The sequence below is a fragment of the Monodelphis domestica genome, chromosome 8, assembly GCF_027887165.1.
Source record: "Monodelphis domestica isolate mMonDom1 chromosome 8, mMonDom1.pri, whole genome shotgun sequence".
In the NCBI taxonomy this organism is placed as follows: Eukaryota; Metazoa; Chordata; class Mammalia; order Didelphimorphia; family Didelphidae; genus Monodelphis; species Monodelphis domestica.
In genome coordinates this window covers 130,047,933-130,192,111 of record NC_077234.1, presented here as the reverse complement: position 1 = coordinate 130,192,111, position 144,179 = coordinate 130,047,933, and the positions used below count along the sequence as shown (strand labels likewise).

The following is a 144,179-nucleotide window of genomic DNA, read 5'->3' as shown; positions in this document are numbered from 1 at the left end:
CTTAATATCCCAAAACTAAAGTAGAAATCCAAAGGCAGCTGTAGTTCTCTCCCAAGCATCAGTAGGTATGGGGAAAAGTCAAGGGTATTGGCCCTGGTGAGATTATAACATGCAGCAGAAAGGTTATATGTTAACTTTACTGAACCTCCCTCTTAGCTTCAGGGTATTTGAAAATATGTAATTACAATACTAAAAGCTGCAGATCTCTTTGAGAATGTTAGAATATAGTTATAATTTCTTGATTCCTACCAAGTGCTTTAAGTAAATTGTTCTCAAAGGCTCCACGTTGATGAATCCTGGCAGGAAAGCCATACACAGGAAAATATTTCTCCTACAGCTCCTTGGTTAGTACAGGAGCCTTATGGTTCTCAGTGGAGTAAAACTGTGCATACAGAGTGAAATGGTCCATCATTACTAGGTTGTTTATGTTACCCTCATCTCTTTTGAGGGAAAAAAAGTTTATAAAAACAAACTCCAAAGGCTTCTTGCTGCTTCTGCTCTCCCAGGCAAACAATTCAACTTGTCATATACTCTCTAAAGGAAGTCCCAGATCCTCTCAGCTGCATGCTGATATTAACAACTCATTCTTTGTGTGCTGCCATCTTTGTTTCTCATCCCATTGGGTTTTGGAACTATGGGACCTACAGGACTAGACAGCTGCATTCCCATTGTCTTTCCTGAATGATAAAACACATTGAACTAATAGTTGGCCATTGTCACTCTCCTCTGGCTGGTGACACCCAACCTAAGACTTATTTGTATTTAAGTCAGCTTAGGACTTATATATTGTCTATCCATACTATTACAAGTAAAGTTAAATGTATGTGAGTTTGCAGACTGACAGCAACGGGCAGAGTTCTGGAATACAGGCTAGAGCAGCTGCTGTTGGAGAGACACAGTTAAGCCTACCACTGTGACTTTTTCCTCTGGGTGGACCTGAGGACAATTAGCTTTTCATATATTGCTAAAATTCAGGTCAGCTTGACTCTTTTCCCTCCCTTTACTTCTTTTCTTTTAAACTTTTATCTTTTGGTTTAGAATCAATACTAAGTATCAGTTCCAAAGCAGAAGAGTGGTAAGGGCTAGGCAATGGGGGTTAAATATCTTGTCCAGGGTCACATAGCTAAGAAGTATCTGCCAAATTTACACCCAGGAACTCTCACCTCAAGGCCTGGATATCTATCCACTGAGTCATCTACCTGACCCTTTCTATTGCATTTTTATTTATTTCATTAAATATTCTCTAATTATATTTTAATCTGGTTCTGGCACACTGGGGAGGACATGCCACAATAGGCAGGTGTCCATATTTAAAACATTTTAGAACCCAACAAAACAGTAGCAAGATACATGGCAAGAGCTAATCCTTACTCCCCAATAAGATATAAGATAAAATAAGATACAATATTGTTAGAGTCCAAGGGGAGAGAAGAGCCCCAAAGGCTCAGACCAGGGGCCAAGGGTCCCTTAGGTAGGAGCGAGAAATAAAAGACTAGAGAGATTAGAATCGTTTGAGGTCAGAAGGGCTGCACAGCTGATGCCAGCAAAGTCTATTGAATAGGGGAAGGGTTTATAAAGGAAAAAAACCATAGGAATGAAGGGGGGGATCTGAGTACATGTGGGGTTCAGCAAGTTCATGGTTAAATGGGTACAAAAACATATTCTTTCTCAAGATTGTTTTTCTGGCCATCTGTTCCACTTCCTAAGATATTTAGTCTACTGGGATAGGGGAGATAGTCACATTCCAATCTTTGTCCTTAGATCTAGAATATTATTTCCAAAGTTTAGACCTTTGCCTAATTTCTTAGGCCCCAAACTTGGTTTGTTTCTGTCACAATATAAGACAAAAATAAGATAAAAGAGGCTCTATGGAACTGGCACTTGCCAATTAGCAGCTTTAGCCCAGCAGCTTCTAGCCAGTCTGGTAATTTCAGTAGACTTGCCTAATGCTCTTTTAATGTTTCTCTAAATCCTTTACAGTTTCTGAACAACTATGGGATTGTTTCTACTGCTCAGGCTCAATCACTTACAGTACAAAATCATTCACACTCAGTCCCAGGGAACACTTGAGTTTAATTGATGTGATCCATGCCCTCCAAAGAACCGTATAGATCTCTGCAGCTATTTCTCCTGCCTTACCCTGGAGACAAAAGCCTTCTCTCATTCCCGGTGAGAGGTAGATAGGACTTCCATTTGGTGTTGTGATGCTTCTAGCATCACCAAATTGGTACCCAGTGATGACCTCCAGATTTGAATCTATAACATATGTATAATGTCAAGGACAGAGCGTCTGAGACTTTTTAATAACTATTCCTGTTCTGCATCAGACCGCATCTCTGCTTTGATGACATCTGTTGTCTACTCTATGCAATCTTTTCTTGATATAGTACTTAAATAATAAATAACTTGTCCCAAATAAGGCTTGACTTACCTCCTTTACCACCACCACCACCAGCTTTCCTCTCACTTCTGCAGTCTATACTTTCTTACCTACAGTTGGTCTTAGCTTTCTTAGAAAACACTTGACAGAAAAAGGTTTAGCAACTAATTCCCAACAACTCCCTTCTCTAGAGATCTCCCTGGAGTTCTGGGATTTCCTTTAGAGAGTATATGACAAGTTGAATTGTTTGCCTGGAGAGCTAGAAGCAGCAAGAAGCCTTTGGAGTTGGTTTTTATAAACTTCTTTTCCCTCAAAAGAGATGAGGGTAACATAAACAACAACCAGCTAAATTCAACTAGCACATCACTCAAAGTAGTAAAATATTTAATCAGGACAAAATTGCAAAGCAAACAATAGGAAAACATCTCAAAATTCTTTCCCAAATAAGCATCAATTCATTCATTATTGATTTCCACCAGCATAATCAAGGAAACCAGAGATCTGGAGATCTGGGACAGATTCATAGTTTTAGGTAATTAAATATTGTTTAGTAATAGTTGGTCTTTCATCCAATATATGTCTTCATCACTATCTTTCATTACTTTAAAGGATTCAGAACAATTCCTTTTGTTTTCCTCATCTTATTCAGTAAATTCCCCCTCCTTCCCACCTACTCTCCTTAATCAGGGTATTCTGGAACTAGCTTATACCAGCTCCTTTGAGCCAAGTGTTAAATTTTAATTATGAGATTTTTCACCTCCAAAATCAGCAAACACAACAAATCAAGGCTTGATTTGCTGTTTTGTTGATTGTCTAGTAGCTTCAGGAGTTCATGGGGAAAATGTTAATAAAACAATAAACTCCTGTATCCCAAAGAACTTTTTTTAAAAAGAAAAAGGATAAAAATTTTTAGAGCAGCTCTTTTTGTGGTGGCAAAGAAATGGAAACTGAGGGGATGCCCATCAATTGAAGAATGGCTGAACAATTTATAGTACATGATTGTGATGGAATACTATTGTGCTATAAGAGTGGTGATTAGGATGCTTTCAGAAATACCTGGGAAGACATACATGAACTGATATAAAGTGAAATGAACAGAACCAGAACACTGTACACAGTAACAGCAACATAAGTCCTTCTGAATGACTTGGATATTTTCAGCAATACAAAGATCCAAGACAATTCAGAAGGACTTATGTTGAAAAATGCTATCTACCTCCAAAGAAGGAACTAATGGAATATGAATGTAGATTGAAACATGCTATTTTTTTACTTTCTTATTTTTCTTCAGTATTTTTGTCTGTTTTCTTTCACGATATGATTAATATGGAAATATGTTTTATATGACTGCACATTTTAATCTATGTTAAATTGCTTGCCTTCTCAATAATGTGGGGGGGGGAGAAGAGAGTGGAAGAGAATTTTGAACTCAAAATTGTAAAAAATTAAGATTAAAAATTGTTTTTACATGTAACTGGGAAAATAAAATATTAAAAACTATTAAATAATGCAGATTAAACTTAAAAGCATGTCATTTTTATACAATGGTTCTTTGAATCATATTTGCCAGATTTGTTAACAGGGTTTTTGGGGTGGGGTGGAAGGGGAAGGATTAGAAAAAACCATGAACAAATATGGTCCTTTATTGCAAAATTAGCAATGTTTTAACAGGTGGTTTTAGACTGCGCTCAACACTCCATCAACATAATAGACAAGCCCTAACAAAATGCAATCCAGTTTCCTTTTGAAACCTGTGGCTCAAAGCCTATTTGCATGGGACTCACCTTATTATTGGAAATCTATTATTCACTCCTTCCCACCTACATGAGAGGGAGAACTGGAGTGGAGGGAGAGCCTGAGAGTGGAAAGATCCTGACCTTCTGGCTTTCAGCTTTCAGAGAGAAGACACTTGTTTCCAGATTCTCTTCATGTGTCTGAAGGAAAGGAAAGGAAAGGAAAACACTGGGAAGAAGATGACTTCTTCCCCGTCTAATTCCCTCAATATTACCAAACATCATCTAAATTCAACTAACACATCAGTCAAAGACCAGGCAAGAACCAAACACTGAAGTAGTAAAATATTTAATCAGGACAAAATTGCAAAGCAAACAATAGGAAAACACATCTCAAAATTCTTTCCCGAATAAGCATCAATTCATTCATTATTGATTTCCACCAGAATAATCAAGGAAACCAGATTCTCTAATAATCAGTCTGTGAAATAGAGGCTGTTGTGAGGGAGGACCCTGGCACGAGGAGTCCAAGAAAAAATGCTTCATTCCCCAGCAAGCTGATTTGTCCAGTTACACATAGGCAGCAAGTAGCAAATCTGGAATTTGAAATGCAAATTGAAATTCCAAATTCAGTGTGCGCTATCCTCTTTAATATGTCTCTACAGTTTCCTATTACATGTAACAATATAACTTGATATTTTGTTTTATGAAGTGTTTGGCCAAACTATAGAGAACCCATTAACACTGCTTGTTGTGCAATGGATGTATAATTGTGCAAATTTCTGTTTCAACACAAAATTGAATATTTTCTTACTGGGACATAGTAAAGCTTAGAACCCAAAGCAGTTGACATTGTTTTGGCTTCATCCTCCCTTGCATGTCCAGCCTATGTAGATAAAAATCAGGTTTTAATGTGTATCTTTTCCTTAAAAGGGAAAAGAAGTTACCAAAAAAGCAACATTTTGCAACTTCAATTTAATAAACATTTATTAAGCCCCTGTAAGATAAAAACATATTTTAGGGGCTAGGAAAAAAAAAAAAGAAGGCATCCTCGTCTCTCATAAAGCTTACATTGTACTGTGGGAGTGAAAAGATGGAAAACACACCATAAGTAAATGAAGTAATTAGTGCATGTATTGAGTACTCATTGGAGGGAATCAGCGAAAGCTTCAGATAGCAGGTGGCACCTGAGCTGAGGTTGGAAGGAAGATAAAAAGGGACTATATATCTAAGCTTCATGGAATATCTTACAGACACAGACTGAGTTTGGGGAATAGCTAGGAGTCACATTTGGCTGAATGGTAGAACCTATGAAGAGGAGTCATATATGAAAGGGACGTTATCAGTGAAACCTGGAAAGACTTGTATGAACTGATGCAGAATGACGTGAGTAGAAACAAGAGAACAATCTATAGACTAACAACATTATAAAGGACAACTGTGAAAGACTTAAGAACCCCGATGAATTTAATCAACAGCCACAATCCAGAAGGATCTATGATGAAGCACATTATCCATCTCTCAACAGACAGGTGATAGATACAAGATACAGAGTGAGACATAATTTTAAACAGTAGCTGAGATGGATTTGCTTTGCATGGCTATACATAATTATTAAAGGGTTTTTAATTTATTTTCATTTTCACTGAAGAAGAGAGGAAATTCTTCTTAATTAAAAATATTTTTAAAGAAATCTAGATGTTTTAAAAAATAAAAGATAGCAATTTAAGATTTGTTTTTGAAAGAAGAGTCATATGAAGATTGAAAAGGATGGTTTGATCCAGATTGATGCAGGCTTTAAATACGAACCTGTAGTATAAGTGGAAGAAAGGATTGTGATTCACTTTGCCTTACTTTGTTAGAGATAGAAGTGAAGGATGTAAGCAAAAGACTGTCCAGACATTTGCCCTTCCCCGCTAAATTGGGGACTAATTGTAGGTATGAGCTCATTATATGTATATCAGTCTCAGATGTTTTTAATTGCCTTCCCTTTTTTGGTTACTTGTGTGAGTGACCAAATGCAGCCCATGCAGCGGTAAAATTGTCTCTATTCTCTATACCCTAGAGATAGCTCTGATTTTTAGATAGGAAACCCTGCTAAAGTGACAGGAAATTACAAAATGAAAATATTGTCTTGATTACTTCTCTGTCTATTTTTATCATAGTGTAAATGAAAAGTTTAAATTGGCTTATCCCATATCCCTGTGGAACATATCTGATCTCATTCCACTCCCATTTCACCATACCAAACTACAGTTAAAAAAATTCAATACCTCTAAACGAGGCATGAATAATAATCATTTGGAACGCTGATAGAATTGCTTAGGGTCATTCAGATTGTGTAAACATGGTTATTCAGAAAGGAAAACAGGATTCCTGGCCCCCTCCAGTCAAAGATTTAGATAAAAATTCATGCTGCATTTTTTCCTAATGAACAGTAAGATGGAGGTATAGTATCATTACAGGATAGACCAAAATTCTTTTTGAATAGTCTGTCTGCTTACTGAAGCTATTTTGGGATTTTTCAAGTCAAACAAGTTTTGACCCAGAAAGAGAGGAAAATGCTTTATTTGTAGAAATGAAATATGTTCAGTTCATTCCATTTTCCTAGTCTGGCATCTGAATTATTATGCTGATTATGAATATATGCCTCAGTTATACCTTCTCTGAAATCTGTTTTAGATCTACTTGCAGATTAGCTTAAACTCTAATAGGTAACCAAATTTGGTTAATAGGTAACCACATTTTTAGGATACCTTCACCTCAAGGGCAACATTTAGATCTGTCCCAAAAGGAAAGTGTTCTTTATGTTGCCTCCCTCAATAGAATCATTCTATTTAATCCCATCAAACTTCATTTAAATTATATTGATCTAGCTTTAATTGAGCCTGTTGTTGTTCTATAGTTTTCCAGTCAAATCTATCTCTTAGTGACTCCATTTGGGATTTTCTTGGCAAAGATACCAGGGTGGTCTGCCATTTTCTTCTCCAAATGATTTTGCAGATGAGGAAACTGAGGCAAAGAGGATGAAGTGATTTGCCCAGGATCACACAGCTAGTAAGTATCTGAAATCCAATTTGATCTTGGGAAACTGAGTCTTTCTAATTCTAGACCTCACCACCTAACTGCCCCTTAGGGGAGTCTACAGAAATTCAATTATTGAATTTTTCATTGAATCATTTACCTACTAATTATCTAACCATTTGTGAAATGGAAAGGAGAGGAACATGCAGATTTCTCTTCTGAACATTAGATCGTGAGCTTCTTGAGACAGAGAACTGTCTTTTGCCCCATTCTGTATTCTCAGCCCTCAGCACACTGCCTGACACATAGTAGGCAATAATAAATGTCTTTTGAGAAGTGATGTGCTACTCATCTTAGGCATTAAGAATAACAAGGGGTGGACCCATCTGTATTTTACAAGAGAGGCAATAGAGAATCACTGAAACTTCTTGAACTGAGGAGTATACTTTAGGAACAGCAATTCCATAAAAATGGAAGATGGGTTGGGAGAAGAGAGAGATTGGAGACAGAGAATTAGGAAGCCACTGAAATAATCCAGTTGACCGACCTGAATTGGGTGGAAGCAGCATGAGTGAATGAATAAATAAAAATTAGTGGAGGAAAGAGGATGGATGTGAGAGGAGTTGTACAAATATTATTATCACTATTTTACAAACAAGAAGCAGCTGTGACTCAGTGGTAAAGGGCACTGGACCTGGAGTCAGGAAGACATGCTCAAATCCAGCTTTAGACACTTCCTAGCTGTATGATGACCCTAAGCAAGTCACTTAGCCTCTGATTGCCTGACCAAAGGATCCACTGGATTCCCTGAAGAAGAAATGGCAAACCACTCCACTATCCTTGCTGAGAAAACCTCATAAAAAGTAGGACAGGTTGAACAACATTTTACAAATACGGAAACTGAAGTTTAGAAAGGTTGGTCCTACATATCAAATGTGGGGTTTGCCCCCAAATCTTTGTTAACTCCAAATCCAGAGCTCTTTCTAAAAGATATCAAAATACCAAAGCACTAAAATCTCAGAAAACTATATTTGCTTGTAATTTTCAGATCAGGACAACTTACAAAATATGTGGTATAATTTTTTTTAATTCCTCAGAGTCAAATTCTCAGATCTCAAAATCTCTGCTCATAAGTTAGAAAACATTAGAGTATATATGATATTAAACAGAAGTAAGCAAATCAATGTTTTGTTTTGTTTTGTTTTTAAACCCTAACTTTCCATCCTAGAAACTCCTACAAGAGAGAAAAGCAAGGGGTGGGCAAATGAGGTTAAATGACTTGTCTAGGAAGAATCTGAAGCCAAATTTAAACCAAGGTCCTCCTGACGCTAGGCCTGGTATTCTATGCACCATGCCACCTTGCTGCCCCCAAATCAATGTTAATGTAGGAGGGCATCAATCAAAATTGTATTCCTCTTCTCCCTCTCAACCTTCTTTTTTACCTTCTCTTCTGGTTTGGAACTGGCTCAGGGGAGTACCTTGGTAGCTTAGGCTTAGATAATGGAACAAAACAAGAGACCCTTGGAGGTCATTCAACAGTTAGCAAGAAAGATTTGTTTAGTTGTAGCAGAAGAAGAATCTTCAGTAAGGACAGTCATTGAAGACACCTGTTTCTGATTCAGCTGAGGAAAGCTCATTTGTCCCAGTTGCCCACCATGATCCACAAACCAAGCATCAGAGGGCTGGTCTATAGCTCCTTGTGGCTGCTTTCCTCTCAGTCTCCAGCAACTGATGTTGTGTTAGAACCAAGGTCTCCACTCAAAAGGCAACAAAACCGTCTTGGGAAATGATTGGCCCCTTCCTCCCTTGACACAGCTTCCTGGTCACCTAAGAACATAAAAAATCCTACCTAAGTGGAGTAAATGTCTGAAGAGCACCAAGTCACCATACCCTGTTTCTACATTTCCATGTGTTGTGGAGTTGGGGGGAGTGCCAAGTATAGACCTGTTGTGCCTCTGTATCTTTGTTGCGTATCTTTGATGTGTTCGGGAAAGATAAATCCCCTTATATGTGCTTCCTTCCATCCCAAAATCAAACCAAAACTAAGAGTGCTGCCATAAGATCCTAATAAATAACAACAGCCTGAACCTTTGGTCCCTGTAAGTCAACCAGGTCTATAGGAGAATCTTAATTCTATTTAAGGAAAAGCTAACCTAACTTGCATTGGGGCATGTATTAGGACATTACTCTTCCTACATTCTCCATCTCTAGATCGTAATGAGGATTCTAAGCTAAACAAACTTTACTTTTTAATCATAACATAATTGGAATTAAGAGTGTTTGGCTGAGGGATAATGAGCTTCATGAATTTGGAATCCCAAAGACCTGGGTTTGAATCCGATATGCTCAAAAAAATGCCCAAGCATGAGGCTCATAGAACCAGCTCACAATGATCTACATTATGTCTACTCAAATACTCAGGTGGGCTTGTGATTTCATCAATGAGGATTCATCATGCAGATCTCAACCCATCCATACCTGCTGATGAAAGCAGCTCCAACTCTCTATTTGTGTTCAATGTTGAGGTAAAATGAAGTATTCACAAGTCACTGAAGAGCTAACAGAAAGAGGTCTGCTTTGCCTGAACAAAGCAACAGTTAGTAAGGAGCGGCTTCTCTTGATGCAGCGCTCTCTCATCACAGTAAGTTGTTTCATAGAACATGGTGATTCCTGGGTCCTTCAGAAACACATCAAGTTGGAAAGGCTCAGACTTTATATAGCAGGGACAACTTCGTCTCCTTGTACAGAAAGCGAATCCCTAGCATGGGAGGGAAAGAGGAAGGCTAGACATGATCACTGTTGTTAGGAAATGATGGTAGATAGTAGTCCAATAACATCTTCCCATAAGATTCCTTGACAATGTCCTCCCATAAGCTCAATACATGCTGAACAACTTCCTTCATTTCTATTGACTTAACAAGAAAATGATGGGAACACATGAGCTGTCCATTGGTTATCTCTTTCTCTTAACTACTTAAAAGTCATTAATATTAGATCCCAAGTATATTTTAATAGTATCAATCCCTGTTAGCATCAATCAACTTTCTAATCAAAAGGGGGAGTGAACTGTTTCTTAGTAGCATTTGGTAGGCCATGGAATGTTGAAGTTAACTAGGGTACCTACTTCAATTTCTTATCCAAAGCAAAAATCCTTTTTGCACCATTTACTGCATTTATTCAGTGACCATTGGTTAGACAAGTATTATGTGCAAATAATTGAGAATGAAAGAGAAAACCAAAAATATTCCCTTCCCTCGAAGAGCTTCCATTCTAGTAAGGTGGTATTGGGGGAGAAATACAATAGTACACAGAGAAGCAGATACAAGATAATTTGAGGCAGAAGAATGCCCTAACAAGTAGGGGGAATCAGGAAAAACTTTTAATTGGAAAAGTTGCATGAGTCACATTGCAAAAGGAAGCTCTAAAAGGTGGAAGTGAAAAGGAAGTGCTCTACAAAAGCATGAAAAAGGGGAATGGAATGCCGATTTGGTACACAAGCAAGTTTGTCTGGAACACAAAGAGAGAAATGTGAAATAAATCTGGAAAGTCAAGCTTGAATATTCATTAATTGTAATTATAAAATGTTAGAACTGAAATAGACCTTAGACATCACCAAGGCTAACCTCCATCATTTTACAAATAAGGAAACTGAGGTCTGGAGAGGTTCTTCTAGCTCCTACTCCAACATGCTTTCAATTATACTGCTATCTCTTCCTGAATACTGATACTATTATAGAGTAAACTTGAAATATGAAGTCCCATTCAATTCAACATACATTTGGTGACTATTATGTACAAAGATGGGCATCTAAGTTTCCCAGTGGTTAGAACATTAGACTTAGAGACAAGAAGACTTATTTTTGTGAGTTCAAACCTGGCCTCAGACAACTACTAGCTGTGGGACTCTGGGCAAGACATTAGTTTGCCTCAATTTTTTCATCTATAAAATGAGCTGGAGAATGAAATGGCAAACCAAACTCCAGTATCTTTGCCAAGAACACCCCAGATGGGGTCACAGAGAGTCAGACACATGACTAAAAACCACTGGATGACAACAAACATGTATAAGGAACTCTCCAAGGACCTGAAGCTACAGAAGCCAATATGTAATAGTTCCATCCTAAAGACTCTTACAGTCTCCTAGAAGAATACAAGATGGATATTTGGGTACGTGGATAATTAAATACAAGATAACTAGAGAAGGGAAGGCGTACTAACAACTCTGGGCACTTGAGCCGAACCTTGAAGTTAAGCCATTCTAGAGATCTTGGAGGAGGGAATGTGTTACAGGGATAGAGGGCAGCCTGTACAAAGGTATACAGAAAGAAAATGGTGAGTCAGTTTCAGCAAAAAATCTGACAAGCTAGTTTGTTTGGGCTGTAAGTTGTATTAAATGGAATAAGAAGAAAGTCTGGAATTGTACAGCTAGATGGCACAGTGGAAAGAATGTGGGACCTGAAGTCAGGAAGACTCATCTTCCTGAGTTCAAATCTAGCCACAGCTGTGTAACCCAGGAAAAGTTATTTAACTATGTTTACCTCAGTTTCCTTGTCTGGAAAATAAGCTAAAGAAGGAAATGTCAAACCACTCGAAAGAGTGCCAAGAAAACCCCAAATGGGGATATAAAAAGTTGGATGGTCCTGAAATAAAAGAACAATAAAAACAACTGGAAATGTAAATGAGAGTAAGATTATCCAGGTCTTTAAATGCCAGACTGAGAAGTTTTTGCTTAGAAATAATAGGGAGCTAATGAAGATTTCTGAGAAAGGGAGTGACATGGTTGGCAGAGGAATATTCATCTGGCAGCTGCATGATGGATAGATTGGAAATGGAGAACCTAAAAGGGGGAACTAATTAGGAAGTATTCTGAGTCAGGCCTGTCTAAGGGTTGAGGTTCAGGACTGGAATGCAATGCAAACTCCAAAGGACCAGAAAATGCAATTAAAATCAACTTTACTTAGATTAAGGTTAAAAAAGATACCATTCCTAGCTGATAGAATGATTCCTCATTCACCACAGCAATGACAATGTCAAGGCTGGGTCAGAAAGGAATCCCCCACAGAGTAGTAGAATTTGGTTCAAGCTCCTGAGGCGTACCTCCACATAGGCTGGGATTTTTCTACCCAGAGTCATCCTGGCTAACCAAGTCCTGAGGCCTGACTAACTTGTTCCCTTAAAGGAAAGCCACTCCAGCCTAAAATAAATATTCTTCATAACACAAGAGACTACAGAAATAGTACAGTTGAGGAATGATGAATTCCTTGAACTAGAATAGTGGTATTATGAGTAGAGAAAAAGGAGCCAATTTGAGAAATATGACATGGAACACCTAATTAATAAGTGATGACAAATTTTTTGACTTGTTTAGTGTTTAGTCTCCTCAACTAAAAATTAAGTTCATCAATGAATACTTATTAGGTACCTTTCAGTGCTATACACTGTGGTAAATATTGAAACAAGGGCAAAAACAGTCCTTTTCCTTAAAGAATTATAATCTGATGCAAGAGACAACATGCAAACAATCACATATAAACAAAAACAAACATATAGATGCTATATATAATGTATGGATAGATAGATAGGCAGATGGATGGATGAATGGATAGAGAGATAGATAGGCAGATGGATGAAGAGAGAGAGAGAGAGACAGACAGAGAGAGAGAGAGAGAGAGAGAGAGAGAGACAGACAGACAGACAGACAGAGAGAGAGAGAGAGAGAGAGAGAGAATAAATTGGAGATAATCAACAAAGGTACAGCACTGACATTAAAGGAACTGGGAAAAATTTCTTACACAAGTTAAGATTTTAACTGAGAATTGAAAGAAATCAGGGAAGCTAGGAAGTAGAGTAAAGATTGTAGAGAATTCCAGACCTAAGGGCCAGCCAGTGAAAAATGCATGGGGTCAAGAGATGGATTATAAAGTACATGGAGGGGGGTAAGTATAAGAGTAGAAAGATGGGAGGGGCATCATATAGCTCTAAAGAGTTTAAAATTTAGATTTTATGCTAAATATGAAAGTTCTAAAGTAATATGTTGTCTCTGATAGGTAGTCACAGACTCTTAAGTCATGAGTCTGTTAGCCACTCTTAACAATTTAGTTTATTAGAGATATAGTAAAAGAGAGAAATGTAGGAAGGAAATAGAAAGTATTGCCTAGCTAGATACCCTATAATTTCTGTCTAGCTCACCACCTGTCAAGGGCTTTTAAGTCCCAATCTCCACATGGAGTCATGGTAGTCTCTTAAGCCAGGAGTCTCAGTGGTGTCTTCAACAAGGGTTCCACCAACAGCCTCCTCCAGGAAAGGAAGGCCTCTCCAGAACCAATCTCTCCAGAAGCCAGGAAAGGAAGACCAGCTACTCACCCAGCAAGCTGAAGCAGGATCCAGGGAAGGAGGCTCCTCTTTCAGTCCAGCTTACCAATGCAGAGTCTCCAAAGACAAACTCCAAAGGAGAAGAAGCTCAAAGGAGAAGTCCAAAGGAGAAGTTCCTTGGACAGGAAGTTCAGGACTTTTTACAATCCTTTTCCACATCACTTCCTGTCCCTTCCCCACTTTACAAGAATCAATCACAATCTTTCAATTTGCCTAGCACTGCCCAAGGGCGGGGCAGTGGCCTCTGGTGTTGTCACTCACTTTAGCAAGTGACTTGTGAACTCTCATACTTGGTGACTGGTAAGGTACTAAGTAGGGGTACTTAAGTTTTGATTGATTAACTTAAAATAGACAAGGGGAGAGTTAATCCTATCTTCACACCTCTGTATCCTCCCCAAAGTCCATGACTCACTGGAGGTGCTCATTAAATGCTTTCTGAATCATGAAATAGAGGAAAAGAACCTCAGACTTGGATATTAACTAGGTTGACCATAGGCAAACCACTATCTTTCTGAGATTCAATATTCTCATCTACAAAATAGAGATCATAAATTCACCTGCCCTCTTATAATAGTATTAAGTAGTCTAATAGCCTCCAGTCTTTCCCCTCTCCAATCCATTCTCCACACAATTAACAAATTAATACATTTCTAAGGTACAGGTTTGACCACGTTGCCTCAAAAAAGTTTTTATGGGGAAAGCGGCTTGTAAACTTTAAACAGCTATAGAAATGTGAGCTATTGATTGTAAGACTCTGATAGGGTTTTGCATATTTTAAAAATGTTTCTAAGGTCACAACCACCAAAGTGCTGCTCTTGTTGCTTCATTTTTGTGGAAGTGACCCTGAGTTCTCAAAGACTACAGCCAGTGGATTACAAGCCCTGGCAGGTCCTACCAAACTGGAAAAGCTTCATGTGCAGTCCTGCTATTGAAACTAATCTGATTTCAAAGAGCCTTTATGTCTATTTGTTTGAAGACTAGCCTAATTACATTGGAAGGGGTATTTTTAGCAGATTGGCTGCAACGTCTTGGATTTTTTTTTTTTGGCCAAAGCTCCAGCATAAAAGTATTTCAGTCTACAGTGATGGAGAAAATAACCCCATCCATACTTGGAGAATCAAAGTACAGGTGGTACAATGGATACAAGAGTGAGGGGAAATTGAGTTTGAATCCTGTCCTACTACCTGTATGGCCCTCAGCAAGTCACTTAATGCGGCCTCAGTTTCCTCACTTGTAAAATAGAATAATAACACCCATTTCTCAGAGTTGTAGAGAGAATCAAATTAGAAAGTGTTTGTAAAGCACTTTGTAAAACTTAAAATCCTCTATAATAATTATTATTATAGGTCATGGTAATTATTTGCTTGTATTGGCAGTAGCTCTAACTTGTAGGATATAATCTTATGTCAAGACCTGGGCACTTAAAGTTTAAGTGTAACTGGTATTGAGGACTTCTAGATATTCACTTTCACTTCCACAAAAATTTAGTATATGACTTCAATTAATAGGATTATAACTGAATCACTAAGGGACCACTAAAGTAGCGATTTGAAGCTGTTTGTCACTCACCAAATTATCTCATCTACAGAAATTCTTCATGACAAAATGAATAATGAGGAGTTCAAAAAAAGGTGAAGACACCAGTCTGAATCTCTTCTCTACCTCTATTTACTATTAATTTAGCCACAAAAAAAAAATGGGCAAATTCTACACACTCCACTCAGAGCAAAAAAAAAAAAAAAACCATTGGTTACTCCCTAAAGAAGGACTAAAAGACATCCTGAAGTACTTACTTGTTGTAGCAACCAGGGCAACCCCAATCTCTATTCTGGAGAAGAAAAAGAAAAGAAGAAAAAAAATGGCGGCCCTAATAGGAAAGTCAATAATGAGCTTAAAACATTCATTCTTTAAAAGTTTGCTTTGTATGAAAACCAAATTTTTTCCAGGTTCCTTTAAAAACTGTTGTAGTATTATTGTACTCTTATCTTAAATACCTCATATGTGCCCAATTACTAGCCATAACAGACTATGGCATGGAGAGCCACTATTTTGTTGCTTCATATTTGAGACAGAAGTAAATATTTTAGGCAGCGAGTTCTTAAAAGAAATCAATCCCCTCTGAAGAATGCATCTCAAATTATATGCAGATCACGCTTTAGGCCTAGAAGTAAGAAACTCAGCCTGAAATTCCTAATAACTAAGTGCACTGTAAACACATGTGCATGTAGGTAAATGGCAGGTTTGGGTTTTCAATACCAACGATTTTATATGTAGAAAGGAAAAACAGCTCAATAAAACAAAGCTATAAGTTGTTCTTAAAATGAATCTTCTTCGGCCCTCAGGAAAGTTCTGACCCAACCCTTTTATATCTGTATGTATATATCAATATATATAATTATGTTTGCCATTGTCTACCACAGGCACCCAAGCGTAATTCAGCACAATTCTCCTTCAGACGAGTTTTACAGCATTTTAAGAGCAGCCTGATTTACAGCCTCTCTTCGGCTTCTAGCCTTTCATGTCTAAGATATGAACAAACCCTCTAGCAATCTGCCTTTCATCTTACAAGGGATGGAACGTGTAGGATGCTGAGGGAGCCTGTCCTTTAGCCCGTATGCCATACGATAGTAAATAGGGTCCTGCCACTAACTTTCATGCTAACGAGGTAGATGCAATGATGAAATGATGAGTTTCCTCAACTGGAAGATGGGGGTCCATAATAGCAGCTACCTCCCAAAGTTGCTATGATTTATAACATGCTTAACCCAGTGCCTATGTATATAGGAGGTATAATATAAATATATATAATACATATTAATATATAATACATAACTATATACTATATCTAAACATCTAATATATATTATATAATATATAAATCTATATAATATAATATATAATACAATACATATAAATATATTATATAGAATAATATAAATCTATATCATATAACACATGTAAATATGTTGTGTAGAATAATATACATATATAAATATATCATATATCATATAATACATAAATATGTCAAATAGAATAATATAAATATATAAAACATATAAATATATATCACATAATACATATAATATATGACACATAAATATGTCAAATAGAATAATATAAATATATAAAACATATAAATGTATAGCATAGAATACATATAATATAGGATACATATAAATATGTAATGTGATACTTACAAATATATGTAGTACAAATAAAACACAAATGTTCCTTCCCTCCACTTTCCTCCCCACCCCTCCTTTAGAAGACTATGGGCTATAATAGCTCATCAAATCTTTCTAGGCTTCCTGGGAATTAGGACTTCACAGGGATCTTCCAGAGCTTGAGCTCCAGTGGCATAATTTTAGTGAACTTGAAGTTACCTTCCCATCATGGTGAAACATTGGAGGTCTGGGGTAGGGTATTATAGTGTAATAATAAATAAGAAAAATAAATAATATAGGATCTGTAAAATGCTACAATCTAGGACATCACCTGTCAAACCCCAAGAAATACTGATCCAGATAAACATACAGCCTTGTCCTGTTTGGTTCCAACAAAACATAGTAGGAAAAGGGCCACCATTGGTGTCTGAAAGTTCCTACTTACCTCTAACTTGTGATGTGGCCTGGGTAAGTTACATTACCTCTCTGAGCCTCAGTTTCCCCATCTCTAAAATGAGGAGATTGAACTCAATGACCTCTAAGTACTAGTTCCAACATTCCCTGATCAATGTCCACTAAGAGTTTAGCTATCTCCTATGATGCTGACCTCAAATAAGTAACAATAGCTGTGCACATTGGTTTAGGAATAATTTTCTTTTATTTTCTTTCCAGGCAGCTTTTCAGCAATGAAAACATGATAGGGTCAACATTCGGAAAGCTAAGGGCAGAAAAAATAACTAAATTTTTGTTTTCTTAACTCAACCCTTCAGCCTACACACAAATCACTAGATGAAAGCATTTTGGTTTTCTGCTTATCAGGAAATCAGCATTTTCCACACTTAGTTATTATGAATAATTTCGTTGGTAGCACTGTTCCAAGAGCACTGTGCAAACATTCAATGTTAAGATGATTAGGTATTTCTTTTTAAGTATGGTACTTCCCAGAGAATCTTGTTCTAAGATGAAAAACACTTAGATTAAAAGAAAATTTACTCCACATTGTAAATATTCATGTTCCCTTTGAATTAACTTTAAAAATCTCTTGTAATAATTACAAGTTCTCACTTCAAATTGGTTTTTATTTCTACTAGAATTCTTTATTAAAATTTTCATTAAATTTTAATCTTTTCTTAAAAATATAGAGAATAGATTACGTGGCTTGTTGGTCAAACACAAAAGATCATTTGGTTCCTTTGCTTAATGCTTTCCTCTTCCATATGAAATGTAAATGTCCACTTTTCTCAACACAAATCATATTAAGTAAAGAGGTCTATTGAAACAGAAAGTTATATTTATCCTTATGGAAATGGGCTGGCTTCATAATTTCCTGTTAGTGCAAACTGAGAAGAAGGAGCCCATTGGCACAGCCCATTTATCAATTTGGGGCTGACTGACCAGTTATCAAGTATACTTTAGAGTTTGTTTTTAAGAGTTTTGAAGGTAGAGAAACAACTTTAATGACTAATAATCAACCAATCTTTAATGTCCCCTAAGAAAAAAATAAACAAATTAGTCATGCTTTCATTTATATGAAGGCTAACTGTCCTAGTGGAGGAAGTTTACCTAACAGGCACTATCTCAACATGCATAAAAATCAGTCATTTTTAAAATTAATTTTGTTAAAATGCATTTTTGTAAAACAAACAAAAACTCCAAACCCCAAACTCTATAACACATTTAAAATTAAAATTGAAAATATTTTAGATTAAAATGATTTTAAAGTATCAATTTTAATTTTAAATTATGGAATAGGAATCACAATTTCTAATTACAAGGTACTAGATAAAAGAAGAAAGACAATCTTCCTTTCTAGATTACTGGTTTAACAAGAAGAAATAAAATACTTAGCCTCTTTAGTACATAATATCAAATATATGGTATATAGCATCACATATTTAAGCACTTTTCTTATAAGGGAGAATCTGTAGCTTTATTAAGAGCATCTACTAAAATGTTGAACAAAGACAAGGACAAAGCTCTAACACGTCACTAGACTTTTCTCGAGGCACTTATCTTCAATACATAATGGTTACTTTTGAAGGCAAAGTCATTCTGTTGTAATCCAGCTAACTTAATGGAAAGAATATTGGACTTGGAACCACAAGACATGGTTTTGAGCACAGGCTCTACATACAACCCTGGACAATTTATCTGAGTTTCAGTTTCCCACCGGCATATGAATCTTCAAGTCTTGTTCATTCTACCTCCATAATGTGTCCCCATCTATCCTCCTATCTTTAACGTAGTTTAGGTGTTTATCACTTATTCCCCTGAAATATAATAATTATTCACTTACACTTTTTGTATTTCATTTTCTCATTTGCCAAATGAATTTGAATTTGAAACAGATTTGATGACTAAGACTATTTCAGATCTAAATCTGATTTTATGATCTGACTATTTCCCTACTTTTAGTAGCTCCCACCCTTACATTCCCTTCCCTAATTTTTCTTCCCTTGACCTGCCAAATTAATATACCTAAAATGAAGGTCTAACCAAGTTTTTCCCCTAATCAAAAGCATTCAGTGGTCCACTATTGGTTCTAGATAATGAAAACATGATAGGGCCAACATTTGAAAAGTTGAGCAGAAAAAATAAACTAAATTTTTGTTTTCCTTACTCAACCCGTCAGCCTACACATAAACCACCAAAGGAAAGCATTTTAGTTTTCTGCTTATAAGGAAATCAGCATTTCACATCTCTATACCAAACTCTTTGGTCTACCAAAGCTTGTTCCTACTTATATTTCTAGACTTCACATTCCTTTCCTGTCATGCATCCTAGATATCAGCCAAAATGGCCTGCTCACTCTTCCCTGAACTCAACATGGCGTCTCTCACTTCCATATTTTTATACTACAGGTGTCATGTCTTAGAAGAACCTCAGTCACTTAGAATCTCTAGCTTCTTTTAAGTCTTAGCTCAGACATAATTTTCTTTGTAAAATCTTTCCTTATCTCCCCTATTTATCAGTTCTTCCTATGATTATCCTGTATTTTATTACAAAATAGATATAGTATATGCAAAGCATTTTGCAAAGCTCTGTAAATGGTTTCTCATACGTAATGCACAGAGCACTTTAGTATTTTGTATCTCAAAAGCTAAGCATAGTACTGTAAAAATGGAGATTTTGAACCCTAGACTTCAATCCCCAGAAGTCCTTGGTATTTCCCAGAATTCCCTATAAACTCACCTGAGTCCCCTATTTGGCGAGATCACAATTGGTATTTAATTGGCAATAACATCTCCCATGATATCTTCCATTCCATTGCAATGATGTAGCAAGTAAGCTGAGCGCGGAGATTTTGAACGGGCTAATCAGCCATGGGCATGTGGTTTTTATTTTGTATCCTTGTATCCTTGATTTCTAATAATCCTTAATAAACCTCATAAAATATAATATTTTATTATTAGAAACTAATTTAATTTTTACAGTTTTTGGCAACCACAAGATTGGATGAGAACTTCTCAATTTTTTTTTTTAAGATAGCCTAGATAGTTTTTTTTTAAAGCCATGTTTCTCCTGCCAAGGCTGTCTTGATTCAGCTCACTCCTGCTGCCTGCTCCTGCCTCCATCCATTCGTGCTCGCCTCCAGTCATCCGCTCCGGACCTGCTTGACCCAGATCGCTCTCCTGCCCCCAGCCCCGGCCCCAGCAACTCTCAGGCCTCCAAACCAGATCGCCCCAAGCCAGCCCCAGGACCCAGGCTGCTGGTAGCTGCCCCTGTGTCTTTGGAATCACAAACCAACTGGTAAAAACTGGGGTGTTCTTTCCTTAAGCAACAATTAGCCTTCATGTGGTAGGGGACCTCATGGGGGGAGGGGGGAACGAGGAGAAGGAAGAGACTTTTCCAAACAGGAAGTTGATTACTAAAATGGCATATTCTATGAGAAAGCAGTGCATGGCGTATTTCAAAGGATATTTTTTGAATGCACTAATCCTTTTACTTATGTTACCTGACTTTCAGGGGAGAAATTCATCTCTTTGCCATTTGGGCCTGCCCAATTTGAGATCCTAAAACTCCTCATGTTCTTCCACAATATGGGGAATTCCACAGTACTGACAAGAGGAATCTCAACAGATTAAAAAAAAATGAAACAAAACAAAAATGAACTTTAAAGAGACTGGAGGTTATATTTTAAGAGTTTTCAGACTCCAATGTTTTATAAAAAATCTCTGTATTTTATTGCATTTTGCTGATTGTTTTGTTTAAGGTTTAATTTTGTTGGTTTTAAGTTCATATATTAATGTATTCAATACTATTCTGTTACACTGAATCAGTTTAATGTACTGGGTTTTAACTACTGTTATATTCTATTGCTTTTCCCCTTGAACTATACTAACAAATATTATTGAATAAGCCCATATTAAAGCAAAAACAGCCTTTTTTTTCTATTTTGACTTTGTAAATTGTCACATAGAGGATGGATGGGCTTCATCAAAACTGGTTACAATTGTATAACAACCTTTGGAAATTTTAATGAGCTAAATGTCTCAAATTGATTTTAAGGGGCCTTTAGACATGATTTTTAGATTTTTTTTTTTCAACAACTAATCATTTTGCCTGCCTCTAATGGGAGGTGAGGTCCATTTTAGAAGCTGAAGTGAAATACAATTATAATCTCCACCTCCTACGTTTATAAAAATGTGAATGGATGAGACATCACAATCTCATACCAAAGGAACTGGAAGTTAATCCCAGGGCATCCACGTGGATGGCGCCCAAAAAGGGAGCATCTCTCATTTATAACTCTTCAGCTCACTTTACTTCCACGAAAACAATCTAGATTTCTTGATGATGTTCTAGACCCAAATAAGTTTTACTTTGTTTAAAAATATGTTTGCCAAGATTGAAAGATTTGCTACATCTGTAAGAATTGTGACAAATATCCATCAGTTAATAGGTTTTTTTAATCTTATTCAGCAATTTATGTGAAATATGATAGTGGATTTGTTTGCTATTGTAATTAACTGGGCTATTGTGAATTTTGGTGACTTTTGTACTACTTTGAATGTCCATTATCTACTGTGTTGCTGTTTTATTCTGAAAATTATTTTTTACTCACACATAGCTGACACAGTATGTCACTGATTTTAAGCTATATATTTTTGATTTTTAAAACTTCTTAAAAAAAACCCTTTGATTTTATTTCATGTGCAATATAGTATCAGAGTTTTATTTTTTCTCTCTTTTTTGTATTTGAAGCACATGTCACCAGTATTGAGATTTTTATTTAATTTTTTTTATTTTGCAGTAATATAAGTTTTAAATACATTTGTTCTTTTTTTTTTCTTAAACCCTTACCTTCTGTCTTGCTCCAAGGCAGAAGAGTGGTAAGGGCTAGGCAATGGAGGGTCAAGTGACTTGCCCAAGGTCATATAGCTGGGAAGTGTCTGAGGCCAGAATTGAACCTAGGACCTCCAGTCTCTAGGCCTGGCTCTCAATCCAGTGAGCTACCCAGCTTCCCCCTAAATACATTTGTTCTAATATTAATGCATGCCCAAAAAGCTTTAGACTATAAAAATGATGCCCTTGATTGTTAAAAAAAAATTTTTGGGAGACTTTGCTTAATGATTCTGTCTGATTCCAGGACAAGAGAATACAAAAAGAACCATTGCACAAGGTCAAAGAGACCAACCAGTCCCGAAGGGGTTGATGTAATCTTGAGCCAAGACAAGAGGACTTGAACATGTTTGGGGTTCAATGTTGTGGTTGTTAAAGGCAGGTCTTCCTTGTTCCACATTCTACCAAGTATCTCAAATTTTGCTCCTATAATCTAGTCCCTTTTCTGTCTTTCATAATGTGGCAACTTTCTGTAGTCCTGGCTACTGATTGGGTAAATGCTTAATGCTTATATCATTTTAATTGGGCCCTGATTCAAGGGCCTGTTATAGATTTATTTTTCCTTTACTTAGAATTTTTACACATAAGACTTTGATAGTCTATATTTCATCCAGAAATTATCTTTTTTTATTTGGATTTTTTTTTTATTTCTCTTCCAATTGATTCATGTACCTCAGAATTCAGCCATGCAACCCTGAGTGATCGCTGTATTTTTCAATCACCCTCTTCAGGGGGGTATATATAAATTATTATTATTTTAAATTGCAAAGTTTAAATTCCTTTTGAGAGAAATTTTAGGTTAAGAAATATGCTACCTCTCTGAATACAGAAAGTGAACTGTTTGGAGAAGACACCATGAAGATGCTTCCACAGACCACACACTGCCCAGAAGATCCAGAGTGAACTTTGGGATGTGGTGATTTGAACTGTGTGGGTTTAAATGCATTTGTTTTGTTTGTATACTCTTATGCCGAAGGGGACTGACCCCTAACTGGCTTTTTGTCAATGTACCTAGCAATTATTGGTTTTGTTCTCTTTTCTTCTCATCCTCAAATTATTGTAATTTCATAGCTGGTATGTTTACAAGACCCATTGGAGAGACTAGTCTTCCTCGGGCCTCAGGGGAAATGTAAAAATGGAGATTTTGAACCATAGACTTCAATCCCAGGAAGTCCTTGGTATTTCCCAGAATTCCCTATAATCTCATCTGTGTCCCCAAGTTGGCGAGATCACAATTGGTATTTAATTGGCAGTAACACCTCCCATGTTCTCTTCCATTCCATTGCAATGATGTAGCAAGTAAGCTAAGCATGGGGATTTTGAACAGGCTAATCAGCCATGGGCATGTGGTTTTAATTTTGTATACTTGATTTCTAATAATCCTTAATAAACCTCATAAAGTATAAATTTTTTTATTAGTAGAGATAATTTAATTTTTACAGTACTTTATACAGGATAATGCTAAATGCTTGATCAATGTTTAGATAAAAAATACTGAATTAAATGGAATTTGATTGGATCTTAAGGGAGGTGGAATCAAGATGGCAGCTTAGAATTAGCAAAAGTTGAGTCCTCCATGAAAATTCTTCCACACCAATCAAAAACAAAGTACTTCAAAGGGAACACAAAACCAAGTATTATAACACAACAGGCGGGGACCCTCCTGCTTTATTCAATTTAAAAAGTACACAGAGAAGATTGAATCTTGGGTTTAAGGAAAAGAAAGAAGGAATGTCCCAGGACCCTTCCCCAACCTACTGTGCTGAGACTTGAGTGGTTGCTTGGATCTGGGGCGAGGGCTCCACCCCAGCTACTTGAGACTCAGGGTTCTGACCCCAGCTGGCAGGGAGGCAGCTGGAGGAGAGGGGCAGAGAGGAAGGAATCCTGGTCGCAGCCTTCAGCCACCACTCCTCCATCTTGGGCCTTTTGCTCTGGAGTTTTTGGCCTCTCCCACTTACCCCATCCAACTCTGCAGAGCAGTTTGACTGGCTTAATCCAGTCTCGCAATAGTGAAGATAAGAAGCCTCCAGAGGGCAGAAAAGCTCAGTCTTCAACAGCCTTTCCCCACCTACTATGCTGAGATTCTCAGTAAGAATCCTCTTGACTGGGATCCCAGGGAGTAGGCTGCAGTTGCTACAGAGTACTTTGGTACCACCACAGGAAATTCAGGGCTCTGACTGGGCAGTTGGGAGGTGGCTGGCAGAAAGGAGTAAAGAGGAGGACATGGGTAACTACTTTCAGCCTCCACACCTTCACTTTCACTTTCAGCTTCTGCTAGCAGCTGGGGAAGATCTGTCTTTAGGGCACATTAATACAACAGGTCAGCTCCATCAGCCTAATCCAGGTAATCAGCAGAGAAGAGAAGAAGCCCCTTCAGGACAGAATAGCCCAAACGCACAATTTCAGAAAATAAACAGAAGAGCAAGAATATAGCCAATGGGGGAAGCCAGTGGAGGTTGGAAGGAAAAAATATGAGTAAACAACAGAAAAAGACAAAAGAAATAACAATCAACAGCTTCTATCCAGGTAATGAACAAAGAACAAATGGAAGAGAGGAGAACCAAGAAGCACCAAGCAAAAACTCAGGAACTCCAGCAAATTGGACATAGGCTTTGGAAGAACTCAAAACACAATTCAAAAACAATTAAGAGAGGCTAAAGAAAATTGGGAAAAGAAACTTAAAAAGCAAAATTGTTCCTCTGGAAACAAAAGCACATGAAATAAAACAAGAAGATAGTGCCTTAAAAGCCAGATTTGACTAGCTTGAAAACGAGGCAAAGAAAGTGAAAGAAAAACAGACCAAAAAGGAAAAGAATAATAAAAAATCCAGGGATGAAATTCAGTCTTTAAAAAGAAGAATCCAACAACTAGAACCAAATTATTTCACAAGGCAGCAAGAGTCTATAAAGCAAAATCAAAAGAATGAAAAAATTGAGGAAAATATGAAACACCTCATTGATAAAACAATAGACGTGGAAAACACATCCAAGAGAGGCAATGTAAGAATTATTGGCCTACCAGAAAATCATGACAGAAGAAAAAGCCTGGACATCATTCTATAAGAAATTATACAAGAAAACTGCCCTGACATTCTTGAACAAGAGGGTAAAGTAGAGATTGAAAGAATCCACAGATCACCTCTTGCATTAAATCCCAAATTGACAATTAACAACACCCAGGAATATTATAGCTAAGTTCAAGAAACTTCCAGACCAAGGAAAATATACTAAAAAGCTGCTAAAAAGAAACCATTCAGATATCATGGAACCATAGTTAGCATTAAACAGGACCTGGCTACATCCATACTGAAGGACGGGAAGGCATGGAATATGACATTCCAGAAAGAGAACTGGGTCTACAACCAAGAATCAATTACCTAGCAAAATTGACTATATTCTTGCAGGAGAAAGTATGGTAGACCTGATTTAAACAGAAAATTTGATGCCCAAACACAGAACTTAAGAGAATCACCAAAAGGTAATTAAGATGGGGGAGGAGGAGTGTTTACGGGACCCAATAAGTTCAAATGATTTGTATTCCTATAAGAAAAGACGATATTGCTAACTCGTAAAAATTGTTATTATCATCAGGGTAGCTAGAAGTATACTTAGAGGGTACAGTGACAAACTGTACAGGATAATATGTCAAAAAAGATATTAAAACTAGAGGTAAAAAAGAGGATACTACTAAGACAAATAGGAAAAGAGATAAAATAGGGTAAATATATATTTCATAAAGAAGCACATGGGGGGATAAGGGGAGAAGACCAGTAAAATGGAAGGGTGTAAGAGGTTGGTGGCATTTATATTTAAATCTTACATGGATTGAAATTGACTCAGAGAGGGAAGAACAGTCAGATCCATTGGGGCAAAGAATTGTATTGTGCCCTATGGAGAAGTCGAAGGATAATAAATAGGTTGGTGGGGAGGGGAGCAATACAAGAGAGAGAGAGGTTGGGGGGTCATTTAAAAGGCACCATAGTAAGAGGGGAGGAAGCGAGAAAGGGAGTAACATTAGGGAGGGAAAATGGAGGAGACTGACTAAAAGCAAAAAGTTGTAGGGAAGGGTAACAGGAATAAGACAAAAGGAAAAATTAAAGGAAGTCAAAATGGAAATATAGATAGTAATCATAACTGTGATTGGATCCTAGATCCTTACAACCTATGGGGAGAGACCTACGTCATCACTCAAAATTGACCATGAGAGGTATTGGACCTTACCTGGTAAGCCAAGAAAACAATTAAGCCAAATAAGCTTGACTGTTAGCACATACAACCTTCTACACCCATGAGTACCCCCTCTCGTTTTTTCAGTTAGCAAGCATTTTTTTTCAATCAATAAACATGATTTTCCATAGTTTACAACAGGATTTCCATTACATAATACATCATAATGTATTCAGCCATTTCCCATCTAATTGGACCTACTTTTCCAGTTTGCTTTCATAAGATGTTATGAATTATTTTAGCATATATGGTGCATATGCATATATATATACACACACATATATATTTCATAAGTGAGAAGGCTTTAGAATGGTGATTGGGCCCCATTTAGTGAATTTTGATGGTTGGTCATATCAGTATGTTATACAAATGGGCAAGTATTGATAGGTTCTAATCTATGGCACTGAAAGGTACATCAAAACAAAAATCACACACACACACACACACACACACACACCTTCAATTTTATTATTTGAAAGTATCTAAATATCTTCAGTGTGCATATTTGTTTGATGTCCTTGGGGAAATGTGCCCAGTAATGGTATCACACAGTTGAAGTGTATCAACCATCTGGCTACTTTTCATATAAAATTCCGTTTTCTGGAATAATTGGATCACTTCATAGTTCCACCATATCAATGTGCCTTTTTGTTTTAGTTTCTCCAGCACTATTTGTTATTTTATTGTTACATATTATTTTCTAATTTTTGCCAATTTCATGGGTGTAAGGTTATCAGTTATTTTAAATTTGTATTCTCTTATTATTAGTGATATCCCTGGTAATATCACCCATTCCTATGACTTTGATAAACACTTATGACTCACAAAGCTCTATCCTTGCCTTCTTCCTAGAGCTCCAAATCTAGGAGGTAGCAGAATGATGAAGCAGGAAGAACCCATGTTTTGGAGTCAGAGGACCTGCATTCAAACCCTACCTCTGGTGTTATCACTAATGGGATTGTAGGCAAATCACTGCTTGGCACCATTCTAGTTTCTATTCTTATCTCAGACAATTCCCTTCCCTTCACTTTATGTTCCCACTTACCCAGATGCTCTACCACAATACCCTTTACTTTCTTTCCTTTATATCCCCAGTGAAGCTGATCTCTCTGCCCGTAATGCCCTCTTACTGAATTCCTTTTTAACTAGACTTTAAAGCTCATCCCAAATGGGGCTTTGAGAACCCCTTTCCTGAACCCCATTTTAATAATAACCATTTTCCCCCTCATACCTCTCTGAATACATTTATCACATTATTTCGGTGGTGAGGTCATTGGCTAAGGTGAGAAGCGTGTCATAATTGGAAAGAGGACCAGCTGGAACTCTACCTACAGAATCTATAAACAAGATATTTAAACTCTTCAAATCCGTTTCCTCGACAGCAAAACATGGGCCAACAGTGATATTTACAATAATTTACAATTAGCTCATTGTGAGCTAAGTATTTTGTAACAACAGCCTTTGATCATTAGGCACTTACTAAGCTAAGCAGCAGGGTGCTGAGAATACCAAAGGAAAAAATGGAAACCTCTGCCCTGAAGGAGCTTATATGGTGGGACCATCATGTACACATAGCATTAAATATAAAATACACACTAATTTGGGAAGAGAGGAACTGCTAGCAACTTGGGGAAGGAAAAAGGATTCCTGTTGTAAACAGCACATGGGGTATGCTTTAAAGGGAGCTAGGAATTCTAAGAGTTGGGGCCAAAAAGAAGGCTAGTGTCCAGGCAAGGGAAATTTTGTGAAAACAGAGGGGTACCGTGATGAAACCTAAAAGAAACAGCAATTAGCCCCATTTGTCTGTGTGAAAAAGGAGTAATGGGTATTAAGCCTGGAAAGGCTAGCCAAAGCCAGATTACAGAGGAGGTTGTATTTCATCTTGGAGGCAGTATCTCCTGAAGCTTTCTGAGCAGAAGAGCAACAAAGTCAGATCTGTGCTTTAAGAAGATTACTTTGGCAGCTGTGTGGAGGATGGAATGTAGGAGACGTGAGTCAGGGAGAACAAGAGATCCACGTCAAAAGAGATGAGCACCTAAATTAGGGTGGTGATCATGGCAGAAGAAGATGTGAAATGTTTTGGTGGTAGGACAGAAAAAATCTTGGCAAAGGACTGGATGTGAGGGGAGTCAAGGAGAGTGAGGGGCTGCAAAGTTATGAATCTGAGTGACCAGAAGAATGGTGGTCATCCTATCAGAAATGGATGTTAAGAGAAGGGAAGAACTCTCCAAGTTCCAATGTGGACATGTTTGTGATTCTTATGGAACATCCAATGGAAAATGTCCCACAGACAGTTGGTAAAGTGAGACTGGAGCTTAGGAGATAGACCACATTTGGGAGACTTAAGTATAGAAATTATTGTTGAATCCACTGGAGAGGATGCTATCACTGAAAGGGTGATATGATAGTTATTCTCTCAGAATATATACAAAGGACTTGGAATCTGCAGCAGTGGAGGAAACATCCATAGCAATGAAACCATGTATCCTTGAATTGATTTGAATATTGTACTTAAATTTACATTGATTCACATTTATTATACTGAGTGTATACTGAGGGGAGTGCAACTGTGAGTGCCATTTATTGTTATGTTGCTTTGGATTTTATTTTTGAAAACTAGGATAGTTGATCTTCCATACATTTTGAGAGAAAAAGACACAAAATACAGATTAATTCAAAGTTTAATCCACATAAACTATTATTGGTGAATATCAAGGAAAATATCAAAATTTCTGGTTATTGATGTAAGCCACTAGGAATTTTATTTTTGTTACAAATTATATAGTACTGGTGTTGTCATTATGCACAAGCTACACTGCAGAAAGAGCAATAGCATTAAATCTTAATTCTTCTGGGTCACGTTCCATGAACTTCTTGCAAACTTCTATGGCATCCTATAAACATAAGACAAAAAGATGCAATATCTCAGTTTATAACTGAACTCTTTCACTAACAGAGGCAGCTGCTAAGTAAATACATAACTGTTGTTCTAATTTACACAAAATATACACAGTAGACTTTTGCTGTCCTAAAAATTATACTCAAAACTGACTTCTTTTATATATCCACATCTTCACAGTTACCCAGAAGAAAAAAAAGAGAATTTCAAACCAGAAGCTATTCTGTGAGGGCAGAGAATAGACAAAGCAAATAGCATTTTTGAGGTTTAGCTAGCACTATTCATTTAGCCCAGCAGCATGTTAGAACTTGTACTCAGAACCCAGAAACTTTTAGATTATCTACTGGTAAAACAAGTGATGGGCTTTTGACTGGCTAATCATGTTGGAAAACAAATAAGATTAATAATCTTTGATAGTAAATAGTATTATCACCAGTAAGCCCCCTGACTTCAACAAATTCCTATAAAGTTCCCTTCCCTACTGCTGTCCAACTTTATCATCCATTATGGGCTGGTCTCCATCTGTCTTTCTTAAGAGCTTTAGACATTCCTGTGATGCTGATGAGAGTCAGAATTTTCAGTTCTTAAGTTACCGAAAAACCCTTAACCCAGGGTAGTGCTGGAGCCTACAAAAAACGGCACTCCCGTCTGTTTTCATTGTGAGCATTTAAATATCAGAAAATGGCAAATGTTCAAAATCAGGGCTTGATTTGTTTTGTTGATTTCCAGGGTTTAAGAAAGTGATGGAAAAATAGTAATAATGCAAATAACTTTATGCATACATTTTTAAACACATTTTTACATATTTACCAGCTTATGAATGAATTAAACTTAACTAAAGTTAGAATTACTGGCTTGTGAGTAGATCTTTTAAGGTATTGATTGATGCTAATAACAATGTCAATAGTTTATGTTCTGATGCCAAAAATTCACATTGGACATTCCTCACCTGATAAGAGGCAGTGAACCACAGTAGATACAATGTCAGCCTTGGAGTCAAGCAGACCCAGTTTCAAATCCTGCCTCAAATGCATATGAGTTATGTGACTATGGGCAAGTCCTGACATCAAAGAACTCCCAACAACTATTTAAAACTGCAAGTTATAGAGATACTAATCTGTATTGGTAGAGTTGGCATCCACATTAGGCATCCCCAATACTGATAAAATCATACATCTGGATCCTCTCCATTGTTCCTGAAACAAACAAATGTTTCTCAATGGCACCTCCTGAAAAGCAATGCTTTTCTTCCCCTTAATTCTGGCAAATTGGGGTTTTCCCATAACTGATATAGTTGGTCCACAGCATCTCTGGTTTGAAGTGATAACCATGGATAGAGAGAATTTTAAGAACTGTAATTAGACTACTTTTTTCTCAAGCAATTACTAGACTATCTAAAGTATTAATATAGTACTAAATATTTCAAGTATTATAGCAATAGTTGAAAACAGGACAGAGATCCTCCTGCATTTATGGATTCATATCTCCCATATTCCAATCTTCTTGCACTCCATTTTTCTCATCCCCAAAAAGATTAGGACAAGAGGCATGTATGCCATGAGATGGCAAGGCTAATTCCATGAATGTAGGTTGATTAAGTTAACTGGGATGTGGGAGGGTATGTTTGGAGAGGGGAAAGAAGGCTGTTGGATCAAGCAAGGTCTCTTTGTTCAAAAATATTGTCTATAATAGATTCTACCAATAAGAAACTAATGTGGATTAAAATAATTTGCCTTTTAAAATAGGGATGATAGATAGAAGGTCTACTTTGATGTGAATTATTTTCCTTTAATTTCATAATCAATATCAATCTACCCAATATAAACACTTGAGGAGCAATAAGTCAGGAAGGGAGGAGATTGCAGTGATAGAGGATAGAAATGGATAGAGTAGAAGAGACTGAACAGCCAAAGGCCCAAGGCATTAGAGCACAGTGTGTGTAAAGGTTGGATAAGAAGAGGCAGGCAAGTAGTAGTAATAGGGCTTAAAAATAAAAGCATAAATTCAAAAAAGAACAAATTTGCTTACTTTTGTAATTTTCCCTATAACGTTAGTGGCAGCTAAAAAGTACAACCATAAATTCCCAAGTGATGAAAAAAAAAAACCATTAGGAGTAGCTAGAAAACTGTAAATATCTAAAAATCACCAACACTTATTTTAAAAGAAAATATCTCAATCTAAAATCTGTAATGAGGTGCTTGCCTTAATACTGAGAATATCACATAAAATAACAGACTGAACTTTGGGTAGATATTTTAAAAATGTCAACCTAAAGGTCCCTCAAGACTTTAGCTTAAATAGTAGAATGGATTGCCATTCATTTTTACAACTCACTCTGTATCTAGCAGAGGCACTCACTAAATGTTCATTCTATTTTTTTTCTTTTTTACCATAAAACAGAAAACAAAAAATCACTTCAGAAAATCAAAAATGGCTGGCGGCCTATTTGAAAAACATGTTTTAGTGGCTCTCATCCATACACATATTTCTTCCAAAGGTACTAACAGTAACCTGTTCAATCTCATCTTGTGAGCCTCTTGTCTGTGTCCTTTCATGAATCAAGGAGATTCACACAACTTGTTTGCTACTTCCCCATTATTACATGGCTACCACTGGGTATAACATGAACTACCCACCTGTTATCTGTAGTTTTTAAAACACGACCAACTTGTATCTCCTTTGGGTTCTGTATCTCTAATGAGATCATTTGTCACTCTGGGGGTACAATTGTTTCTCGATAATATTGTTGCAGCATACTCATATCTACTATGTGTCTTCATGTTTAGCAGTTAATGTTGATAGTTTATCATTTGACAAAAATGTTTAAAAACACAACTGGGCTTCTTGGTTACCCAAATCCCCAAATTTACCATTAAAGTAAGCATAAAAATTAGTGATTTCCCCTCAGTCATATTTGATATTTTTACCCATTTGGGGACGACTCTCTACTTTGAAAATATTTTCTGTGCTAAGTAGCAATTTCATTTTGTTACCAGGGCTTTAAGAAAATAGGAAGGTCATGAAAGCAATGCAGAATAACAAGAAAGTTACAAAAACAGAGATGTCTTTCTCAAGTTCATTTTATTTAAAGTTGATTTTTTAAATGTCTTACCTCTAATAAAGTATCATCACTAGTTTTTCCATGGTTAATTGGAAATGGCTTGCGCCCATCTGGGAAAATAAAAGTATTTCATGCTTAACTCATTACTAAAAGTCATTCATCTACATTTAACACTTATTTTCTTCAGTTTTAGACAGTCCATAAAATTAAAGTTTATTCTATTTAAAATAACAAAAACAACATACATTTGAAATAGTACATTTTATAATTTACAATTACTAGTTCTTTACTTTCATATTTAAGACCTGACAATAATTTGTTAGAAAAAAATTAAAACTATTTGGAAAACATATTAAAAGCTGCTATATTCAATTCCTGGAGGTCTTTCCAGTTCACATGGAATTCCTACAGTTCATCATTCCTTTCAGCACAATAGTATTCCATCACCAACAGATACCACAATTTGTTCAGCCATTCCCCAATCAATGGACACCCCCTCATTTTCCAAATTTTTGCCACCACAAAGAGCACAGCTATAAATATTTTTGTACAAGTATTTTTCCCTATTATCTCTCTGGAGTACAAACCCAGCAGCAGTATATGGCTGGATCAAAGAACAGGCAGTCTTTTAAAGCCCTTTGAGCATAATACTAAATTGCCTTCCAGAATGATTAGATCAATTCACAACTCCACCAGCAGTGTATTAGTGTCCCAATTTTGCCATATCCCCCCTTCCAACATTTATTACTTTCCCTTGCTGTCATATTGGTCAATCCATAGGATGTATCACTTTTCATAACTAAACAGGAAATTTTTTATTTTCTACTATGAACTTGTTTCCTTGCCTTCTCTAATATTATAGTTCTCAATACCCTCTAAACTCTGTAAAATATTCTTTATGTCATGCTTTTTTCCTAATTTATAAGAAGTTTTATTATACTTGTAGCACATATAGAATGACTTTCCTCCCCTATTTTTAGATCACAAAATGACAGAAAAGAAAATATAAAATAGTGATGGCCCACCCCACCCCCAACAAAGGCTCAAAATTACCATCTAATTTTCTTTTTGCTAATTTTTATCCACTCAGTTTTATTTATTTATAAGAAGCAGGGGGCTGCAGTGGTGGTGGCAGAGAATAATTAGATTTGGGGGAAGCTAGGTGGATCAGTGAATAGAAAGCTAGGCAGTCTTGGGTTCAAATCTAGCCTCAAACATTTCCTAGCTGCATGACATGATAATTGCCTAGCCCTCATCACTCTGCTGCCTTGGAAATGCTACTCAGTATCGATTCTAAGACAAAAAAAGGTTTAAAAAATCATCATCATCAGACTCCCGGATCCTAACAAATTTGGGGGGAATGAGTATTCTTAATCTCCAATGGTGATTTAGGACTACTGTTGGTGTATTTTAAGATTGTAAGACTAAATGTTTGAGAATCTTAAATTGTAATGCCAAAAGACTTTGGAAAAATATTCAACGGTATTATCCATAAAATTTAGAGCTGCTGTGAGAAATACTATCAAATCAGAGTGAGAAATACAATTAACAGAATCCTGGATTTGAATTAAGTAGGTATGATTTATCACTTTTATTACAACAATTTTACCATCAAGTATATTTGTCCCTTGTATACATGCTATCTTAATATTAAAATAGATAAAAGACTGGCATCCCAGAAACTTTAGAAGTGATACTACCCACATCCTCACAAAAATAAAGTTTAGATGGAAATGCTTATACCTGGATTCTTTAAATCAACAAACCTATGGTAAATTCTGCCTAATTTCTGGTGTCAATAACTCAGATATATCCTAACTATCTGATTCCTAAAATCAGACTCATTGTCTTAAAAACTGTTATATAGGCTTAATAATTCACTAGTGTAACCTGAAAATTAACACCTTAGTCTTTTCACCACAAGGAATCTAAAATATAAAGAAAGGCCAATTAAAAATCTCTCAGCTAAGAAAAAAAAATGAAACCCAAACTACTAAATTAAAAAGAATTCGATAATGGGGAAGGGCTAAGCAAATGCTAATATATTAACTTTACAGAATGTAGTATGGTTATTTAGGTTATTAGTATAAGAACAGTGATAATACATGGAAAATGCATATGAACTAATACTGAGTGCAGACAGAACACAAAATAGCTTTCACATACTTTTTCTGACCACAACCATTAACTGAATATGGATATTTAATATTTCAGCTTCTCTATGAGGATGCTTAAAATTCATAAGAAATTGGTAACTTAAGTTGTGAAAATATAATTAAATATTACTTGTCAAAACTGCCAGAATATAGAAAATATCCGCCACAATAGTTTATAGCAAAGGATAAAAAGGGTTACTGTTAAGATTCCTAGAAGGAGTTGGCTATGCCCACGAACATATGGTCAGCAGAGCAACCTTTAGGTTCTAAAAGGAGCTACTGACACCCAGACAGCTTCTCTCCTCTAGGAATTGGCCATTAGCTGTATTAAGGGAGAAGGGAGCTGTCTGAAGGTAGGGGAGAGAGCATGGATGTGTTATTTTAAGGTATCCCCTGAAACTTCCCCACCTAGTTACTGGTGTCAGAAATTCCACTAAGGGGGAAAAGATTTTCCTTCCATTTACTAAATAGCTTAAAATGCAAAATCAGTTGAGGTAATTTAATTCAAGAAACTCCTTCACCCCAAAGTGTGGTCAATTAGTAAGTTGTGAAAAAATCTCCCTTAATTATCCTTCCTGAAACAGAGGACACTGGCTGTTAAGAGTCTAAAGCTTCCCAGAGATATAATCTTAAATGGGCCTCTGTGGTCTTCTTTTCAACACCTCAGTGGAGGTGCTCCAGGAACATCAGCGTGGGAATAAACAAGAAAAGAATGCTACGCCTCTCTCAGTGCTACCTGCCTCTCTTAAAACAAGGCCCCAAAAGCTCATTAATACAGAAAAGAGAAGAACTAATTAACAATTATGACTATTTATATCTAGATGGAACCCAGTAATACCTATGCCAGTTGGTATCTGAAATACAACAGGATTTAAAAGTTCTAGTCCTTGTTGTCTCCATATTCTAAACCTTCAATCCTTTCCAGGCAGCATTCCTGACTTTCTCTACTATGCCGAAGAAACCTCTCTCTTCACTCTGGAAAACTCATTCTACCTTGGACTTCTCATATGGAAATACCCTCCGTCCCTAAGGCTCTTGGCTGATTGCCTGGTTCTTCCAGAAGCTCCATTTGAAAGAGGACACCCAGGCCAGCCCCGTCTTCACTCTTCAACAAGCTACACTCCTGAATCTGGACTTTCTCTTCCATGTGTGTCATCATGTCAGGATTCCAACTCTTTTCTCTTTCCTATTCCTTTTCAGCTTTCTTTTATGTGTTGTCTATCCCCATCAGAATGTAAGTTCCTCAAAGGCTGTTTGTTCCCCTCAGTTTCCTCATTTGTAAAATGAAAATAATAATAGCACCTTCTTCCCAGGGTTTTTGTGAGAATTAAATGAGAATGTGTAAAGTGCTTAGCACAGTGCCTAGCAATAGTAAGCACCATATAAAGGTTAGCTGTGGTTATTATCATGATTATTATCCAAGATTTTGTTGAAAACATGGACTGGAAAAGGTTGAAGAATAAAGTTGTGTGGCACACCCCTGGAGACTTCCTTTTCCAACCTCCCAGGATGGACCTCCCTTTCCAAGCAGCACTGGTTGAAATGTGGCAAGAAACACAGCTGTGTAGGCAGAGAGAAGTCTGCGGGACCAGCCATGTGAGCTTTGGGGAGACATAATCAAAGCTCACAGTTGGTCTTACTGACTCAGACGTTTCTGTGAACAGCATCAGGCCACAAGCTAAAGTATTCCCATTCTGCTTAAATGCCTATGTTTCTGTTGACACTGCGACATTCACATTCTAGCTGGTAAGTGTGCAACAAGGCTTATGTCACAGGGGACTGCACAATTCCAAATCTTGGAAAAAACTGCTGCCAGTTTTCAGAGAAGAAGCTCCAGTTCCCTCCACAACCTACTGGACTCCTGAAGCCAAGTGTCCTGCAGACATCTCAAACTCAAGATCTTTCCCCTCGAGAATTCCTCTCTTTCTGACTATTTCATGGGCAGCCAAGCTCAAAACTTGAATGTCATCCCTGCCTTCTCACACCCATATCCAACCCATGCTACATCTTGTGGATTCCATCTTCTTCATGTCTCTCCTACGAGACCCCTTCTCCCTCAGCACGCTGCCACCATGCTGGGTCAGGTCCTCATCACTTCATACTTGGATTACTTCAATAGCCTGGTGGCTCCCTGCCTATCAAAGTAATATTCTTAAAGCTTGGGTCTGACCGTTATCCCCTCCTCAGTCAATAAACTCAGCTATCTACAAGAAGCTCCTCCTAATTCTCCCTTGGTGCTTATCTACAATTTATCTTTTTTGTACACAGATATTTGCATGTAGTCTCCTTTATTAGACTGTTAACATCTTGGGATCAGGGACTATTTTTTTTGTCCTTTTTATACCCACTATTTAGGACAGGGCCCTGCACATAGTCACTGGATAAATCCCTGCTGATTTGAGTTACTAGAAATCCACATGCAGAGAAAAACCTTGACACATTAGCTAAATGTATTTTTAGAAAATAAATTCTTGTCTTGGGAAGGGCTGAGTCTACTGTGAGTTGTGAATGGGGCATAGCTGCAACAGAAAAGAAAACAGATTCTGACTAAGGGAAAGTCATGATCCTCAGACCACTGAGGGGAATTAGAAAGTGTAGCTCTGTCCATATTCTGAAGGTGGTGATGAGCTAGGAGGGAATGGCTGATTTGCCTGTGGTACATGTGATTATTTAAGTTCAGCAATGACCTCTCCTTTCTATACCCTCTTCTTTCCTCCTTTTTGATAACCAGGGTCCCTTCCTATTTCCCATCTTCTAGAATCTGTCCTATTCATGATTCTTTAAAAATTGCTGACAGTGGCTCCACACTGATATTTAAAAAAAAAATACTTTGGAGTGCCATTGGGGAGGGGACAATAATCAAAGAGCTAGGTGCTCTTACTATCTTTTCACATTCTTGGATCTCAACCATGAGCACTTTACTTTTTCAATTGAAGATCATCCCCCCTTCCTTTATGGAAAAACAAAACAGAAGACAATAATTCTGCTTTCTATAATTCTTGTAGTTGGTAATTCTGCTCTATCACTGCTAATCACACTATATCATCTATGCTGAGCAGTAAGTCTATTCCTTACTGACTCTCTTACCTTAAACATACCTAAGAAAGTCCTTTATTCAACTCAATTTCAACAAACATGTTTTGCCTGCCTATCTAGGGAGGCACTGAGTGGAGAAATAAAGATAATTAACACATGGACCCTGCTCAAGCTTACAAACTCACTGGAAGATCTATCATTGTTATGATTTTCTATGAATCTGATTTAATTCTGAGGTTTAGCTTCCCTGACTACCATTACAAGTTTGTGTCACTCTTTTGTATTTGTTCTTTATTTTATGACTTCTCTTTGATATGCAGGAGAGGTCTTGTGCTAATCAAAGAAGTCTCTGTGTAACCACATTTGTTTCTTAAGGTGGTTTTTTTTCCTTTCTTCTCAAATAGGATTCTTTTTTATTATACTATAAGAATCCAATCCAATCTTCCCAAACCCCCCAGTCCTTGTTAATATGCTAGCCTAGGGTGTGGTTCTGACTATGGACCTTGGCAATCATGAATTCTAAAATGACACAGTCCCTTCTCCCAAGCTTCTTATCACCTCTACTTCACCAATTCATTCTTTCTTGTTGTTCAGAATTAAAATGTTGTCAAATAGTTTTGTATATTACTTTTAAAAAAACTGCTGAGGGATGAAATTATCAGTAAGTCAAATAATTTATCAGACACTTTTTTTAAAAATAAGAATGAAACAAAGCAAAACACAGAGAGAGTTGTAGATCAAAACCAATCTTAATGACTGCATAAAACTAGATTAGGAATACCTTTCAATGTTCTGCACATAGTACGTACTTTGTTGCATCTTCTTTCTGACTAGGCATTCTGCAATATAGCCCCCCAAAATATCACCTTCTTTTTTAACTCCCTCAGATGCACTCTGTTCTTCTCACCTTGGGTTCATGAACTTTCATATAGCTAATACTCCTCTCCTTGAGATACAAACACTCTTCTGCCCCTTTTCTTAAGGCCTCTTTTTTGTATAAGGCATCTGTTTCCACTGTCATATTCCAGTCATGAGCCCTGCCTTTCCAAATTTTAGATGATACTTAGAGGAAATATGATATACAGTATTTCAATGAATATTATAGGATAAGAAAGTAAAATATGCCTAAAAAGTACTTATCCCACTGAGTTGAATCAAGTCAATTCAACAAACAGCACTATGTTAAGCATGGGGGCTACTGATAAAAATGAAATGGATCCTGCCATAAAGAGTTTTTTTCTTACCAGATCAAGATAAAATGTCTATAGAGGCTAAGACTTTTTCAATGGCTATATTTAAATAGAGTAGTCCTGCTGCAACAGAATGGATTGGATGAGAACGTGAGTTAAGATAAAGGAGAGAATATGATTGTAATTAAGGATGGCTATTTTGGCTTTACATCACAAACTTTATGGAGTGGCTGCCAGAAAATCCTGGCTTCTGAAAAGCTAGGAAAAAATCAGATTCTGATAAAGGTCATGCCATATGATGACTACTCCTTATGTAAAAACCTAAAAACTTGGGGCATTGTCAGATGTGAAATCCAGTCATTATAAATACAAATTATACTTAAAAATTAGTTTCAGTCATTCGACTTTCTGATTATGTCCTGGGTTCACCACTGTTCAAGATTAAATTAGTATGTCCAAATAGAGATGGTAACTTACTATATATACTTTAATCCAAATTTTACAATGATTCATAGCAGTTTCCAGTAATGGTGTTCTGTTTCTTGATCTGCTACAGTACAAAGGTGGTGCTGACATCCTTGAATTATAAGTTTCTTAAACTTAAAACAATTCTATTTTTTCCTGGCTAAACAAAAAAAATCTTAAAAGGAAAACTTAGCTGACACAATGGCAACATTATAGGTCAATTAATGAACTGAAATAAACAATGAATATCAACTATAACAACACTTTCTCTGGAATATAAAGATATTACCTCCCTTTCCCCTTTCCCTTGCCAAGATAAATTAAAGTTGTTCTTACCTAATTCATAGAGATGCCCATCTACATGAACTAATGCAATAAAATGTAGATCTACTTTTTCATCTATACTTGGTGCCTGAAAGTAAGAGGAAAAATACATATTATATACATTAGTAGTCACATAATTCAATAAAAACTAAACATCAATATGAAAACAAAACATATTTAATGACACAAAAGAGAGCATTTCGCTGGTGTCAGAATTCAACATCTGAATTTAGAAATGAAGTGTCTTTCTACTTCATTTCACTGTCCATCCATTTGAACAAGAGGTATTTGCAATAAAGACATATTGTTCCATTATGTATCCTTTTTCCCATATGCTTTTTGTTTTTTAACAAGGCCAAGCTGATCCTTTGAACAAAAGGGCCTCTTGGGTTTCTCTAGAAAAGAAATCAGTACTAGGAATGTAGGTGCTCTTTTTCAACTTGAATTTTTTACAAAATAAAGATAACGTAAAAGTAGTAGATTGAAATCATTTGGAAAGAGTCTTTCCAAAAAATTTCAGCATTTATCAAACAAAATTATGTTTTTCTTTAATCACACTTTAAGTTTCACTTTTTGAACACCTTAGTAGAAAACTACCAGGTCAAAGGGAGAAAAGGAATTCTTCAAGACAGGTCATCCTAGATACAAGGAGTATGAGAACAAACAGGTTTTGAGAAAAGCCTATATTTCTTCTCTCGTAAAAGGGAGATATTTACTCTGTTTAACTCATAAGGTTATTGTGAAAAAAGCACTTTGTAAATCTTAAAATACTTTATTTGTGTTATTACTGTTGTTGCTATTATGAACTTTTGGCGGAAGGGCAAGAACAAATTCCATCACAGTACATCAGTAGCATGCTTACTTGGCCTACTAGATAAATTTCTGTAATTAAACCAACGACGGTAAATTTGAGAATAAAATTATAATCAAGAATTTCACCACCCTATTTAAATCTACATTAGTAAATACTTGCCTCTTTAAGAAATTCAATGTTCTAATTGTTCAAATCAATTAATAATTTGTTTTCATTTTAACTATTAACTTAGGACTGATAATTATTCTTGGAAAAAACTAAATGATTTGCAGTGGAATACAGCTATTATTTTTGCTATTAAAGGTACACCAAACACAAAAATTGAAAGAAAAAAAACATTCAAAACAAGGACAAATAAAAATATATTTTATATGCAATTTAAGGCATCTTGTAGTAAAGTTTAATGTCTTGGATCTAAAACATATATTTAGCCACCCGAAAGCCCATTTATAATTTCTAAAAGTTGTACTAAATAGTCATTTTGGGGTAGAAGTATGAATTTACAGATAATATCACAATCTTAAAATTTTATATGTTTTTTTGAAAAACTCACATTTTCAGGTATTTTCTTTTACTTTTCTTATACTGCCACCATAATGATATGAGAATATGTTAATACAAGAGAATACCATCAAATATTTTTTATGGCAAACACATCATCAGTTTATTTAAGAAAGTTAAAGGGAGGGGAAAAAAAGCATTTACAAAGTGCCTACTTTATGCCAGGCACTGGGCTAAACTACCTTTACGAATAGCATCTCACTTGAGAAATATGAACAAAAATATAGCCAATTTCATAGCTCAAAAGCTTTAGGTAACTCTATAGATGAAAAATAGCCCCAAAATATATGTACATATGTATATATATGTATATATATACATATATACACACACACACACACACACACATACACTCTTTGCCTAGACTACTCTTTTTTTAAGTGTGTCAAATTAAAATTAATCTTGGTTAATATGACCTCTAAAGTTCTTTCAGGCTCTAAATCCATCATCCTGTGACTATCCCCTCTTAATAACCTCACTTAATGAATGGCAAAAGGTGCAAAAGGGGAATTTCCTCCTTAAATAACCCAGGATAGCAGTGAAAGTCAGATTTCCTCACTCCCAGGCCAAGGTTTTCTTGATAACTTGACAACAGCATTTGAACTTATATAAAATTAGTTTTTTTAATCCAAATAATCACAGCACTTTAATGATACAACCAGTATGCCAAATGAGTAACTTTTTCATGAAAGGATATTACTGTGTTGACGCTGAATGTATAACATAATGCTTCTTGCCAACAAACATGCAAAGCTGGCTACAAGTTGCTGATGAATTAAAAACAAACAAAAAAGCTACCAAAATTTAAAATTCTTTTTGATTCATTTAAGAAAATTATTCTCTCCATCCCCGAGTTTATTCCCTTGATTTTTAAGGCTAAGCATTTTCAAAAAAATTTTTGTGTGTTGTCATTTAAGACATCACCAATGAAGTGGAAAAAAAAAACCTGCCTTAATATAAAAGAAATATCTCTCAAACTCTAACTATGGCTTCAATATTCCAGTATTGCTAGCCTAAAATAAAACAAACAAACAAACAAACAAACAAAAAACCCTAGCCAAGATAAATAAAAGTCTTTAAATATATTCCAAAAGATAATTAAGTTAAAACAGGATGGATATATGAAAAAGCAATGCGTGAGTACTTATCATAATACTCTCTGGGTTAGCCAACCATATAGAACAATATTCTAATAACTTTGAAGATGGTAATAAGCATAAGCATTTATTAAAAAGCATGTACTATGTGTAAAGTAGTGTCCTAGGTACTTTACAAATATCTTATTTGAAGAAATAGAAAACACTTCACCTTATAAATATAAAAAATAAAATCCAACAAGCAAAAGGTACATGTACTTCTAGAAAGTCTAGTTTCAAACAAATGGTCACACTATTTATAGTTTAAAGTAAAAAAATAGATATTGTTGATTATTTTTATCTTTTCTTAATATATTCTTCATACAATTTCCCTGAGAATATAGAATGAACTCCTATTTTTTAAAAAAAGAGTGATTTAAATGTTAATACTTTTAAGCAAAAGTAAAATATGGCAACTATGTGATGAAGGATGCTCATGAAAATTATAAATTCAAATGAATTTATGAGAAAATAAGATCTTAATCAATGGAAGTAAAATGGAAAATAAATCCATGTCATATAAAGCAATGGTCCCAAATTTTAAACCTGCATTTTGATTCAGGGATTTTTCAAGTGCTAATACTGAATTTTACTTACATTTAACATTAAATCTACAACATGTTGCCTAGAGTTCCTAGTTTTAAAAATAGGACTGTTTCAGTCCTTAGCAGTTATGCCAACAGTAGGCTGTTAAACGAAGATGAGTATTTGTATGTTTATGGCAAATTCTACTGCAGAGCTGACTTGGTGACACATGCCAGGCAAATGAGGCAGGCCTAAGAGAGTACCTAGACTCCACTCTACAGTATCAGAGGAAAGAGTGTGGCACTAACTTTTCATTCATTTTTAAAGTCTTGAGCTAAGTATATTAACAACTAAATTCTTCCTATGTTAACTTGTAGTAATCATCATTTATATCTATTTTCTTGTGAAATTTCCTACAAATATTAAAGCAACATAAATCAAAACTTGACACACAAGTTTTAAAAAAGGGTTGAGCCATGCAGAGAGGCAATGGTGAAGGGTAGTCATTGTGCTTGTTCAATTCTCCTATATTATTTCAATATGTATAATCAGCATATACCATTTTCCCTAAAAATGCTGGGATAAACAATTTTATGCTATTAATAGCTTAACAAAGAGGTAGTGATTGAAATGTGGGAGCAATTAAAAAGAAGAAAATCTTCACTTCCTAGCTGGATAAGATCTTTTGAAACTAAATAGGAAGGGAAGATCAGATAAAAGATTAAACCAAGTACCTGAGGCACCTCAGGGAATAATCCCTTAGATGAAAACACCCTACACCACAAAGGATTCAGACTGAGGACAGAATAAGTAAAGTGACCCCCAGGATGAGCATGGCAGAAGACTAAAGTCATGTTCAATAACATGAAAAAATAAAAACAAAGTTATCGATGGCAAAGAACTTAGAAGCTGCAAAGCATTTTGTTGATCAGTGTCAACTAAAAGAAACCAGAAAGATGAGGTGCAGAAGAATATAGATTGACTTTTGAGAGCTTACAGAAACTTGAATATCATGAATGTCGATCAATACTTTTCAAAAAGATATTGGCAGGCCATGGAGTGGAAAGATGGATGCTCACCAAGATGACGGCACAAAAGTCAAGCTAGACAGCAAAGCATAAACAGACGTATGCTTGCAATCTCGTGTGGGGAAGGGGAAGCTAATGGTTAAGAAAACCAAGAGAAAAGCATCTTGAAGACTGAAGGAGCGTAAGTGGCAATGAACTGTCCTGGTCACGGGAAGAAGAGTTGGAAGATTGACTACACTTACAACAGAATGAAGCCCCACAGACGGCAGGCGTAAGAAGGGCCGCCAGCGACGAAGACGGAGAGATGGACTGGTAGCCTTTGCAGGACCTACATGGTTACGTTTGACCCAGGGCAGGGATGCATGGTGACACAATGGTGAGGCCTTCGTTCTGCAGTGGCTAGAATGAGGCTGTGATGAGGATGGCGAGGACGACTACATAGATATTAAAAAAGAGAACATTTACTTAGACCACATTAACGGCTTAACAATTTTTATCCCTAATAGGCAACAAGTCACACTTCAACTCATAGGATCTGGTACTTTTAAATAAAACAGTCTAGTAAAGAATTCAGTTTGAATACTGGTTAAAGAAGGAAAAAAAGGAAAAATATCTGGTCTATAAGATGTGGTTATTTAAGTGCCCCTGCTTCTCTAGAAGATGTTTTATGAGAACATACATTAAGCATTTATGCAAACCTATTTTGTCTATCAAAGACATATGGAATGGGAAAAATAAGCAATTCAAATAGAAATACTATATTAAATCAAAACTCCCCATCAGTCCCAACAGTACACCCATGATGGAGTGCAGAACAAAGGTGAAACGAGTCCCAAGCTGGTATGAATTCTAAGAATGAGAATTTTAAGTAAAAAAGTCAGATGAAACTTCTGAAGTAGAAAGCACACATACAAACTGACCTTTTGCACAATAAGCTACTTGGATTTTCATGGAGATAAAACTGCCCCTTTCTTTTCACATGATCTCTAATTTGGCCTACTTTTATTAAGAGAGCATCTAAGAGAAGAATCTTACTGCTAATATATAGAGCCAGACCTTGCTGAATGAGGAAGCTTCGTTTTCCTTCTAGGCAAGCTAGATCTCTTTAAAGATCTATTACCCATTTTCAGAATAGTACAGGACCATCATCTGTTCAGAAGCAAGATCTAAGTTCACTCTGGACCTCAGTTTGCTCATGTGTAAAATGAGAGGCTTGGTTTTGAATGCCTATAACTTCCCGTTTTCTAGGTCTAAAATCCTATGGTCTGCTTCAGCAAAAATGTATTATTAAATGTCTTCTAATATTTGCACGACATTGTGTGCCAAGTACCAGGGATACCACCATGGCAACTACAAACTAGACCTTGTGGTCAAAGAGTTTACGTTCTATTTAATCAAAACGCTTACTCAGATGGAGATTTAAATGTTAACCTAAATATATTAACAGAGGCTTGATAGTTAAACCTAATGGCAAAGTATATATTTAATAATTAAAAGTAATTTTATACAAGTTAATAACTAAATGTAAAATGAATATGTAGTTCTATAGTAAGCACGAAGCAGTACTGACACTGACATGCCATTTATAACATTAATAACATATTCTACCAACTACCACATAATTAATATTTTCCTTATATAAGCAACATAACCACTTTATATAAAACAACTGCATCATCACTTTGACCATCAAGAAAAGTTATAGGACTTTTCAAAATCCATAGTGAGAATCACTTGTTTGAAAACTGGAAATACTAAGACTGAAGAAAATAAAACATAGATTGAGTATGATTATTATCTTCAAATATTTAAAGGACTGACATGTTAGTGAGGGTTCAAAGTTATAAGGAGATGGACTCCAGCTTTATATAAGGAAAATTTCCTAAAAATTTGACCTTCCCAAAAAGGGAATGGGCAAATCCGTTCTCCATAAACAGAAGTCTGGAATGGTCAAAGCTACTGAAGAAAGCATTTGTTCCTGTTTTGGGTAAGAGTTGGAATGGATTTTGGAATCCCAAATTCTTAAGATTCTATGTAACAAATATTTACTGAATGTGTATTACCTGTAGAACATTAGCTTTGTAAAACATGTACACAATAAATTATAACATGCCATTTATTTCTGCCTGTTTTCAAGAATACAGATTATATTTTATAGGTTCATAAGAAGTCAGATTAACAGCTGGAAAAGACTTAAGAAGTTATGTAACCTAACTCCTAATTTTACAGATAAGGAAACTGAGACCTAGAAAAGTTAAATGATTGATCCAAAGTGATAAGTAGAAGAATGAAGATTTTAACCTAGGATCTATCATACTACATACAGTACTCATTTCACTACTCCACCAAGTCTCATTATGCAAACTTTTTTTAGAAGATGAATTATTAATCAGGAAAAGAAGGTAATAGCCCTATTTTTATAATATTAAGCATAAAATGACAAAGATGACATTTCTGACTGCCAGGATAAAAAGTGTTTAATTTTGTTTTCCTATAGTGATGATACACCTACACTTTTTTTCCCCAATCTTCATCAAATACCATTTATGAAACGATTGACTTGGGTAAGAGGTACTGTTTATAGCCAAGGCAAGGAGCACAAATGATTTTTATGGAAACCTAATTAGTGACCCTGATCTCACATTAATATCATGCTCTAGCCAATGGGCTTCAAATATTCATGAAAAACAGGGGTTAGGTATCTAATGAAGATTTTTTTCAATTTACTCTCATTCTAATTTTTCTAGTAATCCCCATACTCATATGACATATAGAGAGGAAACCTAAGACAGTTTCAGAAAAGAAATACATCATATCGTCTTGATATCTAATTTATTTATAAAAGGTGATAACAGGATTTCCATATTGTTCAGGATGACAGAACTTTTCCTTGTTGCATCTATTTCAGAAATAACCAAACTGAAGAGCAGAGAGGTGGCTCAGAGGATAAAAAGCCAGGTTTAGAGAAAGGAAGACCTGGTTCAAATGTGACCTCAGGCAAGTCACTTAACTTCAACTGCCTAGCCCATACCTCTCTTCTGCCTTAGAACCAATGCATAGTATAGATTCTAAGACAGAAGGTAAGGGTTTTAAAAAGAAAGAAAAAAAAAGAACCAAACTCCCAGGGATCTAAGTCTAAAACTAGAGTTCATTATAAAGAGAAATAATGACAAAGTGGGAAAGATGGCAAAATGAGCAAAGGTTCAGTAATGACCTAGTTCAAGTCTGTCATCTCTCACTGGTACAAGCCTCTTAATTGATCTCCTCACTTTCCATCGGTTCCCTATCTAATCCATTCTTTACATAGTTGTCAGAATAATCTTCCTAAGGCACACATCTGAATATGGCACTCTCCTGTTAAAAAATCTTCAGTGGTTCTATTGCCTCTAGGATAAAATATGAACCTGTCTATCTGGTGTTTAAGGTCCTCTACATGGTGGTTCCCTACCTTTTTTTCTAGCCTCATTTTCACATTAATCCCCCCCACATAATCTAGTTCTAGTCAAAGTAGTAATAGTCTAGTAGTCTACTAATAGTAATAGTTTAGATTACTACTCATTTTTCCAAAATTGCCTTCCACCTTTTGTGCATATGAAATTCAGAATTAGAACAACTCACCAATAAAAAATTTCCAACATTGTTACAAAACACAAAAATGTTTTTGGTCTCAGGAACTGGTTTCAGGAACATTGTTACAAAATGAAAACTCTTAGAAAACAAGCAACCTATTTAGAACTGCCATTCTTACAAATACTATGCCATTCTTATTATTTAGTACCTGTAGTACTAAGTGATTTCTATCTGTATGATTATCTATAGTTTTACCAGTTAGGGTGACAAAGCCACTTTTTAAGTTTGGTTGTTATAATTTTCAACTAAAACATAACTATACAGGCAGCATGATATAGTGGAAAGGCTCTGAAGCTTTGGATTTATAAAATACCGTTCAAAAAATGTATAACAATAGGAAAATAAAACTTACCAAAATCAGTTCCCTCATCTGTAAAAGGAGGGGTACATTACTTCTTCTCTTACATTACTTACCACAAAAGATTATTGGAGGGGGGGTTACAACTGGGTAGCTCAGTGGACTGAGAGCCAGGCCTAGAGGTGGGAAGTCTTGGGTTCAAATCTGACCTCAGACACTTCCCAGCTGTGTGACCCTGGGCGAGTCACTTAAACCCCATTGCCTAGCTCTTACCACTCTTCTGCCTTGCTTCCAAGACAGAAGGTAAGAGTTTAGATTAAACAAATAAACAAACAAATAAATAAATGAAAGATTATTATGAAGATAGCACTTTATAAATAGTAAAGTGCCATATAAAATAAGCTACAACTCTCAGAATGATATAGGAAAAATTATGTGGTTTAAAAGCAAATTCATGGAAGCAAGTCAACATTATAGATATGAACTACAATGTCTTCAACCTGAACTCTGGGTTATAAATCAAGTGAATCCTTAGTGTAATAATGATTTTTGGAAGGGCAAACAAATACACTTCTAATGTGGCATTAATTATATCATGCTTTCTCATACATGTTTTTAAACTGAGTCACAATGACCAGAAAAAGTAAAAAGGTGTTGAATTTGAAGTTAAGGAGTTTGATTCAAATTCCAATCCTTGGGGTAGCTGGATGGCTCAGTGGATTAAGAGCCAGGTCTAGAGACAGGAAGTCCTACATTCAAATCTGGTCTCAGACACTTCCTAGCTGTGTGACCCTGGGCAAGTCACTTAACTACCCCCCACTCCCCTCCCCCCTCCCCCCACCTAGCCCCTACTGCTCTTCCACCTGGGAACCAACAACACACCGTTTTGATTCTAAGTCAGAAGGTAAGAGTTTAAAAAAAAAAATTCCAACCCTTGATAACTGATTGAACCTCACAAATCATTTCATCTCTCTGGGGATAAAAGTTGCTAAAATGAGGGGATTGGACTAAATGCTCTTAAAGGGCCCTTCCAATTCTAAGACTATGATATTGTGATTTATTCTGTGCTTCCCACTATACTTCAGATATGCTAGAAACACAAAATTCAAAAGTGAATTACTATAGTAATAATCCTGTAAGTTCATTGAGGAAATAAAATGTTTAATCTTATATAGTTGTGTATAAATAAAATAGTTCAATAAAAGTACAAGATAACATAATCAAATATCAAAACCAATGGCAATGGGAATTCCCCAAATTGCAACAGTATATTGAAGAAAATGATATAATGCTATAGGTGCAAAGTAGGTACTTAATAATAACCTGTTCAATTAAAGGTCTCCAATTAACCAGAACACCTCATTATAAAAAAGGTCAGAATCTCAACTTTTCCTTCTTTATACTTACCTCAAATATCTCATCTTTGGCCAAATCTTGTTGTTTCAGTCAGTTTTAACATCTCTCACACAAATGCTCTTCTCTCCTTTCAGAGCCTCAACCACAGTTCAGGACCTATATAATTGTAATAACTTTCTAACCATCTCCCTTTCTATTACAAACTGTGCCCCACTCAAGGCAATTAAAAATTGAAAGCAGAAACTGTTTTGCTGCTCTTTAAGCCTCCATTGATTAACAATGAACTTGGGTCATAGCATACAGTTACTAAAGGCTTACAGACTCAATCTCGCTCTTGCAGATTACATGTATGCCCATAACTTCAAATATATACTCTCTAGGCAGAATAATCACAAATCATTATGTCCAGGCCTGGCCTCTCCACCAAGAATGAAAGGTTATATTGAATATTTCTACTTAGCAGCAGCTAGGTGCCTCAGTGAATAAAGAGGCAGACTAGAGATGAGAGATCCTAGGTTCAAATCTGACCTCAGATACTTCCTAGTTGTGTGACCCAGGTTAAGTCACCCCAAATGCCCAGCACTTACCACTGTTCTGCCTTGGAAACAATACTTAGTATTGATTCTAAGACAGAAGATTAAGAGACTTAAAAGATTTAATTAATTAAATTAAAAGATTAAACTCTAAGACAGAGTTTTAAAAAGAAGGATATTTCCACTTAAACATCTTACTTCAAACTTAGTGAACCAAAAATAGATTTCATTCTGTTTCACCAACTATCTTCTCCCAACTTCTCATTTACACTAATGATGTTACTTATGAATACTCAAAGAGTCTCTTAACTTGGGGCAGCCAGGTAGTAGAGTCATAGCCGAGAGAGCCAAGCCTGGAGTTGGGAGGTACTGGGATCAAATCTGGCCTCAGACATGTCCTAGCTGTGTGACCCTGGGCAAGTCACTTAACCTCAATTGCCTAATCCTTACTACTATCCTGTCTTAAGAATTGATACTTAACACAGAAGGTAGGGCTTACAAAAAGTCTCCTAATTGACCTCTCTGCCTCTAGTTTTTCCCTGCCTCAGTGCTGAGCAGTAGGTATGGCATAACAGATTGAGAAAACTCAATCAAAATCAAGAAGTCTTGAGTTCAAATAATACTACAGGCATTCACTAGCAAAATGACCCTGATCAAGTCACAACTTTTCTTATTCTCAATTTCTTCACATATTAAAAAAAGTACTGAAATTACTTCAAAGGGATCAAATGAATATATGCAAAGTGGTCTACAAACTTTTAAAGTGCTATAGAAATGTTAGCGGGTATAATTTTTTTTAGATACAGATTAATTTTCTGGGAAAATTAATATATCAAATTTAGCATTTAGTTTTTTAAAATACTAATGATATAATGAGGAAAAGCTGCGACTTCATGAAAAATCCTCTTTTCTTTGTATTTGGATATGCTCATATTTAATGATTTTTAAGCTTAAAATAACAAGAAAAAAATTCTAATTATGTTTGTACTTTACCCAGTGGCTAGTTCATTGCTTTGCACAGTAAGCACTTAATGGCTTAAGAGTTCAATAAATAAACTAATTTTTTTCTAGATCCCTTCAAAACTTGGGGAGAAATTCTATTGTTAATTAAGATCCACCTATAATCATCTATGTAGATTTTTTAGAGGTTTGAAATCTTTAGTAAAAATAATAGTACTTCAAACAATGTAAATCTTCAGGTCTTGTTATGCTTATGAAGTCTGCAGAATAGAATGGTCATTTCTAGCTTTATTCAACTCTCTGGGCATTTTCTGTGACTGTCCCCATCACTGGAATGCTCTCTTCCCTCATCTCCATCTACTATATGTTTCCCTGACTTCAAACTAAAATCCCGTCTTCTACAGGAAGCCTTTCCTAATTCTTCCTAAAATTTCAGTGCCTCCTCTTTAAATTATTTCTCATTTATCTTGTATATTTATTGTCCCCCTCATTAGATTATAATCTCCTTGAGATCAATCTTTTGCCTCCTTTTGTAGCAGATAGTAGGAAGTTAATAATTATTGGCTGACTGAATAAATAACTGTAAAGCATATTTTTGTAGTCTTTCTGTGCACCAGGCCTTGATAATGTCTTAGGGGTTCTCCCTCTCGAATGAAAGAGGAACCTGAAATTAGCAATATATAAATATATTGGGAATGGCACCTTTAATAATCCTCTTAGGGAAGGAAAGGCAACACCAGATGTTGATTTATTAAGCTGGACTATTTCAAGGACTATAAGAGAAGAACCCTAAGTAAATTGCATCAATTTTGCCTTTAAAAAATACTTTCCAGAAAATCTTGACAGCTGTAGTCTCAAATTAACTCCTAGAACATACTCCTAGAAGCACATAGTAGTTGCCTAAAAATATCTACTAAAATTAAAATTACACAGATCATGAAAAATTAAGAAAAAGTGGTTTACAATAGCATTCCATGTAATGGTAAATTCCATTCAATAAGTGTTTGTATTCTACTAACAGAATAGAATCAGTATTCTAGGCTAATGTTCAACAATTATTTGTAACAAACATTCACCATGCCCTATTATTGGTATTCAGAGGATCCCAAATAGAAGGAAAAGACCTTATTAAAGGTGGCATATTTTGAAAGACATAGAGTAGAACCCAATTACATCTCCCATCTAATTCTTGCTCCATTTGTTTCTACCTCTTGTAGCTAAATGGAGACTACAAATTATAATAATGGAAACAGAAATAGTAATAATTGCCATTGCTGTCATTCAGTCATTTTTTAATTGTGTCCAACTTTTAATGACCCCTCCCTTTTGAGGTTTTCTTGGCAAAGATACCAGAATGGTTTGCCATTCCAGTTGAGTTACTTGCCTAGGATCTCACTAGACTCAGCTAATATCTGAGGCCAGATTTGAACTCAGGAAAATAAGTCTTCTTGAATCCAAGCCTAGTATTCTATCTACTAGCCAACCCAATAGTAATAATAGCAACTAGCATTTACATAAGGTTTGCAAAACATTTTACAAATATTTAAATTTGAGCCTCACAACCCTGGGAGGGGCTATTACTATCCTCATTTTACAGATAAACAGCTAAGGCAGAAGTTAAGTGACTTGGCCACAATCACACAGCTAGCTAGTTACATTTCTGAGGCCATATATGAATTCAGGTCTTTCTGACTCCAAGCTCAGCATTTTATACACTGCACCACCTAGCTGCCTAACATAAGGACTCTCTGCAATTAAAAAAAAACACATAGTTATTGATATCTTAAGAAGCACTATTTGAATTTGAAGCACAAGCCACAAATCACAGGTTAAATCAACTAACAAAGTTCATCTGTTGAGCACATTGCATGAAAATGACTTTAACAACATCATTCCAACAGAAAAGGGAACATATATGAGATGTGTTAATTAGGAATCTACAAATTCTAAAGCTTTCTTACTGAAATTACAAAGATGAAATTCATGTATACCAACTTTAAAATCTAATAATTAAGGGACAGAAGTATTCCCAATAGATAAATGCTTAAAATACAATTCAAATCATAAAGCTCCATAGTAAGAACTGTATCCACAACAATTACCAGCATCCTTTGATGGAAGGTAATAGACTTGGTATGTTTACTTTCATTGGAGCAGCAGCTAACTTACATCCACACCTTTCTAATTCTGTGCAATTCTGACCATGTAATCTTTCAAAGACTTACTCAATATATTGGAGGCCTTCCTCTGGTCCTTTCAGTACATTAGAAAATGTTTCTCAAGTTACCCCTCATCTCTTAATCACAGGACCTACTGTTCTCTTCTCAGTCCTGACTCTTCTTAACCTCTCTGCAGAACATCTTACATACCTTTTCCCTCTGGAGACGCTTCTTCTTCACGAGGCTTTCCTAACATCACTGTCTCCTGTTCTATCTGGACAACTGCTCCTTTTTATTCCACTTAGGTGGTTCTTTATCCATGCCATGCCCACTTACTGGAGATTTCTCTGAATGTCCTCTCCTGAGCTCTCTGCCCTTCTCCCTCTTTTTTTTTCCCCTTCATTATCAGTTTGATCTCTTCAGATTCTGTTTAATGATCATCTCTCTACAGATGATTCCCGCTTTTTTTTTTTTTAAACCCTTACCTTCCGTCTTGGAGTCACAGAAGAGTGGTAAGGGCTAGGCAATGGGGGTCAAGTGACTTGCCCAGGGTCACACAGCTGGGAAGTGTCTGAGGCCAGATTTGAACCTAGGACCTCCCGTCTCTAGGGCTAGCTCTCAATCCACTGAGCTACCCAGCTGCCCCATGATTCCCGCTTCTAACTGAGCCCCACTGTCATTTCCTGAGCTCTAGCCTTATATTACTTTCTCTTGGACATTTCAAAAGAGATGTTTCACAAGCATCTCAAACTCAACAAATCCAAAATAGAGCTCATCGTTTTTCCCCACAAGTAGCCTCCTAGTCCTGATTTTCCCATTCCTGCTAAGGGCAACCCCAGCCTCATATCCTAGATGCCATCTTCAACTCCTCACCTGCACTAACCCCATCTATCTATTGTCACATGTTATAGTTTCTACTTTCACAACCTCTTTCACATGTACATACTGTAAATGTAGAAATTTTAGGCTTCTGGGAGAGGTTATAATATTGTAATGGCTAAAAATGTGGCTACAGGATTTATGTAATATTGAACAATGGCCGCCAAGGAATTTACTTATGAAATTCCTAAAATGAAACACTCAAGTCAGAATGGAGTTTATGGAGGTTTAATCACACTGGAAGTAGAGAAAGGAGAGGGAGAGAAGGAGAGAAGAGAAAAGGGAAAGGGGCTACTCAACCTCTGACCAAGGCAGAGGGAGTTTAGGCCTAAAGGCCCAGGTGGAAAGAATCAGTCCTTAACTCACGTGACCGATCTGAAGGAAAGCTGTCTGCGGGAGTCCTCTCTCCCCAAGCTCCTCACACCAACTCCCCCTAGCTCTCTCCACAGGAAGTGAGCGAATCCCAGAGGCTGTTCCCTACCTCACTTCCTGTGTCTCACAAGTGCCAATGGTTGGCTCTAGCTTGGCTTAGGACAGCCCAGGTGGGCAGTTAGTTATTTCTGATTTGTCATTGACTAGCGCATGCCCGTGTAGTGTGGGTGTGCACAATTTTTGGGTGCTAGACCAAGATGGAGACTTTTAAAATTCACAATACACACATGTGTATCTATATGCATAGATGTATATGTATGTGTATGCTTACTCTATGTAGGTATGGATATCTCCTCTCTTGGAGAACCTCAGTCCTAATTCTGGCTCATTTCTCTTGCCTATACTACTGCAATGGTCCTCTAAACCCATCTTCCTGGCTAAATTTTTTCCCCAAGTCAGTCTATTCTCTACTCAGGTACCAAAGGAATTTTCTTGATGGGCAGGTCTGACTGTGTTAACTCAATGGACTCGAATTACCTCCAAAAATCAAATATAAACTTGGTATTTAAAGCTCTTTACAATCCTGCCTCTAATTTTCTAGTCTTCTTATACTTTATTCTCTTCCACATACTCTCTATCCAGAAACACTGGACTTGCTCATAATTGAACTTTTGTACTACTAATTCCCCCCACCCCACTCCAGAATGTGCATATTTAATAAAGTGCTTACTTAGTAGTGCCTGGCACTATACAAATGCTAGATGTTTTATTATCTCTGTCACCTAGTTTTCAATTTCCTTCAAGACTCGTATCAATGTCCCCCTTCTATATGGTACTTCTTTCCCATTCCCCAGTTACTAATGTCCTCCTCTCTCAGAGTCCTCCATCTACTCTGTATATATCTTGTATGTATCTAGTCCTTTACACGTCTCCCCGCTAGAATCTCAAACTCACTTACTATGTGATTATCTGGTAATATATGTCAGTGATGTCTTCACCTGGAATTCTTAAATAAAAATCATTGTTCATAATATGCTGTATCCAACCTATACCCAACACCTACAATTTGGCTACTAATTGTGATTCCATGATTTTCAGTAACATGTATCAAACAAAATTATTGATGGTTTAAAAAGATAGGCTATTGAAGAAACAAAAAGCTTAGCATCACAAAAAAATGCTTTTCATAGAGGTTTTTTCTTTAATAAAATTATTGATTTTTAAAGAAATGAAGGAGTTGCTATATTCTTAAATATTTCCATAAATTTTAGACGAATGGCAAAAGAATTCACTTTCGGGGGTCAGTTTTATAGTTTTAGAACAGAATTCCAAAGTAGCAAATATTTATTTCATAAGAACTTTAAATATTTTTGTGAGCAAATAACTAATTATTTGTGGAACTATATTTCTTATTCTCTTCCCTACATCACTGCCTCCTCCCCCAGCTAACTAGAAAATATATTATAACAGAACAATATTGCAGGTTTTTAGCTGCAAAAAGTAATTTTCAATAGAGCATAAACTTTGGTAACTCTTTTGGATTAACAAATATATATGGGATGGCTCTTTGAATGCCTAATATTATTCAAAATCCTAGGAATATTAAAAGACAACTCTCTTATTTGGACTTTCGTGAAAATTCTTAAATTACTCTCTGCAAGAAAACATTCAAAAAAGTTATTTTTATGCTTTTTAGTTCTGGCTTAATTTCTTAAGTAGCCAAGAATATACAGACACTATTTTACTATGGATATATGTTTATAATGTTTCTTTGGATTCAGTACGTAAATACGAGTATGGTTGAAACCTGATAGTGTGTCCCAAAGTCTTTTCCAAGAAGAATATACATATAAAGATTTTCTTTTGCTCAATGGTTGTTATTTAAGTTTATGGAACACTTATTTATGATTCTCTTTGGCTGCAAGCTGCACAATAATTGTTTAGGTTGAGAAAACCCTGAGAAGGAATAGCAGATGTCGATTTATCCTTTTTTGCTTTCAAAAGTTAATAGAAAAGATATGTATATCAAAAGTTTTAGTCTCAACAAAATTTGAAAAACTATTCAAATATTTGTTATTAGATAGCCTTATTTTTTTACATTAGCATAGATTTTAAAGATGATCCAGTCTACTTCTTCCATTTTACAAGTGAAAAAATTGAATCCTAGGAAAGTTCTGATATTCTGGGATAAATACATAGGTAAGTAGTGGCAGGGAGAGGCTTAGAAACTTGCATCCTACTCTGGTGCTTTTTCCACTGCTGCCTCATATGTGCTACATATTAAAAGTCATTTGTAAACATCCACTAATATTAATGCTTGACAGAGTCTCCACTCCCCAAAAGAACTTTCCACATTAACTTTCAGTACTAAAATCTTCAATTAGCAGTATGTTCCTCCATAAGGGAAAAGTTATTTCCCCTCAATGTATAATGTATCAATTGTTTTTTCTATAAAAAGATGAACAGAAATATGTAAACTGTCAAAGGGAATAAGGATCATGAAAACCTACTCTTCTAATATATCAATATGGACAAATATTGACAAAGAGGTGGCTAAAATAGATTGACTCATACTGCAACATCAATTATTTTCATTAAGAAATTGATGTCTTATCCAGAGGAACATAGGAGGAAGAATGCTGTCCACATACAGAGAAAGAACTGTAGAAATGGAAAAGCCTTAGAAAAATATATGATCAATAACATAGTGGGATATGATTGCGACTTTGATGTTAAAAGGATCACTCTACTGCAGATATGAATAACATTGAAATAGGTTTTGAACAATGATACGTGCATAACCCAGTGGAAGTGTTTGTTGGCTTCAGGAAGGGGGGAGGGGGGGATCATGAATCATGTAAGCATGGAAAAATATTCTAAGGAAAAAAAGGAAAGAAACTGATGTCTTAAATATGTTATAATAACTTGACTCTAAATCTTTCTAAAAATATCAGCATTAAAGTAAGTTCATAGAATTTCCTCATTTAAACAGTATCATGTTATTAAGAAAAATGTTATAAACCACATAATTTTCTGTACATGAAGGGTTTTTTCCTGGTAGAATTCTTCAAATGGTTTTTTTTTTTGAGAATATATATAACTTCACCCAAAGTATAACTAAGAAAAATGACAGGCATTAGGGCAAGAGCCTGACTTAATAAAAAGAAATATTGTAAAGCCCTAAAAAACTAACATTAAAGATAAAGCCATGGAAATAGTACAATTATAAATGGGTACTTAAATTTCACTATTTCTTTGTAATAATATTGAATGATAGATATACACTTCTCTTCTAAGATACAATATAGACAGCTAATGTTCAAGGTAGGGTAATATTATCGATATTAGTGACTGGCTATCAACAAGGGTGGTAATGGTAGTGTTTTACTATTGTTTTTTAAAAGCAACTCACATCCCTACACCAAGATAAACTCAGAATGGGTGAATGACTTGAATATAAAGAAGGCAACTATAAAGTAAATTAGGTGAACACAGAATAGTATACATGTCAGACCTTTGGGAAGGGAAAGATTTCAAAACCAAGCAAGACTTAGAGTCACAAAATGCAAAATAAATAATTTTGACTACATCAAATTAAAAAGTTTTTGTACAAACAAAACCAATGTAATTAAAATTAGAAGGAAAGTAACAAAATGGAAAACAATCTTAATAGCAAAAACCTCTGACAAAGGTCTAATTACTCAATTCTATAAAGAGCTAAACCAGTTGTACAAAAAATCAAGCCATTCTCCAATTGAAAAATGGGCAAGGGACATGAACAGGCAATTTTCAGTTAAAGAAATCAAAACTATTAATAAGCACATGAAAAAGTGTTCTAAATCTCTTATAATCAGAGAGATACAAATCAAAACAACTCTGAGGTATCACCTCACACCTAGCAGATTGGCTAACATGACAGCAGAGGAAAGTAGTGAATGCTGGAGGGGATGCGGCAAAATAGGAACATTAATTCATTGCTGGTGGAGTTGTGAATTGATCCAACCATTCTGGAGGGCAATTTGGAACTATGCCCAAAGGGTGATAAAAGACTGTCTGCCCTTTGATCCAGCCATAACACTGCTGGGTTTGTACCCCAAAGAAATAATAAGGAAAAAGACTTGTACAAGAATATTCATAGCTGCACTCTTTGTGGTGGCCAAAAATTGGAAAATGAGGGGATGCCCTTCAATTGGGGAATGGCTGAACAAATTGTGGTATATGTTGGTGATGGAATACTATTGTGCTCAAAGGAATAATAAAGTGGAGGAATTCCATAGAGACTGGAACAACCTCCAGGAAGTGATGCAGAGCCAAAGGAGCAGAACCAGGAAAACATTGTTCACAGAGACTGATACATTGTGGTACAATCGAAGGTAATGGACTTCTCCATTAGTGGAGATGCAATGTCCCTGAACAATCTGCAGGGATCTAAAAAACACTATCCACAAGCAGAGGATAAACTGTGGTAGTAAAATACCGAGGAAAAGCAATTGCTTGACTACAGAGGTTGAGGGGACATGATCAAGGAGAGACGCTAAATGAGCGCCCTAATGCAAATACCAATAACAAGGAAATGGGTTCAGAGCAAGGACACATGTGATACCCAGACAAATCATGCGTCGGCTAGGGAAGAGGTGGGGGTGGGGGTGGGGAAAGAAAATGATCTATTTCCAATGAATAATGTATGAAAATGACCAAATAAAATAATGTTTTAAAAACTAAAAAAAAAAAAGCAACTCACATATGTTTGCAGCTTTAGAGCACCACAATTTTAAAAAGATATTACAAGCTGAAGAATGTTCAAAGGAAGGCAAACAGGATGGAGAGACACTCTAAGACAAGTCAGCCATGAAACAGATGAAACCGATGATAAGCATTTAAAAATCTATTGTATGCCAGGTATAGTCCTCAGCCCTGTATATACCTGTTCAAAGAATGAAGCAATACCTATTTTTAAGGAGTTAACATACTAATAGGGAAGACAATAAGGATGTCTGTAAGTCAACAAGCATTTAGTAAGGTTTTACTATGTGTAAAGCACTTGTGCTAAACACTGAAGATAAACAAGGAAAAAAACAGTTCCTGACTTAGGGCTCCCAAGGGAGACAACATGCAAAACAAATATGTACAAACATGATAATATAGGGGGAAATTGAGCCAATCTGACACAACGCACTAATATTAGAGAGGCAGGACTTTAGCTAAACCTGAAGGAAGCCAGGGGCTAAAGGGAAGGAGGAGGTGTATTCCAAACACAGGCAACCATCAGTGAAAATGCCAAGAGTTGGGTGACCTTGTGTTCTATAGAAGGACCAGTAAAGAGGCAGAGCACAGAGAGTGGAATATTGTATGAGACTGCAAAGGCAAAAGGAGCTGGCGTCAGAAGAATCTAAAAGGTCAAAAGGAAGACTGTACATGTGATCCCAGAAACAATAAGAACTCACTTGAGTTTCCTGACGAGGAATGAAATAGTCACACACACTTTATTTAGAAAGACCACTCTGACAGCAGAGTGGTAGAACCGGGAGTGCAGAAGCCAACCAGGTGATTGGCATGGTTTAGACATGAGGCAATTGGGGGGTGGGGGGTTGAGTTCAGAGGGAACTTATCACTAACTGGATCCGTGCCGGGTGGGCAGAGGGTGCTGAAAGAGATTTGGGGAGTCAAGGATGACAAAGAAGTCACAAGCACCAAGCCCATGGAAGCAAGGGAGATCACCAAGTAAAATGTACAGAGAAAGAAGGTACTGAGGACAGGGGCCTAGGAGACACCCTTAGCTGACATAGCAATGAAGAACCAACAAGGCAAACCGGGAAGAAGTATGTGAATAGATCTGGGTTCACAGAGGAACAAACATTTATTAAACACCTACTATGGATCTTGCACTGTGCTAAGCCCTTTACAAATATCTCATTTGATCCCCATAACAACCTGGGAGGGAGGTACTAAAATGATCCTCATTTTATTGTTGAGAAACTGAAGCCAAGAGAGGTTAAGTGACTTGTCACCCCACTAAAGGATCTGGGGGGCTGGGTCTGAGCTGGGGCCTTTGTGATTCTAGGCCCAGCACTCTATCCCCAGCACCACACTGTCTAGAGGAGAGACTATTGAAGAGAAAAGGGTGCTTGCCAGTGTCAAAGGCTAAGGAAAGGACAGGAAGGGCCAAGACTGAGAAAGGGTCATCAGATCTGGGAAACTGTGGAGAAAGCAGTTTCAGCTGAATGACAGAGGTCAGCAAGGGGGCTGTAGAGTGAGGGGGAGAGAAAGAAGGGGAAGCATGACCTGTAAATGCCATCTCAGGGTTTACCATGAAAGGGAGGACAGCTTCATGGCAATAACCAGCAGGGCCTGATGGATGAAGGGAGATTTCTCAGGTAAGGGGGGTGGGGGAGAGATGACTGTGTCTGTGAGCAGCAGGAATAATAAAGAGGAGAGATGAGAGAGGGATCAATCTTTGGGAGAAGATGGGTAAGAATGAGATGACTTTGCTCATGAGCAATAAGGAAGAAGGAGGAGATAGTGTACCTCTGAGGGATGTGAGCAAAGTAAGAGAGAAGAAGGAGAGGCTGGTGAATGGCCACAACTTTTTCCTGTGAAATATGAGGCAAAGTTCTCAGGGGAGAGAGTAGGGAAAGGAACCATGGAATGTTTGAGGAGAGACAATACAATCTGGAAAATGCACTCTGGGAAGTGAGATAACGAATGTATCAGGGAGGCATACAAGGCCTGCCTCAAGAGCTATGAGTGCTTGGTGTGTTTGATGATGAAATATAAATTTGTAGAGGACTCAGTCAACATGGTTCTAGAATATTCTTCAACCTCACCTTGGTCTCTAAGTCTCTAGCTTCTTTTAAGGTTCAGTGACTGTGCTATCTCCTCCAAGGAGTCTTCCAAAAGCCCTTTTCCCCTCAGCTTGCCTCTTTCATAGACCCTCTACACCCTCTCTATAAGTGATCTCTTTTTCATTTTGTCTTTTAAATTCCTAGGGGTCTTGAACATAGTAAACATTCAATGAAAACCTGATGGATTGGATTGCATTAAACTTGTTGGAGGAATGGTTCTAGTAAATCATCAGAAAAATAAGTCATTGTTTGTATGACATAACAAACCAAAAAACAAATAAAATCCTAAACTATGTCAGTAAAACTATAATGTTTACATCAAGGAAGGAAGAAGTTCCATGACAATCGAATGCCATCAGGAATTATAATGTTTAATTCTGTACAGAGTATTTATAGAAGGGCAATGACAAAGAAGATTTGAGAATAAGACAACTTGAATGATGATGAGACTCCCCAAAAGGCTGTAGCCCACTTACATCCATCATACATCTTTCCACTGCCCTAATGGTCCGTACATGTGAAAGAACTAAGAATGATAGGCTCAAAAAAGACTTAAGAGTGTCTTCAAATAGGAGGGAAATAACAGACTCTCAAATTGAAAAGGACCTTAACAATCTACCAAATCCAACCAAACCTTGGCCAAATTCCCTTTATGGCATTCCTAAAGATGGCATGTACCATGTTACTACTGGGCAGAGATAACAAGGTAGCAGATGTAAGGAAGAATTTTTTAACAATAAGATTTGCCTTAAAATGTAGCAGGCTGCCTTGTAATTTGCTCCTTTCTCCAGGAAGTACTGGAGCAGAAGCTAGCTCTTGGACTCTAGATTCTTGCATGGGGTAGATGGTTGAACTAGGGGACCTATATTATCCCTTCCAAATTCTATAATTCAAAATCAGTTAATTCTTTTGTGCTCTTCTTCCTCCATACTTGAATACCTAAATTTAATGTTATCACATCAGTGCAGGCAGGCACTCCCTACAATGCAGCAGAGTCTATCTTATTCATGTTCATCTTTATTCATATCTTACTACAAATCTTCCACCTGGTTCTGGCTTTTAAAAATACCTCACAGGGACAGCTGAGTATTATGGCTATCTATCTATTGTCTTTGATTCTTCTTATATGCCTGGACCACCTCGTTTTTTGGTTAAAAATGTTCTTCATTATTTCTTTAATGCCATTTCTTATAGTCATTGTTGGCAAAAAGGCTGTAGCCCACTTACATCCATCATACATCTTTCCATTGCCCTAATGATCCCATACAATACTGATTCTTCTTCTGAGATCCATAGTGTTTCATGATTAATGGCCATAGAGCATCATTAGGAGAATGTTGCTGTTATGGAGATGGAATTTCATAGCAGCAAACAGTTTGGGATTATTGGAAGCCCTACAAATTTTCCCAAAGTGGCAAACCTAATCTCCTCCTACTCTGTTCTGGTTCCAATACTTTGTTCAAAGTATCACTGTATGAAATATGCATGTATACTCTATAATCTATATGTGTATAATATGGACCAACTCAATAGGCTATTAGTCCAGGAATGTACTTTAATCTGAGCAATATGTGTTCTCTATTTGCTTTGTTTATCCAGGGGATGGCCAGATCAGTCTCTCTTGGAATTATCACAAGTTTCACTGAGACGGCCTGGCAGTTTGCTGGGGATCAATGCAATTAGTACAATTTCATCTGTAAATAGGAGTATCTGGAGAACCTTACCATTTATAGAGTATTCTTCTACTTGGACTCTTAAGGACCAACGTGGACGCATGCCTCCCTCCTCTTGACAGAGTGGTGTTGGACTATAGGTGCAGAATGAGGCATATTGTCAGTAATAGCCAATTGTTGAACTGTCCTACTTAGCTGTACTTTGTTATAAGGAAGAGTTCCATGAGGAGAATTAAGACAGTTATTGGGAAACAACAATAATATAAGAAAAGAAATTATTATTATTTTTTTTTAAACCCTTACCTTCCGTCTTGGAGTCAATACTATGTATTGGCTCCAAGGCAGAAGAGTGGTAAGGGCTAGGCAATGGGGGTCAAGTGACTTGCCCAGGGTCACACAGCTGAGATGTGTCTGAGGCCAGATTTGAACCCAGGACCTCCCGTCTCTAGGCCTGGCTCTCAATCCACTGAGCTACCCAGCTGCCCCCAGAAAAGAAATTATTTTTAAGTATCTGGACTCAAGCAATACCTTATTCACAACAGTGGCATATATTGTGACTGAGCTTGTCTCCCAGTTTAAATGCTTCAGTTGATATCAGTCAACACAAAGAGTGTTGTTGAATAAAGTTTTCCATGTAATCGTATTTGTTATGTAATTTTGTAAAATTTTATATATATATATATATATGTAAAACAACTTGTTTTAAGAAGATCCATAATAAGGCTGCATATTGTTGTACAAAACCAAATATTCTTTAAAAAAATCAACAAACAATAAACAGTTGAGATCTAATAACTACATCTATTAGTAAATTATATGACTGAGGTCTATTACTGTCTACAAAGTCCTCCCCTATTCTTTTGTTATGTTCTTATTAAACACCTATTTTGATACATTACAACTTTTGAAAACTTTTATAGAACAGGAAAGCACAATTATAGGTCAATAATAATGAAATTATCTTAATCATCTTTTTTAGGTAAAAGTATCATTTGTAATTTTTTTCCTCTTTCGTTTGGAACCTCTCACTCCTTAGGTTATCTTAAAAATCAATGCCCCCTTACTTGTGTCAAAAACCAGGATCACTTTCTCCTGGACGAAATATAGTTCTTTCTTAACTTAACCAAATGTAAATGAATTCAAATGAGAGCATTCCATCATATTGCTAATGAAAATAGATCACTGGAAGATGTTTTAGTTCTTATTAGTTTGCTGTTCTCCTTGTTATATCTATAAATACTCTTGGAATTACCTAGTATTGCAAGATCTTTCCCAAGTTTTCTTCATTGTCTTTTCTTTTGAAAGTTTTTGAATGTTTTCTGTAGTAGTACATATTATCTTCAACTCCATCTCTTCCATTTTTTCTTCACAAAAGAGATCATATTCAACATGGGCACCACCTTTGGCTGCCAAGTTTCTTTACTTGGCAAGGGGGCTGAATGTCTGCTGGCTGAGGTAATTTCTGGGCTTTTTGGCTTCTCTGATGTGGTGACAACTTTGCATTGGTTAAACTTTTCTACAAAATAGTCATGGAATCAATGTATTTTTGTAGATTTTTAAATTTCTTTGGAGTCATTAGGAAGGAGATGTTGTAGTCCCAGGCAGTATGAAATTCTCCTATATTATTTAAAAATGAATAGTACCCTGAAAAGCAACCAGAAGTGTTCGTGTATCCATCAGACACTTACTAAGTGTCCACGTGCAAGGCCCTGTATTAAGAGATGGGAATACAAAATGAAAGTCTCTGCTCTCAAAGAAATTAAAGCCTACAAGAGGGGAATAATGTGAAAAAAAAAAAAACTATTCATTTCTTTTGATTCCGTGATCCTATTACTGAGTATATATCCATAGAATTCAATAACAGAAAGACTATATATGCTAAAATATTTATTACAATTTTTTTCATGACAAGGGAAAAAAGTGGGTACTTCACCTATCAGATTGGCCATTACATCAGCAAAAGGAAAATGACAAAACTTGTTTTGGGTTATGGGAAAGTTGGGGCATGAATGCATCAATGAGGGAGTGGTGAATTGATTTAATAATTCAGGAAAGCAAAGTGGACCTATAAAACAGTGCATACCCTTTGACCCAGTAATGCCATAATTAGATTTATATCCCAAAGAGATTTTTTTAAAAGGGAATATCCTACATATACAAAAATACTTAAAGCAGTTCTTTTGGAGGAGGGATGCGGGAGGGTGGGGTACAAAGATCTGGAAAGTGAGAGCATACCCATCTACTGGGGAATGGCTGAGTAAGTATCTGATGTAATGGAATACTAAAAACCTGGAAAGACTTATATGAACTGAAGCAAAATGAAATAAGCAGAATCAGGCAAACACTATACACAGTGACAGCAGTACTAAGAGTAACAGTTATTCTCAGCAATACCATGAACCAAAACTATCCCAAAGGACTCATGATGAAAAATGCCATCTACTTCCAGAGAAAAAGAGAATCCAGACCAAAGGAAACTTTTTTTACTTTCTTATTTTTTTTCTATTTGATTTTTCTTTCCACAAAAGGATTAATATGGAAAAATGTTTTACGATTGCACAAGTAAAATCTACATAATTTAACATCTCCAGGGCAGTAGGAGTTTAGGGGAAGAGAGAAAGAGAGAATTTGAGACTAAATATTCTTTGAAAAATGTTGGAAACTGTTTTTAACATGTAAATGGGGGTAAACAGTTCTCAAAAAAAGAGTGGGAGCTCACTGATTGGACAATTGCTGAAAAAAAAACTATGATATGTAAATGTAGCAATATACTATATGCAACATAAAGAAGGTATGCAGGGAAATAGGCAAAGACTGATAATAAATTTAAAAAGCAGAACCAGAAAAACAATTACATAATAATTACAAAATATAAATGTTTAAATATAGGTAGAGTCTATGTAATTTTGAATTACATTCTGGTTTTAAAAGAAAATAATAGCCAAAAATGATGAATTAATCAAAAATTGAGATTCAAAAGTTAAAATAAGAAAAGTAAAGTTAGAACCTTGGAAAAGACAAGAAAATTTCCTATAGCACATACAGGGATCACAGGCAAAAGCCAAAACAAAACAAAAAAAGGCAAAAAATATGGAATAGATTTCAAAATATGTATTCCAAGGAAAAGTTGAATGATGTTGAGTTTTCTCTAAAATATTTCTCATTTAACAAAATCAAAACTTGAAATATTTCTTGCAGACATTTAAAAATTTGTCATCAGTTTACCATTACAGCAATTCAGATAATCAGTGTTGCCACAATCAAGCTTGTGGACATCAAGATGGTCAAACTATCTCCCAGTAATTCATTTTTATAACTAGACCTGTCCCCCAATAAAGTTCTTACTTATTCCAAGCAAATTCCAATTTCTTCATCTCCTGCTTTTATAGCTTTCCCATCAACTCCCAATTCCAGAAGGGGGAAAAACAGAAGGAAGAATATAAAAATTACCAGTTTTAGCTTTCCTTCTATTCCTGAAGCAGAGCATTGTGTATAAGAATTATTTCTGGCAGTCTGGAGGGGGGCATTTGATGAAATGCACCTGTGTATTTTCTTTTAAAGTAAACAGTAATTTAAAGCAATGATTCATTTCTATTTTCAAAACCATGAAATTGGCAAGACGAGGCTCCTGATTCCTTTCGAGACAACAGTCTAGGATTATCTAAAAAAGAAGATGTACTATCCATGAAGAAATTCTATCCACATTAACCTTTTAGGAACTGAGTTCATCAGTTCATGTGCATAATTTAGTTTGAAATTATGTTTCAGAGTAGAAATTTATTATTATACAAAGATATAAGTGAAGAGATTTGTTAAAGTAGGAACAAGATTGCTTCTATTCCCCATCTACCTGCCCTATACTCTGAATGATTCTGAATATTCTTTCTTTCCCATAAAATGGCATCCATACCCACTGCAGACATTTAATCACCCATACTCTTTAGGAGTAAAGAAAAAGAGTCAAGAAAGGAAAGATGCAAGGAAGTGGGGAAAAGGGAATAAAAGGCAAAATTAAATGACGTTACCCTCCAGTGCCATGGAATAGTTTTTCCCTATTTGAAAGTGAAATAAAATTAAAATAAAAATAAAAACTATTCCAATAGGACTTCAAATTCTTAGATACAACAGAATGTAAAAAAGAAAACAAAATGAAAATGAAGGAAAACAAGGAAAAATATAAGAAAACAGATTGTTTCCATACTTGCCAAACTGAACTATAATAGCAACAATTTAAATTACATATGACAGTTTTCATCAGAGCTCTATTTATTGTTCCATCTGTCTCCCTCAGGGTAATTAGGAACTAAAAAAACCATTTAATTATATGTTGACTATTTTTCTTCCTAAACATCCTCCCTTGCTTCTAAGGGAGGGTGAAAAAAATACTTTTTTTCTTTTTAAGTAGCATAAGAAGGAAAGAAATATAAGTGACATTATTCCAGGAGTAGAATATAGGCCATATAATGCATAAATTCCATCTGGTTCACAAGCAATAAAATACAGTAATACTTATCTCAACTGCAGAGAGGAGAGAGATATATTTTTGCCTCCTGCCCACATTTTTTAGAAATAAAAATAGAACAAAAGAAATATTCAACTATATTATCAATTTAGGTAGCACAATGGATAATCTTGCCTAAGATAATTACTAGTTGTTTGAGGTTTAAAATTAAGTGGGTTAGTTGACTAGAGGTTAAGCAACTTAATCTATGCCTGCCTCAGTTTTCTCATCTGTAAAAAGAGGATAATAGTAATACTTCATTGGAATTGTTATGAGAATTAAAGAGGATCAAATCTATGTAAAGTTCTTTGCAAATCTTAAAATATTATGAAAATGCTTGCTATGATTATTAAAAACCATAATAAAAATATGATGGATTTTTTTAAGTAGCATATGAATTTTTGAAGTTATTTCTTCTCAATAGTTTGGAACAAATATTAGTAATTTTTATAAAAATTCAATTAATCTATGAATCCATTGACCAATTTTTTATTTACTGAAGTGATCTAAGGATCATTCTTACAACTTTTTTTTTTTTAAATCCTTACCTTCCGTCTTGGAGTCAATACTGTGTATTGGCTCCAAGGCAGAAGAGTGGTAAAGGCTAGGCAATGGGGGTCAAGTGACTTGCCCAGGGTCACACAGCTGAGATGTGTCTGAGGTCAAATTTGAACCTAGGACCTCCCATCTCCAGGCCTGCTTACAACTTTTAATAAATAAAAAAACTGACTTATCTACAAACACAAATATTATTTCAGTAAAATGACACTAAAAGCTTAAAGGCCTAAACTATGTTACTTAAAATATTCACACTGAAAGTAGATAGTACTGTTATATCTAATTATTTTTAGCCATTGACCTAGAGCTCATGTTCGGGGACAAACCCACCCCCACAAAAAAAATAAACAAAAAACTTCATTTCAGAAAAACAAACTCCTTAAGAACAAAGATTATCTCGTGCCTTGCACATACAATAGGTACTTAGAAAAAGTTTTTTTATTTGCACTAGAACCAAGTAAAGAAGAATAGCATAATTAACATTTACTCATCATCTAACCTACAAAGCTAAATCATCATATACTGTAGTTTGTTCAACATTAGCTTATTTTAACCGGTATCTTTTATAGGTCATACCAAATAAATGTTTAGCTTCTCTCATCTTGAACAATGAATGGTCTTTAAATATATTTAAACAACTTAGTTTTGAGAAAAGCAACAATGGAAAATAATCCAACAAGCCATATAATGCAACAGGCTATGACTTTCTGTAAGATGGAACTATCTCAAGTACCATTAAGGCTAATTTATGACAATTGGTTTACCACTATAGAATGACAGATTCACCATGAATCCATGGTAGTATCTATGAGACACCTCTTATGAAGATGGTATTTTGAACTATGGGATTCAATTTGATTTAATTACTAACAACTCCTCCCAGTTTCCCTACAGGTACCTTATTACTACATTTGACATTTAAGTCAGGAACCAATAAAAGAATCATTGTGAAATATCAGTAATGTATATTAATCAATGCTAAATGTATGTAGGATCCTTAAGAAGGTATACACAAAAAGGCCTAAGAGCAGAGATGGCTAGAGAACTATGAAATGCAATTTTATGAATTAACATACATATGTAACCACGTAAACTAAGTTCATAAAAACTTGAAGGAAAATTAGATATCTTCCCTCATTTCACAGATAAGAAAAGCCATAAAGATTATATGATCTATCTAAAATTACCCAAGTAGTGAGGAGCAAAGACAGGATTCTTCTTGCTGACTCTACCACGTGAGTTCTCTCTCGATGGATCTCCAAACCAATGAGATGAAATTTATCAGGAATGAATGTGAAGCTCTGCATTTCTGGGGTGTGTTTGTTGCAGTCACATTTTAGCAAAGTTAAAAAAAAATGTTCACACTCCCTGACCCAATGGTTCCAATGCTAGGCATATATAGAGATTGAAGAAAGGTTACCTGTACACCAAAAATATTCAATGCAGCATTTTATTGTAGTAAAGAACTGAATATAATGCAGACACCCATCGACTCAGGACTAGATAAACAAACCTTGGTACACAGATGTGATGGAATATTACTGCACTTTAAATAATTATAAATAGAATAAATTCAGAAGTGGAATGACTAATATAAACTGATAAGAATGAAGCAAACAGATCCAGAAAGTATATAAAGACAACAATGTAAAAGGAGCAGGAAAGGGGAGGGGGGCTGAAACTGAAAGCAATATAACAGTAATGGAAAATTACTAAAAATAATAACTAGCATTTATATAGCACTTATTGCATACTAGCCACTGTGCTAAGTGCTTTTACAATTATCTCAGATGATCCTTACAACCACCTTGGGATGTAGAGGCTATCATTATCCCCATTTCACAGATGAGGAAACTGAGGCAATGGTTAAACATTCTGCCCAGGACTCACACAACTAATAAATATGTGAGGTTGGATTTGAGCTCAGCTCTTCCTGTTTCCAGGGCAGTACCCATTTGTGTCAAAGAATAGAGGAAAACCATCTTCTCTGACCCCATTGTAGAGATGGAGCACAAGGGATGTAGAATGGTACCCATACACACTGTCTGACAGGGCTGATGTTTAATTTCTGCTAAACTGCCATTTTTCCTCTTTCTAAATTTTCATTACAAGGAACAGCTCACAAAGTAAAGGATGGAAAGGGTTAATAGATATATTTATGTTTGTTTGTATTTTTCTTTAAATCCAGAACCACAGGACAAGAGCTGAGAAAACAGGAGTGAGGTGACTTGCCTAGGGTCACAAAAGGAAATAAGGACAAGAAATACAAAATGAGGGGTATAGGGATGACAACAGGGAAAAAAAAAGTCCCAGGGGTTTTACATAGCCACATGCTTATCTGACGTTGCAACTACTAAAAATCTTTCTCTTTGGATGGTTTGTGCCCCCTCCGCCCCCTTTTTGGGCTATAGGAGAAGCATTACCTTCCAAGGCAGAGACCTAGACCCGAGTTACAGATGACAAACATGCATGGATCAGCGGTAAAATCCATAATTAATGGAGAACCCATGTAGATGAGATAACAAACCATTGAAGGTTTTGAGGGAAGGAGAAAATAAACCAGAAAACTCCAAGGATAGTATTCCAAATTGGAAACTTAAAAAAAAAAACTACAAAAGTAATTTTCACATTAAAAAGGTTCTTATGATGGAGCTGGAGAAAGTTTGAAAAATTTTTAATTGATCTTTTGACAGAATCCATATAATTCAGAGAGGAAAGTGAATGAGAATAGGGAAGGAGTTTCTAAAAAAAAAACGTAAGTTGAAAGCTCACAAATTTTACAATAATGTAATCATAGTTTTCTTCCCAATTATTTCTGTTTTTAAAATAAGACTAATAATTGTTTAAGATGTTTTTAAAAATCCAGTATAATGAAGCTCCTTTCTGTGAACATGTTAAAAACTGGGTAGTATTTTTAATCAGTGTGTTAGAGTAGAAATAATAAGTCTTTCTTTAAGGTGTCTAAAACTCCTTTTAAATTTTCCAACAACTCCATGAGGTAGGTGCTATTATTCCTATTTTATAGATAAGGAAACTGAGGCTTACAGAGTTACAAAAGTGTCTGAGGCAGGATTTGAACTCAGGTCTTCCTGACTCAGGGTAAGTGCTCTATCCACTATACCACCTAACTCCTTCAGAAAAGAACTGAAGTCAGAGATACAAGACTTGGATTCAAATCTAACTCTTTAACATTGACTAGCTATATAACTACTTTGGGAAAGTTACTTCTCTCTAAGTCTTAGTTTCCTAGTTTGTAAAATAGGGATACCTTACTTCGTAGGGTTGTTTTAAGGGAAGTACACAGTAAATCCTAAAAGGCTTTTAAGAATATCTGTTCACATTATTATGACAGAATTTCTATCTCTCCCATTAGGGAGGAATAAAATCCAAATTATAGAAATTTCCATTCCAGCTCTAATTCTACTATTAATAATTACTTAACAAAGATGTGGTTTTGATAGTGGTAAAAACCACTACAAAAATGTTGCTACTTTAATAAAACATTCTTCTTATTAATCTTAAAATTCAGTGATCAGCATTCTACACTAAAGCACTATATTCTAGTCAGTAGCTTTGGCTGGCTAGAACCAGCCAAAACCAGCTTAGACCAGCTAGCACCAGTCAAAACCACTTTAGACTGGTTCAAACCAGTTATTACAGGCTAGCACCAGTCAAAACTGATGCAGACTGATCAAGACCAGTTTAGATCATTTCCAATCAGTCTAAACTGGTTCTGACCTGTCAAAATTGTCCAAATTTAACCAAATTAAGAATTAGTGGAATAATATTTTCCATTTACATTAACATTCAAACAGATTTGAATTCTTCATGAAATGCTTATTAAAGAAGGTAAATCTCAAACATTTAAGCAACTAAGTGGAACCATAGGGCACAGAGCACTGGGTATGGAGTTAGTAAGAGCTGAGTTCAACTTTAGCCTCAGATACAGACTTGCTATGTGACCTGTAGCACAGTGCCTGGCACATAGCAGACATTTTAAAAAATGGTAACTAGTATTATCCATTCAAAGTCAATAACCAATAATTAAAATATTTCAATGTAGTGTATTATTACAGAAAGAACCTGAAATTCCAATGCTCAGCCAAGTATGTTTTTTGAAAAATTAAAAATTTAAATTTTTAAAAGTAGCATTTTATAAACTTACTTCAAGGAAGAAAAGTCTCAAATACTGGTTATGGAAAATCAGCATTTTTTAGTATTTTAAATACAAAGTCTCTCACAAAATGGTTCCACTATAGTTTACTGGGAGGCTTCCAGAAATAAAAAACTACATCCTCTATCCTGATTTTGTCTCCAGGCCAATCACTAGTTTACTACTTAATTATTTCTTTCTGACATGAACATATTTCAAAAGTATAAGCCTCAAGCATATTGTCTACTCTGGAACATTTTAAGGAAAAATATTTATGTTTATACACAAACACTTAAAATGGTGACAGGAGACTGAACAACCAGTTTTTAAAGCTCATTTTAACATCTGGCACAACTTTCTTCACATTCTCCTCACTCTTCTAAATTACATTGATAAACACCAAATCTCCAACAGCATTTTTTTTGCCTTGTTTTCTGCTAAATACAAAAGAGATCTGTGCTGAGTTCCAGCATGACCAGAACCCTTTGAGTCTCCACCACCCCAATGAACTTATTCCTTAAGGAATCAAATTCTTTTCTGCTTCCACTTAGCCTACCTTTCTGCCTGTTCTCATACCACAGGATCACAGGCTATGGAGCTGGATGGGCCTTAAAGATCCTTTATTCCAACCCTGTCATTTGGTAAGTGAATGAAGAGAGGCTCCACCAGGGGACTGACTTGAAAGGCAGCATATGACAGCAGAAATACTGCTGCATCTGGAATCCAGGCAACAAGGGCTTATTAATCACCTGCTCAGTGCTAGGTACTGACACTTGCTCTGTGATCCTGGGCAAGTTACTTGACCTCTCTGAGTCTCCCTTTCTTCATCTGTAAAACAGGGACACCCAACAGTTATTCTTATGATCAAATCAGACAATACACGTAAAATGCTTTTCAAACTTTAAGGCACTATATAAATGGTCAGACCTTGTTGCCCCACAGCAAATAAGGAGAAAATTAGATCATGGGCCACTATTCAATGAAAAACATACAATATGTACACCTCTGCATGGCTCCATTGTTCTGCTATTAACAGAAGATGAATGGGAGTAACCATTTCCACAGGAGAAGGTTCCTGATCAGAGGGGTGAAACCTCAGCACAGGGCACAGTGGTGAATGTGAGGTTCACAAGAAAAGATAACCCTCCACCCTGACAAGAGGAAGTCTTCAAGTCTTTATTTCTTCTCCCAAATAACTTCTTTTTTTACTTTGTAACATCAGATAAAGTAATATTAGCATGAGGCTTGAAAATGGAAGACCCTCAAAATCCTAGCTCCTCTACTTACTAGACTAGATCACTACTAAGTTACCTATACCACTTGTTAGCTTCAGTTTCCTCATCTGTAAAATGGAGATAATAGTACTTGAATTTAGTCACTTTACAAGGTTGTTATGAGAATAAAAATTAAGATACAAAAACTACTTTGTAAACCTTCTATCACTATATAAATGTCAACTCATTACTAAGGAGGGTAAGAAGTCTAGGGTTTTATTTTCTAAACAACACAGTGAAATGTTTTCTGGCTTGTCACTCTTGTTTTATTCAGTGCCACTTTCTAGTACATCTGTTTCAAACCTCTTACTAAACGACATTTATATACCATTTTAAAGTTTCTGAAATGCTTCATGTAAATTATCTCATCTGAGCTTTATAACAAGTGAGTTAAGTACTTAAAGATATCATGAACCCAGGACTTAAACGTTTTATATACTCCAGTTTTAGGGATGAGAAAAATGAAGTTATGTGGCTTGCCTATGGTCACATTTCTAGTAAATGGGGGAGGCAAGCCTCTCTTGACTCCAAAATTGGCATTATTTCCTCTGCCTTGTTTTGCTTTCTTGATTAAGAATCCTTTTGGTAGTTTAAAAGTCATCCATTAGAGTAAGAGAAGATATCAGAGATCATCTACCCCAGAAATAAGACACCAAGACAGCCCAGGGAGGAAAGGTGAGCCATGCTAGTTCTTGACAGAATTGGCTCAAAGCTCTGGGAGCAAGGGGCATGATGCTACGAGCTGTAACAGACAAGTGAACGAAAGGAAGGAAGACACTAAGCAAGAATAATAGAAGCCCAGAGCTGGAGGAGACTCCCTAGTCCAGCTTCTGTATAAAGGCTGGATCTGCTCCATAACATCCCCAAAAGTGGTCACCCAAGCTCAATTTTAAAACCACCCTTAGCTGTGGCACACACCTCAACATGGCAATCCATATGACTTTCAGTTGGTTTTAACTGTTGAAGAACGTTTTCTAAGGAGCTGAAATTTGCCTCCCAGTAACTTCCACTCTTCGGTCCCAGTTCTGCCCCCTGGAAATAAACAGAAGTCTAATCCCTCTTCCATATGAAAAGTCCTTCAAATATTTGATAATATTTATCTCTTTCCCAAAATCCCAAGCCCTTTCCTTCATCCCCCCCACCCTCCAAGCCTTCATAATAACATAGAATCAATTCAGTTCTAGAAAGGACCTCAGAGTTAATCTCTTCCAACCATCCCAAACATACAGATAAGAAAGCTAAGGCCCAGAAAGGTAATGTCATAAAGTGATAAATAATGGGGCAAAGATTCTGATCTAACACTCAGCACAGTGCCTGGGACAGAGAAGGCTTTAAAAAAAATGTGTATTCATTGATTGGTCTGCTTATTAAAAAATTCAGTATTCTTTACACTGCATCGTCTTTTCCAGGATAAACATTACCAGTATTTTTCTGTTTCTCATGATATTATTTTGAGTTTCCTTGCTATTCTAAATTGCTTTCCTTTGGAGAACTTCAATTTTGACAATCTCCTTTCAAAAATTAGGCATTTCTAACTACTTTTAACAAACATTTATTAATCTTTATAAAGTTAAGAGCACCAGAACTGAATACAATGTTCCAAATGTAGTTTGACCAGTGCAGGGGTACTAGCTTCCCTCATGACAGGAGCACTATATTTTATCAATACAAGCTAAGATTGCATTTGCAGGATTTGTCCAAGTTGTGTGTCCTGATGAGCCCTATGGATTGCCAATCCAACTGCATATCAGTCTAGACAATCAATGCATATTCTTCCTTCATTCATTTTTTCCCATATGAATGAATAATTGGGTCAAATTCTCTTCAATGATGATGGATCTCATTTAGGAGTCCTTGAAATGTTTCCAGATTTGATGAAATCTGCAGAATATTGTCTGTGAATGGGAATATCTGAAAGACTTTACCATGTAGAGGTAATCCTTCTTCATTCCTAACTCTTTGTAATAGACATCCTCCAAGCTAGTGACAAATACCTTTGTTGAGCAAAGTTCTCCCTGCTTTTTGCTTAACTTAATATTAATAATTAGAATAAAGTTATTTCATATTACTTTCTTCTTTTAAAGAATCTTGTATGATTCTGAGATTATATAAATGTATATATACACACACATATATATATACATATATGAGAAATCTTGCTGGAGGAAAGCCTTTAAAGTATCATTTTGTCTTACCATGTCAAATACTTTTTTAACAGTAAAAACAACCAAAAAGCACAGTAGGATCTAATGGGCAATGAGTTGGTCCTAGAATTGGAGGAAGAATACAAGTTAGATAGCCTTTGGGAAATTTCACATTTCTGGTAATGATCCAAAGTTTCTCTCAAAAATTAAAGTTAAGATCTTTTTAACATCAATATTCTTGTTATATGGCTACAAATTAGGAAATATCAGTCTCCAATGAATGGAGAATGGGAATTAACCTAAGGACAATATGGTGGTCATTAACTATAACACTACCAGTGAAGAACAGCACAGAAGTAGAACAAAGGGTGTCATCAGAGATGTATGCCTAGAAAGCCTAATCCCTTGCTTTTATAGATGAGGAAACTGTGACACAGACAGGTTACATTCCTTGCCCATGATCACCTGCATAAGTGGCAGTGTTCTTTCAGTATTCTTTAGATTCAAACTCAGATTCTGGGGCTTGAAGGTCAGCCTCCTTTCACTGTACTATGTACCTTATAATACCCAGGGGACACCCAGCATGCTCCACAGACACCCGTGCAATGTCAAAATATCCTAAGGCACCCAAGCATGCTGACTGGACCTTCTGTGCCAGGTTTGCAAGAAAATACAAACAAGAGTCATACAGGATGGACAGGCATGGATAGGTTGCAATCTGCATCACTGGAAGGATTACTCACATGAATAAGATTATAGATCCTCAAGTATCAAAGAAAAAAGCTGCATTAGGCTTTCCTGGTAGCCATTGATGAAAATTAAATTTCTTTATTTTTACTGTCATTTTCCCTTGGTCTCCTGCTAGTTTCATTTTGCCAAAAAAAGAAGAAGAGAAAAAAAATGCATTTCAATAAGGTAGATATAAAGTGGGACCTTTCAGCCTACAGCTGAACTGGAAGAATTAAGGCCAACAACATTCACAAAAGATCTATATTGTATAAAGTTCTAAGATGTAGTTATATTATAGAAGTATATGGGAATTTTCAACACAAGAATTTTCAAAAGAAAAAACTTTTTTTCTACTCACATTTTCTACATGTCATAAAACTTATCTTAGAACAGTGTCTTGCACATATTAAGATCTTAATAAATTAACTTACGGCAAGGCTACCCTGAAATTACTGAGGTATAAAAACAAAAGATATCTAAAATTTTTTTCTTAATGTAAAAGTTGATTTGAAGTTGAAACCTTTGAAGGTTTTATTAACATTTTCATCCATGTTCTATAAATTATGCTCATCAAGCTGGTGAATCATACCAAATTGTGAGAATGAACTAGTATCTTGGGAAAGAGAATTATAATCCAAAACAGTCCTGAGAGCAAATTACAATTCCAAAGGAACAAAGATGAAGCATGCTACTCAACTCCTAACAGGAATAGGTGATAGACTTAAAATGCAGAATAAATCATACATTTTTGGATGAGATCAATGAGGAAATTTGATTTTTCTAAATGTGTATATTTGTCAAGAGATCTTTTTTTTTGGAGGAGTGGGGTCCCTACATAATGAGAGAGGAGGAAGAGAATAAGTTTGTTAATTAAGAAAAATAACATCAAAGCAAAAAAAGTCATTATAAGTTAGGGAAATGATTGTAAAGTGATTAAGATTACATTTACAAAATGACTACTTATGCAAAGTAATTCCAATTTTGAAGTCATATAAATTGAAACTATGGCAAAGTCAATATAAAATATGCCAGTTTTCTTCCAAGCAAGTTTTCTACTTCTCTTTCACATTTAATCAGAGTGATCTCTACCATTTTTTCCCTAGGTACCAACATAAAATTTCTCTTCTTAGTTTCAAGGTACTCCTGTTGTCTCAAAAGCAAATACCCACCTTTCTACTCTATGTATCATTTCTCCTAACTAAAGCTCTACTTTTCCTCCTCAAATATTCCTAGAACAATTTGTCTGGATATATCTCCTTCATTCCAACCACACTATGCTTTGTACTGCAATGTATATATACATATCACAACCTCTGTAATGGATAGTCTTCTGCTTGAAAGGAATGACTTTTTCACCTTTTTGTCTCCAATATCTTATACATAGAAGTTGCTTAATCAATGTGTATTAAACTGAATTAAATTCTTAAGTTATAAAAGTAATAATGCTTTAAGACTTTCATATTACCTTATTAATATTCAGAACTCTATGAAATTAGGTATATTATCCCCATTTTACAGAGGAGGAAATTGTAAAATGCAGATAACCATACCTCACTTAAGTGACTTGTCCAGGGTTGCACAACTAATAAGTGTTTAAGGTAAAATTTGAACTCAACTCCACTCTCTTGATTCTGAGTCCAAGGTTCTCTCCATTATACCACAATGCTACTCATATATTCTATGATCTCCTCAATTACAAAAATCAAGTTAAATCATACTATTTGCAAAAAAACATATATGCATATGTACACATATTCCTTTAAAATACAAAGATGGCACTATTCATGGTATGTCTGAATATCCATGCCTTTGCTTCTATCTGCCACCCTCTTCCTACCCCAGACCTCTGCCTACTAAAATATATTGATCCTTCAAATTTCAGCTCAGAATCTCTTCCTATTTGAATCTCCAGCAACCTTTCTCTTCATTGGAATTTGGCAACATTCATCATTGTTACTCATTTGAACACTGAATTATATTTTCCTGTGTCAGCATAAACAACTTATCTGTCTACATATGACATCCCTTTTCACTCTCAATTGCCCCCCACCCACCCACCAAAAAAAGTTGTTTCTTAAGGACAAGGGCTAGATCTTAAACCTCTTTTTTTTTTTAATTCTTCAAAGGGCTCAGCATTACTGCCAGACATATGGTAGATAATGTAAAATATCTATTGAATTAAACAAATGTCAAAGCAATTTTACCACTTCAAATTAAAAAACAAGTCTGTTACTTTATTCCTTATGGGGGAAAACAAACTAAAATATCAAAAACAATAGACCCCCCCCCAACACACACACACACACACACACACACACATATGTAGCCCCAAGAAGTAACTCCCAAGGGATGCATATGGAAAAACAGAAAAGGTCCCATATTTAGAAAACCTAGGTTTAAAATTCCAATTTTGCCACTATCTGAGGCCCAGAAAGTTTAAGTGATTTATCCAAATAGATGTGAACAAGTCACTTAAACTCTCTGGCCCTAAGTTTCCTCATCTGTAAAATACAAGGCTTAGACTGGGTGACCTCTAACATCCCCTCCGGCTCTAAATGTATGAAGATATACTGAGGAGATATAGCTATATGAGGTAACTAGAACAAATATTTAGATTTCTAGAAAATAGTTATTTTAGTTCTAACTACTCGATTATTGTATAGCTATAAAATAATTATTCCAGGCAAAAATTGCTTTAGTCAGATATTATTTATTCTAGAGAACATTTCTAAACGTCCCAAAACTGTAGGTTTCAGAAACTAGTCAAAGTTTTTATATTATAGTCACATTGCCCTAGACTTAGGAAAATTTATGGATTGCTTGAAAGTAGATCTAACAAAAACAATCATACTTTTTGGCTTATAACTCACTTTAGAACATAGTCTCATTTGTTTCTTAACAACCACTCTTTTGTGTCCAAGTGAGAGGATGCAGCAGGTTTCTACAGAAGACAGGACTGATGTCACTATCAGGAAGTCCTACAAAGGTTACCGTATATCTAGAATATCCCTTCACACAGAGAAAAAGGAAGTTACATGTCACCTGGACATACATAAGTACCACATACCACAGTATGGTAATCATCACAATTACCCTAAATTACTAGACAGAATGTGAGGGGTGAGATGCCAAAGTAACACGTTACTACTTAAGAGAAGCATGCACTTGGAAGGCTTTATGAACAACTCTGTTATAAGATCCCTGTTATATTCCACAGCTACATTTGATGTAACAAGTCACCTACTAATGTATACTAATGATTGTGTAGTCACTGATTGGTTTACATTAATGTGTAAAATTGAAAAAGGGCAATTTTTGCTGTTGATAAGCCCAGAAGCTAAATTAAGACAAAAAATAAGGAAAGAATAACATAAGAAAAATAAAGTACCTCTGTCTGACCTTCATGGGCACTCGATTCATGAGTAACTCGAATAGCCTGAAAGAAGAACACATGGCATTTATGAAAAAATTACCACATTCAATTTTTAAAATGAATAAACTAAGACAATGTAAAGACTGCAAGATTTTTAAACAATAATCAATCAGGGAAGGCATGGAAATAGCAGGGAATAACTTAATTCTGCTTGGACCCAGGAGGAAGAGCTAAGATTAATGGGTAAAACTGGAGGGAGGCAGATTTTACCTCAATACAAGAAAAAGCTTGTTAATAGCTACAGGTGTTCAAAAATGAAACTCACTGCCTCAGATTGTACTCACAGGATATAGGGATGAAAAGAACCTTAGAGCTATTAGGATCATAGATCTACAACTGGAAAAGACAATAGAGGTCATGGAGCCAAATGTCAATTTACAATGAAAAAAATTGATGCCCAGCAAGGTGAGGCAACTCCCCAAAAGCACAAGTAATAAGTAACAGGGATAGGATTGGAACTCAGGCTACCTTTCCATTGAACCATATTTAAACTCTCTCTTTTTACAAGTGATAAAGTTGAGGCCCAAAAAGATAAAATGATAAAATGACTTTGAGTAATTACTCAACATATATAGTTAAAGGTAGGATGAATAAAATTGTTTGGATACATTCTAATAGACACTTTGGGTATAGGTAGGGAGAGATGACTTCTGAGGTTCTTTCCAAAAGTCTAAAAGGCTTCCCAGTCAGGTGTCTCATAGCAACACACAAGTGCCCAAACTAAAATGCTGGTCATCTCAAACCCACAGAAAAATCTCAGTGTTGTTCTCTGCAAATCAGAAAATTATAGAATTTTACAACATAAACAACATACATTTACTCCAATTAATTAATGGAATCACTTCATCAACAAATTCATTTTGTTCAAACAGTATAGCAGAGTTGGTGGCATTGCTCAATAAAACCTAAGAGAGGTACTAAGCCAAAGATAAGCTATGCTCCAACGCAGGTCAGGATATATTTCTTACAAATGCAATGTCAGCAATTAGCTCACAAGTATGATGGTATAAATAATTGTTGCTTCTCTAATGGAATCAGAATTCAAACTTTAAAGTTTAAACGGGGCCCCCAACATTAATTCAAGAATTGGTGAATTAAATATCTACAAGACCATCAGAACCCAGAAGTCTTACATTATAGGAGTTAATGTCGAGTGTCTTAATTTGCCATTGTGGCAGGCAAGATTACTGACTGGCAGAAGTCATGGGATGAAACATGTAGGGCCTGAGATGAAACCTTATCAAATTGGAGGATCTGGAGGAAGGTTTAGACTGAGCTTAAAAAGCCAGCACTTGAAGCAGGTTTTCTCCCTGCCATTCTTTTGGACTTATAAGGAGCTCTCTCCCAGTCATCCTGGCACCTATCTATGTAAGCTATCTCAAGGGGACCACAGTAGGCTGGCAATCCGGGAACTAGGGCTTTCTTCTTTGGCTCTGGTCTCTTCCTGAATTCAAGTCCGCTCCTGGACTAGCCTTAATTTGTCTAGTCTGACCACATGGGAAGTTGGGCCTCCTGGCTTCCCTTTCCTTGTGGGGAAACTAGGACCTGATGGAGCAGAAGTAATTTGGCTGGGGACTTTTTAAGTTAGATGGGCTGGAAACCTTATTTCTCTCTTTCTTTATCTTTACTAATAAATACTTATGAATTTAATATGTCTCCAAGATTAATTTTTATTCATAAAATGACAGTTAGTCACCATGTAGAGTGGCAATATGAAAATACACTAGATTTGGAGGCAAAAGAACATCAATTCTAATCCTGGCTCTGCAACTTATTATCTTCATGACCTTGGGCAAGCAAATTAATTTCTTTTTAGGGTCTCTACCTGTGAAACAAGGAGTACAGACTAAATATCTTTAAGATCTCATCCAGTTCTAGATCCCATGAAAACTCTAAAAAGATCCCTTCATGTCTACACCCTACTATTAAGCACACACCTCCAGGCAACAATTTAGTCACCATCACTCTTCTCTATTTGAAAGAAGTAAAGAAGGAAGAAGATAAAAAAAAGAAAGAAACAGATGGTAGCAGGATGTGCATATGTTTGATGTAGATGATTGGATCCAATTATATTACTGCTTAGTTTATGTATGTGTCATTAATATACTAATTCATGCCACACCTATAAAGAATAAAAATGACCAGAAAGAACATCAATGAATCACTTAAAAATAAACAAGAAAAGGTTTCAAAGGAGACAGAGAAATGGGGAAAGTCTGGAACTATTACATTAATTTAAATTATTAAAAAAATTTTTTAAATTTTTTTAAACCTTTATCTTCTGTCTTAGAATCAATACTATGTATTTATATGAGTGGTAAGAGCTAGGCATGGAGGTTAAGTGAGTTGCCCAGGGTCACACAGCTAGAAAGTATCTGAGGCCAGATTTGAACCTAGGACCTCCTGTCTCTAAGCTTGGCTCTCAATACACTGAACCATCCAGTTGCCCCCTAAAAAAATTTTAATGCTTGGGCATGCTGGCATGCTGTTTGCAGCTTTTCAGAAATAAAAAAAAAAAACATAAGTGTTGCCATTCAGAAATAGCATGATCAAATCAACAGATTAATAAGTGTCTATATGGATGCTATGGTAAGTAGGAGAATCACAGAACTAGGTCCCTGTACTTGTGGAGTTTATAATATATTAATAAGTGTTACTATTCAGAGGGCAACACATACTTTAATACAACAGGGTAAATAAGAAAATCAAGTATCATTAATAAAAATTTTTAATTTGTCACTTGTATTTTAAAATATTCAATTGTAAGTTCTACTGTCACATGTCACTCAAATACTAAAAAAAGAAGAATTATATAACTCAATTGTTTAAAGAAAAATAGGACAGGTCTAGGAATACTATTGAGAACATATACTAATTAGGAAGTTAGTAAATGGTGAAATGCTTGACTTTAAACTTCAGACCTAGCCAGGTCAGAAATGCTAGTTAGGAGCAGGTAGGTAACACAGTGGATAGATTGTCAGGCCTATGGTTAGGAGGTCCTGGATTTAAATCTAGCCTCAGAAATTTTCTAGCTGTGTGACCCTGGGCAAATCACTTAACTCCAACTGCTTAGCTCTTACTCCTCTTCTGTCTTAGAACTGATTTCTAAGACAAAAGGTAAGATGGTTTGGGGGGTTTTCTTTTTTAATGCTCTCAAACAGAGGGTGCTACCAGGCATTTATGTGTGTAAGGAATAGAAGGGTAAAAAGAAGGGAAGAAGAAAATACACATATGCTAAAACTTATAGAACAAACTGTTTTTATTTTCCTATACCAGTTTTGAATGGAGAAGAGTAGACTGGAACAAGTTGTTTTAAAAAAATGTAGATTTTAAGATATTAGATGGAATGGGAAGCAATTACAACCCACTAAGGAACTAGAACCCACTTTATTTTTTTTTTAAACCCTTACCTTCCGTCTTGGAACCAATACTATTATTGGTTCCAAGGCAGAAGAGTTGTAAGGGCTAGGCAATGAAGGTTAAGTGACTTGCCCAGGGTCACACAGCTGGGAAGTGTCTGAGGCCAGATTTGAACCTAGGACCTCCAATATCTAAGTCAGGCTCTCAATACACTGAGCTACCCAACTGCCCCTTAGAATTTAAAAATCTAAATTTTCCACAACCCCAAATTATCTATAGCACAAACCTTTACTCCCAATATACACACACCCTTGGAGCAGGTCACAGAATCCCCCCTCCTCTTGCACTAAGCAGTGAGCATAGAGACTATTCTAAGGTTAGGCTATGGTGGTGCTCCCAGTACAGCAGCTCTAAGAGTAAGGAAGTACTGGTGGAAGGAATCTAGTGGAGCTAAAGAAAGGTGAAAGCTTAGAAAAGGACCTGGGGGGAAGGATCAGGGGGAGGAACAGTTAGATTTAAGAAGAAGGAATCCAAATACAAGCTTTGAGGAGATGGAGCCTTCCAGTTAAACCCTAAAGAATAGGTCTTGGTCTCAATTAATCTCCCCTTTCATTTTTCTAAAATCTCTTATCTTAATGATCACATTTGCCTTTTTGGCTGCCATCTTATACTTCTGACTCATACTGAGTTTTAGTAAAGTACTAAAACCACCAGGTCTTTTTCAAATGAACTGCTATCAAGCCATGCCTCTTCCATCTTATTTTTCTGATGATCTTTTACCCCCTTTCTTCCTTTCTTGCCTTGCTTGGGCACCAGGGACAGGCCCACTTGTTTTATTTTGCTCTGCTACCACTTGTTGCTTCCAACTAGGGTTGCTTCCATCTTTCCTTCTTGACCTACTGAGAAACATAATCCACAAAGGAAGAACAGGAATAAAAAGGCCTTCCTGTGAACCTCCTTTTTCTTCCATTTTATATCCCACCAAGGAGTTACACCTAACTAATAATGGACATTTATACAAAGGTGAACAAGCTTTAATCACATTTTGGAGAAAAATCAGACTCTTGTTCTCTTGAGCTTTGCCCCAGAAGCTAAGGAGTGTACTCAGGGTCCAGAGCATCAAAGAGGCAGAGTGCAATAGGAACACTGCTGAGAGACCAGTGCTAGGGCTAAAAGTACCAAGAACAATGCTAAGGAGCAAATAAGAGAGAAGAACTATGAGGTTTACCTTTCCCTCCTTCAAATACCACCACCAATGCTGTTGCCTCATGCCTTGGCTTGGAGCAGTACCTGACAGTGGCCAGGAGAAGAGAGGAAAGGTGTATTACACATGGCCATTGGTAGGTAAGAGTAATACCTCTTGAATATAGTTATAAAACATTTATATATTATTCTTCTAGAGTAGTTCCCCAGGACATGAAAAACAATAATAAAAAGGTACTGACTTCATATTTTTCTAGGTATCTGGCTCTTTCTTCAGGACTCATACTTAGGGAATCTTCCAAGAATTTTTTCAATGTTGATCCAGATTCTAAAAATATTAAAAATTACAATGAGAAATTTCTATAATCCTTTATTAGAAACCAGCTAAACATAAATAGTTGCTAAATGATTTAAGAATTCTACTTTTTCTAGGCTCCAGAGAGCAAAAGTTACAGGTCAATATTAGGAAGAGTTTCCTCTCCATTAGAGCTATTTGAAAATAAAACAGGCTGCCTTCATGAGGTAATGAGTCGTTATTACTGGAGGAGTTCAAATCAGACATATTAAAACAGAGATTCATTCCTTGGAGAGGAGTCTGAATTGAATGACCACTTTCTAACTTTTAGATTCGATGATGGTATGGCATAAAATCCTCTTCCTGGATGAAATTCTTCCATTCGTAAATTAGACAAATGAAAACATATGTAAAGACTTACTTTTGATAGAATATAAACAAAAGGTAAAAATTCAACTTCTAACCTAGTTGCCACTGATATTCAATTGCTTTTCAGACAACAATAAGTTTCTTGAAAGTGATATAATTTACCTTTTAAAAGTGAAAACATTAACAGATTTTTAAATACTAGCACTTTTTCAAAAGTACTGAGAACATGTTTGAAAAGAAAATGTAATTTTAGGATGAACTTGACATATTATCTTTTCTTATCACTCAATGTTTAGCACAGTGCTTGGCACACAGTAAATAATAAAATACTTGCTTCCTTCCCTCCCTCTTTATGCTGTTCTTTTGAAAGAACATGTCTATTTATAGAACATTAGGAAGGAAAAATGAAGCTATGTTTAAGCACTGACTTCCCTTTTACAAAAAGTTGCAAGAAGAAATACCTTATTCTAACCAGAATTCTAACCTTGTTCCAACCAGAAGTTAGAGTAAGGAAGAATTAGAGCACCACCTTCTGTCCAAAGCAATCAATTTAAAACTACAAAGAAAAATACCAGGAATGAGAAATTTACCAAAATTCATTTTGTCTTTGTTGTTAGCAATGGCATGGATCAGTCCAATTGTTCCACAAGCATTACTGATGGTTTGCTTCATGAAATATACTGATTCTGTGACGTCTTGTCCTTCTGATTTTATTTTTTCTTCCTCTTCTATTCTGAATACTTCATACTATTTTGTTTAAAAAAGAAAAAAGAAAAAAGTCAGCATTCTGTAGTTGGAAAACAAATATTATCACAATCATGTATTTAAACACAGAAATTCACCAGTTATGTATGTAATATGGATTAATAATTTCTTAAAACAAAATTAAGACAAAATCCTTCAGTATTCTTAAAATGTCAATAAAGAGTCTAAAGAAAAGCTATGTTGAACTTGTTTTTAAAGACTGAAGAATTCAAATCAACTTTTAAAATTAAAAGTTATTCTTCACAGGATTAATCTAAAAATGAAATACAGGTCAATCTATACAGCAATGTTCAGGAATCTCTTTTTCCCTAGTTGCTTACCAGTAAAGCTAAGCAATGGCTAGGCATACTAGCAGGTAACAGGGAGAAAAGTTAGTGGAAGATTTAAAAAAAAGAGAGAGAAAGTAAGAAGAGTGAAATTAAGGTACATCTGGTAGAGTGTGAAATAATGTCATCACCAAATGGTTCATTTACCCCTCTGCTACCAGGTACCACTGACTGCATATACCAATATAAAATAGAGAAAAATCTGAAATGTTGACATTAAACTTATCCTGCATTAATTTGTCTTGTCCATTCAACTGCAAGCTATAGAGAGGAAAAGAGGGAGAGAGGGAACAAGGAAGGAAACAAGCATTATTAAATGTATAATATGTATGAGGCACTGTGCTAAGTGCTTTACAAATACTATGTCATTTGATCCTCTAAACAACCCTGGGAGGAAGAGGCTGTCTTTATCCCTATTTTACAGCTGAGGAGACAGAAGTGAGAAGAAATAAGTGACTTCCTAGGGTTGTATGGCTATTAATTGTCTGAGATCAGATTTGAAGTTAAGTCTTCCTGACTGTAGGTCAGCATAGTCTCCACAGAGCCACTAGCTACCAGAGAGTACTTAATGTTGAGAGCTCACCTAATTTAATCAATATATAAGACTATGTTACATAAGAATTTTTATCTTTTCCCCAGACATCGGTATTCTGAAAACAAAATTTAAGAATTTAGGTGAGGGGGCAGCTGGGTAGCTCAGTTGATTGAGAACCAGGCCTAGAGACGGGAGGTCCTAGGTTCAAATCTGGCCTCAGCCACTTCCTAGCTGTGTGACCCTGGGCAAGTCACTTGACCCCCATTGCCTAGCCCTTACCACTCTTCTGCCTTGGAGCCAATACACAGTATTGACCCCAAGATGGAAAGTAAGGGTTTAAAAAAAAAAAGAATTTAGGTGAAATTAGGTGAATTGAAGTTCAAATTCCCTGAATACATTTGAATATATACTATTATGTTGAATACATATGTACACATCATCCAGAAGAAAAATTTAAGTGCCATCATATTACAATAAGTATACTCACTAATGTTTATAAACTATTTTTTAAAAGTTAATACCATTAATAAGCAGTTTTGAAAGGAAAAATCTAAAGTATCAACAATCATATGAAAAATTATTTCAAACCACTAAATAGAGAAATGTGAATTAAAGCAACACCAAGGTACTACCTCACACTCTCAGATTTGCAAAGGTAACAGAAGAGGAAAATGACATCGAGGATGAGCTACAGGAAAACACGCACATTAATTTTGTGAATTGGGCCAGACATTCTGAAAAGTAATTTACAATTGTGCCCTAAAAGCATCACATTGTGCAGTATCTTTGTCCCACTGATACTAAAAACAGGCCTATAACTCAAAAAGATCAAAGGAAAAGGAAAAGGACCTATATTACATTTATTAAAGTATTTAAAGCAGCTCTTTTTGTAGTATCCAAAAACTATAAACTAAGGAGTTACCCCTACTGGAGAAAGGATAAGCAGTTACGATATAAAAATGTTTTGAAATATTATTCCCTTAAAAACAAGTTTTTGAAGAAACAAGACTTAAATGCAACATTGGATAGTGAAGTAATGTATACAGTACTCTCAAATCCCAGGCAGAGGAAGCTACTGTAGGAGTAGCATCCTATTCCTTTTTCCATGAAAGGTAGTAGTCAGGCCACCGCTGGGATTTGATTGACTCAGGGGCTTTAAAGGCTTATTGTTTCCTGGATGGCTAAGCATAAGATAGTAACAAGGGACTCCCAGGGCTGGCTATCTAAGGCTTCACTGTCAAGGCATGATGGCAATTCAGGCAGGACTTCGTTCAGTTGATCAACCCAAGTTTGCTAAATATCCTCCTGCAATGGCTAAATAAATCTCCATCTGTTATCTGCTGAATAATAAATGGGTGTCTCATTTTGTTCCAATATCTAACATAAACTGACAATTGGCCAAAGTTAGTCCCAGTCCAGAACTGTAGAATGCCCATTTTCGAATCCTAAATGATTTAAAAACACTAAAGAAAAATGTTTCTTATTGAAAACTTAAGTTTAAGAATCCTACAACTCAAAAAATAAAAAGTGATCAGGATTTCCAAATTGTTCCCAGTGTTCCAATCATCGTAATCAAGGGTCAACATAATTTGAATGGTGAAATTGACTTTAGAACCCAACTTTAAAAACTTTCAGAATCCTAACAAAAAAAGGAAATGAAAAGTATTTAGATTGAATTATTTCCTTGTTTACTGTGTTCACAGAAATTCTCAATAAAGTTGTTTTAGAAGTATAAGAAAATCATTTCCAAGAGCTTAGGGAAAAGTAAAAATTTTAATACCCATTAAGAAGTAAAGTACTACAGCAAGTTACATGGCTCAGTAGATTGAGAGCCAGTCCTAAACACAGGAGTTCAGATCTGACACTTCCCAGCTGTGTGACCCTGGGCAAGTCACTTAACCCCCATTGCCCAGTCTTTACGGATTTTCTGCCTTGGAACCAATACACAGTACTGATTCTAAGATGGAAGGTAAGAGTTAAAAAAGAAAAGTAAAAAGCCATGTTCTCATCAAAGTTGAACTCTTAAGAGCTAATTAGATTTTATAGGCTATTTTCCAGACACAATGTCTCCTCACTGTTGGTAAATTGTCTATAATTGAGACAGGTTTTCTTTAGATGAATACAAAAAACAAACTGTCTTAATGTTTGCAGTCTCTAAAATTCAAAATATCCCTTTTTAAAGTCTCATTTTTAAAACTAGAATGGAAATATTTTATATACTGACCAGGAATAAGTCAGCTAGATCATTCAGATAGATATATCTGAATGATAGGAGTAAATAAGATTATTTGGCAATTAAAGTCTACTTTTCTAAAACCAAGACCTGTGGTTTCCATTAAAGGGATCTTTGGTAGAAGCAATGTCCTGCCCCATGAAATTAGGCTCCTTCATGCCTTATAGCTCAAAGGACTTAAGGCTCAGGCTGCTGACAATACTTTCTGATCTCCTGAATTCAAAGCAGCCAGAAAATTTGTTTCAGGTGCTTTCTTGATGCCTGGCTGAAGAAAAACAATGAGCAACTCAGGCAAGGGAGTTTCTCTCTACTGAATCAACTCAAGATGTCCTTACTACATAACTCTGTCAAACAGCCTTCTCCTGTTATGGCTAAGTAAATCTTTTCTTAAATGTTGGATAATCTATAAATTCTTATCTCATTTTGTTCCAAAATGGGAAATAAATTACAAGAGGGCTGGATAAATCCAGAACAACTGGTAGGGTCATGCAGGATTGGAAATGAATGATATTGCTGAACTAGGGCATGGGCATGGGTAAACCAGAATTATCTTTTGTTGGGAGGTAGCTTGTTTTCTGGCAACAAAAAGATGGTACAAATGTCTCCCAAACCACTACAGAAAAAGGGGAGGCAGTTCCTCAGCAGCCTGATTATGGGTAAAGATTCTGTATTCCCCTCTGACCTACACCAACAGATTTCTCAGGGATGGGGAAGTCCCGGCTGAGTCAGGGAAAATTAAGTGGGTGATGGGAGGACTATTCTCCATGGTTTCTGATGAAAATAAGTGACCATGCAGAAGTGACCATGCTATAGCCCTAAACTACTACTGCTTATGATTATCTTCTTACAAAGAGAAATCCATCAGCTACCATGTGCACCTAATCATTAAGACTCTAGCTTTGGTCTCTCCCAAGATTCTCCTAAATTCAGCCATTTGCTTTGTTTTTGTTCTCCTTCAACTGATCCTCAAAGAGGAGTACACACTGTCTTACTTGGAACATTATCATTCACTTATTCATTCAAAGAACATTAATTACTTGCCTACTTTGCCCAAGATGCTATGTCAAGCACTCTAGATATTAAAAAAAAAAAAGGCACCTGAATTCAACCAGTTTATATCTTAACAGCTCAATGTAATTCCTAAATGTGGTACCCAGAACTGAACACAATACTCTTTCCAGGGCAGACAGGCAAATCTGTCACTTCCTTGGTCCTCAAATCTGTACCTCATACATCTTGTTAGCTTTTATAGCTTCCATTTTTAGCATTCCCTTTTTCAGACACGTTATTATTTCTCATATAATGCACCTGTGAAGTCAAATTTTTAGACCCAACTTTACATTTATCATTATTAAATGTTTAACCTTCTTTTAGCTCTATTTTCATTTTTATATTTGTTTTGACAAAATAGTGATCTATACACTGAGAGTTAATGGGGGAGGAAATTCATCAGTAAAGAATAATTTCCTGTCTGTAAAAATATAATCAATTTAGTTTCCTGTGATGTCATATAGTGTTTACCACATACAGCACTGTACAGGCATAAAACTTCTGCATCATCTATAAGGCTTCAAACCTCCTGACTCCTGACACATTTTCCAAAGCATAATTTTGCTGACTTTAACTTTTAATATTCATATCATTGCATTAAAATCACATAGCACAAACAAGAATTCTACTTAATTTTGAAGGCCTTATTAAGTTCTTAATAAAATTTCTTTCTCTCTTCATGCCCTGAAACATATTAGCATATAAATTATAATCATTTTCATGGTGGTGTTTTTTGCAAATATTTAGTACTGCAGTATTAGACAACTAAATAGAACAAGAAATGATGCTTATTCTTGCACTTGGATATATAATAAAAACAAATTCCACCAACTCCTCTATTTACCTCTCCAAGGAAGAAGTGTAATCATCTAGATGTTCTTGTTGGCAGATAACCTGGTTGTTGACTGCTAAAATGTCTTCAGGAAATTGCAAAGCTTCCTTAATGGCTGCAATTTTCTCTTTAAAATAAAAACCTATCTTTTAAAATATTTTTCTGACCTTGAGTCACAGAACATTATAGTCTCTAACTAACTAAAATTGAGGTTTACCCCAAGGGTAATGAAGAGGCATAGAATAACCATGAGCATAACACATCACAGACAAGAAATAAGGAAGGAAAACAGAATAAAGATGTTGTCAAAGAAATGTGCAAGTGAAAAGGAAGGGGGATGGGGGGTGGGAGGGGGCAGCTGGGTGGCTCAGTGGATTGAGAGCCATGTGACAGGAGGTCCTAGGTTCAAATCTGGCTTCAGACCCTTCCTAACTGTGTGATACTGAGCAAGTCACTTTAACCCCTATTGCCCAGTCCTTAACACATTTCTGCCACAGTACAGATTCTAGAAGGTAAGGTTTTTAATTTTTTTAATTAAAAAAAAAAAGAAAAGGAAGGTGGCAAGGTATCTGCCTTATGGGAAGAATAATGGTTTGTTAGCCTTAAGTCCATATGTGCTCTGTTGGTATCCTTGAGGTGTTAAGAGGTGACAAACTTCTGGATCACTCTCTGGTGCATTTATGGGGCCCTATAGACAATAGTTGTGCAGAATGGGCAATCATGGATAGATTGTGTTCTCTATCACTGGAGGGAATAACTTCATCAATAAGATTACAAATATATAGCAACATATTTTACAACTTATAACTACTCTTATCACCTAGAGTGGCAGCTATCTCTCTGTCTTGTGGTTTCTGCTCACCTAGAAAGTAAGTCAACTAACCAAATCACTGTTAAAAATGTGATGTAGTAAAGGGTCATTCCACTAATGAGATGTCCTTCCAAGTCAAGGTCAAATTACTGCCTTTCAATTCATTCTTAATCTAAAAACTGTATTATTTTCTAGCCCCTATCTTTTCCTCTTTGCCACAAAAATAACATTATTCATATGAAATAATACACCAAATTATCAGTAACTAGAGAAGTAAAAATACAATCGTGAAACTTCTCATCTTATGACTATCAAATTAGCAAAAGTGACAAATGTTGAAGGACCTATGGGAAGACAAACACACTAACATATTATTGGTGGAGCCCTAAAGCTATTCAATAGTTCTGAAAAATAATTTGGAACTATCCTAGAAGTCATTTAACTAGAACTACTTTTTTTTTTTCAGTTACTAATGCCCCTCAGGAGGATTAGAAATAGAAATAAATAATTTGGAATTATCCTAGAAGACATTTAACTAGAACTACTTTTTTTTTTTCAGTTACTAATGCCCCTCAGGAGGATTAGAAATAGAAATAAATAATTTGGAACTATCCTAGAAGTCATTTAACTAGAACTACTTTTTTTTTTTTTCAGTTACTAATGCCCCTCAGGAGGATTAGAAATAGAAATAAAGGTCACATATATGCCAAAAAAAAAATTGTAGCCCAACTTCTGTGGTAACAAGAACCATAAACAAAACAGGTAATCTTCAAATGGGGGAATATCTAAACAAAGTGTCTCTGTGAATATACTGCAAAAGTATTATGCTGTGAAAAACAAGTATGAAGAAACTTGAGCAGACTTTATGAACTAAAATTGATTGAAATATGGAGAAAGAAAAGAAAATGCATTCAATGACCCCAATAACATGAAGGAAAGTAGCACTATGAGGCACCAGAACTTTGATGAAGGCAGTGACCTATACTGAATACAAAGGACTGATGATGAAATGAACGTCTCAACACATGGAATGAGAGATGGTAAATTTTAGGCATAGAATGAGGCACATACATTGTCAGACACACAATGTGTACTCTTGGAAACATTCTATTGCTCAAAAAGAGCAAATTGTTGGGAAGTGATAGTACTTTTTTAAAATCAATAAAACATTTTAAAATGCAATTTTAAAAAGAATAAGAGACTTCACCAAAAAAAGTTATAATTTCAGTATATTCTACTCAGAACCCCCCAGATACCAGTTTAGCAACACTATTTAAAAAAAAAAAATAAGGTTAGTCTGGCACAACTTGATTTCTTGTCATTGCTGCTTCTTTTTTTTACATATCCACTAGGCATCTCTTTATACGTCTAGAACTTTGCCAAGAACCATAGTAAAACCAAATGGTCTAAAACTTCAAGATTCCATTTTTTTTCCATTCCTGCAAACCAGGAAAATATCTGCCTCTCTCTCTAGTTCTTAAGCTATTCTTGATTCTCTTTCAAAAATTACAGACAATGACTAAGCTATCAGTGGTATTCACCAATTCTTTCAGTACCCTGGAGAATATATAGTTCACTGGTGTCACCTTAAGTGAAGAACTCTAGCTCCTCTTGCTTGTTACATGTCCTTTGTACATTTATATCAAGACTTCTGAGACATTTGTGTTTTACTCCAAGTATTTTTCTTTTACTCTATCCATGTGAACTTATGGATTTCTTCATTCCTATTTTTCTTCCTCTACTGTTACCACTCACAATGAAGGAGGATAATTTAAGGGATGTAGAATATTTTTTCCCCTTAAGATTATTTTTTCACAGAAACCAGTGAGCTATCAAATTCTAAGAAGCAATGAAAATAAACAGTACTTTCTGTTTAGTTCTTTAAATAAAGAACTGTATTTTCCTCTGAATGTGGACAATTTATTTTCCTAACAGAATCTTCTCAAAGACCAGATCAGACTGTACTCAAGAAAATATGTCAATATCTTTATGAAAATAGGAATTTAAATACATACATAAAATATGTATGCATATATGCATCTTGTGTACACACACATACACAATTCAGACAAAGTAACTTCAAAGACAGATCACAGCACCAAAAAATTTGTATGTGGCTAAAAGAAATAAGAAATTAGCATCTATATCAATCATACTGATCCCATAACTCCTTAAAATTGAGATATTTATCCATTTTTATTAGTCTTATTAATGCAAAGAACACTGGGCTAGGAGTCGGGAAACCTATGTTCTAGTTTAGGCTGTACATTACCCTGGAAAAAGACAACTAATACTTCTCTGAACCTAAGTTTCCTTTCTTCTTAGAAAAGATATCTAAGGTCTCTCAATGAAAAATGTTCTTATTCTATGAATTTTATTAATAAAATCCATTTTTAATGGCATGTCAGATTCTGTTTTTGAATTTGAAAAATCTCAAAGAAATCATGTAATTTCTTAAACGACTATACTGACAAAGAATTAAGATTGAATATGACAAGTTATGCAATCATTAGTGTGATCAATTAAATGAACTATTTCACAAACAATTTTACCTATTTAAAGTCCTAGGACTGAACACTGACAATTTGTTTAACCTATTCAATATTCTGCTTTATCAGTTCACAAAGAGAATAAACTGACCGTGTGAACATAAAAGTTATTATGATCTGTATTCACCTTTCTACCAGAAATTCTGGGTCCTCAAATGCTATCCCTCTTTACAACATCCAAATTCCACCAGAGTTCATCCTGTTCTTGTTTACAACTGGAAACTGTGAAAATTATGGGATACACTAGAATGAATATTAAACTAAGTCTTAGCCTTCGGTCAATCCTAATAACAGACAACCTTCAGAATTTAGACTATTCTTTCTAGGAAACAGAGAATACAAAGTGACTTACACTTAACCACAATCTATATAAATTATTTGTAACTCCCAAGGTACCCAATATGCCAAATACAATCAGTGTTCAAAGTTAATAACTTTAAGCCTTAGTATTCTTATAAAGAAAAGCAATTTAACAGCATCTACAAACATATTCTATATTACTTGCTCAAAAGAAAGTTTATTATATATGGGAAACATTTTCTTGAAATTATTCACAGAATACTTTTTTAAAAAATTTTTTTATTAAGTCAATTTAGAACATTATTCCTTGGTCCCAAGAATCATATTCTTTCCCTCCCTCCCCTTGCCCAACCCTTCCCATAGCCTACCTGCAATTCCAGAGGGTCCTTGATCAGAACCTATTTCCAAGTTGTTGATGTTTGCACTAGGATATTCATTTAGAGTCTACACCCCTAATCACATCCCCCCTCGACACATGAAATCAAACAGTTGTTTTTCTTCTGTGTTTATACTCCCACAGTTTTCCCTCTGAATGTGGATAGTGTTCTTTCTCGTAGATCCCTCCGGGATGTTCAGGATCATTGCACTGCCACTAATGCAGAAGTTCATTACATTCCATTGTACCTCAGCGTATCAGTCTCTGTGTACAATGTTTTCCTGGTTATGCTCCTCTCACTCTGCATCAATTCCTGGAGGTTGTTCCAGTCTCCATGGAATTCCTCCACTTTATTATTCCTTTGAGCACAATAGTATTCCATCACCAACATATACCACAATTTGTTTAACCATTCCCCAATTGAAGGGTACCCCTTCACTTTCCAATTTTTTTCTACCACAAAGAACGCAGCTATGAATATTCCTGTACAGTTGTGTTTCCTTATTATCTCTTTGGGGTACAAACACAGCAGTGCTATGTCTGGTTCAAAGGGCAGACAGTCTCTTCAGCATCCTTTGGGTATGGTTCCAAATTGCCCTCCAGAATGGTTAGATCAATTCACAACTCCACCAGCAATGCATTAATATTCCAACTTTGCCACATCCCCTCCAGCACTCATTACTTTCCATTGTTGTCATGTTAGTCAAACCACTGGGTGAGAGGTGATACCTCAGAATTGCTTTGATTTGCATCTCTCTGATTATAAGAAATTTTGAAGACTTTTTCATGTGCTTATTAACAGTTTTAATTTCTTTAACTGAAAATTGACTATTCGTGTCCCTTGCCCATTTATCAATTGGAGAATGGTTTGATTTTTTGTACAATTGATTTAGCTCTTTATAAATTTGAGTGATTAGACATTTGTCAGAGGTTTTTGTTATAAATTGTTTCCCAATTTGTTGCTTCCCTTCTAATTTTGGTTGCATTGGTTTTGTTTGTATAGAAACTTTTAAATTTGATGTAACCAAAATTATTTATTTTACATTTTGTGATTTTTTCTGACCCTTGCTTGGTTTTTCCTTTCGTGGGCAGCTGGGTGACTCAGTGGATTGAGAGCCAGGCCTAGAGACAGGAGGTCCTAGATTCAGATCTGGCCTCAGACACTTCCCAGCTGTGTGACCCTGGGCAAGTCACTTAACCCCTATTGCCTAGCCCTTACCACTCTTCTGTCTTGGAGTCAATACTATGTATTGACTCCAAAACGGAAGATAAGGGTTTTCCAAAAAAAATAATAATAAAATAAAATCTTTCCTTTCCCAAAGATTTGACATGTATACTACTCTGTATTCACCTAATTTACTTACACTTTCCTTTTTTATATTCAAGTCATTCACCCATTCTGAGTTTATCTTGGTGTAGGGTGTGAGATGTTGATCCAAACCTAATCTCTCCCATACTGTCTTCCAATTTTTCCAGCAATTTATATCAAATAGTGGATTATGGTCCCAAAAGCTGGGATCTCTGGGCTTATCAAAGACTCTTGCTGAGGTCACTAGCCCCAAGTCTATTCCACTGATCCTTCTTTCTGTCTCTTAGTCAGTACCATATTGTTTTGATGACCACTGCTTTATAGTATAGCTTGAGATCTGGGACTGCAAAGCCACCTTCCTTCACTTTTTTTTCATAATTTCCCTGATCTTTTGTTCTTCCAAATGAACTTTATTATTATTTTTTTTAATTCAGTAAAAGTTTTTTGGTAGTTCAATGGGTATGGAACTAAGTAAGTAAATCAATTTTGGTAGGACTGTCATTTTTATTTTGTTAGCTCACCCTACCCATGAGCAATTGATGTTTTTCCAATTGTTTAGATCTAGTTTTAATTATGTGGAGATTGTTTTGTAGTTGTGTTCATATAGTTCCTGTGTTTGTCTTGGCAGATAGATTCCTAAGTATTTTATATTGCTTAGGGTGATTTTAAATGGAATTTCTCTTTTTCATTCTTGATGCTGAGATGTGTTGGAGATATACAGAAATACTGATGACTTATGTGGGTTTATTTTGTATCCTGCAACTTTGCTAAAGTTGTTGATTATTTTGACTAGCTTTTTAGTTGATTCTTTAAGTAGACCACAATATCATCTGCAAAGAGTGATAGCCTGGTCTCCTCATTGCCTATTTTAATACCTTTAATTTCTTTTTCTTTTCTAATTGCTCCTACTAGTGTTTCTAGTAAAATGTTAAATAATAGAAGTGATAATGGGCATCCTTCTTTCACTCCTGATCTTATTGGGAAAGCTTCTAGTTTATCCCCATTGCAGATGATGTTTGCTGATGGTTTTAGATATATACTGTTTATTATTTTTAGGAAAGGTCCTTCTATTCCTATGCTTTCTAGTGTTTTCAATAGAAATGGGTGTTGTATTTTGTCAAAGGCTTTTTCTATATCTATTGAGATAATCATGTGATTTTTGTCAGTTTGTTTGTTAATATGCTCAATAATGTGGATGGTTTTCCTAATATTGAACCATCCTTGCATTCCTGGTATAAATCCTACGTGGTCATGATGAATAAACCCTCATGATCACTTGCTAGATTCTTTTTGCTAGGATCCTATGTGGAAGAGGCATGAAAGAAGAGAGAACTTCATGCATGCAAGACAGAAAGCTGGGGGCATCATCTGTCAATCAAGGTGAACATTCCAAACAGAATATTCCCAGGAAAGTTAGTTGGAGCCTGGCCAGGAGATGAACTGAGAGACTGGCTTAGTTTTCTGACCAAGGGTGAGACTGGCTTTTTCCTGACCTAGGCAGAGAGAGAGACCTTTGTGGCTTCTGACAGAGTCTGGACTTGAATTACTTAAGCATAGATTATCTGGCTGGTTAAAAAGAAGAAAAATACTTGTCCTCCAAACTCTCTGACTGTCCCTGAGTCACAGCTGTGACAGGACTGACATTTCCCATAATCCTCCCATCCCTCATTATAAATTAGGGAAATGCTCATCCCTCTCACCTCTTCTTACCTCAATCCTCCATCCTGTTGTTCCCAATAAATCCCCTTACTTGAGAAAGTTAGAGAAAAGAGTGTTTCCTCATAAACCTCAGAATCCACCCGGGAGGGAGGGGCAAAGCCAAAGGGTTTCAGAAGGAGGGTGGTGAAGGGAGGGATTGAGGGAGGAGGAGGAAAGGAAAAATACTGATCCATTAGCCATAAGTAGTGATCAATAGGCAACCCCAGAATAATTTATTTCTTCCTCTTTTAGTCTAGGCAATTTATATTTTTGTAAGTATTCATCCATATCACCTAGATTGCCATATTTGTTGCCATATAATTGGGCATAGTAGTTTTTAATGACTGCCTTAATTTCCTCTTCATTAGAGTTGAGGTCTCCCTCTTCATCTTGGATACTGTCAATTTGGTTTATTTCTTTCCTTTTTTTAATTAGACTGACTAGTACTTTGTTTTGTTTTTTCAAAATACCAACTTCTAACCTTCTTTATTAAATCAATAGTTCTTTGACTTTCAATTTTATTAATTTCTCCTTTGATTTTTATGATCCCTAATTTAGTCTTCATCTGAGGATTTTTAATTTGTTCACTTTCTAGTTTTTTAATTTGCATGCCCAATTCATTGACCTCTGCTCTCCCTAATTTGTTAATATATGAACTCAAGGATATAAATTTCTCCCCTAAGTACTGCTTTGACTACATCCCATAGATTTTGAAAGGATGTCTCATAATTGTCATTTTTTTTCAGTGAAAGTATTGTTTCTATGATTTGTTCTTTAACCAATTTTGGAGAAATGTATTGTTTAATTTCCAATTAATTTTTTATTTGACTCTCCATGTACCCATACTGATTGTTTTCATTGCATTGTGGTCTGAGAATGTTGTATTTATTATTTTTGCTCTTTTGCACTTGTTTACAATGTTTTTATGCCCTAGTACATGGTCAATCTTTGTGAATGTACCAGGTGTTGCTGAAAAGAAGGTGTATTCCTTTTTGTCCCTATTTATTTTTCTCCACATATCTACTAACTCTAATTTTTCTAAGATTTCATTCACTTTCTTCTCTTACCTCTTCTTATTTATTTTTTGGTTTGATTTATCTAGTTCTGATAAAGGAAGGTTCAGGTTTCCCAATAGTACAGTTTTTCTATCTATTGCACCCTTGAGGTCCAGTAGTTTCTCCTTTAGAAATTTGGATGCTATGCCATTTGGTGCATACATGTTGTGAACTGATATTTCCTCATTGTCTATACTGCCTTTTATTAGGATGTAATTACCTTCCTTATCTCTTTTGACTCGATCTATTTTTACTTTGGCTTTATCAGATATTATGATTGAGACTCTTCCCTTCTTTTTATCAGTTGATGCCCAATAGATTTGGCTCCATCCTCTCACTTTTACCCTATGTGTGTTTCTTGTAGACAGCATGTGGTAGGGTTTTGGTTTCTAAACCACTCTATTTGCTTGCGTTTTATGGGTGAGTTTATTCCATTCACATTCAGAGTTATGATTACCAGCTATGTATTTCCCAGCATTTTGATTTCCACTTCTAGTCCTGCCCTTTCTTCTTTCACTATTTCCTTCTACACCAGTGTTTTCTTTTAATCAGTCCCCCTAATTCCTACCTTTATTTTATTTCCCTTTCTACCCACCCCCTTTTTATTCCCCTCTTATTTTCTTTACAGTCTTTTTAAACTACACCATCCCCCCCACCACGCTCTCCCTCCTTTTATTGCTTCCCTCCCCACCAGTCTGTTTGTTACCCTTCTACTTCCCTATAGGGCACAAATAAATTCTCTGCCCCACTGTGTTTGATTGTTCTTCCCTCTTTGCATCAACTTCAATGCACCTAAGAATTGAGTATTTCCTATCTCCAACTTCTTTACCCTTCCAATGTATTGATGTTCTCCCCCCCGCCATGTGCTTCTATGTGACATATAAATTCACCCCCTTTTGTTTCTTTTCCCATTGCTCTTAGTATTATCTTTTTTTAAACTGTAGTTGTATACATACACACACACACATATATATATTCATGCATACACATATCTATATACATATTTATTTCTTAGCATTTCATCCTATACAGTTGGTCACTGTTCCCTCTAAGTATAATTCTTCAAGCTATCCAGGTGATAACAATTTTTAACTTACCAATATCCTCTTTTAACTTATTGGGTCCCTTAATAAAGTTTGTTTTTTGTTTTTTCCCCCTTTCTTAATTACCTTTTGATGATTCTCTTGAGTTCTATGTTTGGGCATCAAATTTTCTGTTCAGGTCTGGTCTTTTCTTTACAAATGCTTGGAATTCTTCTATTTTATTAAATGACCATACTTTCTCCTATAAGAATAGTCAGTTTTGTTGGGTAGTTTATTCTTGGTTGTTGACCTAGTTCCCTTGCTTTACAGAATTATCTTATTCCATACCTTTTTGTCCTTCGCTGTAGATGCATCCAGATCCTATGTTATCCTCACTATAGTTCCATGGTATCTGAATGACTTCTTAGCAGCTTGTAATATGTTTTCCTTGGTCTGATAGTTCTTGAATTTAGCTATAACATTCCTGAATGTTGTCAGTTGGGGATTAAGTACAGGAGGTGATCTGTGGATTCTTTCAGTCTCCACTTTTCTCTCTTGTTCTAGAATGTCGGCACAGTTTTCTTGGATAATTTCCTGTAGTATGATATGATGTCCAGGCTTTTTCTTGTCACGGTCTTCTGATAGACCAATAATTCTTAAGTTGTCTCTTCTGGAACGATTTTCTAAATCTTCTGATTTGTAAATGAGGTGTTTCATATTTTCCTCAATTTTTTCATTCTTCTGATTTTGTTTTAGTTTTCTGCTGCCTTGTGAAGTCACTTGCTTCTCTAACTGTTGTATTCTGGTTTTTAAAGGCTGAATTTCATCCCTGGCTTTTTGGTCATCCTTCTCCTTCTGGTCTGATTTTCTTTGGAGGTCATCTTTCATCTTCTTTACCTCATCTTTCATCTCCTTTGCCTCATTTTCAAGCTGATTAATTTTAGCTTTCAGGACACTATCTTCTGTTTCCAGATGACTTATCTTGCTTTTTAAGTTCTTTTCCCAGGTGTCTTCAGCCTCTCTTAACTGTTTTGAATTGTATTTTGAGTTCTTCCAAAGCATGTGTCAAATTTTCTGGAATTTCTGTGTTTTTGCTTGGTGTTCCTTGAACCTCCTGTTACATCTGCTCTTTGTTCATTGCCTGGATAGAAGCTGTCGATTGTAATTGCTTTTTTCATTTTATGTTGTTTGCTCATATTTGCCTTTTCTTTCCCCACCTGTAATTGCCTGCACTCTTGCTCCTCTAATTATGTGTTGGATCTGTGGGTTTGGGCTTTTCTGTCAACTGTCACCCTCGGAGCTTAGCAATGCTCTCAGAGCAGTCTGTGGGGGAGGGGTGTTGGGGCTTGAGCTTCCCTGCCCTCTGAAGGCTTGATAAGATTAAGCCAAGCGGAGTTGAACTTGCAGGGCTGGATGTGCCCTAAGGCCAAAACCTGGCGGGGGGGGGGGGGGGGGGGTCGCAATATGAAGTGTCTCAGATGCGAATAGGCTTCCTGCTCTGTGCTTCTTCTCCAACTCCTTCCCCACCACCTGTGTTCAAAGCCCTGAGCAAGGTACTCCCTCCAGATCAGCGCCCTTGCTCACCCAGAGATTCCAGCCACTGCTGGAGGTTCAGTATTGTAGGTGAGGCAGGGGTCCTGGGGCCTTCTTTCTTCCTTCCCCTTAAACCCAAGTGTTCTCAAATTCAGGCTTTTGAGGGGTGTACCTTTTAAGTTGAGTCCAGCAGAAGGGTTCCTTGGCTCTGCTCTGTTGTTAGGTTTGGTTTTCAGTCCCCTAGGCGCATTTCGTTTTTAATCGGTAAGGAAGGGTTTTCAGAGGTCTGAACTTTCACTGCTTCTACAACACCATCTTGACTCCACCTCCTCACTAACCAGTTCTACCAATCAGTCAACTCCTGTCCCTAGTATGGTATGTCCCACTATAAGCTGCTACACTTTCCTCAGATCTAGACCAAGAGTAAAGTGAGTAAATTCATAAGGTCTCTTACTCCATTAGCCTGGGCAGCCTCATTTCCCCAAATGCCATGCTTTTATCTAAGCTAAAACCATTGGAAAATTAAATTTATGAACCTATACATGGCATTATTTTTCCATTTAAAACCTAGGACTGTATATTTACCATAAATTCTTTTAAAACGATTACTTATAACCTCTCACCCTTGAACCTGCCCCCCTCCTTTAACTTCCATTGAATACTTCCTATCTTAAATCCATATTATCAAGAGCTACTGTCTTGGACACAACCTCCCCTCGCTTTTCATCTCTCATCCACTTTAATCCTAGTCTTTCCTATAGTGTATACACCTCTGCCTACCCTTCTGCTATGCCTTACAGAATCCCTATTCTACAAAAATGCAAATTCAGGTTTTTTCCCTCTAAGAGCAAACATTTTTTGCAATTCTATTTAATGCTACTCCTCCAATTTTTCCCATTTAAAGAGGTTAAACAAAAAGGAGAGGCACACTTTTTACCTCATTCATTCAATTCCCTAAAAACTCCTCTCTTTTTTGAAGACCAAGTTATCATGTTTTCTAACCATCCACTAAGCCATTATCTCAGAAAACACCTAGTTAACAGTCCTCCCTATCCTCTGCCATAATCCTTGATGATCTCTAAAATCCAAACTTCACACTTCACATTTCCTTGATCTTCTCTACCTACAGTACTGCCCACAAAAATAGCCCCACATTGGTATCACTCAGAACTCCCTATCTCCAAGGTCTGGACTCACATTCTGTCTTGCTTGTTTCAACCTCCCTAGGAACACCAATTCCTTGACCTCTCCCATCTCTTTTTATATAAGTTCAATTTTGGCTTTGCTTCCTTTCCTTTATGCTCTCCATAGTTAAAGATATTTCATGATGTTCCTGTTAATATTTTTACTCCACTATACACTCCCCCCTTACAAAATAAGAAGATTAATTTTGTATTATTTTATTGATGCAATTTATAACTAATTGATTCTGTCCTATAACTACTTTTGTCCCATAACTATTAAAGTTAGGCTTTTTGTCTTTCAACTTGGTTCAGAATCCAACTGTCTATAATGCATTAAGCTTAGAAATCCAGTCTTCCTGTTAATCACAGATCTATTCTTACCCCAAAGAATTTTGCTAAACTTGAGCCTAAAATCTTTAGACCACCAAGTTATCTTTCAAGTTTGTTTAGTTTGCTGTCCAAAAGTATGAACCACTATCACATACTTAAACTTAAAGAAAAAGCACTTCTCAGTCTCATGAGGGTTTGTTGCTAGCCTGCTTTAGCAAATTTCCAATTAATTATGTTGTTTCTGCTCTTCAGCTCTGTAACCAATCATATTGCCCTCAGGCTCATAACATTATAGTTCTTTATTCTGTACTCCCAAAACCTAAATAAGGAAAACTGTTTTCTTGCTCAGGGTCTTTGGCAAAATTTGAGGCAAGCCACTAACCCATTTATTGACAAGCAGCATGCCCCTATTAATAAATGTTATGTTGCTCAATGATTTGCTTCAGTTTACCCTTTTGTTAAAATTTAAACATGACAATAGCCACAACCCTGATGAAATCTACTTTCTATTTTCTCGGATCCCAAGTGTCCAGCAGGATTTCACTGGAAAGTCAGAAAATCAAGCCAAATGCCCTTATTATAAATAAATGCCATATATCTAACCTTCTCAGTAACTTTTTTCTTCTTTAGTAGACTTTATCAAGCCCTACAGCTATCATTCTGAACTTCTTCTCAAATGAAGCTATATTGGTTCTCCTCTTATGAAATCCAGACCACTCTCTACAGAGGACCTTACCTCCTTCTTTACTGAAAAGATTAAGATGAGTTCCTTCAAACTCTGCATTCTCCACCTCAAAATTTCTTTATAGAGAAAACCTTCCTACCTCCTTTCCAAAGCTAACCCCACCATATTTATTAACCCCAGCCTCTCTAGTCTTTGTCCCAATTATTAACTTCATAACTCTTCCTTCTCTTGCAATCTGGTTACTACCATCACTACTGAAAGCACTTTCAAAAGTTACCAATGATCCCACCATCAAAATCAAAGGTCTCTTTTCAACCCTTAACCTCTCTCCTAATTCTACAATTCTCTCTTGATTCTGCTGTTTTGGATTATTTCCTGGATCAGCACATATATGGTTCAATATAACATGGAATATCTTATCAAAATCTGGTAACCTCTTTGAAATTTGTAGGATTACAATCTTACATATGAAGAAAATTATACAACATTTAAGACTCTTGGGACCCTGGGCAATTCTCTATAAGACTGTAAGAAGCAGAGAAGGTTTCAACTTGCATAGGTATCATGCCAGGAAAATCATTATGTCTAGCCCCTATTCTGTTCCTAATGCTAACTATAAATATGAATATCAGGATCTAAAAATCCCATTTAAGCAATTAAACTAGTTTTTCTTATGTCTAATAATAATAGCGGACATTTATATTACTTTTTAAAGTTTGCAAAACACTTTATATACATCCTCTCATTAAATGCTCCAATTCAATGAGTTACTGCATGTTATTAACCACTTTTTATAGACTAAAAAAACTGAGTCTCACAGAAGATAAGTAATTTGACCATGGTCACAAAGGTATTAAGTATAAGAGGAAGGATCTGAACCCAGGTCTTCCTGATTTCAGGTTCCCATTCTATTCACTATACTATGCTGCTTCTCAGAAGGATTAACTAAACAAAATGCTAATTTTAGGAAAACAAGGGATATCTACTTAAAAAAAAAACCCTGGAGTTTTAATTTCACAATAAAGAATAATTTCATTTTGATCAATACATTTGTCTTAGCAAACATTTACCTTTTCTGTAATTGGAAAAAGAAGCAATACCGCACAGACTGGCCGTGGCACCATGCTAAGGAGTTCAGGTTCCATACCATATACATCAACAAACTGCCAGTTGGGGTGCAGACCTAATTGTTTGAGAAACTGATAAAAAGAAAAACAAAAACAAATTATATGGTTAAAAGGAAAAAATCTTCAAACAAGCACTTAAAACATTAAGACCATGAGCGAGGCTTCATATATGTCAGAAACAAAGCTATTTTAGATTCACACATTATCCTATTGTATCCATATAACATGTGTGTTTTAAGATGAAATGGATAAATACATATCAAAATCTATTTTTGCCACCATTAGCAACTTATGTTTAATTCATAATCATCTTTTTTTGAATCCATGCTTTAAATTACACTTGAAACCTAATATATAAACTTTTCTCTCTAAAACTAATAAATTGTAAAATTAGCCTGACTCACAGTAATAGTAATCTGTTAAGGTTTTTTCTGTCCTCTAAATAAGATAAAAAGCAAACTAAATTTTGTGATAATTTACATTACAAAAGAGAAGGGCATGTGTTGTGGAAATGGCACAAAAAACTGGAAAGACTAAGAAGACAAGAGTCCTAATTTCAACTTTGATATGAACTGGCTGTGTCACCTGGGACAAATCACTTAACTTCTCTGGATCTTAGTTTTCTCACCTGTCAAATCAAATACTGGCATATTGCACCAAGATGGAAAATTCTCCTAAATACCAAAGTATTTATTACAACACTTTTTGTGGTAGTGAACAACTAGAAACCATCAATTGGGCAATGGGTGAACAAAGTGTAAAAATATGAATACAATGAATGCTATTGAACCTTCAGAACTAACGAATATTAGGAATTAAGAGAAATATGTAAAAAAGTAATGCATAAGTGGAACCAGAAAAACAACAGATAAAGTTACTACAATAATATAATTGAAAAGAACAATAAAAACAAAACTGAACATTATATAATTATCATGACCAATTTGGACCCCTGGTGATGATTAATGTACTTTCCGTCCTTTTTCTTTATTTTTTTTGGCTGGAGAGGTAGGGAAAACTACTAGTATGGATTTCTGCATACTTTGCTAAATCTGATCAATGTGTTGGTAGGTTTTGCTTAGCAATTTTTTCTTATTTGTTTTGAGGATAGACATTAACAGGTGGGTAGGGAGCAAAAGATGTGAATATACCCAGAAATGCTGGTGATATAAAGACAAGTCATCAGTAAAATTTTAAAGAAAATAAAGGAATTCACAAAATTAATTTCTAAAGTCTTCTTCCAAATCTAAATAAAATGAGATGGTTTTCTAACAATTCAAGATTCACTGACATTAGTTATAAACTCAACATGTCTAAAACCAAACATTCTTTCCCCACAAATCCTCCTGACTTCCTTATTTCCGTCAACCATTCTCAAAACTTTGGAATTATCTTTGAGCCCTCTCTTGGTCACCAGCACTTGTGCTAAGTTTCTCCCCAATGTTTCTAACATAATTCCTCTGAATTCCTGCTGTGCCCACCCCTCTGCAACATTGTGTATATAAAAGGTATTCAATGATTGTTTTTTTTTACATAACAATCAAGTCTTTATTAAGTAGCACCTAAATCCACAAGAAAGGGATAACAAAAAAACCCTAAAAACCATTGACAGAGGAAGTTAAGAACAAAGACTATCACAGCCTTCTGGAAAAGCCACATTAAAGGTTCTGACATGGATTAGCAAAGAAATCAGAGGAGAACATTCTAAGTGGGAGCAAATCAAATGCACATTCAAAGCACTAAGGAAAACTATCAAAGTCACACCATTGGAATAATAACAACTTATATTAATAGCTGCAAAATGCTTTCTTCCCAATTAGCACAGGAAAGTAACTTGATTTCACAGATGAAGCCCAAACTGGTAAAAGAATCTGCCTCAAGTCACAGACCTCATTAACAATATAGCCAGGCTATCTAGCTAGCTGGTGCAATAGATAAGAGTGCCAGGCCTGGAGTTAGGAAGATCTGAGTTCAAATTCAACCTCAGACACTTAGTAGTTGTGTCTCACTGGACAAGTCACTTAACCCCACTTACCTCAGATTCCTCATCTGGAAAATGAGCTGGAGAAGGAAATGGAAAGAAACTCCCAAATGGGATCACAAAAAGCCAGATACAACTGAAAAATGATGAAACAATAACTACCACATTTCTGATCCAAGGCATAGAGGAGTGTTTGTGAGAATAGGTCATATCTATGTAATAAGTAAGCAAAGGAAAAAATTTGAAAAGAAATCATTACTGTGTATCTCTGATCCCAGGAATAAAAAAGGGACTCAGTTCTAGCCTTGAGCCCAGGTTGAAATCTGCAGTAGTGTAGAATTGTCAGAAAATTCTAGTTTTAAAAAAATTTTTCTTGTTTGAGAGCAATTTTAGGTTAAGAAACTTGCTACCTCCCTGAATCAAGAAAGTGAACTGTTTAGAAAAGGCGCCATGGAGATGCCTGCAAAAACCTCACATTGCACGAAAAGGTTCAGAATGAACTTTGGGATATAGTGAAATTGAACTGTGCGGGGTTGAAACATATACTTTGATATACATATACACTCTTATGCCAAAGGGAACTGCCCCTAATTGGCTTTTTGTCAACGCACCTAGCAATCATTGGTTTTGTTCTCTTTCTCTTTTATTTCCCTTTTGTCCCCAAATTATTGTAATTTCCCCTTACAAAGTGCAATGTTGTATGTACCTCTAGATATAGATGTTTAGAAATGTAAGTTGGTTATGTGTACTGATTCCATGGGGAAACTAGGCATGTTCATCTGGGAGATTTCTACATGCTTTTTTTCCATGGGAATCACAGAGGGGATTGTGTAATTAGAATCTGTTACCCTAAAAATCACGATTCCTAGCCACCTACTTTCTAATTATCCTTTTATTCCTTTACTTCTAGTGATTACTAATAAACTTTATAAAATATAACACTTGGAATATTGGACATTAATTTAAATCCTACAGTAGAATAAGAAGAGTAGGAGTCCCAGAATGAAGAAAAGTCTGCAGTTCTTTCTCAATCAGTAGAGCCTCCTAGCAGGCTAATAGTGGTGGAATCTAGCACAAGTCTCCTAAAATGTCCAACCAGGAACAAACAACCTAACCAAAATAGGTCAGGAAATTGCAAAGCTCAGACCAGGAGGGCAGTGAATAGGCCTTATTTTGGATCATATTATTTTGGGTGGACAGAGAGTTTGCAGGTCCCTTATCTGAGCTGTGAAAGGAGGACAGAAATTCAAACCAACCTTCACTCCCAGAATTTTGCAGTATCCAACTCTTAATTCTAAGATCAAATTCAAGAAATAAGGTGGAAGAATGAACAAACAAAAAAGGAAGCCTACCTTAAAGAGCTATTATAGTGACAGGGAAACTCAGAAGACAATGACTCAAAAACATCCACATGTAAAGCCTCAAATCAAAATAGTTAGGACACAAGCCTAACAAAAATTCCTAGAAGGTTTATAGCAAGAGTTTAAAAGAAAGAAAAAAAACCTAAGAAGTAATTTTAAAAAACAAAGGAAAGTGGTAGAGGAAAAAGTTGGAAAATTAGTGAGAGTCAAAGGGAATTAGCAGCTTGGAATGAGGTATAAAATCTTAATGAAGAAAATAACTCTAGATGGCGGCTTAGAAGCAGCAAGGATCAATTCCTCTGGAAACAATCCTTACACACCAATAGAAAACAGGGAACTTCATTCTTTGTGGTGGTAAAAAACTGGAAAATGAGGGGGTGTCCATCAATTGGGAAATGGCTGAACAAATTGTGGTATCTGATGGTGATGGAATACTATTTTGTGTTGAAAAGAATGATGAACTGGAAGAATTCCATGTGAATTGGAATGACCTCCAGGAACTGGTGCAGAGTGGAAGGAGCAGAACCAGAAGAACATTATACACAGAGACTGATACACTGTGGTACAATCAAATGTAATGGACTTCTCTACTAGCAGCAATGCAACAATCCAGGACAATCCAGAGGAACTTATGAGAAAGAACACTATCCATATGCAAAGAAAGAATTGTAGGAACAGAAATTCAGAAGAAAAACATATGATCAATTACATAGTTTATTGGGGATATGATTAGGGTTTGGGCATTAAAAGATCACTCTATTGCAAATATGAATAAAATGGAAATAGGTTTTGAACAACGATACATGTATAACCCTGTGGAATTGCTTGGCAGCTGGGGGAGGGCGGGGAGGAAAGACTGTGGGGAGGAGATCTTGAATCATGTACCATGCAAAAATATGCTAGGAAATAAAAGTTAAAAACAGAACACTTCAAGGGGGACAGAAAACCAAATACAGCAACAGGACGGAGCCAGGAGACCCTCCTGCTTCAACTTAAAAAGTACAGAGAAGGTTTATCTCAAGTTTAAATCTCAAGTTTAAAGAAAAGAAAGAAGGAAGGTCCCAGGACCCCTCCCCAACCTACAGTACTGAGACTCGGGTGGTTGCTGGGGTCTGAGACGAGGCCTCCACCCCAGCTACTTGAGGCTCAGGGTTCTGACCCCAGCTGGCAAGGAGGCAGCTGGAGGAGAGGGTCAGAGAGGAGGGAAGCCTGGTCGCAGCCTTCAGCCACCACTCCTCCATCTTGGGCCTCTCTCTCTGGAGTTTTTGGTCTCCCCTCTTCCCCTCATCCAGCTCTGCAGGACAGCTTGGCTGACTTAATCCAGTCTAGCAATAGTGCAGATAAGAAACCTCCATAGGGCAGAAAAGCTCAATCTCCAACAGCCCTCCCACACCTACTATGCTGAGACCCTCAGTAAGAATCCTCTTGACTGGGATTCCAGGGAAAAGGCTGTAGCTGCTACAGCCTTGTACAGACTTGGTACCACCACGGGAAACAGAGCTCTGACTGGGCAGCTGGAAGGGAGGTGGCTGGCAGAAAAGAGTAAAGAGGAGGACAAGGGTAACTAACTTCAGTCTCCACACCTTCACCTTCACTTTCAGCTTCTGCTAGCAGCTGGGGAAAATCTGTCCTTGGGCACATTAATGCAATAGGCCAGCTCCATCAGTCTAATCCAGTTAATAAGAAGATCACAGAAGAAGCCCCTTCAGGATAGAATAACCCAAACCAACAACATTAGCAAATAAACAGAAGAGCAAGAATATAGTCAATGGGGGCAGTCAGTGGAGGTTGGAAGGAAAAAATATGAATAAACAACAGAAAAAGACAAAAGAAATAACAATCAACAGCTTCTATCCAGGTAATGAACAAAGAACAAATGGAACCGAGGAGGACCAAGGAGCACCAAGCAAAAAACTCAGAAACTCCAGCAAATTGGACACAGGCTTTGAAAGAACTCAAAACACAATTCAAAAACAATTAAGAGAGGCTAAAGAAAATTGGGAAAAGAACTTAAAAAGCAAAAAACTAAAAAACTAAAAACTAAAGCACATGAACTAAAACAAGAAGATATGTGCCTTAAAAGCCCAGACTTGACTAGCTTGAAAACGAGGCAAAGAAAGTGAAAGAAAAACAGACCAAAAGGAAAAGGATGATCAAAAATTCAGGGATGGAATTCAGTCTTTAAAAATTAGAATCCAACAACTAGAAACAAATTACTTCACAAAGCAGCAAGAGTCTATAAAACAAAATCAAAAGAATGGAAAAAATTGATGAAAACATGAAACACCTCATTGATAAAACAATAGACGTGGAAAACACATCCAAGAGAGGCAATGTAAGAATTATTGGCCTACCAGAAAACCATGACAGAGGAAAGAGCCTGGACATCATTCTATAAGAAATTATCCAAGAAAACTGCCCTGATATTCTTGAACAAGAGAGTAGAGATTGAAAGAATCCACAGATCACCTCTTGCATTAAATCCCCAATTGACAACACCCAGGAATGTTATAGTTAAGTTCAATAAACTTCCAGAACAAGGAAAAGATACTACAAGCTGCTAAAAAAGAAACCATTCAGATATTGTGGAGCCACAGTCAAGATTACACAGGACCTGGCTGCACCCACACTGAAAGACCAGAAAGCATGGAATATGATATTCCAGAAAGCAAGGAATGGGTCTACAACCAAGAATCAACTACCCAGAAAAATTGACTATATTCTTGCAGGGGAAAGTATGGTCATTTAATAAAATAGAAGACTTCCAAGCATTCCTAAAGAAGAGACCTGACTTAAACAGAAAATTTGATGCCCAAACACAGAACTCAAGAGAATCAACAAAGGTTTCCTGCTAGTGGGGGATACACTGTTCAACCAGTTCCTGCTCCTGCTTCAATGGTGGATGATGCTAGTAAAAGAAGGAATGAGGGTGGTAGTAATCAAAAACTTATGTTGTTTATTCAGGGAAATGCTATATCTGGAGCCCCAATTATTAGGGGCACTAGTCAGTTACCAAAACCTCCAATTATAATAGGCATTACTATAAAGAAAATTATAACGAAAGCGTGAGCGGTTACAATCACATTATAAATTTGATCATCACCAATTATAGTTCCTGGTTGACCTAATTCTGCTCAAATAAGAAGACTTAGTGCGGTTCCAACTATTCCTGCCCAAGCACCAAATAGTAAATATAGAGTACCAATATCTTTATGGTTGGTTGAAAAGAGTCAACGATTAATGAACATAGGTAAAATGGCTGAGCTAGGCATTGAACTGTAAATTCAAAGACAGAGAATAATATCTCTTTTTACCATTAAACTGAAGCCGAAAGATAGGCGCTTAACTGTTAATTAAGACAAAGTGAGATAAATACCCACCAGTTTAGTTTATAAAACAATAAGTAGGGCTGCCTGGGGCTCTCCCACCTTTTTTTCCTCCAAGGCGGGAGAGCTTGATGTAGTTAGTAAAGGCTAGGTGATTTATCACCTGCTTAAGGCTTTGAAGGCCTTTGGTCTAGATTTTATCCTAAGCCTTTAGAATAATCTAATCTTGAAGTATATTAATACGTTGAATTGCAAATTCAAAAAAGTAGTCAGTAAAGCTACCAAGGTTTAATAGTAGTTGAAGAGTTTAGCTTAATTAAAGCGTTCGATTTGCGTTCGAAGTATGCAAGATAAAAGCTTGTAATTCTTATGTGAGTGTAATAAATATAGGGGTTAAAGGTAAAAATAATAATGAGATTATTGTTAGTGTTGGAATGGGTATAAGTGTTTTTGGTGATAAGAGGGTTCATTGTATTTTTGAGTTATTAATGGATGGTGCTATTGTAAGTGTTGATGAGTAAATAATTCGTATATAAAAGAATAGATTTAGTAGTGCGGAGAGAGCTAGTACTGTTGCTAGGGGTATATTTTTATATGAGATTAGTTCTTATAAAATTAATCATTTAGGTATAAAGCCTGTTAATGGGGGTAGTCCTCCTAAGGATAGAAGTATTAATATAATAATAATGGTTATGGTGGTAGACTTGTTTCATAGGGTTGATAGTGAGTTAATTTTAGTTATTGACGAATGGTTGAGTATAAGGAATATGGTAATGGTTGTAGTAAAATAAATTAAGTATAGTAAGTGTAGGGTAGATGATAATAATGATGGTTATTCATCCTATATGAGCAATTGATGAATATGCTAGTATTTTTCGCAGGTGTGTTTGATTCAATCCCCCTCAGCCTCCTAGTAGTGTTGATAGGATGCTTAAGATTATTAGTAATTAAGAATAATAATAATAATAATAATTAGTAATTAAGAAAGAGAAAAAAAAATTTAAGGGACTCAAAAAGTTCAAATGATTTGTATTTCTATAAGAAAAGATGATATTGATAACTCTTAAAAATTGTCATTATCATCAGGTTAGGAGTTAAAAAGAGGATAATACTAATAGGAATGGGAAAAGATAAAAAAAATTGGTAAATATATATTTCGTAAAGAAGCACACTAGGGGGAAGGGAGGAGATCAATACATTGGAAAGGTGAGAGAGGTTGATGACAGGAGCTAAATCAATTGTACAAAAAAATTAAGCCATTCCCCAAATCATAAATGGGCAAGGGGCATGAATAGGCAGTTTTCAGATAAAGAAATCAAAACTATCAATAAGCACAATGAAAAGTGTTCTAAGTATCTCATAATTAGAGAAATGCAAATCAAAACAACTCTGAAGTACCACCTCACACCTAGCAGACTGGTCAATATGACAGCAAAGGAAAATAATAAATGTTGGAGGGGATATGGCAAACTTGGGACACTAATGCATTGCTGAAAGTGTTATGAATTGATCCAACTATTCTGGAAGGCAATTTGGAATTATTCCCAAAGGGCTTTAAAAGAATGAACTTTTCATTGTATCACAGAATCCGATCATTTTCATTTTAAGAGTTGAAACTCTTGGAGGGCAGAGCCAAGATGGCAGAGAAAGTACAGGGACCCATCTGATTTCTACCAAATTACCCTCCAAAAAGCAATGATATACACCTCAAAATAAATTCTAGAGCACATTAACCCACAAAAAGGATGGGGTGAAGTAAGTTTTTAGCCTAAAACAACTTAGAAGGTAGGCAGGAGGGATCTAGTGCACCAGGCAGAGTTGGGACACAGAACAACAAGGCAAGTCCCACCTCAGTAATAGTTCTGGGGCAGAACTGAAGCAGCCAAGCCTTCCAGAGCTCTCAGCCACAGACAGTAAGCAGGAGTGTGGGGATATGGGGAGCGGAGGTGGGGGGGGGGGGAGAATCAAATAACTGCTTAGGAGAGTATATGGGACCCTTTGCTGACTCTGGGTACAAGGCTCTTATCACATTGCCCATACACAGAACTAGGTAGCAGTCCTGGGGCACAGTCATAGGGTAAGGAGGAGCTCCAACATACACCAGCAATTGAAGCCACGGGGGAACAAGGGACCCTGGGCACAGTTCCAAGGAATGAAAGTGCTTGGGGTTAATTACTGACCAGAGTACAGGTCCACACACCTCTCCTTTCATCATACCACACTGAAGAAATGAAAGCAGACAGATTCCCAATGCCAGCTCTGAAGGCAGAAGACATGAACATTGGAACTATGCCGCTTTCACCACAGTTACAGAGTCCAACTTTAACAATGTTTTAAACTAAAAGAAAAGAAAAAAAGCAGGAAAATAAACAGAAAAAAAAAGAAAGAAACTCAACAAAGAAAGTTATTTTAGTGACAGGGTAGACTCAAACTCATTAGAAAACAAAGTCAATAATGCTGCATCCAAAGCCATCCAAGAAAAATATTAATTACTCTCCAGTCCAAAAAGAATTAATGGAGAACTCAAAAAGGATTTTAAAAAATCAAATAAGACAGGTAGAAGGAAAACTGGGAAAAGAAATGAGAGTGGGGGAAAACTGGGGAAAAAAAGGAGAGTGAATAATAATGATAGAAGAAAACATGAAAAAAGAGCCAATAGCTTGGTAAAAAGGGCACAAAAAAATGAAGGAATTAATAACTTAAAAAACAAAATAGGCCAATTAGTTTTTAAAAAGACACAAAAATCCAAAGAGAGAACTCCTTAAAAATCAGAATTGGATAAATGAAAAAAGATTTACAAAAATGCATCAAAAAGGTTGTACTTCGTGAAAGACAAAACTGGCTCTTTGGAAAAAGAGGCAAAAAAAAAAAATTTACTAAGGAAAAGAACTCTTTACAAAGTAGAAATGACCAAATGGAAAAGGAAGTACAAAAACTCACTCAAGAAAAATCATGCCTTAAAAATTAGAATTAGGCACAAGGAAGCTAATGACTATAAAACATTAAAACAACAACAACAAAAACAAAAACAATAATCAAACAGTCAAAAGAATGAAAAAATACAAGAAAATGTGAAATATTTCATGGGAAAACCAACCAATTTGAAAAATAAATCCAGGAGAGATAAGTTAAGAATTATTGGACTACCCAAAAGCTACAATCAAAAAGTTTGGACATCATCTTTCAAGAAATCCTCAAGAGAAGGAGGCGGAGTCAAGATGGCAGGGTAGAGGCAGCAAACATTCAGACCTCTGAAAACCCTTCCTTACCAATTGCAACCTAAATGCTCCTAGGGGACTGAAAATCAAACCTAACAACAAGACAGAGCCAAGGAAACCCTCCTGCTGGACTCAGCTTAAAAGATACGCCCCCCAAAGCCAGAATTCGAGAACACTCCTGTTTAAGGGGAAGGAAGAAGGATGGTCCCGGGACCCCTCCCCCACCTAGAGCTCTAAGCCTCCAGTGGCAGCTGGAACCTCTGGATGGGCAAAGGTGTTGGTCTGGAGGGAGTACCTTCTGGGAAAAGCTGTGCCAGGCTCAGAGCGTCCAACAGAGGCCATGAGGATGCAATTTTAAGAGGAGAAACGCAGAGCGGAAGGCATAGTTGAAGCAGCAGAGACACTCCATATTCCCCCCACCCCCACCCCTTCCCGAGGTTTTGGCCCCAGGACACATCCAGCAACCCAGCCAGACTTAATTCCATCAAAGCCTCCAGAGGACAGGGAACCTCAAGCACCAAAACCCCTTCCCCACAGTCTGCTGGACTTAATCCCATCAAAGCTTCCAGAGGGCAGAGAAGCTCAAGCTCCAACACCCCTCCCCCACAGACTGCACTGAGAGATTTACTGACAAAACTCCAAGGGTAAAGGCGGAAAGAAAAGCCCAAAACCACACACACACACACACACAAAATTAGAGGAGCAAGAGCTCAGGCAACAGCAGGGAGTAAAGAAGGGGTAAATATGAGCAAACAACAGAAAAAGAAAAAAGAAATTACAATCAACAGTTTCTATACAGGCAATGAACAAAGAGCAAACGGAACAGTAAAGGATGAGGGAACTCCAAGCAAAATAATAGACAATTCAGCAAATTGGATATAGGCTCTGGAAGAACTCAAAATACAATTCAAAACACAATTAAGAGAGGCTGAAGATGACTTTAAAAGCAAGTCATCTGGAAACAGAAAACAGTGTCTTGAAAGCCAAAATTAATCAGCTTGAAAATGAGGCAAAGGAGATGAAAGATGAGGCAAAGAAGATGAAAGATGACCTCCAAAGAAAATCAGACCAGAAGGAGAAGGATGACCAAAAAGCCAGGGATGAAATTCAGCCTTTAAAAACCAGAATTCAACAATTAGAAGCAAATTACTTCACAAGGCAGCAGGAAACTATACAACAAAATCTAAAGAATGAAAAAATTGAGGAAAATATGAAGCATCTCATTCACAAAGCAGAAGATTTAGAAAATCATCCCAGGAGACAACTTAAGAATCATTGGTCTACCAGAAGACCATGACAAAAGAAAAATCCTGGACATCATACTACAGGAAATTATCCAAGAAAGCTGCCCCAACAATCTAGAACAAGAGGGAAAAGTGGAGAATGAAAGAATCCACAGATCACCTCCTGTACTTAATCCCCAACTGACAACATCCAGGAATGTAATAGCCAAATTCAAGAACTATCAGACCAAGGAAAAAATATTACAAGTTGCTAAGAAGTCATTCAGATACCATGGAACCACAGTGAGGATAACACAAGATCTGGCTGCATCTAAACTGAAGGATCAAAAAAGCATGGAAAATGATATTCCAGAAAGCGAGGGAACTAGGTCTACAACCAAGAATCAACTAACTACCCAGCAAAACTGCCTATATTCTTAAAGGGGAAAGTATGGTCATTTAACAAAATAGAAGAATTCCAAGCATTTGTAAAGAAAAGACCAGACCTGAACAGAAAATCTGATGCCCAAGAACAGAATTCAAGAGAATCATCAAAAGGTAATTTTAAAAGTGTGAAAAGAAAAACAAAACAAAACAAAACTTTTTTAAAGAGACCCAATAAGTTAAAATGATATGTATCCCTATAAGAAAAGAGGTCATTGGTAACTCTTAAAAATTGTTATTATCACCTTGGCAGCTAGAAGAATTACACTTAGAAGGAACAGTGACAAACTATATGGGATGAAATGCCAAGACATAAATATGTATATAGATATATGTATGCATAAATACATATGTGTGTGTGTGTGTGTGTGTATACAATTAGAGCTAAAAAAAGAGGTTAATACTAAAAAAAATGGGGAAAGAAACAAAATGGGGTAAATTTATATTTTACAAAGAAGCTCATGGCAGGAGGGGGGAGAACATCAATACACCAGAAGGGTAAAAAGGTTGGAGATAGGAATAAAAAAAATAAAAAAAATAAATCAAGAAAAACTGCTTTAATAGTCTAGAATCAGAAACCTAAATAATCCATTATTCACCTCCTGAAAGAGACCCCAAAAGGAAAACTCCTAGCAATATCATAGCCAAATTCTAAAACTTCCAGGTCAAGGAGAAAATATTGCAAACAGCTAAAAAGAAACAATTCAAACATTGTGACACCACAATCAAGATAAATAAGGCTTAGCAGCTTCTGCATTAAAGGATCCGAAGGTATAGACTATGATCTTCCAGAAGTCAAAGGAGCTAGGACTTCAACCAAGAATCACTAAGCCCAAAAAACTGAGCCTAATCCTTCAGGGAAAAGAAATAGGGGACTTTCAAACATTCCTGATGGAAAGACCAGAGCTGAATGGAAAATTTGACTCTCAAAATACATGACTCAAGAGAAATATCAAAAGACATTCAAAAAAAAGGTTAAACTGTGTACAACCCTATATGGGGAAATGATTCTTATAATGCCAAAAAATTTTTTGTCATTATTAGGATGGTTAGAAGCAATATATACAGGCAGAGGATGAGGGTATGAGTTGAATATAATAGGATGATTTAAAAAATAAAAGCATGAGAAGGAGAAATACATTGGGATGAGGAGGAAAGGAAGAAAAGAATGAGGTAAGTTATTGCACATAAAAAAGGCATGAAGGAATATTCACAGTAGAGGGGAAAATGGGGGAGGTAGGAAGGAAAGCATGTGGACCTCTTATCAGAATTGGTTTAATGAGGGAAGAATTTACATAATGAGTTCTGCACAGAGAAAGCTATCTTACCCTATAGGAAAAGAGGAGGGGAAGGAATAAGAGAAGGGGAGTGGGGCTGAAAAGAGAAGGAAAATCAGGGGAGGTGGAGGTTAGAAATTAGACAGAGGTAAATAGGATGGAAATACACAGCACTGGTGCAAATTTTTTACAAGTCTCTCCAATAAAGGCCCCATTTCTCAAATAGAGAAACGAGTTGAATATATAAGAATGCAAGTCATTCCCCAATTGATAAATGGTCAAGGGATATGAACAGGCAGTTCTCAAAGTAATCAAAGCTCTCTAGTCATGCAAAAAATGCTCTAAGTCACTATTAATTAGAGAATTTCAAGTTAAAACAACTCTGAGGTACCACCCACACCTATCAAATTGGATATTATGACAGAAAAGGAAAATGACAAAACTTGAAGAGGATATGAGAAAGCTTGAACATGAATGCCTTGTTGAGGGAGTTGTAAACTAATTCAATCATTCAGGAAAGAAATATATTCCCAATGGACTCTGAAATAGTACATTCCCTTTGACTCAGCAATAACATTACTAGATTTGTATAACAAAGAGATTAAAAAAAAAGGGGGGGGGGACAGCTGGGTGGCTCAGTGGATTGAGAACCAGGCCTAGAGAGGGGAGGTCCTAGGTTCAAATCTGACCTCAGACACTTCCCAGATGTTTGACCCTGGGCAAGTCACTTGGCCCCCATTGCCTAGCCCTTACCACCCTTCTGCCTTGGAATCCAATACACAGTATTGATTCAAAGACAGAAGGTAAAGGTTTTAAAAAAAGGGAGTGGGGGGGAAGGACCTACATAATATCCAAAAACATTTAAATCAGCTCTTTTTAGGGGGACAAAGATTTGGAAAGTGAGGGGATACCCATTAATTGGGGAATGGCTGAATAAGTTTTACTATATTATTATAATGGAATCCTATTGTACTAGAAGATAACAAGCAGGAGGAGTTCAGAAAAACCTGGAGATACAAAAACTGAAGCAGAGTAAAATAAGCAGAACCAAGATTGTATAGTGACAGAAATACTTTATAATGAACAACTGCAAATAACAGCTATTCTCAGAAATACAATGATCCAAAATTACCCCTAAAGGACTTGTGAATAAAATGTCATCTGTTTCCTGAGAATAAAAACTGAGTGAATCCAGACCAAAGCAAACTTTTTTCACTTTCTTAATTCTTTTTCTACTTGAGTTTCCTTCCACAAAAGAATACTGAAAAATGTTTTACATGACTGCACATGTAAAATCAATATGAGACTACTTGACCGTATCATGATTTGGAAGGAAGGAGGGAATTCAAGACTCAGTATTCTCTGAAAAATGATAGAAATTGTTTTAACATGTAATTCGGAGAAAAAATTAAATTTTTTTTAAAAGTTGATACTTTTCTCTTTACTGAAGACCATACCCCGCCCCCCCCCCCACACACACACACACACAAATCCCTACTATAACATCATCCAGTCTTTCTCTGCTTGAAGAAGATCTTTGAGGAAGTGGAGCTCACCACTTCTGGGAGTAGCCCATTCCAATTTTTGATAGTTCTTATTTTTCTCAATAACAAGACTTAATTAGCCTCTTTTCAGCTTCTATTCATTATTCCTGATTTGTCCCTCAGGAGTTAAAAAGAATAAAATTAATCCCTATTCCGCATGACAACCTTTGAAATACTTAAAGACATCCATTATGTTCCCATTCTTTCAGCCAATCTTCATGTGCCATGTACACAAAGCTTTTCACCATCCTAGCTGTTATCCTCTGAATACTCTCCAGCTCATCAATATTCTTCTGATGCCAAGAATTCAACACAATACCACAGATGAGGTCTGATGGGGACCTCTCTATTCCTGGAAGCTATGCTTCTTTTAATGCAGCCCAGATCCAATTAGCTTTTTTAACTAAAAAGCATATGAATACTAAGCTGATTTTAGTGAAAATAACATAGCATGGCAATCTATATTATCTAAGCTATACTCTTGGACTACATTTCTTTTTCTTAATGCAAAATCAGATCACTTTGAAAATTATGACTCCATAATATAATGATTTTACAATTATGACTTTGTAGTATGTGAGATTATTTCCCTTAATCTTTCCTACGAATTATTGTTTTTATTTAACTTGTAAAGTATTGTATTGCTATTTTGATTGAATAGAATTAAATCTATAAATCTTTGTACTAATTAAGTCTAGAAGATCATGCAGAGCAGATCTGCATTGGTAGGTCCAGTTTCCTTACTGGAATTTCCTTATGCCAGTGAAATTACAGGTTTGAACAACCAAAAAAAAAAAAACCTCACTTTATTAACTACTGATTTTCTCCAGTTAGCTACATTCACTATTATCCCAGTTTCTCATTCTAAATGGATCTCTTGTCTTTGGCAAATTTCCTATAGACATAATATGTTTGTCACCTTTTTAAGTCACTTTTATAACCCCTTTCATTTTTAGTTAGTTCATCTTTCATTAAAGGAAATAAATTATAATTTTGGTTTTTCCTCACTCATACTCTTCTTTTTTGTTTTCTCAACCTAAGATATAATCTATCTTGGATTTACTAGTATTTCTCTAAACCTAATCTTCACAATCAAATAGCACAGTGCCTGGAACATAGTATATACTACATAAATGTTATTATTACTATTATTAACAATCACACTAAGACGAACACTCACACTAAACATTGAATCCAATTCCTAAAACTTCTACAATTGAAGGTTCCAAATTTTCAACTTCCTCACACTTCAAATAGGAATGTCATATGGATCCTTTCTGTTTCTTTCCCATTCATTTTCTCAAATTAGTTAATACATCAAAATACCCCTTTAATTCTCCTCTACAGCACTATGAGAACGTTGTCAATATATTAAATACAGCTTTAATATTAGTCTTTGTCGCTTTTAAAGGGAAAAATGTTAATAAAATTAAATCTACTTTTCTACTATTCTGATGCCAGCTTTGCCTACAATTTGAGTATACTTTAATTCAACAATTCAACAATTTATACCTTATTTATACTTTAATTCAACAATTCAAGTAATTCTACCTCCTTAAAAACATCAGTGTTTGATTAGATGGTGAAAGGAACAGGTATTTATGAAATACCTACCATGTGTCAGGCATTGTGCTAAGAGCTTTATAAATATTATATAATATTCATATTATAATATAATAATAATATATAATAAATATATATTTATAAATATTATCTCATTTTATAGGTAGATTGTTTGAAATCTAGTTTTCTTTGTGATATAATGTAACTAGGTTTTTTTCTATGATTACTTGTCCTGGATTAAAAAAAGTCTAATATAATTCCAACTGCTATGTTTTTGATATGTGATTCCCTCAAAAGACCTTAAACAGCTTGAGTAGGGACTGTTTTTATCTAGTCTTTTGGGGTTTGTACGCCAAAGAAATAACAACTAAAAATACAGGTACAAAAATATTTATAGCCACACTCGTGGTTGTCCATCGACTGGGGAATGGCTGAACAAATTGTGGAATCTGATGATGATGGAATACTATTATGCTGAAAGAAATAATGAGCTGGAGGATTTCTATGTGAACTGGAAAAACCTCCAGGAATTGATGCAGAGCAGAAGAAAAACAACTGTCTGTACCATACCCACTAGATTACTTCATATCTTTTGTATGTTCCCATAAATGTGTAGGTTTTCTCCCCTATTAGAATATAAGACAAGGACTGTTACGAATTTTTCATTTGTAGCTTATGTGTTGTCTGTCACATACTAGGTCCTTAATAACTACTTGTTGATTGGTTAATTTTTTTTAAATTTAGAGTATTTTTCCATGGTAACATGATTCATGTTCTTTCCCCCCCCCCTTTCCTCACCCCTCCTTGAGCTGACACACAATTCCACTGGGTTATACATATACCATTTTGTTCAAAACCTATTTCTATGTTCTTCATATTTGCAGAAAAGTGATCTTTCAACATCAAAACCCTAATCATATCCCCATCAAACCATGTGATTGATCAATAATATGTTTTTCTTCTGCGTTTCTACTCCCACAGCTCTTTCTCTGGATGTGGATAGCATTCTTTCTCATAAATCCCTCAGTTTTGTCCTGGGTCACTGCATTGCTGGTAGTAGAAAAGTATTACATTTGACTGTGCCACAGTGTATCAGTTTCTGTGTACAATGTTCTCTTGCTTCTTTTCCTTTTGCTCTGCATCAATAAGAGATTTGAGAGTTAAAGACAATAAAGTATTCAAACTACTTAACTATAGGGTCAAGATCAAAAAGAGGAAAGGGAAATCAGAGCCGATGTGATGGCCCAGAAAAGTATGAGGATGGGCAGAGAGCAATATGGAATGACTGGAGATCATAGTGAGAATGATGAATAAGTTTTAGAGGGATAAAGCATGAGTACAGATGCAAAGATAAGAGTTTATAGTCTGTTTGCAATCATCAAAATAGAAAACTTATGAGTTATGTTCAGATCAAGAATATGACTGTCCCTCTGTGTGGTTATAATAGGTCAGTGGAGCTGAAATGGGAGATCAGTATTTATGAGGACATCATCATGAATACTGAAGTCCCCAAGTATAAGAGCAGAAATTGTTGAAGAAAAGTTGCAGAGCAAGAGAGACTCCAAAACTAGATACTGAACAACATCCATTTCTGTTATATAGTCATCCTCTCACATGTATACACATTAAAAAACAATGGCATAAATGTATCTTTCTTTAAAATAATATTATATACTAAAACAAAGAGCTAACATTATAATGGGACAAATGAGAATCATTTCCAATAAAATTAGGAGAGAAAAAAAGGGTGTCCATTATTATCACTTCTTTTTGAAAATACTAGAATTGCTATAGCAATATGATTAGAAAAACAAACTGGAGAACTAAAGCATAAAGAAACAAAATTTTCACTTTTTACATTTGATACAATGGTATACTTAAGGGATCCTAGAGTCAACTAAAAAGTTAATTGAAATAACTTCAGCACACTTGCAAGACAGAAAATAAATCCATACAATCATTGGGATTTCCATAGAGTACCAATAAAATCCGGCAGGATGAGATATAAAGAGAAATCCAATTTTAAAAATACTGAATACAAATATATGTGGATGTCTAGCTACCAAGATCCACAAGAACCATATAAATAATTAGAAAAATAATAATTGTTCATAGATAGAATGAGTCAATGTAATAAAATGACAATATTATCTAAACTAAGGAGATGTTCATCAATAAGAGAATGGCTAAACAAAATATAGTATATTAATTTGATGGAATACTAGTATACTATAAGAGATGATGAAAAAGGTAATTCCAGAGTCACAGAAAGACCAGAATGAAGTGAGAGTAAAGTAAGCAGAATCTTAAGTAAAATTTATCCATATTATAAAAATAAAAAATTTTGAAGACTTGAAGAATTAAATGAACAGAACCAGGGGAACAATTTATAAAACAACCATACTGTGCAAACAACCTTAAAGTTTTTTAACTTTAATTAACAAACTATGAATAATATTTGTAACTAAGATTAACAAAACGGTCATAATGATTCCAGAGGGTTGATGATAAAACATGTTACTTTCCTGACAGAAAGAAAATGGATTAAAAGGATCAAGTGCAGAATGAGACACATTTTTAAAACATGGACAATAAGGGAATTTGTTCTGCTTAATTATGCATACTTTAAAGGAATTTTTAAAGTCAATAAAGTGTGAAGAGAAGATAGATTTCAGCTAATAAAATTTTAATTAAAAAAAAAAAAAGAATACCCAAGATGGAGGAAGAATGACCTAAGTTCAGTGGGTAACTATCAACAGGACTTGAACTGCAAAAAGGACAGATGAAACTTGATTTTCTGAATCTTTCAGTTAATTGTGGGAGTATTACTTTCTATCTTAGTAACAACAACTAAGAGAAGGCAAATCGGGTTAAATTACTTGCCATGGGTCACACAGCTAGGAGATATCTGAGGCCAGATTTAAATCTAGGCCCTCCTGATTCCAGATCTGGTACTATATTTATTATTGTCACTGTCCTGAGCATCAAAACTCTCAAAGCAAAAGTTAAATGAGATACAAAAGGAAAAATAAAATCATACAACTGGGAAACTTCAATTTTCCCCTCTCCAAGCTAGATGAATCTAACCACAAAATAAATAACCAAAAAAGTTAAGGAAATAAATATTAATTTTTGAAAAGTTAGAAATGACAGACTTCTGGAGAAAACTAAAGGGGAAGATACCTTTTTCTTGGCTATACATGGTACCTTCATAAAACTAGACCATGTATTCGGGCATAAAAACCTCACAAATAAATGCAGCAAAGCAGAAATATTAAATGCATCCTTTTCATATCATTATGCAATAAAATTATATTCAAAAACTGGCTATGGAAACAAAGCTTGAAAATTAATTGGGAACTAAACAATTTAATTCTAAAGAAATGAATGGATCAAAGAAAACATTTTTTGCACAAACAAATCCAATATAACTAAAATTAGAAGGAAAAGTCATCTGGGGGAAAAAAAAAACCTTTATAGTAAGTTTCTTTTATAAAAATCTTATTTCCAAATATATATAAGGAATTGTTTTAAATTTAAAAGAAATCTAGGAGACAGCTGGGCAGCTCAGTAGATTAAGAATCAGGCCTAGAGACATGAGGTCCTAGGTTCAAATCTGATCTCGGACATTTCCTAGTTGTGTCACCCTGGGACAGTCACTTAAGCCCCATTGCCTAGCCCTTACTTAGCACCTCTGCCTTAGAACTGGTTCTAAAGAAGGTAAGGGTTTAAAAATAAATACATTAATAAGAATCTAGGCCATTTTGTCAAAGGACATGAACAGGGAATCCTCAAGGGAAGAAAAATTCAAGCTATCAATAGCCATATGGGGAGAAAGCTACTAATTACTAATATGAAAAAAAATGAAATGAAAAAATGAAAATGACAACAACTTTTAAGTTTCATCTCATACCAGATTGACAAAGTTGACAAAAAAAGGAAAAAGCAAATGTTGGAACAGAAGTAGGGAAATATGTTCATTGCTACACTGCTGGAATTGTGAATTGGTATTGCCATCATAGAAAGCAATCTGGACCTAACTATGCATGAATATTTACTAAAATGTTCATGCCCTTTGGCCTAGCAGTACCACTACAAAGGAGGTCAAATTAAGATGAAAAAGTCCAAAATGTACAAAAATATTTGCAATTGATTTTTTTGTATTGGCAAAGAACTAAAAATAAGAGAGTACCCATCAATAAGGGAATGACTAAACAAATTTTGGTAATGAATATAATAGAATACTAGTATACTATAAGAAATGATTAAAAAGAGGGTTATAGAGAAACCTGGGAAGATATTCATGGACTAAGGAAGAATAAAGTGAACAGATCCAAATCAGCAGTTTATACTAAATCACCTACATTCACAAAACAATTTCTGAAATATCAACACAATGACAAATGACTCCATAGGCCTAGCAGGGAAGAATGATATCCACCTTCGGAAAACAAGGTAATAAATTAATATTCACTGACATAAATTTTTGGATAGAGTCAATATTAAATTTTGTTTTCACTGCTTTTTTTTTAATGAAGATTTTGTTTTCCCTCTTTTCTCCCCTCATGGAAGAAAGGAAGGAAGGAGGAAAATAATTTCTTAATATATGAAAAACGTTATTTAAAAAATAAAAAGCTGAGGAGTTGAACTAAAATAGAAATGCAATTTCAAAATCAGCTTAAACACTAAGGTACCATCTCACACCTATCAGACTGGCCAACATGGCAATAAAGGAAAGTGGTAAATGCTGGAAAGGATATGGCAATATTGGAACACTGATGCATTATTGATGGCATTGTAAACAGATCCAACCATTCTGGAGGACAATTTGGAATTACCCTCAAGGTGCTATAAAACTGTGCATACCCTTTGATCCAGAAATGCTACTACTGGATCTCTATCCAAAGAGATCATATAAAAGGAGAGAGGACCCTACTTGTACAAAAATATTTATAGCTGCTGTTTTTGTGGTGGCAAAGAATTGGAAATTGAGAGGGAGTATCCATCAATTGGAGAATGGCTGAACAAATTGTGATACATGTTGGTCCTATAAGAAATGATAAGCAAGATGATTTCAGAAAAAGCTAGAAAGATCTGCAGGAACTGATGCAGAGCAATATAAGAACATTTTACACAATAACAGCAATATTGGATGATGATTATCTGGGAAAACTCGACTATTCTCAGCCATACACTGATCTGGGACAAGCTTAAAAGTACTTCTTCAAAATAGCACTATTATATAATATTCACACTCACTAGTGAGCAGTAGTCAGAACTCCAATAAGAGGCTAAAAAAGCAAAGAGGGAAAAGTTCTACTCTGGATTTGTTTCAAGTAAAAGGAAGAATTGGATGAATTTTGTAAAACAAAGAGAAAAATCAGTGTGTCAGATTTGAGTTCATTATAGTCATAGGCAGAAATGCTAGGCAAAGCTTTCTGGACAGTATGTAGAAATACAGAATATATATACTAAAGTTGATAAAAGTACATTTCAAAGAAACTGAAACACAAGTTAGATCTGGTAACATTTCCAGAAACCCTAAAAAGAAAGATGATTTGTAAAAGAAGGCAATGGGCTAAACGGCCTCCAAGGGACCACCACTTAGTTCAAGTTCCTATGATTCTAAGAATTTAAAATCTGAAACTGACAGTACAGTAACAAAATTTCCAAAGCAAAAGAATAATTTATATAACAAAACTAATGTGGCTCTCTGATAAGTTCAAATTTTAAAAGGACTGGGAGAAAAGAAAGGGCATATTAAACAACTAACTTTAAAAGAAAGGGCATATTAAACAACTAAGTTTAAATATTTATCAAGCATTTGTACAAAGCAGATATTGGGTATACAAAGACAAAATAGTTCTTGTCTTCAAAGGAGCTTTTGCTGCAGGAAGAAGTGAAAAGAAGGAACATTTGTTTCACAAAAAGTAACTGAAACCTATATGAATATGATGGGGGAAAGCTAAATTTGAGGCCATGTTGAAGGTTTTAAAAATTGCTGGGGGAAAAAAAACAGCAATGTATTTTTGGAGGAATAATAATAAACAAGGAATAAGCATATTGCTCCAACCATGCAATATTAGCAAATTCTGTTTCAATTTTATCTATAAAGTAGGATGATCATGAAAACTGTGCAATTAAAAATTGGAAAGGGCCTCAGAGGTTACTTCATTCAACCTAGTCTCTAGCATAGTCTCTACAACATCCCTGACAAAGTTATTAGAAGGTCCATTTGAAGACTTTCAGTGACAGAAAAAGCAAAACCTAAACATGTATTAACTCACCAATCTACATTTGAAAAACTGTTTAATGGAAAAGTTGTCGTTTAAAGTCAGCTAAAATCTTTATTCTGTATAACTCTGACTCCACTGCTCCTATTTCTGCCCTCTGAGGTCAAGCAAAACAGGCTTAAGCTTTTTCCTCATGAAAAGCCTTTCAAACATTTGAAAAGACTGCTTCCCATTAACTCTAATTAATCTTGTTTTCTTCATATAATCAGTTTCTTCCCCCAGTCATCCTGTGGCATGGTTTCTACTCCCTTCACCATCCTTTGCTGCCCTACACTGTTCCAACTCCCAACTTCTTAAAATTCTTCCAAAAATGCAATACCCCAGATCAGAATACAATATTCCAACTATGGTGTATTGAACAATAGTTTTATGCAACTGAGTCATTTTTGCTTTTTTTGCTTACCATATCACATTTGTGACTTATATTGAGCTTGCAGTCAGTAATCCTTAAGACTTTTTCAAACTGCCCTTTGCTTACTAACATTCCCATTTTACAATTGTGCAGGCATTCATCTATTAACAATGATCTTATTAGAAGCATCCTCCTATTGTTATCTGTTGAGATCTTTCTGAATTCTGAATGTCAACAAAAAGCTTTCCCTTCCAGTTTCCTGTAAGCCTATAATTCTGAAAGACATTGAAACTATGTCTTCCATTGAGAAAAATGTTCAACAAATCTCATAAATATTGACATCAAACCATGGTCTAGTCATGCAATACAGTAATCACCTAAACATAATATTCATTCTACTTTTCTCTATTCTGTCCACAAGAATATTAAGATCATTAAATGTCTTCCTGAAATCCAATTATAAGTCTGTGTAGTTTCTCTGATCTACCAGTCTAGTAACACTGTCAAAAAAAGGGAAGAGGTCAGTCTAGTACAACTTGTTCTTTAATTAAATTATGCAGACTCATAAGAGATCACTGCTTCTCTTTCCAAGTGTTCATAAACCATCCTTTTAATAATCCATTCTAGAGTTTTACCAGGAATCAATTCTGCCACTTAATTAGTCCTTTTTCTCCCTCCTGAAAATTGGGATGGCATTCAGCAAAATTTCTCATTCTCTATTTTGTTAAAATGTCAAATAGCTCAGAACTCATACATATATTTCTTTCAACCTCCTGATATGCAAAGTTCATCCAAGTCTGATAACTTGAAATCACTGAAAACAATATGGTGCTCTATCATTTCATTTATCTAAAATAAGTTAACTATTAACAATTTTTTTAAAATGAAAGATATTGTTCTAGGTAAGAAAAAAAGAAGCAAAAGAGTTGAGTAATGCCCGATTCTTCCTGTCATTTTGCTCATTCAGCTCATCCTAGACAACACACCTCTCCTTTGTTTAATCCTCAAAATAACTTTAAAAGACAATTTTTATTATCCTCAGCATTTAGTATAAGCCTTGGGCTAATTCTGGGCCTATTTCTAACCTGTTTTAAAAACCATGCCATTTCTTTTGTATTCATTACTAGTTACCTGCCTGTTTTCACTGTCTATACACTAATTTTAAGAGTTGTTCAATGTGTTCTTTGTCCATCCCTATTAAATTTCTTAAGATAGGTGTCCCTTTTCTTCATTTGTTATTAGTAAGAATTCTCTTCCTTAGCACATCCAATTTCTCTTCAGTCAACTTCCCTTACAGAATTTTACTGTATGTGATCATACCTATCCTTTCTCTAAACTAAGACCCAGCCTCCCAAAGTCTAGGATAGGTGCCAGCCCATGTCTGGCTTTTTTCTAACAAACAGGGAACTTTTATCTGGAGTACTCATTTCCTACCCGGCTTCTTATCAATTCTATTTTATCAACTAGTTTCTAATCAAATCCAGAATACTACTTCCCTTTATGATTTCATCAGTCATCATGGAAGAAACAATAATCATCAAGGGAAGTTAATTTCTCAACTGGCTGAACAAATTATTTTAGCAAAAAAGAGTGTTCCAATATACAAGTGAACAAATAATCTTAAGGTCCGCACCGCTACTGCATCACTCCTGTGCCAGTTCCATCGTTTCCTCCCAAAACTCATCATCCAGTATCTCCTTTTGTCTGGGTGATCTATAGTATATTTCCACTACTTTATCACTTGTTTATCTTTTTCACATCCTCATTCAAACTCCATTAACTATTCTATTGATTATTTTATCTCTAATCTATTTCTTTTGACTTTGTGACAAACTAAAGTCAGTTACCTATGATATAGAATTTATTTCCCTTGTGCCAAGACCTTTACTTCACATTGCTACACAAAATCCATACTAAGATTGTGTAAACTTTAAATTACTCCACCCTACTTAAACCTTACTTTAGGGGAAGATAAAGTTGTAATCTCTTGATTGAACAATGAAGGTACTTAGTTCTCACCTTATAGTGAAGCTAGAACTTTAAGCTAAGTCTATTTTTAGTATCCTAATACAAAAAGGTGTTAAATAACTATAAAGGTTAATCACAAAAAGGTCAAGTAACTAACAAAAGGTGAACTTAACAAAGAAGTGTGAAGTAACTCTAAAGATATAATCTAATCAAAAGAAGATGAGAACTAGGAATGGACATTTAGAAGAGACACAAGGGTGAAAGGTCTATATATTTGGCTCCCTTGCTATCTCCGAAAGGATCTTAATTAAAAAGACTCTCCCTTATTGGCAGTGGAGAGTTAGCTGGGTGGAGAGTTAGCTGAGAGGAGCGTGCTGAGCCTTTCAGCATCTTAGCGTGGCCACAAGCTATTGTCTGGTTAGGTGGTGAGTTTCTGGTGGAGTTTTCCTCCTTTACTTTCCAACTTTATCCTCTTAGAAGCCTCTAATCTTCTTCAGAGACCTAGAGGCAGGGATTTTTAAACTCCCCTTGGCACAGGCCAGGTGGGAGAAATCCTATATCCCCTTCCTTCCCTCTCCTTAATTCCTTCCCTCTATATTAATTAAATTACCATTCTGGTCTTTAGAGTAGAAAGGGTAAACATGATGAGGAAAACCTGAAAGCCAAAGATTAGTAAGATCCTAAAAGAATGCATAGCTATTCTAAATTAATTTCCATAGAATTCATTTGATATGATTTATTATATGTCAAACACTTTGCTAAGCACTTGAATAGAAGCTACAATAATTAACACATGCTTCCTGACCTAGCTTACCTTGGGGTGGGGTGGGGGGGGTGGGGAGATACATACACAAATTTGCAGTGTTAGGCAGAATATAAAAGAAGTCCTAAGCAAGAATTTTTAAATGATTATTTCTGATTAAGCAATCATGGAAGGCTTAATGAAAGAAATACCATTTGATATATGGGCATAATTTTAAAAGGCAAAGATGGGGAAGGGTAGCACAGACACAGGAAATGGAATGGAAAAAGTCACAAGTCATTCTGGAAATCAATTTGGTATTAAGACCAAAAATTCACTAGTCTCTGCACACCTTTTGACCCAACAAGATCACTACTAGAGCTATACCCAAAGATCAAATAAAGATAAAAAAGGATCCATATGTATGTGTGTGTGTGTGTGTGTGTGTGTGTGTGTATGTGTGTGTATCAGCTCATTTCTTTTTGATGGCAAAGAACTGAAGACTAAAGAGATATCCATCATGTGGGGAATGAATGCCTGAACAAATTATGGCAGATGGATATAATAGGCACTGAGCCAGAGCAAATGAAAGGAACAATTCAGAAAAAACCTAGACTCATAAACTAACACAGAAGGAATTGAGCAGAATCAGAACAACTTATACTAGAACAACTTTGTAAAGACAATATGAAAGGACAAGAACTCTAATCAACACAATGACTAACAATTTCAAAGTAATGCTAATGAAGCATTCTATTCACCTCTTGAAAGATTTAGGGTACAAAATGAGACATTTTTTTATATGTGCCGTGAAGTAATTTATTTTTTTTATTACAAAAGTTTTGGCTGCCTAGGTGTAGAGTGTTTAGAATAGAAGGTCTAAAGTAAAATGATTTCAAATCAGGCCTCGGACACTTACTAGCTGTGTGATCTCTAGACTAGTTACTTAACCTCTGTTTGCCTTAGTTTCCTCATCTGTAAATAGAGATAATAATAGTATCTATCTTCCAGGGTTGTTGTGAGCATCAAATAAGGTAAGAACTGTAATGCATTTGGCAGGGTGCCTGGTTCAAAATAAGCACTATATAAATGTTAGCTATTATTCTTTTAAGGGACAGGAAAGTTTTAGACTGTGTAACATAGTCTAGTAGTCTAACTGGGTTGAAATGGGCTTTGTATAAAAGGGAAAAGAAACAAGGCTAAAAAAGTAAGAAAGTCAAGAGTGTTATAGGTTTTGCATACCAGGCTAAAGTAAACTGCCTTTACTTAGTAGACAATAAGGAGCCACTGAATGATACCAGGCAGAGGTATGATATGTTCATATCTGAGCATAAGAAATTTAATTTTGTAAATGTATATAAAATGTATGAGTACAAAATACTAAAGACAGGAAGATGAGTTAGAAGGTTTTTATAGTACTCCACCCAAAGATGGCAATAATCCAGAGAAATTATGGAGGTAGAATAACAGGATTGGGGAACTGACTGGATGTGAAAGGTGAGAAAAGGGAAAGAGTCAAAGATAACACCTGAGGAGTTTTGCAGGAGAGGAGAAAAAGAAAGAATATTCAATTATTTTAAGTCTCTAGACCTAGAGTAGTTGCAACATAGTTAGGAGAAAACATGAAGACATACTTTTTAAAACCACACACACACATTTGAAAATTTCTGAGGTGTCAAAAAACTAGACAAGGAAAATACTGACAAACTGTACCCTGATTTCAATAAGACATTTAACAAAATCTCTTTATATATTGGGAGGACAAAGAGAAATATGAGTTAAGTAGAATGTAACAGGTTGACTAGTAACAACTGAACAATGAACACATAGTGTTGAATGACTGATCTCCACCTTGAAAAAATTAGCTAGCATGCCACAAATCCCTATCTTTAGTCCAATTCTCTCAAACACTTTTATCAAAATCTCAGAGAAAGCAACACAGAGTATGTTCTTTAAATCTTAGGCCAACATGATGCCAAGGGAATTGCTAATAAACTAGATTTTTAAAAATTAGGATTCAAAAGTTCCAAGAGGAAAAATAGTGTGAAACTAATAAGGCTTAAGTTCCACATTTAGATTTTTAAAATTTATACAAATACAAAAAGAGGAAAATTGATGAAAGGAATCATATGAAAAAGACCTGGGGATTTGGGGTGACCATTAAATATAACAACTTAAAGAGCTGGGTTTTTTTTTAATGTAATGTTGCATTAATAAAAAGTTTTCTATCCTAAGATGAAAGTTCACCTATATCTGCAGAGGTCATGCCACATATAAAATACTATGATCAAATCAACAAGTATTTAATAAGAACTCACTAAATTCCAGGTACTATTCTAAGACCTGAAGATTTAAAAAAAAAAAGGCTAAAACAAAAAACAAACTTGTCCCTGCTCTATAGGAGCTCACAATCTAATGAGGAAGGCAGCATGCAAAGAACTATGTACAGTTAAGGGATATAGAAGATAAAACTGGAGATAATCTTAGAGGGAAGGCACTAAAGATTAATAAAGGATTGGGAAAGCCTTCTTGCAGAAGGAGAGACTTGAGATTTGAAAGCTAGGAGATAAAGGAGAGTTCCAGGTATGAAGAAACAGTTTGTGAAAATGCCTGGAGTATGAAGCTAGAATATTGTGAGAAAAATAGCATAGAGGTCAATGTTACTGGATCACAAAGTGTGTGGGAATGAATAAGGTCAGATCTGAACACTCATTAAGAGACATTAAAAACCGGAGATTCCAGAAAGGAGTGACTTTGATTGTGATGGACCAAGAAATATTACATGAAAATGGTTAAAAAACTGAGGATTTTTGATCTAGGACATAAAAAGACCACATAAAGAATATAGTACCTATCTATTTGAAAGTATGTAATGAGAATTAAGTATATATGGTTCTAGGTAACAGAACTAAGACTAATAAGGAATACCTACCTTACTGACATGGGTTATATTCTGGCATTTGCACATGAAAATTAAAGAAATGATCACAAATAATTTTGGAAAAACTGAACACTACTAACCAGCCCATTTTCTGAAGTAGAAGTACCTTTACCCAAAAATAGAATCTGAAACAAAAGAAGCCAGTGTCAGGCTTCTAGTCTAATATTTATTCAGTCACACATCTTTTCCCATCAGGTTTATTTTCCCAAAGTTATAATCTGGTTTTAGAATCATGGAATTTTATAAATAAAATCACCTAGTAACAAGATCCAATGTTAACTAATGGCATAAAATTTATTCATAAGTTATATAATCATACCTAATTAGTAAGAAACAGGATAAAAATAATTCCATTCAGTCTTGTTAAAAATCATAAATATCAAGGAATGAATCTTGCTACAATTTATAAATTAAAATTTTATCCATATTCTAGTCTTACCATGAAAAAAGCCAGAAATACAAAACTCTAGCTTTGTAGTGGTTTTAAGGCACTATTAACTAGGAATATAATAAGCAATGAAATGCTGAGCTAGAATAGGTCTGATGTAAAATGTCATTTGCTGGATACCATGCTGAATCAGGATATAAAAATAAACCTTTTTTAAAATTTTGTTTTCCTAGGTAGCCTAAAGAAAATATTTCTTAAAGTCTTGGGGGGGGGGGAATGATGTTCTTCAATCTACCCACTAGTTTTTTTAAAAGAGATTTTTAAAGGAGATCATTTGATGACGATATCTTACACATTTTATTGAGTATTTTCATATACAATTTATTAGGCAACAAAAATTCTTAATACTTAAGCTATTTAGATGGGGGGGAAGCTAAGATGCGTGAAAATGGGCAATTTGAATTTAGGAACACTCACAAAAATAGATAAATGATTTCAAATAACACCAAAATATTAATATGCCCTAAAAACCTTGAACAGTTTAAAAAATAATTCTAAAACAAAATTCACTCTAACACAAAAGTCAGATAGGGTAAAGGAAAAAAAATTCTACCACTTCACAACTATCTCTTCTTTAAGACAAATGTGGCCTTTGCTTCTCAGACTTTCATATGCGCCTGAATCTTTTTCTCACACCACCCCACTCCACAATGATTTCAAGAGCTCCAAATCCTCATCCCTTGAATCAATAAAAAAGGGGGTGGGGCAGTCTTCACTGAACAGAGGGATATTCGATTAAGGTGGTAAATAAAAAGGTGCAAACGCTAAAATTGCCGGTTTTGAAAACTGGAAGGAGAAAAGTGGGGCGGAGCAGAAACCAAGGTGTGTCGATGAGGGCATGGGAAGATGATAGGAAGGTGATTTCATCCCGCGGTAGGTGACTTGGGAGGTGAATTTCCCAGGCTTAGGTTCCGGAAGAGTCATAAGCTCACCCCCCCCCTCCCCCAAGAGATGCATTTAAAGGGGTTTAAGGAATCCGGCCTAGGAAGAGGAAACGAGAAAGAAGAGATGGAGGGAGGGAAATCACAGCTGGGGGGTGGATGGGAGAGCGCAAATCATAGGGAAAGGCAGGCCAGGGCTGGGATGCATACAGGGGCCCAGTCACAGCCAAGATCAAAGCGAGAGGCGAGAGGCTGGAAAGAGGAGACTCCGGGGAGGCTACCAGCGGCCGGAGGCCTCGGTGGAACGAAGTCCCGACAACTAGGGAAGGCGTGGAGCGGCCCAGAGGGGAATGAAGCACTCGAGGCTCCCAGGCTACAACTCACTCACCTGGTTGGTGACCTGAAACAGAAAAAGAAAACGTGGTTCAGAGTTCCATTGCTTGGGCCCGAGGCCGCCGCCACCGCCCAACCTGTCCCATCCCGCCAGGTCCTCCGCTCACCTCGGGATTGGCCTCCAGAGGCAGCCAGCGGTGACTCTCCATGGCCGGCTTGCTAGGGTTTCGGATCCGTCTCCTCACTCAGCCTCTGACAGCCACAGGGGCCCTCGCGGCTTCCGCCCCCGCGCCTCCTGACCCGGGACCAGCCCAACCCAAACCACTTGGGGTGGGAAGGGAGAGGAACAAAGCTGAGCCACGTAACACTCTCCCAGCTCCCCTTTGGTTTTCTGCTCAGCTTTCTCGTCTGAGTTAGATTACTAAATGCATCGAAGTCATAAAGGAAAGGTCTAAGGTTAGAAACGAGGAAAAATGACTCTGCATTCGCAGGTCACTCCCCTCCTGCATTTGGTACTTGGGCTCTCCCTAATCCCGCCTGCCGAGTGAACCGCCTCTACGCACGCTCCTGCCCGGCGCCGCGTGGTCCCCGGCTCCCTCTTCTTTTCTGTTCTAGCTAAGTTTCCGAGGCACTGGGGGGCGCGCGCCTCCTTCTCTGTCAGTAGAAGGGGCTAATATGTTTGCATGAATAGGCTACCGACACTAGGGAGCGTTCGTTCCTTTGACATTTCTCTTTCCTTTCTAGAGTGAGAGTTGGGCAGAGTAGACTAGTTCTTGACTATTACAAGCTGGGTCTTGCAAGCGCTGGGTTTCTGGACCTTCCTGCCACTACTTGTGTCTTTTTTTTTCCCCCGGAGAACCAGAACGACTGACAATGGGAACAGGAGTGCCTCCCAACACTGCCAAGGGAAGGACCCTAGAAATAGAGACACGTTTGTACTTAACGAAAATTCAGAGATCAAAGAGTGAAACATAAATGAAGAGTAAGCCTTCTAGCAGAAAATTACTAAAAGGGTTGCTACTCCTCACTGCATTCAAAAGCAATGGCTCTTCTCAATAAGGCTCCCAAACTGCCTGATTAAATCTGCTGCCTCATTTCAAATGACCTTCTACAATAGTAGCATGACCCCAAGAAGATAGACGATTTGGGGAGCTTCTCCCCATAAATCAGCAATTTTTTCCTTAAAGAGAGGGGTATGGCTGCCTCCAGGATATATTAATATTCTCTTACACCAGATTGGAAACAAGGTAAAAAAAAAAGTCATTTTCTGGGATTAAATAAACACAAAACTAATTGAAATTATCTGCAGAAGTAACACCCCATAAGGGATAATTTGTGTAGGATGTGATGAAGATTTAAATGTAATTGATGAAAAATAAAATGTAAATCAATTATAACTTCTCTAAGAAAATGCCATGACAGGAAGCAATGATTTCTTTTCAGGATCTCTAGAAAAATGCAGAACCAAGAAGTAAGGAATTTGTCAGTTTATCCATAACAGATTCTAATAATCACTCTAATAATGATCCTTTTTAACTTCTCTCCTAGAGGCATCAACATCTTCATCCCTCCCAACCAGTCAGTTGTATTCATTTCTCTTTCTTACCATGCCCTCCGCCAACCAGTGAAATGCCAAGTTCTGTCAATATTACCTCTATATCTGTCCCATCTGTCTCCTCTCTATTCATAGGGAATCCAAACCCAGCTTTTATTACCTTTCCTGGACTACTTTAGCAGCCTTCTTATTATCACCTTTCTTCTAGACTTTTTCCCCCTCTTCAAACTAACCTCCCTATGAGTGACAAAATTCATTTGTACAAGTCTTACCATGACATTCTCCTGCTCAAGAAGCCTCTTGGTTGTTGTTTCCTCCCAATAATGGGAAAAGAGTGAATGATCTTGCCCTCCCTGAATTTTGCTCCCATCTTCTTACAATTGCATCTTGATTATGTTGCCCCTCAAACTATCTCTGTATCTACACAGTCTATGCCTAAAGAATGAATCTACCCCAAGACTGAAAACCTCTGGGGATGATAATGATGTGCCTGAATTTAATCTTCAATGATTAACTTATTCCTACTCTATCATACCTTCACCATGCCAGTAATTCTGAACCCCAACTTCTCACTTAGTATAAACTTCACTTTCCATTCCCCATTTATTCCTATCCCTTTCAACCTAACCTCCACAATTTTTCACTCTAAAGCAACCCACTCTACTGTGCTTTCTAGAATGCCTGCTCCTTGCTTTCATTTTAAACCTCTTACTTTTTCACTCCTTCCACCTTATTGTACTCACTTGTGAATCTTGAAATTTCTCAGACTTGTGAATGTTAAAAGATTCTCAGACTCTACCTTAGAACATTTGGTTAAGACCATTCCCCATTTTAAACAATGAAGCTACTTAGATCTAAAATGTGAGAACTCTACTTAGATCAGAAGTGGGAAGACCTCTACTTGTACTTAAGACTGCTTTAGGGAAGAAAACCCCTTGCAGAACAATGAAAAGTACTTAAACCCATACTTAAGCCATGCCTATTTTTAGAATTATTACAAAGGGGTGCTAAGTACCTATAAAGGTCAGGCAACTTGTGAACTTAAAAGGAGCAAAGAGGAAAAAACTTACACAGAGATTCTAACCTACTCAGGTGTGGATTACCAAAAGGATTAATCTACTCAGGTGTGAATTCAGAATGGTTTGTCCTTTGAAAAACGTCTACTGTGATTGGTAGATATAAGGACTTAGGGGAGGTGACATAGGAGAAATTGCCCTTTAAAAGGAGACGAAAAACTCTCTCTGTAAACAGTCAGCTGGGAAAGGCTGCCTTGAAGGGTCTCTCTCGAGAACACAGTCTGAAACATACAGAGTGACGATTGAGCTGGTGAAAGCAGCTGAGATGATGTTGGCCTGGTGTCACTAGAATCCTTGCTTCGCAGATCTTGTGGTGAGTGATTAAAGACTGACTGATCTCTCTATTAAAACTCAGGTCTAGGCCATGTTGGCTTAAGGCCCTTCATACTTATTCCTTTCCTACTCTTTCTCTCTTTCTTTAATTCCTCATTGTATTATTAATTAAATACTCTATAAAACCCAGTTGACTTGGGTATATTCATAATTGGGAATATAACCACTTTATATTGATTTTTAAAAAAGACACTGTAGTGAAAACATATTTTCTGTGGTCACAATTTACTCACCCACTCTTATATCTACTACAATTTATATCTTCCACTATTTTACTCACTACAGTTTACACCCTCAACCATTTTAACTCTTACAGTTGATGGCAACCACTCTTTAAATGCCACACACTAAGACCTGGCTCCTTCCAGATGAACAGCTTGACTCCTTGCTACATATTCCCACTTCCAGAATCTTCCCTCCACCATAATAACTTAGTAACCTCTCCTCCTCTGAAGTTCATTCAAGACTTATTTATCACCCAGACAAGATTCTGGTAGCTTTTATCTACTGACATTAGGTCTCTCTCCTTTCTTCAACAAATTCAGTGCCTAGCTCACAGTCTTAATTTCCTGCCCAATACTAAGGGACTTTAATTTACACATCATTAATCCTTCAAACCCCCTTATTTTGCCAATTCCTCAAATTACTCATTATCTATGACCTACTCCTTGAACCCACCTCAACTACATAGAAATAGAACATAGAAATGGTCAGACCCTTGATCTCGTGCACAAATGTTCCACTTCTATGTTCATAAATTCTGAAATCCCTTTATCTGAACATAATCTAAGGTCATTCTACCTCTTCCTTTACTATTTATACCCTGAGACCTCTAATTGCCCCCCTTCAATCCTTTCCTAGGCCCTCACCCTACACCAGCTATGCTCACCTCACTTCCTCATCTTGCTTCCTAGTAAACTAGTTCAACTCTATACAGTCCTCATCTTTCAAGTCTCTTGTCCCTTGATCCTATCAAAAATATTACCCTATCAAACCCCAGCTTTGTATTACTCACACCATCACTATTTTTCATGTGCAGCTGAATAAAGCTGGCAAAAATCATGAAATTATGCTGAGAGGGTCCAGTATAAATTTATGTTGCATAATATCAACTGGGCCCTCATTAAAGCAAGACAATCCTTTCTGAACTCTCTAAATGACTCACTATCTATCCCACCTCAACATAATTTCCAAATTTTTTCATCCCTCTTCAAATCTTCCATCCCTTGCCTCATATTTCACTAAAAAAATTGATCTTGAACTTTCTTCTCTCCTCCTGACATGATATCACATCATTCAGATGCTTTCTCCCATTTCTTCCTCCTTCAGTCCTGAAAAAAATGATTCTTCTTCTGACTAAGATAAAATCCTCTACATGCACAAGTGATCATTACCTTTAAGTTGTTAATAAAAATTGAATGGTTGATTCCATGCTATCTTCTCCAACACCTTCACTGCCTCATTTTAAAATCTTCATATCTGCTAGTTACTTCCCAACTGCCTACAAACATACAGATCTGTCCTCCATCCTTAAAAATCCCTCATTTATGTTATAATTAAAATGGTTGATGTTGTAAACTGTAATGAGTTAAAATGGTGGAAGATATAAACTGTGATAGATATAGGAGAGGGTGAGTAAATTTGACCTCAGAAAATATGTTTCACTACAATGTCATGATTTTTAAATCAAATATAAGGTGGTTGCCAGGGAATACATTCCCAATCATGAATATGCCCAAGTCAACTGGGTTTTACAGAGAATTTAATTAATAATACAATGAGTAATCAAAGAAAGAGAGAGAGAGAGAAAAAGGAAATAAGTATGAAGGGCCTCAAGCCAACATGGCCTAGACCTGAGTCTTAAGAGAGAGATCAGTCAGTTAGTCTTTTATCACTCACCACAAGGTCTGTCTAAGCAAGGATTCTAGGGACACCAGGCCAGCTCCATCTCAGCTGATTTCACCAGAGAGAGTTCCAGCCAGAGTCCTCCTCAAAGAGAGATCCAGCCAGAGACTGTTTCAAAGGGCCTCTCTCCTGTGACAAGGAAATCACTTTAAAAGACTGATATATATTAATTTAAGGTCGCCAAGGAATTCAGCTATGTAATTCCTAAATGAAACTCAAGTCAGCAGTCAACCTTTTATGGAGTTTTTAATTACAAACAGAAGGAAGAAAGGTATTAGAGATAAAGAGAGAGAGAGAGAGAGAGAGAGAGAGAGAGAGAGAGAGAGAGAGAGAGAGAGAGAGAGAGAGAGAGAGAAAGGGGAGAGAAGGGAATAGGGCTTAAATACCTCCTCTGTTTAGGCTGGGCCAAAAGGCCCAAGCCCTTAGATAGCTGAGGCAAAGAAAAGAGATCAGTCCCTATCACTCACGTGACCAAAATGGAGAAACAGTCTCAGGGGCCTCCACCTTCAGCTTCCTTCAGAGCAAGCTTCTCAGAGTACAACCTCTCAGATCAAAACCTCTCCAACCCCCTCTAGTCCTCAGACCCCGCTATCTTTAAGGAAACCATCCAAGTTCCCTCCCCTCAGTTCTCACATCTACCAATCACTGTCCATGTCTTCCCTGTGCCAATGGTGGCTCTAGCTTAACCCAGGACCACCCAGAGGTCTGTGGCTTTGCACATGTCTGTTGAAGGTCATATTCTCAAATAATTAAATCTTGATCCTTTGCTCCAGCCCTTCCTAAATCCTGTTACCCTGAGTAGGGTGGAGATTGGAAGTTCCAAGACCTGGTTCGGTCATTCCAAGTATCTCTATTGTATCAATTCTAAAATCAATCATGACTCAAAGAACTTCCTGTTCTATGCTTAAGCATAGGTCAAAGCCCTTTTCCTTGTTCAGCAAAAGGTTTCTGTCCTAAAGTAATCTTAAGTAGGGAGGAGAAAGACCCTCCCATGCCAAGGGGGGGTTCACATTCCAATAGACTATCAGTAGGAAATTTTTCAAGTATGAAATTTCCCAATGGCGAAATTTCCAACATTTATAAGTCTAAGAAATTTTAAGGTTTACACTCCAGAGCCTCCAGAGGGACAGAGTCCCCTCAGAGGAGCTCCAGCAAGACCTCCTTAGAGATTGTCCTCCAAGAGCTTCCCTTCTCCAGAGCCTCTCTCAAGAGATTCTTCCCAAGCAATCCTCATAAGAGCTTTCTCCAAAAGGATTTATCTCCAAGGATCTATCTCCAAAGATCCAAGGATCTCCAAGCCTCTCCAAGCCTCCAAGGATCCCTTGCTCAAGAGATTCCTTTTCTTATATAGGAGGTTTTTTCCTATGTCACCTCCCCTAAGTTCTTCCATCTACCAATCACCATAGATGTTTTCTAAAAGGACAGCCCATATGAATTCCTGCTAAGTCGACTAATCCCCTCACTAAGTCTGAACCAGAGAAAACACAGCTGAGTCGACTAATCTCATTAAGAGAAAACTTGCCCGACCCTTTTAGGTACCTAGCATCCCATTGTATCAATTCTAAAAAACAGGCATGGCTCAAAGAACTCCTTGCCTTATTATAAGCATGGGTCCAAGTACTTTCATTGTTTAGCAAGGAGTTTTCTCCCCTAAAGCAGTCTTAAGTACGGGTGGAGTAGAGGTCCTCCCATTTCTGATCCTGGTGAGTTCTCACATCAAAATGGGGAATGTTTTCCAGTAGGGAACTTGTTCCAATGGAGGATTCCTCAATATGGAAATTTTTTAACATTCACAAGTCTGAGAGATTTCAAGATTTACATTTAATGCATCCTATGGCTATTGTATCTTTTCTGCATTTCATGGCTAAACTTCTTAAGAAGACTATCTACAATTGCTACCTCCATTTTTTTTCTATCACTTTCTTAACTCTCTGCAGTTTAGCTTCCAACATCAAAATCCAACTGAAACTGCTCTCTTTAAAGTTACCAGTAATCTTTTAAATTCCCAGTCTAAGGTCCTTTTTTCAGTCTTCATCCTCTTTGACCTCTCTGCATCCTGACACAATTGATCACTCTCTTCTATAAAAAATATTATTATTTAAATTGCAAAGTTTAAATTCCTTTTAAGAAGAATTTTAGGTAAAGAAAGATTATACCTCTCTGAATCCAGAAACTGAACTGTTGGAAAAGACACCATGAAGATGCCTCCAGATCACAAGCTGCACAAAAAAACAAACAAACAAAAAAAAAATCCAAAATGAAGTTTGGGTATGGTTGATTGAACATTTATTTGTATGTATACTTTCATGCCAAAGGGGACTGCCCCCTAACTGGCTTTTTGTCAATGTGTCTAGCAATTATTGGTTTTGTTCTTTTTTTCTCTTATCCTCAAATTATTGTAATCTTTAAATTGATTATGTTTTTATGATCCATTGGGGAAGTCCTTCTTCCCAAATGATCACATGGAGAAATGTAAAAATGGAGACTTGATCTCGGGACTCTATTTCCCAGGAGTCCTTGCTCACTCCCCAAAATGCCTTGTAACCTCACCTGTGCTGAGAGCAAGATGGGGTATTTAACCTGGCTGTAAAGGATACTGAGTTCTCTTTCCTACTTCCGCTTCCCAGTGGACATGTCTCTCATGATGTGAGTGAAATTGAATTGGGCCTCTTGGCCCACCTAGCACGTGCCTTTCTTACTTGTATTTTCCTAAATTCCTTATCTTAAATAAACCTCTAAAAATATACTACTCCTTGCAGAGAGAAACTAATTTCTACCTGCCTCAGTTTCTCACTAAATTTTAATCTTTACATTTCCCTTTAAATGGTGATGACCCCACTCTCTCCTAGTTCTCTCTATACCTGTCTGGTCACTCAGTCACCTTTTATGGATCTTCAGCCAAATCACTCCCACTAACCAGGAGTATGTGCCAAGACTTTGCCCTAGGGTCTTTTCTCTTCTCCTATACTATTTTACTTGGTAATGTCATCATTTCTCATGGATTCACTTAGCATCATGTAGATGATTCTCAGAACCCTGCCTTAACCTCTCTTCTTACTTCTAGGGTCAAGTCAACAAATGCCTATGTAAGGGGTAAATTTAGGGTTGAGACTGAATATAAAAATTATTGGTCACCAGGGATTTTAATTTCTTAAATCCCAAATGAAGCACTCAAGTCAGAATGGAATTTTATGGTGATTTAATTACAACAGGAGGAAGAGATTAAGAAAGAGAGAAAAAGGAAAAAAGAGTTAATTTAACTGCTCCGGCTCAGGCTGAGCCAGGCAGGAGTTCAAGGCCTTGACCAAGGGGACCTCCCCTGAGAGTCAAGGGAAAAGGGAGTCAGTCTTATCACTCACCACATGACCGTCTCAAGGAAGCTGTCTGAGGGAGGTCCTTCAGGCTCAAGTTCCAGGATCAAATTGGCGCCCAGCCCACACCACAGGAAGTCACAAGAACTCCAAAGACAGTTCTCTATATCACTTCCTGCATCTCACATGTGCCAATGGTGGCTCAAGCTTGGCTTAGGACAGCCCAGGGGGCATGAAGTTGTTTCTGATTTGTCAATTGCTAGCACATGCCAGTGTAGTGTGGGTGTGTACATTCTTGGGTGCTAGACTAAGCAAGATGGAGAAAATCTAAAAATCACAATCCCCCCTGATGATGATTGGGGGACTAGTCTCCCCAGTTGATCACTAAACATAAGCATCCTGCACCCCAAAAATTTCTAACTGCAGGTGTATACAAAACTTTACCCTCTAAGAGGAAAACTACAATAGTTAGAGATAAGGGGGAAATAGAAAAGAGAGAGACAGAAAAACCAATGTTTTGCTGGGCACATTGACAAAAACCAATTAGGGGGCAGTTCCCTTTTGGCATAAGAGTGTACATTCAAAATAAATGTTCAATCAACCTTCAGTTCAATCAACCATACCCCAAGGTTCATTCTGGATCTTCCTGATGATAGTTTAAGGTTTTAGGTGTCTTTCTGCAAACAATTCATTCTCTGAATTTTAGGAATTAGCAAGCTTCTTCCCTGAAGATCTTTCTCGAACAAAAAATTTAAATCTTGGATTTTATGAAAATACAATTCCCCCTGAAGAAGGTGTTGAGAAACACCCAGTTCAGCTCAGGATGCAAGGTTTAGTTATGGGGTGTGAGACAATTATCAAAAGAATAAATAAAAATGACCAAAAAAATGAAAAACAAAAGAAAAAATAATGGAAGAAAAATTAAACTTTTTTTAAAGGAAGAATTCAAAAGTAGTATCAAAATATCAAAAATCTATGTATACAAAAATTTGAGTAAGCAAGAATAAATTTCTAATAGGCCCTTGTATTAGGATCCAACTAAAGTAATTCTAATCCCACAAGTCTGTAGGACAGAATGCAATAATATTTCACTTACCCATTTGCAGCCAAGGCTGCAGGAAGTTACCATACTATAGGAGAGGAAAAAAAAGGACCAGATTTTTTTTTGATAAGGAAATGTCATTCACTGACCTGATTTTACCTTCATTCTCAGGGATAGAGTGAGCCAGGATGAAAGCCAAACTTTGGTAATTGTCTGTAAGTATTTTCACGAAGAGTGTGGATACAAGGAAGGCCTATGTTTTAACATATGTCAAGTGTCACAACCTCGAGTCTCACCCTAGTTTGAAGCACTTTTCATTGGCTTAGAAGTGCATCAATGTGAACCTTAAAAATTCCCAGACCCTACTTCATAAGATTGGAATAAGACCATTCCCCATTTGAGCAGTGAACTCTACTTAGATCAGGAATGTGAGAACTCTACTTCACCTACTTAAGTCTGCTCTGCCCTAGGGGAAGATAAAGTTGTAAACTCTTTTCTGAACAATGAAAAGTACTTAAACCCATACTTATAATAAGGCAAAAAGTTCTTAAGCTAAGTACCTATAAAGGTCAGGCAACTTGTGAATTTACAAGGAACAAAGAGCTGAGAAACTTACCCAGAGCTTTCCTGGTGTGAATTACTCAAAAATCCACACCTTCTTAGGTGTGGACTAAGAATGGTCTGTCCTTTGAAAAACGTCTACTGTGATTGGTAGATGGAAGAACTTAGGGGAGGTGACATAGGAGAAAATTCCCTATATAAGGAGATGACAGGCTCTTAAGAAAAAAGTGTCTAAGGAGGCTGTTGGGAGAGAGCTCTGGAAACAGGATCTTGAGACAGTCTCTGGCTAGAACTCCCTTTGAGGAGGACTCTGGCTGGAACTCCCTCTAAGGAGACTCTGTCTCTCCAAGGTCTCTCTCGGGAGAGTCAGCTGGGAAGTCTGAATTGCAGCTGGTGCCTCTCTGATCACTAGAATCCTTGCTTGGACAGATCTTGTGGTGAGTGATTAAGGACTGAATAATCTCTCTCTTAAGACTCAGGTCTAGGCCATGTTGGCTTAAGGCCCTTCGTACTTATTCCTTTCTTATTCTTTCTCTCCTTTTCTTTAATTCCTCATTTGTAATTTATTAAAATCTCTATATAACCCAGTTGACTTGGGTATATTTGAATAATTGGGAATATTT

General features: G+C 36.2%; 1 protein-coding gene across 4 annotated transcripts; it reads right to left on the bottom strand.

Annotated features, from left to right (window-relative positions):
* Positions 1-28,905: 28,905 nt before the first annotated feature.
* On the bottom strand, positions 28,906-134,228 carry UCHL3 (ubiquitin C-terminal hydrolase L3). Of its 4 annotated transcripts, XM_007501455.3 has the most exons (11): positions 133,941-134,228; positions 133,829-133,840; positions 103,822-103,950; positions 84,749-84,905; positions 83,737-83,822; positions 78,887-78,934; positions 73,544-73,657; positions 43,680-43,871; positions 39,386-39,461; positions 32,254-32,312; positions 28,906-29,136 (listed from the first exon to the last, which is right to left on the bottom strand). In XM_007501455.3, exons 1-11 carry the CDS (start codon positions 133,980-133,982, stop codon positions 29,053-29,055), a joined length of 999 nt encoding a protein of 332 aa, XP_007501517.1. In that variant the 5' UTR covers positions 133,983-134,228; the 3' UTR covers positions 28,906-29,052. The 4 variants fall into 4 exon arrangements, with proteins under 4 accessions (XP_007501517.1, XP_007501518.1, XP_007501519.1 ...); XM_007501456.3 differs by lacking the exon at positions 73,544-73,657 and having other exon boundaries at positions 133,941-134,174; XM_007501457.3 differs by lacking the exon at positions 43,680-43,871 and having other exon boundaries at positions 133,941-134,148.
* Positions 134,229-144,179: the final 9,951 nt, after the last annotated feature.

Coding starts and splice junctions, on each gene's coding strand:
- UCHL3 (XM_007501455.3), bottom strand. CDS start 133,982: ATGGAGAGTCACCGCTGGCTGCCTCTGGAGGCCAATCCCGAG. Junction 84,906..103,821: donor TTTTTCCAATTACAGAAAAG/GTAAATGTTTGC, acceptor TAAACAAAATAG/TATGAAGTATTCAGAATAGA. Junction 29,137..32,253: donor GTGATGATACTTTATTAGAG/GTAAGACATTTA, acceptor TTATGTTTATAG/GATGCCATAGAAGTTTGCAA.